Source organism: Vicugna pacos, chromosome 34 (genome assembly GCF_048564905.1).
Source record: "Vicugna pacos chromosome 34, VicPac4, whole genome shotgun sequence".
Classification (NCBI taxonomy): domain Eukaryota; kingdom Metazoa; phylum Chordata; class Mammalia; order Artiodactyla; family Camelidae; genus Vicugna; species Vicugna pacos.
The window spans coordinates 13,057,954-13,201,684 of record NC_133020.1 but is presented as its reverse complement, the minus strand read 5'-3'; the positions used below and the strand labels follow the sequence as shown (position 1 = coordinate 13,201,684).

General features: G+C 41.3%; 5 protein-coding genes across 7 annotated transcripts in view; 1 reads left to right on the top strand and 4 right to left on the bottom strand.

The window, feature by feature from the left end:
- Window positions 1–11,413, bottom strand: part of ART4 (ADP-ribosyltransferase 4 (inactive) (Dombrock blood group)) — a 12,259-nt gene extending 846 nt beyond the window's left edge. Inside the window, exons 1-3 of the mRNA XM_006200007.4 lie at window positions 11,072–11,413; window positions 8,224–8,932; window positions 1–629 (exon numbers count right to left, since the gene is read on the bottom strand). The exon at window positions 1–629 is cut by the window's left edge and continues 846 nt beyond it. Of these exons, the coding sequence (XP_006200069.2) occupies window positions 538–629; window positions 8,224–8,932; window positions 11,072–11,242 (972 nt within the window). The 5' untranslated portion in view covers window positions 11,243–11,413 and the 3' untranslated portion in view covers window positions 1–537. The remainder of the gene's footprint in view (window positions 630–8,223; window positions 8,933–11,071) is intronic.
- Window positions 11,414–36,605: 25,192 nt separating this feature from the next.
- MGP (matrix Gla protein) lies at window positions 36,606–39,995 on the bottom strand. The gene is made up of 4 exons (XM_006199891.4): window positions 39,840–39,995; window positions 38,394–38,426; window positions 37,396–37,471; window positions 36,606–36,982 (listed from the first exon to the last, which is right to left on the bottom strand). The coding sequence occupies exons 1-4, from the start codon at window positions 39,898–39,900 to the stop codon at window positions 36,841–36,843; spliced, it is 312 nt and encodes a 103-aa protein (XP_006199953.1). The 5' UTR covers window positions 39,901–39,995; the 3' UTR covers window positions 36,606–36,840.
- Window positions 39,996–64,297: 24,302 nt separating this feature from the next.
- ERP27 (endoplasmic reticulum protein 27) lies at window positions 64,298–84,315 on the bottom strand. 2 transcript variants are annotated; one of them, XM_072954769.1, is made up of 8 exons: window positions 84,183–84,315; window positions 83,700–83,800; window positions 81,870–82,007; window positions 73,339–73,455; window positions 69,721–69,846; window positions 68,422–68,619; window positions 67,970–68,005; window positions 64,298–64,553 (listed from the first exon to the last, which is right to left on the bottom strand). In XM_072954769.1, exons 1-8 carry the CDS (start codon window positions 84,274–84,276, stop codon window positions 64,545–64,547), a joined length of 819 nt encoding a protein of 272 aa, XP_072810870.1. In that variant the 5' UTR covers window positions 84,277–84,315; the 3' UTR covers window positions 64,298–64,544. The 2 variants fall into 2 exon arrangements, with proteins under 2 accessions (XP_072810870.1, XP_006199954.1); XM_006199892.4 differs by lacking the exon at window positions 64,298–64,553 and having other exon boundaries at window positions 67,310–68,005.
- Window positions 84,316–85,311: 996 nt separating this feature from the next.
- On the bottom strand, window positions 85,312–102,540 carry ARHGDIB (Rho GDP dissociation inhibitor beta). Of its 2 annotated transcripts, none has more exons than XM_006199893.4 (6): window positions 102,386–102,540; window positions 92,825–93,008; window positions 92,095–92,178; window positions 90,175–90,251; window positions 87,114–87,177; window positions 85,312–86,037 (listed from the first exon to the last, which is right to left on the bottom strand). In XM_006199893.4, exons 2-6 carry the CDS (start codon window positions 93,000–93,002, stop codon window positions 85,838–85,840), a joined length of 603 nt encoding a protein of 200 aa, XP_006199955.1. In that variant the 5' UTR covers window positions 93,003–93,008; window positions 102,386–102,540; the 3' UTR covers window positions 85,312–85,837. The 2 variants fall into 2 exon arrangements, with proteins under 2 accessions (XP_006199955.1, XP_072810872.1); XM_072954771.1 differs by lacking the exon at window positions 102,386–102,540 and adding an exon at window positions 98,305–98,322.
- PDE6H (phosphodiesterase 6H) lies at window positions 87,187–119,602 on the top strand. The gene is made up of 4 exons (XM_006199894.3): window positions 87,187–87,581; window positions 115,310–115,513; window positions 116,549–116,589; window positions 119,159–119,602. The coding sequence occupies exons 2-4, from the start codon at window positions 115,380–115,382 to the stop codon at window positions 119,233–119,235; spliced, it is 252 nt and encodes an 83-aa protein (XP_006199956.1). The 5' UTR covers window positions 87,187–87,581; window positions 115,310–115,379; the 3' UTR covers window positions 119,236–119,602.
- The last annotated feature ends 24,129 nt before the right edge of the window (window positions 119,603–143,731 follow it).

The window sequence follows — 143,731 nt, the reverse complement described above, 5'->3', positions numbered from 1 at the left end:
GTCCTTGTATTCATCATAACTCCTTCGACTGCATGAAATAGAAATTTTAATTCAAATTATATAAGCAAAAATACGATTTATTGATTTATGAAATGAAAAGCAGTTTCAGGCACAGCTGGATCTAGGGGCTCAGACACTTTCATCAGTTTTCACTTTCTTTTCATTTCTCAGCTCTTTTTTCATTGTGTTAGCTGCATTCTCAGGGAGGCAGGTTCTCTCTTCTCGGTAGCAAGGCAGCCACTGGCGATTCTAGGCTCATACTCTGCTTTCACTAATCTTCACTCAAAAAAATGGCTCCCATGTCCTCCCAGCCCAGTCCCATAAAGTACCCTGCTTGTATCTCACAGGCTCTGACTGGATCACTTTTCTATTCCAACATAAATCTCTGTGTCCATGGAGAAGTTACTCATAGGCAGTGGGCTGAGCCAGGTCTGCATCAATTGATAGGTGTGCAGAAGGATTCCCCACGGGTAGTCAGGGTGCTTGGACTGGAAGAAAGCAAAAGGGGACAGGGAAGGCAAAACCCACAAGCCTTCTTTATGCTCCACCTTTGGAAGAGATGATGACACTGGTCAAAAAGGAGACGGAAGCAATAACTGCGGGAGTAGCGATGCACTTTTTGCTGGAAGCTGTGAAAACAAACATGTAAGAAAGTTAGCAATGTTTTTGGTAGCAGAGTTATTTATTTTAAAACACCTTATTTCTCCTTTGATTCACTTTTTTTTTTGGATCTTTTCTTTTTTTTTAATGGAGGTACAGGGGATTGAACCCAGGACCTTGTGCATGCTAAGCATGCACACTACCACTGAGCTATACCCTCCCCCAGATTCACTTTTGTAACTTAGAAAATTCCTAATAAAAATATCTGAAGCTAGCTGCTTTCCAAAAAAAGTCTTCTCTTAGATTTTTTTTCTAACTCACAGAACTCAGCTTGCTTATTTTGCAGTCGATGAAGCCAGCACCGAGAGGTTAAGGGGTTTACCTCAGGTCGCCCAGCAGAGCTCCTGATTTTGTCTTTATTTTCGTCAGCAGCAGAATTGTTCCCATTACCGTTACCCTCACCTTAATTATAATCATCTTATCACCATTATGAGAACTAACATTGATCAAAAGTTTATTCTCTGCTAAGATCTGTTTTAAGCACTTGCTATAAATTAACTCATTTAATCCACGTAACAAAACTAAACTTTGAAGTATTCTCATTAGCCTCACTTTTTACTTAATAAAACTGTGACACAGAGATGTGGAGAAACTTGTCAAACATCACACACCTGGTATGTAGTGTAGGCAGTGATCAAACTTAGGCAGTCTGGTTCAACTCTATATTTTTAACCACTGTATTGTCTCTCCATATATTGCATGTCCTTTCATCAATTTTTTTTTATTACAAAGTGGGCAAAAAGTATTCACCCCTGCTTGGGATGTGTGTGTGTGTGTGTGTATGTGTGTGTGTGTATGTGTGTACTGCTTACATGTATGCACTTTTCATGGGGAAAAGTTAGCAGCTAATTAGGTGTGGCTGATGGAAGCAAAACTAGAATACAAAAAGTTATTGTTAGATGTAACTACTAATTGGGAATACAATGGGATGAGATTTTGGAATGAGATGCAAGATGGGAACCTTTTTAAAAATGCTCTAAAGACTGGAATCTCCTTTTCAACCAGCCTTTACTGATTATTTAGCATAGAAAAGACATTTGGGGTAGGAAGACATTCAACTCTGTGATTGCCTCAATATTGGAACATATTGTTTGATAGGATCATCAGATGATGGAGAAATATTTTTCCCATTACTTTCACATAATGTATAAAATCCCTTGAGTTTCCTGAAATTTCTATTTGAAATTCTATATGTACTAACAGTAATTTTCAAAACCTCAGTTTTCTTAGGTAAGAAAAATTAATATTGCATACATATTTCCAAGCTTTTGTCAAAGTTTGTTTTAAAATTGTATTATCTAAATTCTTACAGGGACCTGGGGACCATTAACACCACTTTAGGAAGTCACTCATTGGAATGATTATTAAGTGTTTTTTGTTTTATTTTCTCTTCACTGAGGCTAGAGATCACAAAAACCTCTAGCCCCTTACTTTTTCATAGGGTAAGATTCTACTGAGGAGTTATCAGAAAATATTGATTAACATGGAAACAGTATAATAGAGAAAGATGATGGTTTTGGGGGATGATTGGCTTTGGTGTTGAAGCTCTACCCTAGATGTTTGACTTAGATCATGTCAGTTACCTTCATTGGGCCTCAGTTTTCTCACCTGAAAAATGAGAGCATCTCCAGGTTTTTGGAAATGCCATAATCACCGCTACCACTTTGCTTCATTGTGATTGTGCTAATGTTCAAATAAGAGACAAACACAGAGACGTTGCTATGTTATAATCATACTCATCCTTCAAAACTACCTCTGAAGCCCTCTCCATAAAACTAGAATATTAAAAATAGCTTACTTTAATTTTATTTTCTTAGATTAAAGTAATTTTTTCTTTCCTCTCTTGTTTTTCTCCACCTCTCTTACGGTCATTATCATTTCTACTTCATATTAGTATTTTTTTACACAGGCAGTATATTTAGGAGAATAAGTGAAAAGTACCTGTGAATTAAATTAACTGCAGTCTCTCATTTGAAGACAACCCACATTAATTTTACTTTTGTTGTTTGTCTTTACTTTTCTTCTAGACTAGTCCATGCTTTTTACTCCCTCTGTCCCCTAGTACAGTACTTTTCAAATTGGAAGTTGTGATCCATTAATGGTTTGTGACATCAGTTTAGTAGGTCATAGCCATCACTCTTTAATAATGTAATAATGGGTTAAAATATAAAACACTAGCATTACAATGCATGTGAAAAGATCAACTATTGTCTTGTTGTATATGCATCTGTGTATGTGTATGTGTATTTATGTGAATGCAAAGTGTGTTTATAATGTAAATAGTCAGAGTCACAGAAGATTGAAACAGATTGTAGGTTCTCAGTAACATTTTTGAAGGGAAAAATAAATCTCCTGAAAGCAACCTATAGAGAAAATTGTCCTGGACTTGTACAGTGGGGTCAACAGCCCAATATACAGGTTGCTTGTACGAATTAAAAGCTAATGGGTGTGACAGTCTTGTGAGCTAAACTGCTAAACAAATACCATTTGATTGGTGTGTTAAAACCTAAATTTCATCACGTCTGCCTTAGGTACACAGTCTGGGAAGAAATGCATAATTATTATGTCTTTTATCTCATGAAATCTGAATCTGTGAATTATATCAGACTGTTCAGAAAGAAATATTCAATCTCTTGAAAAAAAGCAGAAAAAGGAAAAACTGACATGCTTTATATCTAGTTAATCTATTATTTGGTGGCAAATGCAATCTAGAGCCTTGCTCTGTCAAAATTCTGAGTGATGAGTGTTATCTTTTAGAATGTTATCTAGAAAAAAGTTGGCCCTAAAAGAATGATGTTATCTCTTCCGTCTTTTCCTTTTATAGTCAGTTTTACTGAAGCAGACATTTGTGCCATTTAACTATTATCCCACTTCCATGTGCAAAGTACTTTCCCAGAGTTTTTCAGTTGTGTTTGAGAGGGTGGATACCAAGTGCCAGCACAACATCTCTTCTAGGAAAGTGTTGCCCTTGTGTTAGACATGAGGAAAGAGAGTTGTCATTTGCACAAGGCCACAGAGCTATGGACGCGCCCAGCCCTCACTGGCCCCACCGTCCCTGCTCTTCCCATCATGCCATGTGGTCTCCCAGGTTTATCCGATTACCCATTCTTTTGTCCATTTGTCTGAGACAGACACTCTACCTCAAGGTGAGTGTGATGCCACCAATGGAGAAAACTGCTCTGAGATAACTGAAGCCCAGAGTAAAAGAAGACAGGAAACGATAAGTTAATAAAACAGGTAACTATAATGGTAGCAATGATAGCAGCTGAAGAGTTTTGGATACTTATTTAACATGTGTCACATCCAATTCTAAGAGCTTTTTACTCTTACTTCATGTTATCCTCACCAGAATCTTATAAAGGTAGGTTTTACTTTTTTAAAAAAAATTATTCCTATTCTACATATAAAGAAACTGAGGCACAGAGAGACGAAGCCGTTTGTCCGTATTCTCACTGCTAGTAACTGGCAAGATTAACGTGTAAAACCAGGCTCACTACAAACAATTGACTATATTTTTTCTGGAAACATGCTTAAGAATTTTGATTATGTGAAACATTTTGACAAATAAACCCCTCTTCTTTGTGAATCCAGTGACACAGAACAGAGCATGTATTTGTGTGTTTACAGATTTTTGGCACAGATTATTTTGCTGAAAAAAGCAACATTTAAGGACCGATAACTCACATAACATATTTTGAGTCTTCCAGTGGGCGTGAAAACATCTGTTTCTGTGGTAACAAGTACAGGTCATGGGAGGGGTGAGAGAAGAATTAGAAGAAAATTTCTTTTGCACATTCACTCCCTTAAATGTATTATGCTACCAGTTTGACCCCTTGACTCTCTGAAGGCGACACATTCCTGAGAATTCTTTGAACTTGAGAACTGCAGTTACAAGTTATTGGAAGCAATTTTGAAATACACTGAAGGACTGGGGAAGCTCTGCTCTCTAATTGCTGCCTTTTTATCGGGAGAATGCAGGGCCCTGGCTGACCAGTTTTAAAGTTCTTCCTGTTGTTTTTCACATACTGCGTCTGTCAGATTAAGAGGGAACCAGAGAGGAAACATAAATCACTGCCTCACGGGGATTCGGGGGGACGTAGAATCGCTTGTGGCTCCTGCTTGTGAAAACATCGAAAGGAGAGGATTCCAGTTTCATGAGAAATCAGATATCCGTTCTGCTTCATTTATTCATTCACTCATTCACACCCTCTGTGAAGCCCCGAGGCTGCGGTTAGTGGTGTAGTCCAGGTGGTGGGGTGGGAAGAGTGAAGTGGGCCATAGCAGCCGTCTAGAAAAGCAGGTCTGGGAGACAACTAATCTTACTCCCTCCCAGTGAAGGACTCCCAGTTAAGAAAAACCCACCACCTCCCCGCTCCCATTGTTCATGTATGGGTCGACCAATCTAATGCTGCTCCAGGATGTTGGAATAAGTACAATGTTACTTACTAGTTAATAGAAATGACTCAAGAAAGATTTTGGAAAGAGCTTACCTACTGAGAAAAATGAAACACTGCACTGAATAGCTGAAAGCATTCTGAAGTCAATCAAACTTTTTCTTTTTTTTTTGTAACCGGTAGAGATAGGTGAATATTGGTCCATTCCTAGACTGTATAGTCTTTTTGTCCTCAGCTGAAGTGTCTGTGCCAACAACTAGCCAATGGCAGACTTGAGGCTTCCCTCAGTTGGCTTCCCTATGAGGCTGGGGGAGGGATGGTGGAACCAGAGGATGGAGCAGCTTCCCTGCAACTTTCAGCAGTCATCACTGCAGGCTCAGTTTACTCTCCATCATTCACTCTCCTGATAGCTTTATAGCTGTGCTGGCTAGAAGGACACCCCAGTTCCAGCTCTTGGCCTATCATACAATGCCTCTGACCAAAATATTACCCTCCAAGACCAGTGGTACTTTTATTCTGCATTTATAATCTCTTTTCCCGAAACTGCCCAGTGATGAATTTCTAGGAAAAATTGAGATATGGTAACTCACATCTCAAGTGACCACACTCTAGATCATTTACACTGTGGTGACAGCTCCTTACTCTTGACTAGGGGCTGAATCTTCTAGAATATTTTCCCTTCATAGCAAATATTAGAACTCTTTTTAGTCAATTGAGTTATGTTGTCATCAGACCCAAGGCCCAGATCTTTTAGAGGCATTTATTCATTCACTCATTCAATCAGTGTAGATTGAATGCCCCCTGTGTGCCAGGGGACTAAAGTTAATAATAGTCAAAACTTATTTACCATTTATTATATGCTAGGGAGTGTAGAAATAATTTAGTATTTTATTTTACCTAACCTTCACAAGAGCCCTACGGGGCTCTTATCATTTTGCTCATTACGAGGGTGAAAGTTAAGAGTTTAAGCAGTCTGACTGAGAACACAGCTAAAAAGTGGTACACGTTGCATATGAATCTAGACAGGGTGGGTCTGGGGTCAGACTGCCTGGATTCCATGCCAGGCTCTTAAACAAGATGTAGCCAAGCCCCTGCCCACCAAGAGCTTACAGAGCGAAAGACTATTGAGTGCCTTAGGTTTGATTTCTGATTTCAAATATCCCAAGACCAACCAAATTTCCATAATCTAGTAATACTCATGGCTATCACAGATAAGCCCTAACTCAAAACCAAGTTAAAGCTGTGTTTGAGTAGTTTCACCACAGGAGAGCAAAGGTCACTAATTTGGGGAGGGAGAAGGGTCTTGAAGAAAGAGAGTCCCTGTGTTTCTTTGGGACTTGCAGAGTGCTAGAGCGTGGAAAATGGTTTCTGTTATATATTCCTCTCCCGTCTCCTCCTCCTTGACATAAATAGTCAATGATTTTTTCTCTAGTGTATTTTACTGTGCTCATTAACCTAGGATAAATATTACCCAACTCAGATCCATCATGAGAATGAAGCAACGGTGTCCTCGGCAGATGCGGTTCCAAAGAATCCTGGAATCTGAGTGTGGAGTGTGCATATTATCATTATTATCAAAAGCTCACTGTTTTGTTCACATTTTACTCTAGTTTTCATTCTTCTCTATAAACACTGATCTTTGGGGTCTGAAGAGATACACACATTTCATTCATAATTGCTGCCTGCCCCTCTGTCAAGGGGAGGAGAGAGGAGATAAAAGTACGGGTCACCTCTCCCTGAGTCTGTGTTTACTGATAGGCCAGGGTGAGCAGGACTTAAACTGCAGGGTGGATGCCAGTTTGAGGACCTTTGCAACGCTTTAGCCCTGACGTGTTGAGAAATGATGACAGCCTGAATGATTAACACTGGTAATGAAGATGGAGTAGAGAAAGATCCACGGATGTTTCAAAGTTAGACTCTTGAGCTGGATTGCAGTCAACTGTCAGTGTGAACTAATGCACATGTGGATAAGGAAGGTCTTCTTCCTTCTGCTTCTGAATCAAACAAGGCGCAGCAGTTACTACAGCATTTGGACAGCATTTGCTCTGTCAAGTGACTGGCTGGCAACATGTAAGGCTAAAATGGGATCAGTTATGTGTTTTTCTTAAAAGGAGTTTAGCATTTTTTTTTGTATTGTGATATCTCTAATTTCTCCTGCTTCAGTTCATTTTCCACAGTAGCAAGAGCCCTTGCTAAATGCTGATCTGACTGATGCTCTACCTTACAAACTAAGGATTTCTTACTACTTACAGCATGAAGCTCGAAAATCCTCAGTATGGAATACAAGAATTTTTACAGCCTGGCCCCATCAGAACTCTCCAGCCCCAGTCAGTCTCCTCTCCCTCTCTACTCCTAGTCTCTCCCTGTCCTATACATCCTACCCTCCAGTCATCCAGAATTTCGGAGTTTCCCTGAAAACACCAGGCTATTTGAAATCTCTGATTCAGCATGTGCTTTTTCTGCTTGAAATGACTTTTTCTCTCTTCTTTCACTGCGAACTCTCATTCCTACTTCCAGTCCCATGTGGTCCCCTATTGGGAAGCCTTCTCCCTTCCCCCAGAGAGGATGAGTGGCTAGCTTCCTGCCCTGGGCCACCACAACTGCTGCTTAAACATCTGGCGTATTACTTAGTACTTTTGGATGTAGACATTAGTTTGTATTTCCACTTCTCATGAGACTAAAAATCATCCTAGAATAGTGATTTTGCTTTATTCTGTGTCGCCTGGGCCCTTACATCCCATTTTCCAGAACATAGAAAAAAGGGTTAATAGGTAGGCGTGAATGAGTAAATCACATCTCCTGCTTTGCTTTTAGCACTCCTTGCTCATGAAATGACCATGACAGAAAAAGGATTTGAGGGAGAAGGTTAAATGCTATGTTTTATTCCCTATCTTCTCCAGTAGAGATACCGTATTTGTCTAGAATGCCCCATAGATGAGTGCCAGTGCAGAGACACGTTTTCCTGGAGGCAGGTGAGGAGAAAGAAGAGAGGGGAATTCAAGAAATAAGGCGGGTGTTCTCTATTCTGCCAGTTCCACCATTACTGAAGGCTAATATCCATGTTTTTGGCCTTCCCCCCAGCCAGTCCACTCAGAAAAATAACTTTTATAAAAGAATAGCGGTCTGTGACCCTGGTAACAGTGGATTCAATTTGGGTTAATAATAATACCTTTCAGCAGCTGGCAGTTATACGTGCTCAGGTTCCCAGTTGACTGCAGTTGCAACCAGTTTCCTCTTGGGTGGTAGCTTGTATTTATAACTTTAAACAACTCATAGGGAGGGATCAGGACCTCCTTCTTGAGAGAGACATCTTGTACAGGTGCACCCAGGCAGGTTAATATGGTAAATAACGTTTGGTTCCCAGACTTCCGTGCCTCTTCTCTTAGGAGGGAGGTGGAGAGGAACTGGCCAAATCGAATGGTGGCACCTCTGTGGGCTTCTAAGTAGACATCCTTCATCTCGTGATGCACCTCATAACACAGGGGGTCATTCCTCCTAACAGTCTCGTTCCTCAGCAGCTGGATTGCCAAGGTCAGGTAGTAGTGTAGATATTTGAAATGGAATGAGTGTTCATATTGCTGGGGAGACCCAGCAGCACTGGCCATGGCGCTAGCGAAGTCTGAGCGAACGGTGTTGTTGGATGAATAAACCAAGATGGCCAAGGCATGTGCAGTAGTCATGTTCTTGGGGAGAGCTTTTGCTTGGTTCAACCAGGTTACATGGGTGAACTGCCAGACCTTGCGGTAATCCCGACGGGCTTCTAGTTCTTTTGTGAAATAATCCCCTTGAATCAGCTCGTCCATGACCTGTTGCTTGCAGCCTTGGTACTGATCATCAAAGGAATTTGGTGCCAAGTCAAAGTCTATTTTAACTGCAACCTATAAGGAAGGAAGAATCTTGATTTTAGTTTTTCAAATCAGATGGTGAATCTTGTTGACCTGAAATAAATAGACTGCCAGGTATTTCTCTGGCCAAGATGGGTTTATTTGGGATCAGCAGAGAATTGCATTTCAGGGTCTGTAACCATGGTGTGCCATGTACAAGTCCCTGTAGGACAAGTGAAGAGGAACACTTTCATAGGAAAAGGAAGATTGTGGGGAGGCGGTTTAGTAAACAAAGAGTCCATGTCTTTCCTTGACGGAGCCCTTGCCAGGAAAGAAGTCTTTCTTCTTCCTGTTGGACTCCACTATATCTCAGGGTGTGAGAGCTCCCCATTCTGGTCTCCTGACTCTATTGAGGTTTCTGTTTTATAACTTTGTATAGTGTGATAGCAGATTTGCTATACTCTAAGACCAAGTTGTCTACTCAAAATCAGTATTTGCTGAAGCACGTTTCACTCTTGATCATTACACTGCTCCAGTCCATCCTGTGTCAGTGACCCACACTAGAGATTGAATTTTGTTTGACAAATATCACTGAAAGCACAAAAAAACCTTCATTTCAAAACCTCAAAAAATCCAGGGAGGAAGTGACCTTTTTTTATATCACTGAGAACAGTCTTTTTGCATATTGAGCATTTAAGGAAAAAACAAACAATGTTAAAGTTTAATTATACTTTCTGTTTCTTCTCCTGACCCCTTCACAATCTGTCATGAATATTTTAAGGCAGATCTCTTTTATGACTACCTAAAACCTGTATGAAATCTTTGGAATTTATTTAAGAAAAGATTTAAGTGATGAGTAATGTTCAGTTCTCCAAGGGGACCCCTAGTTAATGACAGCCTTCTCTCCACGTAGGACCTGAAAAAAATGAGAAAAAAAAGGCTAAAGTATAATTTTTACTACTAAGTGAGCCATGTTGGAGCACACACCTTTAGGTCTGATGACTGGTGGGCTTGTTAAGTGTAAACCTCAGAATGAGGCTGACTCGCCCACCCAGCCGTGGGCAGTATTGGACTGCAGTCTGTTCAGGTTAGATTCTTATCATGGAGGAATACAGAACTCACACTTTTGCCATCAGGCTGACTCCCAGGAGGAAGAAGAGCAGAGTCAAACTCAGCATATCCATTTATCCTTTCTGACTTTACTGATCAAGTGAATTCGCCCACCTCCAGGGGAGCGGCATGAGGGAAGGGTTGGACAGTGGTCAGGAGTCTTCCTGGGAAAGTCCTTCCTCTTAGGAACCCGGAGTGGAAATCGAAAGTGGGGAAAAGACATTTTCTCATGGGTAGCCAATTGAATGTTACTTATTGATTTGTGTCATGTTCAGTTGAAGTTAGAGATTTGAATACAGGTCCGTTAAGTATCATCAGTCTGTAATTTAGAGCCATATTTTCAGTTATCTAAATTCCAAGATGTTTCCGTTTTGGCAAAGAAAGGATGCTTTTCTAATAACCAGTACTTATTAAAGAACATGTTAAGAGATCAGAATCCAGCCAGTTAATGTCAAGAATGTAGCAGCTGGAATTCAGAAATGCACCTTTTGGTATTTTTACTGCGTCATTTATGATGAGACTTCATCTAGTCGCGAGTAAACTGGAACAAAATTTTAGGACTGCTTAAATGATTTTAACTGCTAACTTTGCAGCCTGTTTGCAAATAGTTCTACAGAATCTATTTAAACCAAAACAAAATAAAAAAAAATGCTCTGTCAAATTTCACAAACTCTCAAACTTTAATATATTACTAGATTTCAAATGTGTATTCTATCTGTTAACATGAGTTATTTTTCATTACATAAAACTTTATAAGGCTTCTTTTGAGTTAATCCATATGATACAGTCTAAAGCCAAATCGACTTGATTTATTTTGCATTATTTGTCTGACAGAATCAGGGTTTTACTTAAATTTTATGGAGACTCAAGCCTCTAGCTTCCATAATGCCAAATTTAGAAACTGTAAGGAACACCACAGTTTGTTTTTGACCCTCTTTGCTAGCATGACTTGTGAAAATGTCTAAATGAAATGCTATCCCAAGGAACTCAAGGTCATTCAAAAGTTGTCACCAGGAGAATGCTCTGTTGGGAACTGATGGTAGAGAGACCGCCTCCCCCGTGGCCTCCCACCTCAGAGCTCACCGTGGGCCTCTGCAGGGTGGAGAGCAGCAGCACGAGAGGAAGCTGCCCTCTCAAGGGCCAGATTCTCACCGCCAGGGCTGCAGTCGCTGGGAGAGGAGTCCGCGGGCGTCTGTGGGTCCGTGGACAGCATTTGTCTGTGTCAGAAGCCCTTCTTTGCCCTTGCAGCTTCATCCTGAAATGAGTTCTCAGAGCGTTCCTCTGGAGTTTTCTTTGGCTAAGTCCCAGCAAGAACCTTCCTTGTCTACGTCTGTGTTGAGACTTCTGTGGACCAGAGTGACCAGCAGTTTTTCCCAGAGAAGGAATCAACCCCAACTCACTTGCAAAGCTGAAATCTCTGTCAGATACCCAGACTTGTGCACCAAATAAGGGCTTCTAAAGTAAACTCAAGTTCGTTTCCAATGGAAAAAAAATCCTAATGTAGCCTGTATGCAGGGGAATTCCAAAGGCCTGTTAAGGGTCAGGCTCACCAGCTCAGCCTTAACTTTCTTAGGAAAGCAGAACAAGGCACACACTGTACAGTGCTTGGCGCCAAGTGGGGTTATCTCGTGCTGCAGCCGTCCATCCTGAGTGACGTGATTGGCTGGTGCAGGTCCCTGGGAAGATGCCACCTTAAGGTGGGCCTGTGTTGGGCTCATCTGGTGCTGCTGAAAGGCCCTGCCCAGGAGGGGCTGTCACGAAGCAGAACAGTAGGGTTACTGTCAGAAAGAAGGCTCTCTTTGCTGCTTTCCCACCATACCTTTGATATTGTCCACTCCAGAAATTATACCTGTTGGGGCCACAGCTCTTCTGTGTTTTTTCTTCTGAGTGAAAGCATCAGATCCTCAGTCTTCACTATTTCAGTCTGTAGGAAATCCAAATGACTACAGTCAGAAGACTGTAGTGTCTGAATAGCTGACGGCACCTAAAAGTAGGTGACATCAACCAGTATTTTTAACAGGTTCCATCACGCCGAGTTCATTCAGCGCAGGTGTCCTATGCAGCACTCTCTTGGACACTTTGTAGCCTGAACATCCTTCCCCTATTCCCAATCTGTGGGAGAGTTGTTTTTCTTGCAAATCTTTCCCATGTACACTTTCTGATTCATTCTTTAGCTGTGAAGGGAAACTAAATCTTGTTCCCGGAAATTCTGGTATTTTTTTCACCACCCTAATTTTTTTAATCTGAAATTTCTGATGATCACAGCAGTTATGTCTCATTACAAAAGTTCAGAATATCTAGGAAAACATAAAGACAGAATGAAATTGCAGAATGAAGGTACTATTTAGATTTAGATTTTGGTTTTACACACACACACACAGATGAGCACACATACACTGAAATTATGTTCGTGATTTTGCATGCTGTGTTTTCCCTTAGTGTTTTAACGTACGCACATCCCCATATAATTTAATATTCATTAAAAACATGATTTTTTTATGACTGTACAATATCCTACCATTGCTGCTACCATACAGTGACATATGGGATGGATCCATGGACTGCACTGTGTCAAAAGCAGATTGGTTAGTGAGTAGAATCTGAAGTCTTGAGAAAGACACCTGGGTTCAGTTCCTGGCCCAACTACTTAATGTCTGAGCTTGTGCAAGGTACTTCTCTGCTACTCAGTTTCCTCGTAGGCTAAGAGGAGTTGATAATAGTACCTACCTTACTGAATGCTTTGATACATTTAAAACCCTTAAAACAGCACCTGGTGCTGATAAATTGTTTAATAAAGAGAAGCAATGATTATTATTTGTACCAAATATTTATTGAATAAATATTTTATATTTAGCCTGTTTTCAACTTTGTACTATTATAAACAATGGTTTGTGATCATGTTTTGGACATAAATGTTTGTGCGGTTTTCTTCTTGCAATTTTTAAAGCCCCAGTTTTAGAGGTGTGATCACTAATCAATGAAATGTATATGTTTTTGGACTTAACTGAAAACATGAGTAGTGCATGAAAATATCTCTTTAAGACCTTAATAATTCTAAAATTCCTCATTATCAACTGTTAATTTGGGATATTGAGGTTTCACAAAGAGAAATAAAAAGAGTCTGAAAACTTGGATTATGGGTCTAGTTCTGCAGCTTGCTAGCTGAATTAACTAAAAACCCTACAAGCTGTCTAAGCCTGTTTCCGTCACCGTGTAGATGTCAAAAATAAATAAAGTGATAGTAATTACCTTTTTTGGAGAGTGTACTCTGCTTTAAGACCTTTTATCATGATCTCAACCCATAATACAACCAGGAGATGTTTTTAACCTCCACTTTATGGGTGCGTTTGCTTAAACACTGTGAGGGCAGATAACTTGCCAGTGATGACAGGCACTTTCCTCTTATCTCCACAGCCCACTGTCTCCATAACCTCTAAAGCACTAAAAGTGTCATTTTATTATTACTGTCTACAAAAGTTTCTGCTGGTTTTCCTAACGTGACTGTCACTTCCAAAATGAGACCACTAGGGGGCAGCAGGAACCATTGTAACCTTTTTATACAACGAATCTGTAGGAGGAGAGAAGAAAAAAGGAGAAAGAGGGAGGGAAAAACAGAGAGAGAGAGAAACAGAGGGAAGAGACTGAGACAGAGGAAGGGAGGAGGGAAGGAGGAGAGAGAACACCAGGAATAATAACTGGGGTGGGGAAAGGTCACAGGTCTGGTGTGTGAGTGTGTGTACATTTTTGAGTAAAATTTAAAAAAGTTTTCTGACTGTTTAGAAAAAAAATCACCTTTTGTCTTGAGAGCTGTTTTATTAAAATTCCCATGAGATGATGTAAAATTAGTTAGAGCTTGAGGTTCACTCAGTTACCATTTTCTTGATGATACTCAGTTCTCCACAATGCAGTCTGTTTGTGCTGCCTGGAGGGGTAAGAGGGATGTGGGTTTTGCAGTTGTGCAGAACTGTGTTAGTATTTTGCCTCTGTGACTTCCCAGCTTTTGTGAATTTGAGTCAGTATTGTTCGCTCTTAGTCTCAGCTTCAGACTAAGAGCGTATGTGTAAAAGCAGACATGACAGCACCACTCTTGCAGGGCCGTGTTGGCAATGAAATTGAGACACCTTGCAAAATACCGTGGAGTGGACTCAGGAACGCTAGTATCTCTGGAGCAGACTGATTAAGGGGTAAACATGGGCTCTTGAGAAAGACACCTCGGCTCTATCCTGTCTTGTGTCACGTCCTTCACGTTTGACCTGGGCCAGTATTTACCTCTCTGCTCCCCACTTACCTCTGCTTCCTGATTCCACTGGCACTTAGCAGGTGCTCAGAGCCTGTTGGCGCCTCCTGATATTTGAAGACCCACAACTCATAGGGTGTTTAACAAGGTGAAAGTTAATTTCTATGAAAAGTTTTAATAAATAGCTCTTTAAGAAAACGTTTTCCTAATTTTCTGGAATACATTCTGAACGTTCTAGACTCATTTTCTAAAGCTTCTTTCAGAGCGTGGATTGAAGTAGTCGCTAGAGGGCCTTCTTGGCTGGGGGTTGGCGGTGGTGAAGGCAGGGAAAGGGGGGGAGTATTTTTTGCCATCAGCCTCAGAGTTTGGAAGTGGCTCTTGGTATTTCCTGTTTGGATCTTGTTAAACTCCTTTGGACCTGTGTTCCTTCAATGGCGTACAGCCAGAAGTCTTTGTTATCCAAAGGAAAGTAGTTTGATAGGAACCCCAAAATTAGATAGTCAGGGTAGTTTTAACATTTTAACTTGTCTGTTCTCTTTTACCTTCCGACCCTTACGGGAGTGAATCCAACTCCTTCATTTTTAAATAACTTTTTATTCAGATACAATTTTAAACGTACAGAAACATAGCAAGTTTCTGAACAAGGAATGGATGTGTGTCCGAGGAACTCCTGGATGCCCTGTCCGTATTCATCGATTGCTTATGTTTTGTCCCACTTGCTCTCTCTCTTTTTTCTAAACCACTTGAGAGTAAGTTGCAGACATCATACCCCTCGTCAATAGATAAGCTGAGGCATATTAACAAAATTTCAAGGGTTCAAGCAAAAATCAGTTCAAATTGGGCAGTGCCAAACCAGAACGCTTCACTGACAGGAGCTGGGGAGAGACGTACTTAGAGAAAAGGTAAAAGCGAAGCAGGGAAATTGTTCGATTGGCTGTAGCTGAAGCTTTGCCTTATTTGGAAAAGACTCGTTGGCTGTTTGTGGTAGCTTGTCCTGGGTTTGATTTCTTAACCCTGAGGCCCGTCCAGACTCAGGTTTTAGTTTGCCTGTATAGGCTGCTATGCAAGGTGTTAGCACCACCTCAGTCTCATGCCTCCTTGTTTAATTAATTTAATCCCTGCAGGGGCAGAAAATGTTTCCCTCCTTCCCTTCTAGGTTCTTTGGCTGGTCTGAAAATTATGTTGATGTAAGACAAATTAACAGGACAAAAACAAATTTAGTTTCATAAGTATGTGATTCCCGTAAAAATGTGTGAAACCCAAAGGCAGTCAGATAACTGGGGCTTTTATGCCATCCTGGCTAAGGAGTGAGGTATGGCCCTGGGGCTTGAAAGGGGAGGAGAGCAGATGTCTGGTAATTAGATGTTTGCCCTGCCATGTAGATAAGTCCTTCAGATAAAAAGTTATCTCTGGAAATAGCTCTCTTTCTGGCAGGCCCCCATTTAAATTCTTTTAAACAGTTAACCGAGAGGTAAAAGATTTTCTCCAGTTGGCTGGATCTAGATTACCTTCAGCTCAAAATAATCCACACGCCAAAGTGGTACTTTTAGGGGCGACCTATTCTGCTCCCCTTCACATTCTTTACCATTAAATACGTCAGAATTTATTCCCTAGAAACAAAGACATTCTCTTACACAACCACAGTACAATGACCATATCAAGAAATTTAACGTGTGTTCAATACTATTATCTAATCCATAGTCCATATGCAAGTTTCATCAACTATTCCTGTAATCTCCTTTATAGCTATCTTCCAGGATCACAATTTGCATTTAATTGTCAAGTCTTTCTGGTGTCTTTAAACTGGAATGTTGCCTCTGTATTTATTTTGCTTTTTGACCTTGACATTTTTGAAAATTATAGGTCAGTTATTTTGTAGAATGTCTCTCCATCGAAGCTTCTCTGTTATTTCCAGATGATTAGATTCAGGTTATGCAGTTTTGGCAGGGAAATCACAGAAATGATGTCCTGCTCTCAGGAGACCCCTGCATCCATTGTTTCAATATATTTTATAACAATAGTTGTTAGATCAATTGATTCATTATAAAGCATGTTCTCTAAACTTTCTCACTTCTATTTTCTTTTTTTTTCTGTAAAACATAGGATCTGAGTGTTAGTAAAGAACTCTGACTTCATCCTCTTCCACCAGATGTGAATCTCCTTCTCAGCATTCTTGACAGAGTGACTTCTGCTCTGTGCCTTCCTGTGATACTGTGATTTATGATAAATATATATTTGGACTTGTCCATGGTTCGTGGCACGCAGTGCCTAAAACCTTTGCAATTTCCCAAGCAATAGAGCTATAGAGCATCTTTTGTTTCCAGTTCCTGAAATAGCTCCAGGGCCATAAAGGTGAAAAATGCTCACCTGTACCAGTGTATTCTAGAGGATGCAGACAAGCAGCCAGATGAAGAGGTGCACAGAGCAAAGTCCATAGGGATCCTGAGTGCAGAAGTGTCTGTCCCCATGGAACTGGGGTGCACCACCGTCCCAGCATGTGGATGTGTGCCCAACCTGGAGGCTCTCCAAACTCCATCCTGGTGGGTTTTTATGGAGGCTTCTTCAGAGAGGCATGGTTAATTGAATCATTTGCCACTGGTGATTGATTCAACCTTCAGCCCCTTTCCCTTCCCTGGAGGTGACAGAAAAAGTCTCCACCCTCTAATCATGGTTGGTTCCCTTGCCAACCCTCCTTAGGGGCTTCCAAATGTCACCTCATAAATATAGACTCAGGTGTGGTTAAAAGGGGCTTGTTACAAATAACAAAAGGCAGGCGACACTCTTTGTCCACAAGGGATTAAAAAGTGTGTGTGTGTGTACACGTATGTGTGCCATAACGTCACATTTAGGGGGCAAGTATTCTCCATGATACAGGGTTTTCTACTGAGTTGTGTTCCTTTCTTTTTCTGCACGGTCCCCACTTTGGCACGTGTTTTGATTGGAGCCCTGCTTGTTTCTCACGTTCATCAAACTTGCTAAGGAGACTGAAGCGTCTAACCTGCGACAGTAACTCTCTGTGTTCGCGGATTAGTAGTTGTAAATTCAGTGCCACGCTTCTGTCAGCTCCCAGACTCCTTAGAAATTAAGATACTTCTGTCTGGTACCATGGTTTTACATTCAATAATCTTTTCTTTACACATGTTCATTAAAGTATAATGAACTGGAAGGCTGTTTTTTTTTTTTTAAACCAAGTTCATATCTGTTTCCTGTGTGGACTGCCCCCCTCCCACTTTTTAAAAAATTTTTTGTACATGACATGTCTCTACTACTCAGGGCAGAAGGGTGTAACTCAGGGAGGATGACCCTTACTTTTCTCCTGATGGTCACAGTGAGTAAATGCTTCCTGTGGCTCAGAAGTCTGCCCTTGAAGCTTTCTTTCAACCTATTACCCCATCAAAGATAATGGCTTTTATCCCATCTCCTGTTTCTCTGGGACCACAAACCACCCCCTAGAAATATAATGAACTCCCAGTACCATCAGTCCTGACTGCGTCTTGAAAAATTTGAACCTTCTGTCCTCTGCTAAAAATTGATTGCCTTTCTCCTCCACCCAGGTATCGCCTCTCTGAGAAGGGAGGTGAATTCTGGGTTCCCTGTCTAATGCTGGTCCTCAAGAGGTGGGAAGAGTGAGCTGTCTTTTCATGGATGATGATGAGGATAAAGAATAACCCGTACTACAGCCATTTCCTTCTAGGCTTTATGAATATCTAAAGTCAAATCTACTTCACCAATTTAAAGATTAATTTTCTTTGAAAATCTCCAATCTTCTACTTGAAAAATTAATATTTGAGTCATAATCATATTGTTGGTCTTAGTCTATAAAATTCACCACTCTCTCGTTACGCTGAGAGAACTTCTTTGTTGTTCCTCTGCTCTGAGATATCACACAAATCTTCTTACATTAACTAACAGTGAAGGATACAAACGTGTATCCCATTTCACTAATCATTAGTTTTTTGTGTGACCAGAGGGGAAAATGTCTGTCTTCCTTACCCCGAATGTAACAACATATCAAATAACACATGCTATTACATCCGTCCCATCTAATCTCAGTACATTAATGACTGTTTTGAGTAACTTCTGATCTGAGTGGCCAAATCCTGTCTCACCCCCTGCCCCCACCTCTGTTCTTTTCTGTCACCTGAAGATACTGTTCTGTTCTTTCAGGTTTCCCTTTCTCGAGTTAACATTCTGACTCAGCTGTTCCTCCCACTATCATCCTGGCCATCTTCCTAAATTCCAGTAAGTCAGTGACTCTTGCGAAACATGGCAACAGGACACCCCACACATGTATCTAATCAGTGGGATAAAGGCTTCTTTTATCCAGAACTCTGTCCTTCACTGATGCAGCCTAAGGTGAAGGAGCTCTTTTGGGTAACTATGTCATTCTTTCGACTTGCTGAATTTGCACCTATTAGAAATCGTAAGGTCATTTGGACACGAACTTCTATTATTAAGTCAGATATCACCAGTCCTATGCACCTGTATATTTGAAGTCGATTTAGCAAGCTCACTTTTAGAGCTTTACGTTTATGCATCCTTAGCCCCTTTATTTTAACTTGCCAATGACCACAAATCCTGATTCTGAAGTGTTACAGCAATAACTCTTGGTTTAGTTTCATGGAAAAATTGAAATACCATGCTTCTTTTGTCTTCATCAAAACATTAATTAAAATATTGGAAATAGCACAGGGTTCAGTAGAGATTCCTGGGCATGGCAGTGGGAATTTCCTTTCAGGTTGAAAATGATACATTTTAAAGTTCTCTTTAATTATGCATCAAACAGGTGCTCAACCAGGTTTGGATGCATCTAACTCTGCAGATGTCTTAACCAGGGGTCACAGGGATCACGACTTGTCAGTTAAATTCAAAAGATATTTTTGATTTAAGTAATTTTTTAAAAAATATTAAAATACCCTAGGGTAGGTCATGCATTCTCCATTCAGCTATAATCCACATCTCTTACTCCTCGGCTAGTTTAACAATATAATATCTATCTACCTAGACTCTTCTGGGCATTTGCAACCCTATCTCCATCATTCCACGTAGGGTGAAGAAGCTTAAAGAGAATGCTACCTTCATGCTAAAAATGAGAAAAACACAGAAATCTACAGAACTTCCATATCTGAGCAAAGCCACCTGCCTCTGGGGACAGGCAGGGAAACCTGTCTGGCTCAAGAGCGTGCAATGATGCAAAGAGAGGTCTCCTCCCACTGGGAAGGGCTGGAAACTCTCTCCATGCAGGACTCCTCATAGATCCAAGGCAGGGTTTGGCTGCCATGGTGGGGGATGCGGGGCGGGTGGGAGATGTGGGAGGAGACGGAGGAGTGAGGAGATAGCCCCATCTGGGAGGCCAGCTGCAAGAATCTTTCCTAAGTTGGAGGCTTCTCCTCCCTCCAAGGAGCAGCAGCTGATTACTGCAGGGGGAGGAGCAAGACTGCGGAGAGCGATAACCCCAACCCCGGGAAGTGCAGGCACACAGGACCCGCTCGGAACTGAGAGCAGGGCGGACACACTAAGGAAGTCCCGCAGGCTCCTCAGACCCCACACGAGGCACAGGCTAACAGCAGCCCCCACTCTGTGGTCTGGGATGCACTGAAGGCTGCTGGAGCGAAACAAAACCTCAGTCCAGCTCAACTACTGAGTAGGGTGACTTATTCCCAACACTAACGCCCAAAGGAAAAAGACGAGTGTCTATTCAGGGCACGAACACAGCTGACCTCAGTCTTCACTGTTTTTCCTACACTTAACATCTAGCATTCAGACAAAAGTTATGACACACACACAAAACCAAGAGAGATAATCCATTGTCAAGAGACAAAGCAATCCACAGAGCCAAATTTAGAGATGATCCAGGTGGTGGAGCTGTTACACAGGAACTTGCATACAACTATGATTAGTAGGTTAAAGATGTCCTAAAGGTTTGTCAAATGCTTTCCTAAAATCTAAATATAATACATCCCGACCCTCTGAATTCAGCTGTCATTTTAGGAGTCTCTCGATGTGACTGTGTCCCTTTTCTCTTTGAACCTCTTGAACCTACTTCATTAGAACCTGGTCTATGAAGTTTATTAACCCAGATTTCTTCAGGCTGCTCATCTTGTTTGTTCTGTTAATTCTCTGATTTCCCTCACCATTGGGTACAAGTACCCCTCGAGCATTCTGTATATAACTTCAAAAAAATTACTGATTTGATTTGATTGTCATCACTTCTGCTTTTTCTTCTCTTTACCTTCTAAATCATTTGATGTATTATCTCCTGGTTTCCATATTTTTTATCTTATACCAACATGTTTGGTTAATTCTCTCTCTGGTTCCAGTTCCTGAAACTTTTCTGGGCTCTTAAGCTTTGCTGTAATTTCCCCCCAGTTCCTGTTACTTTTCCTTATGTATTCAGGAGCTACCACCATGGATCACATCAATGTAACAATTATAGTTCCATCTTTTTAATATACTTAATTTGTTCTAGAAGTCAGCATCATTTTATTGTTAAAACTTAGGTTCCATAAGGCTGAGTAGAGAGAGGAACTTTTGTTTTAGATGAGCCTTTTAAACTTCCCAAGTGAGCCCAAGAGATTCCGTAAGTTTCCCATGTATTTAGCAGCTACGTGCGTTAGGAGCTAAGTATACCTTTATTTAAATATATACACTCCGGAGAAAATGGGTGGTGTTTTTGGGGTTTGCTGTCTTTGTCTTCTTACCTCAATAATGCAGTTCTATTCAGTGTATTGTGATTGTTCTTAAAGGAGTTTTTTTTCACTTGCAAATATGCTTCTGCCGATTTACCACCTGTTGATATGTGTGCTTTGTGATTTTAATGGGTAGAATGGCTCTGTGCTGATTCTTCTTTGTTCTGAACAGTGATGAACAATCTTGTTTTCTTTTTGTGGGGAGGGAAAGGTCATTAGGTTTATTTACTTGATTAAAAAAAATTTTTTATGGAGGTACTAGGGATTGAACCCAGGACTTTGGGCACACTAAGCACACGTTCTACCACTGAGCTACCCCCCCCCCTTTTTAGCCTGGTTTACCCGGTCATTTCTACTAATAAGTCAAGGCTGTGGGTTTATCATCCTTAGAAAATCATATTACGAGCCTGATTTAACATACAGTTCAAATCACACAAATACTTAAGTAGCATGTTCAGAGTATAGGCTTCATGAAGGCAGGAATCATATCTTCTGTTCACTGCTGTATCCATCACCTATGCTTGTAATAGTGCCTATCACCTGGATAGGCCCTCAATTAATTATTTTTGTTGAATACATTTTTTTTGTATGTGTGAGTGAATCAACCTATGCTTGCCAAATACTACAGTAAGCATTTTATAATTTATTCTCATTTAATCCTCCTGATGGTTTTGTGAGCAGACAGTGTACTCCCTTCTTTACAGATGAGCACACTGGCACTCAGATAGGTAATGTACCTCGCCTAACATGGCTAGGTTGGAGCAAAGCAAATCAAAAGATTCAAACCAAGTCTTCTGGCTCCCAGTCAGTGAGTTTTTGTATTAAATTGCACTATATTAGAAAGCTGAAGGTGGCCCTCTGGAGCAACAAAGCCATCAACAACATTTATTGAGTACTTTTCTGTAAGCCAAATGTTGTGCCAAGAACTGTATATGTTTAAGTTCACTTAATTCCCGCAACTTCCCTTTTTTGGTAATAGTATTTTCATTAACCCAAGTTTACTAAGGAACTAAGATTTGAAGAAACTTAAAGGAACTTTCAGCCTTCTTCCTCGTTTCTGTTATGTCTTGTTCTCCAGATCCTTTGTTGGGGTGAGGGCCGTGGAGAGATGTTTTGTCCTCACCCTCCTGGCTCGAGTTTATGACCCCTTGCACGCTGAATCTTATTTTCCTGAAGTGGTGGTACAAGCTTGTCTTTGCCCTAGCTAGCAGATTTTTCTATGCTTAATTCTTGTCCATGTGAAATACGGTGCCCAGTGGCTCCCTTCTGACTCAGCTTACTTCTCTGACCCTCACAGGGTTTGTCAAGTTCACAAACCTTGATGTGCAGTGTTTGGGATTCTCTGATCTAGTCCTGGTGAATTCTGGACGCAGTTTTAACACCCCTTGGCCAGCTCTAGATTCTTGATGTTGAAATTCATTTCTCTTTCAAGTCCTGCATGATCAAAGGACACAGTGTTTAAGAAACAGGCAGATGTGGGCTTCAAGTCAGATTCTACTTTTTCTAGTCTGATGACACTGAGCAAATTACTTACCTAACTCTCTGAGTCTTAGCTTACACTTTTGGAAAATGGAGTTAATACTGTCCACCTGAAATGGTCACTATTAGGATTGAATGAACAAAGTTTGTAAAGTGTTTAGGGCAGTGTCTGTTACGTAGGGAGCGCTCATTGCACAGCAGCTGTTACCATAGCTTGCGTTGCTGTGATTATTACTGTTAGAGGGAGGTTGGCTGGACCCAAACTGTTGTCTTTACTGTTCTTAGCACTGTCGGCTAATTGTCAGATCAGACGAGTCCAAATCATCTACCTGCACAATAATTTCCTGACAAATGGACCTCCCTTTTCATATATCCATGTTTTCAGTTGTACTGAACCAGCTGACTGCTTAATCAAAGACCTTGGGGAGATGGCTGGAAGGAAAAGAGATTTAAGTATCAGAAGAGAGGCCTTTTGGTTTCTTTTAAAATTTAAATTATATAATTCCTGTAACGTTGCAACAGCTCAACATTTTATTATTGTTCACTTTTCCTTGTGTTTGAAGCCATCATGACTGTTTTAAAGATTATTTTTTCTTATAGAAGGAAATGTATGTATATTTTGCAAATAGATGCTTTGTAATTTCAATAAATGTTTAATGTATTTAATTGTAAAACCGTTGATTGAGAGACACCGTGCCGTTGTTCACATGTAGAGGGCCTGATAACTGAGATGTAGCAGGTTTTCTGTACCTGGCGTACGGCTTTATTGCCTAATTAAGTTTTTTTCCCCCTATAATTTTAAAAATATGCCTTTAAATGTTGGTTCAGGAGGGAAGATCTCTGGGTAAAACCCTAATTGCTGTCAAGGAAAACACAATTTTCCGGCCAACTTAACATAGCCACACAGTTCTGCACTCATGTGAGGTGTGTACAGAAGCAGCACTGTACTGTAACACTGAGAAGGAAAGTTCTGGTCAAGCTGGTGCCTCTGGATTTTGACTGTAGTTACATAAACATTGACCTTTTTGTGACTAATGTCCAGGAAGACAGCTACTCACAGCAAAAGTTCCGGGTTAGTGTTTTTCACTTACTGGCCCAACAGAACTCAGTTTACCGTCTAATTCTTTCAGTGATTTGAACTGGGAGGTTTCAGAGGCAACTGGGGAAAAAGATGTGGGCAACTAAGCTCATGGTCTTCTGTACCAATTCCCTTGTGCCTGATAATCGTGAAATTAAATAAGGCTAAGCTTATGATCTGTAGCTAGGGACACACCTGAAAAGGCAATTGTCTGTGGAAAGAATGAATGCATTGACTTTCATGTACTGAGTTTTGCAAGACTGACCACAGATTATTGCTTGATGGGAGATTTTTGATTGGCGTGTGGTTAAAGGGGTTGACAGAGGGTCACCCTTTGTGTAGAAGTGAGGGGTGGTGGTGTAAGGAAGTGCAAACAAAAGGGAAATGAGAGACATTAAAGAAAAACAAAACTGTGCTAGGATTTGACCTTGGGTTGGTCCTTTGTACGGTAAGTCTTTCATTCTCAGATTTAGGTTTGAAATATTGAAATTATTAGAGAATAGAGATTTGTGAATTAGTATATTTTCAAACTTCTGTACATAACATAGAGGAAACATATTTTAAAGATTAGTGTTAGAAACTTTTTAAAAAAGCAAGTGATTTATGAACTGCTAAAAAGTAGTTGACTAGTGTATATTTTTAAATTTTCTATATCTAGAAGTGTGAAATAGTGTATATAAAAATATCTAACGTGGGTCAAGAATTCTTTTTATGCGTGTTTTTCCCCCTCATATACACATTTGCACTCAGCAGTTTAGAAATTCTCATTATCCAATTTAATCCTTATAATAGGACATGAAGTAGGTAGATCAGACATTGTTAGCCTTTTTTCCCAGCTGTGTGTCAAATCGGCTAAGTGGCCTTGTCAAGTTACTCATAACTAGTCTATGTTCGGTCTAGCCATAAGGACATACACTCTGCACTGTTTTTAATCTCAGATTCATTTCTGCTACATCACATGGACCATAGCAAAATAAAATGTGTAATTCATGTTTTTATTAGTTTAATTACATTTAAGATTATGAGACATGAGATGCTTAGAGAGTAATAGAAATCCGTTCCTTCCTTGTCAGACTCTTAACTGTCACCTGCATTTTGCCACCTTTAATTCACAACCTAGGGCTATGGTTATAATGAGACCTAAAGAGTTAAACCAGTCTTCTGAAGAGTAAAACGCAAGCTCCAAAGTATGCCTACTTCACAGACATGTTATCTGTGCTTATAAACAGTCAGGATGTCAATGCCAAATCAAGATACGAATGCCAAATAGTGGTTAATTGTATTTCTCTGACCATGCAGCAGTCTGACAGCTCAACTGTAACCGTCTCCTTATTTGCCCATCTTCACGTGCTCATTCTGTCAGTCCTGGAGCACCTTCCGTCCTTCGGTCATTTTTCGGATCTTCTGTGTATAATCCTCTCTCTTTTCTGAACAAAACGAGGGCTAACAGTTGGTTTTATGAGGAAAGTATTCATATATCTCTCCCTTTTGAAAGTAGCTAAAAATCATAAATATTAAGGTTTGAAGGGTCACCTGGTCTGACAGTCCACTTTAGGAATCTCCCTTTTCTTTGTCCCTGTCAAGTCCTAGGTTTAGACATACCCCATGAAGAGAAGCTTACTTCACAGCCCTTTTCAAATTTGAACCTGTCCTTCAGATTTTGAATTCATTGGAAAAAAAATTTTCTCCCTGTCTTTTTTTCACACTTTGTCAGTCCTACCCTTAGGATAACATAGAAGTCTTTTCTGTTTCCTAGATCTTTGCATGTCTGTACTTAGATGACATACATACCTTCTCTGCTCTGAACAAAATAGCAGTCACTTCTTCAAACACTGGTCATATAGCACGAAGTCCCTTTTTTTTTTTTGTCGTGTTTATTCTCCTCCAGACATAGTGCTTCTGATTTCCAGAGCTCATCTCTGGGCTGTAAAACAGAGCCATAAAATGAGCCAGAATAAAGACAGGCATTCAGATTTAAGGGACATATATATCTGAGTTTTCTAAAGGGGAGTGGTGAGTTGCTTGAGACTTTGGCATGAACAGAGGTCAAACAAAGGACTTTTAATTCTGGCACTCTTTGGTTCTAAATGACTGGAATAGAAGAGGGCATTAAGACGGATACTGAAAATAAATCCCAATTAAACTTAGAGAGGTACAGAGTGGTATGAGAATTCTTGGAAACCTAGAGGCTTATAAATATAGGTACTGGAGCAACTGCAGTATACATAGGACTAATTCTAGAGCTTGAATATCTAAATACCTAGTTTATCCATTAAGATCTTATTTAGCCTCTACAAGTAATATGTGTTTGTTTTTAATATGAAGGTGATAAATCATGTCATTGTTTAAAATTCTAAGGCACACCAGGCAGGCACAAACCTGAATTATGACTTTGAAGCTTTTTAACTGCAACATTTAGAAACCCAGCTCAGCTTGTGGAAAACCATGGGTATATTTTGGTTTGGCTTGAAGCCTTCTTTTCATCTTCCAGGTCACTGAGTGCAAAGGAAAAAAAAAAAAAAACAACCCAACACTGTAAATATTTTTGAAATACAGATTTATTTTCCCCTCTTGCAAAACTAAATTGAATTATTTGATTTTGTCCAGGAGATCTAGTTTGTTCTAAGACAGGAGAGCAACAATCCTGAAAAAATGTTTTTCAGACTGATTTCAAACATGAGACTCTGTGATTCTCAAGGAAGTCTTATCAGAAACTGAAAGATGACAAAAGAGCTTTTCATTTGCAACGCTTTTTCCAGCATTAGGGCTGGGCCTCCTCTTTCCATACTGTTGAAAGTTTGGTCAGTTTGCAAACACTGCCCATCCCTAGTTTTGCCTTTGCAAAAAGACTCTCAAAACTTCCCACCTGTAGTGAATAAAGGAATATCTAGGTATTAAAAATCGAGTTCCAGTGTTGGTTTTGCTTTTATCTTACATGTTACTTTAACCTAGTGAATTTTTATTTTTTCACCCCTCTTGATCATGGATAATAATTCCTACAATTCACAGATGCTGTTAGTACCAATGGAAATAATGGGTGTATGTGGAAACACTTAAAATGAATCTGTTCATGAAAATGGAAAAGTAGTATCATCCATCCAGGGCTCCTAGGGTGGTGGTAAGGGCAGAGCTTTTGTGGAGAAGATCCTAACTTGTACCAGTCCTGTCAGTCTTGGAGGACTGGTGGGTTTGGCACAGTCTAGCTGTCTGAGGGAGAATGGAGATGGTGGCTTTGGCAGGTAGATGACATAGATCCCCTTCCTGGCTTAGAACAGAGTAAGCAAATGGAAAAACAAAAACAAAAACAAAAACAAAAACCCAGCTCTCAGCTTCCCCCAGGGGAGGACAAGACTTGATACATGTACCCAGCGTCCCATCTTCTCTGGGCCTACCGGGGAACTGGCATCTGTTTTGTCAGTTTTGGAGCTCTGATGGGTCTAGCCACTGAGGAAGATTGGAAATCGTGGTGTGGACTGTTACAGCGATAAGATGTTTTATGTAAGACAAATATCATATAATATCATTTATATGTGGGATCTAAAAAATGATACAGATGAACTTATTAACAAAACAGAAATAGGCTCACAGACATAGAAAACAAATTTATGGTTTACCAAAGGGGGAAGGTGGGAGAGGGATAAATTAGGAATATGAGATTAACAGATGCACACTGCTGTATATAAAATAGATAAACAACAGGGACCTATGTTCAATATCTTATAATAACCTATAATGGTAAAGAATCTGAAAAAGAATATATATATAAAATATATAAGAAAAAAATATAAAACTGAATCACTTTGCTGTATACCTGAAACTAACACAACATTGTAAATCAACTATATACATCAATAAAAAAACTTAATGTACAGACTTTCACAAGTGAACAAAGAAACAAAAAGACCAAATGATGTTTGGGAAACTAGGTATCCACATACATAAGAATGAAATTGGATCCTTATATTACATTTTATACAAATATTAGCTCAAAATGGGTTAAAGTCTTAAACACAAGACTTAAAATTATAAAGCTCCTAGAAGAAAACACAGAGGAAACGCTTCATGACATTGGTCTTGGCAATGATTTCATGGATATGACACCAGAACACAGGTACCCAAAACAAAAAATAGACAATTGTGACATCAAACTAAGAAGCTCTGTACAACAAAGGAAAAAATCAACATAGTGAAAAGGCTACCAAGGGAATGCCAGAAAATATTCACAATTCATATGTCTGATAAGATATTAGTATCCAAAATATGTAAGGAATACCTAGAACTCAAGAGCAAATAAGTAAATAAATAACCTGATTTTTTAAAAAATGGACAAAGGTTTTGAATAGATATTTCAAATGAAAAGAAACTGATACTAATCATTAGGGAAATGCAAATCTAAAGCACACAGAGATATCACCTTATAACTGTCAGGATGGTAATTATCAGAAAGACAAGAGAGAAGTGTTGGTGAGGTTGTGGAGAAACTGAAATCCTTGCACAGTGTTGGTGGGAATACAAAATACTGCAGCTGCTATAAAAACAGTATGGCAGTTCCTCAAAAAATTAAATATAAAACCATCATATGATCTAGCAATCCAACTTCTAGATCCAAAAGAATTGAAACCAAAATATTGAAGAGATCATTGTACTCCCACGTTCATTGCAGTGCTATTCAAAATAGCAAAGACGTGGAAACAAGCAATATGTCCATTGACAGATGAATGGATAAAGAAAATGTGGTATACAATGGAATATTATTCAACTTAAAAAAAGAAGGAAATTCTACAATAGGCAATGACATGGATGAATCTTGTGACATTATGCTAAGTGAAATAAACCAGTCACAGGAAGAAAAATACTGAATTATTATATGAGGTATCTAAGATAGTCAAATTTTTAGGATTGAAAAGTGGATGGTGATTGTCAGGGGTTGGGTGGCAGGATGAAGAATTACTAATCAAGGAGTAGGACATAAAGTTTCAGTTAAGTATGATAAATAAGCTCTAGAGGTCTGCTGTACATCATTGCTCCTATAGTGAACAATAATGTATGGTACTCTTAAAATAATCAAGAGGGTGGATCTGTTGTTAAGTTGCTTACTACAATAAAATAAAGTAATAAAAAAGAAATCATATAACTTTGCTGTCTTAGAATCATGGCAAATGGAACATGTGGCATTGGGTCATTTTTCGCATTGATGTGGAAAGAAAATTTCACTTGGTAAGTGAAATAAACTGTTCCTGAGTGTTGTGAGCTCCTGGTCACCGTGCCCTTCTCAGGTCATGGCTGAGATACAAAGTTAGCATGCTCATGAAAAAAATGAGTTTATTTTACATATAAATGGAGTTTGTGTTTCTATTTGCTTTAAAAAAAAAAAAGGAAAGAAAAAAATGCTTGGGAGTATGAAGGTGTCTGAGCAACACATCAAATGTGAAAGTTTGAAAAAAAAAAGTAAGTGAAGTGGTAGAATATATTCATTCTGCTTTATTTTAGAGAGAAGAATTAAGGCCAAAATGTTTAAATTGATTCAGTATTTTAAAAAAAGTTTCTTTCCTAACATTTAATTATTCAAAACTGAACTAGTACATCATGTGACCTAGAGAATTTTGTAACACTAAGAAGTGCAGACTGAATGGCCATGTGCTACTGTATGTCCATATCCTATGGCATAGAGCAGGTATGTGGTAACTATTTGTTAAGTGTTAATTACATAGTAGCCATGCTATAGAAGGGAAGAGTGAGAGGTTGGGCGTGACTAGTGATTCTCTTCTTTTTTGATTGAAGTATAGTTGATTTACAATGTTGTGTTAGTTTCTGGTGTACAACACATTGATTCAGTTATACACACACACACATATATATATATACACATGTATATATCCTTCCCATATTCTTTATCATTATAGGTTATTACAAGATATTCAGTATAGTTTCCTGTGCTAAACAGTAAGACCTTGTTGTTTATCTATTTTATATACAGTTGTAGTAATTCTAAAATTGGCCGTGCAATATGTTGATCAATGCCCTTTGTAAAGAATGCTCTATTGTCAAATTATCTTGTGAACTCCTGTGTTAAATAGACTCAGATTCCTTTATTGATGGGCCACACAGAGGGCTTAATACATTAAATCATATGTATATAGATGTCTCCAAAATGAGATATATAAAGACAATAGAACTTATTTGGGCATAAAACAACTTTTGTCAAGATGCTGACTGCAACATTGTTCCCTAAGTACACGTTCGGGAAACTGGTTCTAAATTTGCTCCATTTTTTTCTTCCAACTCTTAATTCTGTCTTATGTTTTCGAATAGATGGGTGCTGTTTGTCCATATGCCTCTACTAAGCTTTGTAGTTCAAGCTGCCTTTCCTTGATACAGAGCCTGTTACACAGAAATGTGTTTATCAGTTCAGTGCAACATTTATCTCCTCTTTCTCAGCTCTAAACTGTCTTCTTTGGTATACTTTCATGTTTGAGGACTAATTCACTCATATGAATATGTCACAGCATTTGTGATTTTCTTTAAATACTTCTATGATACAAAATTGCTATCCTTTAGAAACCTTTCCAAGATTCCTTGTAAGAAGAAAACTTCTCTCTCAGGATGTTTAAACACATGCATCCAAGTGCATGCAGATTATTTTCCTGCTTTATTACAGGTTTGTTGTCAAAAGGAGTGGTCATTACCCTTAGATGAAATGGGTAGAGATGAATTTTGTATATTGCTTTCTCCAAAGTAAAGGAGTCAGAGTGTTTCTAGGCAAACACCATAAAAAATCTCCTGTGTTAACTGAGAAAAGGACACATTTCTTGAACAGTATTTTCAAAGCTTAACCTCATGTTTTAACAACCCCGGATGATTTATGTTCCTGGCTTTCTTGTTTATTGGTTAGTTTTCAGTGCCTGAATTCAGAAAAATGAGAGATGGAAAAAAACCCCCAATAGGTCACCCAGTTCATTTTTCTAAAGAAATTCACAGATAAACCTCATAATGTAGTGTCTAGCGTAGCATCAGCTTACTTGAGGATAGTTGGTGGGGGAGGGGGATTACATTTTAAAGTGAGAAAAATTGGGGCCAATTTCAATCCTAGGATATTTAGAGTCCACCAAGAGGTTTCCATAACCTACTTCTGCTTTATGTGTGTGCATGTATGCACGTGTGTGGTGTATGTGTGTACACATGCATTCATAAACTGAGCAGTTGGGCCATGACATATTCTGACTTAACACTGATGTGGCAGGAGAAGGGAAGATAAGAAAGAAGTAATCACAAGACTGACAAATGCCAGCGTTAGGGGATAGGCGCTAGGTCTTTTTGCCCTCGTATTGACCAGTTTTTGGATGTGAGATGTTTCTGGAAGGGGCAAGCTCTCTCTTCAGCTAAGGGCAATTTTAGGAGACTCAGCTAGCTGAATGCCATCAGCTGCCAGCATGAGGGACCGAGTGCCTCAGTCCTGAAAAATGGATCTAGGCAAAGCACCATAGCGTCAATCACAGTCTGCCCTCGCACTGTTACATCCACTTGCTTCATAGACTTTGTTCCAGAAACAGCTTCTCCAGGATTCTGGTTGGTCCCTTTTCCAGGAAAAAAATTACAGCACATAGGTTCTAGTCACACTTTTCCTGGGTTCTGTGGTTGTTCTGTAAAATGTAGTTCCCAGTTTCAGTGTGACAGCTCTCTCTTCTGTCCCAGCTCCGTAATTTGTCCTTTGGTATGTTCATATGTTTGAAGTCTAGTTTGCTAGAGCAAGTTCATATGCTCGTGGAGGTTAGTGTAGGGAGGGCTACAGCTCTGGGCTGCTGCAGCTGGTTGCAAGGCCACTGGGAATGCCATCGTATTCCTCTTTAACTCCCCATTCTAGACTCCCTCCTGCAGTTAGCGCATCTGGTGGTCTAGGTGTCTAAGTTGGTAAGTGAAACAGATGCTCATTCCTAAGAGCTGTGAGCTGGTCACTATGACCTTCTCAGACTGTGGCTTGTGTGGTTCATTTACCATCACAATTGGGCTGAGAAATATCAAGATATAGTCCAACAAATTACTTAGGTAGCAAATGCATTCTTCCCCTCTTAGATTCAGAAGTCCTTTCTTATCCTGACAAACACACTCACTCACCCCCTTTAGGAAATTACTCCTTTACTTGCTAGCTGGTCTCTTATCATGAAGAGCCTCAAGTGACTCGGGAGCAGCTAGAGCTTATATGGGGCTTTCTCAACATCCCTGGAGAAATTGTTCTGTCTATATGAACCAGGATTTCCAAGCCCACAGGTATTAGAATCCTAAGGATAGAAAATATAAATTCCTCATGTGGGTTACAAAATATGATAAATAGAGCCACTCCTCCTTCTGTACCTTGGTTCTCAGACCCGTGTATTCTTCCTATTGGAGACATACCACTATATAGTACTTGGTAATTTGGGGTGTTTAACACCTCTTGGATAAAGGTGCCCATTCTTATAGGGAAAGCACAGTGGATTAATATGCTCTGTTCTGAGTTAGCATCACTTGCCAGGAATTCTTACTGGGCGAGGAGGCATGGCAGAAAGTATATCTGGTGATAGTCAGAGAGGTAATAATATCTCGGTTTCAGAGAATGAGTTTAGGATAGAATTTACTCTCATTAGAGTTCTGTATTATGACAGGGAACTAGGCCAGCAGCAGTAGGGTTGAGGAATTGAAGAAAAGTCTAGTGATGGGTAATCAAGGTGCTCAAGAACGTGGATGTAGAACAACAGATTGTTTGCAGATTTCTTTTATTGAAAAGGTAACTGTAGGGACGAAAATGGTGCTTTTATTACATGAAAGTATGGCTGTAAGAATTCCAGACCCAGTTGAACATGAAAGCTAAGATCATGAATTTTCCTTAAATCAAAATGAACTTCCTTGGCCTAATCTTCTGAAACTGCATGCCATGTCAGTTTAGGAAGATACAGCTTGGTGGAGAGGAAGGGAAGAATGGAGTGGATACAAGCTGTCCAGGGCTGTCATTAGTTTTTGAATGTAAGTCCTGCTGGCTTCTTTCAAGGTATAAATGAGAATCCCCAAAGAGGAATTCTTTTGTCATTTCCTACTATCCAGGGTATAGTATATTACAATAATAGTAATAACACAGTAGAAAATAACAGTATAAGTAGCTAACACTTATTATATACTTACTGTATGCTAGGCAGTGTTTTGTGCACTTTACATATATTCATGTATTTAATGTTTATAACTCTAAGGTGGGTACTAGAATCATCTTATTGTATAGATAAGAAAACTGAGGCCCAGCAAGATTAATTAACTTAACCAAGAATTTCATAGTTCTATGTGGTAGAGCTGGGAGACCTAGTTTCAAAGTCCTTATTCTCAAATACAATGCTAAAATGCTAAATTGCTTTTATGGGATAAAGTAGAGCAATTCTGCCTGTGTTTAAACACTCTTCTGTTCCCGGGAGGTACTTCTCCATGAGAGGCCTTACCATAGTCATGAAAGGGTTAGAAAATAAGACCTGTGACCTATCACTTCATATGTCTTACCTCTGAAAAACTGGTTTATCAAAAAAAAAAAAAGAAATAGAACTGAGAAGGTAGACAGATAAAATTTTGACTGAGGTGGAAACTACATTAAAAATAACTTCATTAGATTGAAAAGTATGACTATACACAATAGGAGATTGATACAAACGTATGGACCATTTGTATATAAAAGGTAGTTTAGGGAATTAGATTTTATGAAGTCAGTACAAGTGAACTTCTCAAGAGAATAGAATTACCTGCCTTTGGAATAGTCATTTAATCTTTAAGCTCTCAAATTACTCAATGTAAAATGAGGGGGTTAAATTAGGTTATTGCTGAGTTCCTTGCCAGCTCAGAAACTATGACTCTGGTGTTGTATAATGAATAAAACAAGAGGTCTGGAGCTGGAGGACCTTGGTCCCACAATTTACTATCTGAATGACTGTGATAGATCTGGCTCCTGGGAAACTGACTCTAAGACTTGGAGGTTTGTGTACAGATGGTTTATTGGGGAATTCTTTTTGGTGTAACATAAGAAGGGTGAGGAAAGTAGGAGTAGGCAAAGTGAGCTTTTGAACTGTTGTGCAATTGCGATAAATGCCTCAGCCAATTCTATGGGGGAACCTCTGAGGCTTGGGTGACCATTTAAAGTAGTTGTACCTGATAATGGACTTTCAGCCAATAGTGAGTCTCAGGGATGGGTTTACCTTCTCTTTGGAAACAACTAAAGGAACATACAGTACATATAAAACAATGGTTTTCAAGTCATTGGACTTGAAACAAAAGGTGGTGATCCCTAAGAGATGGAAAACATGCAAAGTGAGTCCTTTGATTGTTGCAGTTTATTATCTTAAGAAAGTTTCTAGGCTGCGGCTCAGGAAGTGGGGAACCAAGATGGAATCTAGTGGACATTTTGAATTGAGATGGAGTTGAAAGTCCTGGGAGAATATGGTGGTTGTAGTTCATATGACAAAATATTGGAGAGAAGAAAGGATCTCTGGATATCTGTGGAGGGCACCCATCATGTATGCAGCAGAAAACTGATTGGCATGTGTGTGCGGAAATGACCGTCCAAGTGGAATAGAGGGAACAGTGGTTGGCACTAACTCAGGGCTGGGATTCTTACCTATTCCTACCACCCAATCATGGGACATTGGGTGCAGTATTCAGAAGGTCTCACCTCAGTGTGGGGGAAATAATTGTCCCTAGACTAAATACTATGTTGGTCCTATTTTAAATGCAAAACTTAAAATGGTCATTTTTTTCCAAGTGATTTAACTGCATCCCAGAACAAAGTTCAAGAATACTTACAGAAATACAGGAATATCCAGCACACAAAAAGGTAAATTTTACAATGTCTGGCATCACATTTAAAAAGTAGGAAAATTATGATCCATAATGAGTAGAATAACCAACCAATCAAAATCAACTTGGAAGTGACATAGATATTGAAATTAGCAGGTAAAAACATTAAAATAGTTATCATAACTGTATTCAAGATATCATCCTTCTAGAGATGAAAACTAAAATGACTGAGATGAAAAATACACTGACTAGGATTGACCATAAATTATATATTGTTGAAGGCAGAGTTAGCAAACTTGTAGACACATGAAAAGAAACTCAACAATGATATGCACAGAGAAAGAACAACTTTTGAAAATGAAAATAATATCAGGGAGCTATGAAGCAACCTCAAGTGACCTCATGTGCCTACCATTTCAGTCTCCAAAAGAGAAATGCAGGGAGGGAGGAAAAATATTTGAAGAAATAATATTAAAATGTTTCTAAATTTAATGCATTTTAAGAAACTCAATGACCCCCAAAACAAGAAAAATAAGAAAAACCACACCAAGATGTGTCATAACCAGTTTAGTCACAATCAATGATAAAGAGCAAACCTTAGAAGCAGCCAGGGATAAAAGACACAGCACATACAGAAGTATAAAGAGAAGAGTGTCAACAGACTTTATATCAGAAACAGTGCAAGCTAGAAGACAATGGAACAATATCTAAAAGGCATTAGAAGAAAAACTGGCAACATAGGTATCGATACATAGTGAAAGTATCTTTCAAATATGAAGGCAAATTTTCAAAACTTAAAGACTCCAGAAGACCTGTATTATGAGAAATGTTTAAAGAAATCCTTCAAGCAGGAGGAAAATGACACCAGACGGAAATACAGATGTACATAAAAGAATGAAGGGCACTAGAAATGGGAATTACATGGGTAAATGTGAGATAATTTTGTTTTATCTAAATCTTTTAGAAAATAATTATTTAAAGTAAAAAATAATAAAAAAGAAAGTATTGTGGGATCTATAACATATGTAGATGTAAAATAGTACACTGTTTAGACTCTACACAAAATGAGATCATTGAGATAGATTTAAATCTGTCATCTTGCCATTTGTTTTCAACTTGTCCCTTTTGTTTTTTGGCTCCCCTTTCCCTCTATTTTTTCTTTCTTTTCGATTACTTGACATTGATGCGTAAGAGATGGGAAACAAATAAGGTGGGCTCTATAATTGCCCTGACCTCTTGGAGAGTTTTCAGGCCATGGGACAGGAAATGGAACCTAGGCAGAACCTTATGCCCTTCCTAATTGCTGCCAATATATCTGGTGGCCACATGAATAACATCTCAGTCTGAGGGGCAAACCACTGCATTTACTACAGTATCTTCAGAAAATTAACTCTCTGATTTTCAACTTTACCATCTAATAAATATTACCAATCTTCTGCATTGTTCCAAGATCTAATGAGTTATTGCATGCAAAAGAGCTTAGAAAATTATAAAACACTCAGCATTATATTAATATGATGATGGTTTAAATTATACACCATACATTATTATGATGAATCTAACAGTTTCAGAATTGGCTGATCACTCCCATGCATGACTAATCAGCCTGTTTTCTCAGCTTTCATTGAATACCCTTTGTGAACAGAACATAGTGCCAAAGTTACAGAGAAAAAAGAAATTGCCATTATGGTGGTGCCTGCCCTCAAAGAATTTATTGTAATGTTAGACAAGCAAATGTGAGTGTGTGTGTGTGTGTGTGTGTGTGTGTGTGTGTGTGTGTGTATGTAAACTTTAGTCAAAACGGCTTTAATAGTATCATTGCACATGACTCTTGACATACATTCTTGAAGGTCTGGATACTGGCCTGAGTAGTGTGAATGGGAACTGGATGGATTTAACCATCAGTGATTTCATAAAGTATCTGAATCTTGAGCCAGATTTTGAAGGAGTAGAAAAATACTGCACCAAAGAGATAAAGGCAGTGGGCCTACCAGAAGGAATGACTGTAGAGGTGGGCATGCACCCATTCTCCCAGCGGAGAAGAACAAGGTCTGAATTGGGATTGGGAAGCCCTGGGCTCTGTTCCTAACCACCACCTATAACATTTGAAAATTCTGGAGAACACATACGAGGAAGGAATCTTTTACTGATTCCAAGGTAGAGAGAGAAAAGACAAATTATGGCTAGGTGGGTGTCTTCTAAATTTTGTTCTTCTTATGCACTTAGGCTTCTAATCAACATTAGAACATGATTAGCAGAATTTCCTATTCTGGGCTAGGTGGGCCATGATTGAAATACCTCAGCATTTTCGCAGAATAAATTAGATTCAAAAAATGAAAGTATCCAACTAGAAGTTTATTATGTAATAATCACACAACTTTACTCCCCTTCGACATTCACTTCACTGCACTTTTCATTACTTATCCATCTGGGGGCAGTAAAGAGGGGTGCAGCCAGACAAGAACACTGAATAAACAAGCAATTTGTATATGTCTATATAGTTCAGTGATGCTATTGCGAAGGAATACAAAACCAGGCACCACGCTCTGGAAAGGGACTTTCCCCCATCTCATTTGCCCCCTGGGCGCTGCTGGAAATAGCGGTTGTAGGCAGCGTTGTACCCATAGACCATGGCGTAGCGTTCGCAAAGTCTGTAGTCATCACAGGCTTCCCGGTTGAGCTCATAAGTAGGCTTGCTGCGTTCTCGGATTCTGGAAAGTGGGGGAAAAGAAAAAAAGGCTCAAATTGAGAAGCATAAAGAAAGTGGAGAAATAAGAAAAAGGAAAATACAAAAAAAAGAATAGAATACAAAAATATCATCTAGAGATCCCATTCATCCCCCAATCTGATTTGAAAAACAGGAAGGAAAGATGGATGTCGGGGAATTTTTTTTTTTTTTAATGAAAATGGAATTTTTTTCTGTCCCCTTCCCCTTCTCCCTCCCTCTCTTTCTGGGCCTTTTACAAAATAGTCTTCTAGAAATTCAGTGGTCTTCTGTACTTTGTTTTAAAATTCTTTGATTTTGGTATACAGTTAGAAATAACACATAAGATGGGAAAAAAAAAAAGCCTGATTCTCACTTCACTGGGAAAAACGACCTCCTCTGTCCAGTTTTGTCACTCACCTCTCTTGGACTTTCGCTCTCCATCTCTGCTGCGGGGATATGAAGGTATTAGCGTTCCTCCTGTTAATGAAGGGTCCTTGAAACAGAAAGTAAATAAAAGTGCAGTTTTAGAGAAAGAGTCATCGAAAGTACTTCCATGAATATTCCCGAACACAAAAATAGTTGAAGGTTCATCCATTCATGCATTTCATGTAACTAGAGATCTGCAAAAATTGAAGAGGGAGCTAAAGCAGATTTCATAGACTGCCCGATCGAAAGAAATGGACAACCCACACGTGGATCTCAGAGATTTGTTACAGGGGCCATGGTAGTTTGGACTTGTTGATTTTGCTTTTGGGCGATCACTTTGCCTTTCTTTTCTTTTCTTCTTTTTTTTTTAACTTTTTTTTATTGAGTTGTAGTCATTTTACAATGTTGTGTCAAATTCCAGTGTTGCCTTTCTTGATTTTGGTATTCTTACCCAAGTGTGTTTATCATTCCTGTGGGGAGGAATTCTCTCTGTCCTAAGGACTTGTGAAGTACAGTTTAGATCTCCAGTAAATGAACAGCTTAAGCATCATAAAAATCATGAACATTAAAGATGAGAGTGGTATGTTATTTCTCCCCATGCTCAGTCTTTGTAAGTTCAGATATGCAGCCTGTGGTCTCCCACTCGGCCTCCAATTCCGTACTTTGTCATTTGTCATTACTCCTCATTTTCCATTTGTGTGGTTGATGTGGTGCTAACTTAAAATTTCCAAATGAGATTTTATGGCTCCCAAGTATGTTGAAAGCAGTTTAAATACCATCTTACACTACTTTAAGCTTAAAAATAGCTCCTTTGACCATTGTTATTGTCATTAGATTTTTTTCAATTTACTTTAGTTTTTCAAAAGAGACCCTCTTTTCTCTCCCTACATATAATGGTAGTTATAAGTACTACCATTCTGTCTATTTAAGAATTGGGAGAGCCTCTTTAATGCATGAGATTTAAATAAAGAAGTCAAGTATTCACTTACCGATCTCATAGGATTCCAAGCTTTCATAAGATTCTGGAATTTAAAAAAAGGATTCATTTATTGTTACTTTTCGCATACCGCAATAGTCTAAATACAGGGGAAGTAGGGGAGGGAGGGAAGAGTAAATTTAGCTGTGTGGTTGTTACAAACTTCAGGCATTTAGGATTTGTGAGTTGTTTTTCTAGCTCTGTCCTTGCTGGGGTATCTCTACACTTTAGTTTTTCCGGTGTTGGAGGAGCTGGTGGACAGGGTCTTAGTTTAAATTTCCCAAGGGCTATGAAGTTCTTTAGGCTTGTGAAATAAGACAGTTTAAGCGCTGCACACAAGTCTCCAGAGAGCCTTCCTTGATTAATTTGGGGCCTGTCTGAGAGCAGGCTCAAGGAGGGGATGAAGGATCTAGACAACAGGCAAGTTTCTCCAAGACAGGCTGGGCAGACGGCTCGGCTGTGCTTTACCAAGACAGGTTTCTAAGAGGTTCTGGAAGCCTCTTAAGAACCTGTGTTAAATTGACAGCCACAGAAACCGCTGGCTCCAGCTGACATCTCACCCTGGGCACCATGCCAGTTCAGAGAAGGAATTGTGATGATGCCAAAGCAGAAGTTTTCTTTTTTCTACTGTTCTCCTGAGCGTGGCAGGTAAATCTGGTCATGACCAGCTCATGTTTGTAAGCAAGTGAACATGCTTGAAAAGTTAATAAAGGAGGTGAAGAAAACAAAGTCTCTGATACAGAAAATTTGAGTAATTTCAAGAGTAAGAATTTCAACAGACAGATGGCTCAAGAACACCTAGAATGTCCACATAGTTGAAGCATAAGACTGAATGCATCAGATTTCCTTTCATAACCTTTGAACAGACATAGGTATTTTTAATATAGAGAAACCAGGCAAAGTTTATCTTTTAACAAGAGAAAGTATGAAATTGATTTTTCTCTGAGGTTCTTTAAATGTAAAATTTTATTTTTAAATTCATTCGTTAAATTCATTCATTAAAGAAATGTCGTAAGTTTGTGAGATTGTCCTGTTTCTAAAGAGGACTACACTTAACACTTCATGTGAAAACTGATTTTCTTAAAGCTGAGTGATTCAACCAATACCCTTAACCAGCTGTTACTAAAGTCTAAATAAACATCCTTAAAAAACAAGAGCTCAAGGGCCGGGAAGTTAATATCTTCTTTCTATAACAGCAGTTTCCAGGGGTAGAGTGACATCCCATAGAAAGAACTTACCTGTTAGGTTACCTATGGGAGTCCGCATATTGAAGGTATTAAAGAGACTTGATGGAACAGGTCAGTGTCCAAAGGGCTTGGGAAATGTTAAAAGAATGATACTCTTAAGATTATAATAGAGAAAGAGGGAAGCAGAGGAGGAGGGAGAGGACAAATCCAAGTAAACTGAAGTCAGAGGCAGAAAAGGAAAAAACATAGAAATGGCAGGAGAAAGTTCTCACCATAACACAGAGCTGCCACGGCCAAGGCGGCCAGGATGGAGAGAAGGAGCAGGCTCTTCATGGTCTCTCCGGGTCCCGTGGGTCGCTCTCACCGTCTCGTGCAGCAGCAGTGGAGAGAGAGAGGCTCCTACAGGCTGTTGGAGAAAGGCTGTGGAGTTTTTATAAGAATCAGAGCAGCTGAAAGGGGAGGAACCAGTGGGAGGGGGGCCCGAGAAGGTGGGGACTAGTTGGCACTCGACTAGCACTGGGACTTTTCCCAAATATTCATTCCTTCCAGATATTATCTGCTCCGGGTGAGCAGTTTTCCCTCACTCCTGGACCTGACTGTGCTCCGACAGGATGCTACCCTGGTACAGAGGTTGTGGCCACCTTGTGTTTTGGCCAGACCTGGGCAAAAGTCCACGGAGAAGGGAGTTGCCACAAACACGTGTTTGCCTTTCTAATTCCTCCTCTGGTCTGCCTTCCTGGCCCTGACTTTGGGTCTTTCAGGTTTGGTCCATAGACAGAGCCACAGTGTTCTGTTCACTCCCCTGATGGATGGACCAGGGGTTCTGAGGCAGAAAGGACTTCACTTTCTATGCTGTTTCTAATTTAGAATTATTTTCCCAGTAGGGCTGAATTAATCAGTCGTAGACCAGTTAGGTGTCCTGCTGGTGACATACCCCTTTTGCATTTTTCCAAGTACCCGGCAGGACAGAGATGGCCAGTGACTCCTTGAGTTCTGTTTCATCAATTGGCTCCCTAGCAACTTGCCCATCCGGTTTTGTGACTTGAGTCCAAACCTGCGCCCTAATGCTTTCTCAGGCTTGGGTATCACTGATCTAAAGTGCAGCAAGAGTAAGAGCGCTCCATCTTACTTTTTCTGAAGGCATTGTCTTGATAATGAACTAATTCAATATGCTTTTAGTGAGTGGCAGATGAGAAGCAAGGGATCATGCTGGGTGCTGTGGGGAAGGTAGACAAAAAGACGTGTCCCTAAGGAGGTAAGTAAGAACTGCTTACTGTTCACTTTGCTTTTTAGCTGTTGTGTATCCTCCAATACAGATTTTCACAAGCACCCACCTCCACATCATCAGTACCAGAAGTGCTGTTTCTTTTCTTATAGGAGGAAGATCGCAATTTGGTGCCTCTGGTAAACTTGCAGGCTGAGCTCTTTTTAAAAACCTCTTGGACAATCAGAAAACCTTTTCCATCAGATGGGTCTGTTGCCTGGGTACCCAAGAGCTTCCTTCACAGACAAAGATTTGTGTCACGGAGCAGCAGATTGTAGGAGAGCTCAAGTTGCAGGACCTCTAACTTGGGCTGGAACAGCCAAAGGGCTGGGTTGGAGGTGGGTGGGAATACTGTCAATAACGCTTCATTTCAAGGAGCTGTGATGAACAACTAGATGGAACAACTCCTGCCTCATTCCTTTTTGTCTTATTGGGATGGACTTTCCCTCCCAAGCCCGACCCTGTGAAGGGTTTTTATAAACACTAAAGGGTTTCCTGTTAAAGGAAATAGCTCAGTCATAATCCCAAGGATTACTGAGTTGTGAGGGACCAATAAAATTTAGGTTTATCTCTCCAGATTTTTTCGTATTAAAAGATATATACTTTGGGATGCAATCTTAAAGAAGACCTTAGAAACAGGATAACGTATGCTCAGCCCTGATAAATTCAACCATCCCAATTTCTACTCACAAGATTGGTGGTTATCTCCCTCTTTAAGTCACAAACTGGATCTCAGTGTTGGCTTCTGTGGCCTTTTTCAGGATAAATCATCCAAATCATTATATTTGAAAAAGCCAGTTTACTACGTGGCATGGTTTGAGGGGAACAAGTTAGTTACGGGTGGTTCCTACAGCATCTAAGTGTACTCAACCTAGTCACTAACCCCCAGTCATTATGATTTGAAACAAGTTTAGTTCCAGTGTTTCACCCTAAAATGAGTAGGCTAGTCACCTCCCACCCGAACCCCATCTCCTGAATTAAAGAGGCTTCTCTCTTCTCCAGTACTTTAGCTCGGTCTTTTCCGGCCGGTTCCAGAAGTCCCCTCTTCTCCCAAGGTCAGATGGCAACTGTGCTGTCAGCCTTCTGATATCACAAGTGTTTATGTTTACATTCTCTAAATGCAAACTTGAAAATCTTAACACTTCTCTTTCCGACTTAAGCTTCACCTTTCTCTCGTTTTAAACAGTGCTCCTGCTGGGTTTCCTAAACTTTTAAGCATCACTCTTTGTTGTCTTGCTTTTTGTAAGGCTAACACTTTCTGTTGGAAACTGTCTCTCACAAGTCACTCACTTTTCCACTGTTTCCATCTATTCCTGGATTCTCCTAGGCTCAATCCCATTTATAGATGATTCCTAAAGATTATTAACATGCGTGAGAATTCAGAGCTCTTCTTTTTCTCTCCTCCCATATCACTCCTGGTTTTTGACAATTTTGTATGTGCCAACTCCAGCCATGTGTATTTTTGGAAAGGATTTGGACTAATTCAAAAGACCAAGATTGACTCATCAGAGAGAAGGGAGAGAGAAAAAAGTAGAGGTAGAAAAAAAGTGGAGGGAGAGAAATGAGAAGAGGTTTGTGGACTTGGTTTGTTGGATGGGGGAGTTTTAGGCTGAGACTGAGTTTGTAGAGAGAAAAGCTTGGAGGCAGCTGTGAGACATGAGATGTTGAAAATGAGACATGGGAAAAGACAAAGTAAGAATTGCTTTGGTTACAATTAGTATTGCTTGAGATTGCAAAACTGAGAATTTCTCAAAAATGTTGAAATTTTTTCAACTCATGTTGTCTGCTAGTTTGTATTTTCTTAATTTGGACATCTTATAAAGATTAGATCACATGAAACTTGAACTTATATTTGAATTTTAGGTCATTATGAGAAAATTCATGTAGATATTTCCCCCTAACTAAAGAGAAGTATTCATTAGCGAAGAGAATATTTGAAGACACTCCCAGAAGTGACAACAAAGATATGAGAGAGACAGTGGTATGATTGGCAGTTTTTTCAGATTGCACAGGAATTTCCTCATGCTAGATTGACAGTGTGGTATAACCCAGGCAATAGAAGCCATAGAGCAGCACAAGGTCTCTTGTGGCACCTGCCCTCAGGAGGAAAAGAGAAGCAAAGCCATGCCTTCCAGAGCCAAAAGCCGCCTCATGGTTTTAGTCATTCTTCCATCCATCCATCCATCCATCCATCAATCCGTCCATCCATCCATCTTACAAATGTATTGATCATCTACTATGTGCCAACTCTTAAGCTGGAAATTTAGTCAGGAAAAATGCAGATATGGACCCTACTCTCATGCATAGAGTGTGTTCTTAAATCACAAATTTAATCAGTGGCTCTTCTTCTTTAAAACATTTTTTTAGGCAACCAATTGACTCCAGAGAAGACTGAGTGATATGCTTCTTCATTGGACTGACCTTTTGGAGGGCACCCGGGAATATCTGTTTGCAGAATATTGCATAAAACACTGATGACAAGATCAGAATTCAGGGAGAGAATGGAGGAGGGAGAAGGTTGGTAGAGCTGCCAGGAATTACTGTGGGAAGAAGCTTCTCAGAAAATTATGTGCTAGAGCATCCACCAAAAGAGTTATCCCTTTTCTGCAGTATTTCTGTGACTAAATTAATGGTTCAGTAGTAATAAAGTTACTATAGTTCCCCACCAATCCTACATCTTCCTTTCTCTGTCCTTTCTTATCTTTTCTCTTTTTCAGACTGCTAGACATTTTGTCTTTTTGAGAAATTTTCTTGGCTCCAGTCAGATTTTTTTTTCTGCTCCATGAGATTCAGCATTAAACACAGAATGTTGGTTTTATGAGTTCATATTATTATTTTACTGGCAGCACTAAAACCCTTATTCTTGCCAGTAAAGGAAAAAGGCAAAGAAGAGAAGGGTTAGGAAGCAGCACTCCTAAAAATAAAAACAGAAATCGTTTTCTAGGACATCAAAGGGCAATGAATTGAGAGAAATCTAGCCAATATCACGGGACAGTGCCAACCTCTTAGTTCTGTGCTTTTAAGGGAAGTCCCTTGAATGGGTTCTACATCTCAGATTTATTAATGGGCATAGTTTCCCATGCATCCAATCCCTCATTCCTTTTCTTAATTTGTCTTAGCTGAACTAAGTGAAAATCAGTGTTTGTCAAACTCAAGTATGGCAGGAACAAGTAGGGAAGCCTGGACACAAACTTCTGGGGAAAGGTGAAGTCTGGATGTTAAATAAATAGAACTTCTGGTTGGGAACAACTTTAATTTTTCTATTTTTCCTTTATGGATGATTTCCTCTATACTTTTCTATTAAAAAGCTTCAATTTTTTAATATAAGAGAAGATATCAAATAAAATTATACTATTAAGCAATACTATCACACATCAAGTCTTTACTACACAGTAGGTACTATGATAATTACTTTTTATTCCTTGTGTTCTTTACTTCTCACAATAACCCTACAAGCTGAGTATGATTATTCACATGTTATGTATGAGTAAATTAAGGCTCAAAGAGGTTACATATTTAATCCAAGGTCACACAGCAACTAAGTGACAAAGATGGGATTCAAACACAGGGCTGTCTGATTTTGGAGAATATGATTTGAACCACTGATACAATCACATAATATTCCCTAATGTTCTGACACCTGCTTAAATAATTTTGTGATTGTGCCTGCAGGGATCCTTGAGTCCTCCGTTTCAGAGCTAAAGATAAAATTATACAAAAAGATACACATATTTAACAGTAATTTCTTCAATTTTCTTTGAAATAGGACAGTAAGAATTAAGAATATGCATGTTGCTATTTAATCCCAGAGAGTTCAATGACTTATAAAATCAAAGAAAGGGATGAATCTGGTACTGGAATCCAAGTCCCTCATTTCTCTATTTGATACTCTACTCACCAACTTTTCTATCCAAACTAGCTCCAACTCAAATATGCTGCTTTCTCAAACCTTTTAGCTCACTTCAGGAATCACCAAGCCTTACCCTAGTCTGTGAACACTTGTGTTTGCTGACTGTGACCAGGTTTGGTATAGGAATACAGGCTCTGCAGTGTCTACTAAGCCAATTGATACAGTTATTTAGACCCCAAGCAAAGCTGGAAATGCAGGCTAAATTTATAAGATGCTCCTTCAACTCAAAGCAAAACAAAGACCAGGTTCTGTGTCTCCTATCTTGGCTGTAGATGAAGTTGGGAAAGGCTGGCCATTTACTCATCAGACTCTGGCTGCTTCATCTGGGAGAAGCGTGAAGTTAAAGTCTGGGGAATTTCTCCGGTGGTACCACCGCCTTAGCTGGAAGGGAGGGGGCTCTTTCCGATCTGTTCTACTGTCATCCCTCACTCTGCCACATCCTTGTATTCTCCTTTCATTATCCCAACTCACCAACATAAAAATATTTCTTCTTGTAGTCAGGAAATTTACAACAGCAAGAAATGGAGCCAAGTAACTTGTAGGAACTGAAGGGAGATATTGGTGGAGGCTTGAAGATGGGTAAAATGGGATATGAAAAGGTTGAAGAGCAAGATGGAAGCAGAGCAGGAGTATGTTAAATGTTTGTAAAGATGCGAAGGGAAGGGAGAGGATGATAGCTTTGTTCACCAGGTCACAGTGCACAAGAACTTGAAGTAGTTCTAGGGAAGATAGGACAACAGCTTTAAACAACAGTAAACGATTCAAGAGAAGTAAGCATAGCAATGATATCATTAATTATTGAGACTTTAAAAATAGTTAGCAGCTCTTAAAGTTGACATGCGAAATGCCAACATGGTCTTCCCCGAACTCCTTCAGTCAGAGGTGGATATCTGGATGGACCTTATATCTAATCCAAAGGTACCTCATTGAAATGGGAATTTAAATCATTCTTAAAGTGATTTTACCTTTAGATAATTGACTGAGTAGAAGAAAGTCTGGTAGCTGAACAAATCAAATCTACCAAACTCCTTCTGTATTCCAGCCTGTGTCTTTTCCACCTGCTCTTTTATTGTTTCCTCAAACAAAACAAAAAAGAAAAAAATTGGAGTGATGGTCCCCTGTCTCTACTCCATCATGGTATTCCCTCCATATTTTTGGTAATTCCTCAGAAAAACAATCACCATTTAAGACTGGATTCTGAAGAAAGATCCTGTAGAAAGTCAATAACCCTTCTGGCTGAGGGATATGATTTTTGGAAACGACCTAAGTGTCCAGCAACAGATAGATGGATAAGGAAAGTGTGATATATATACCATGGAATATTATTATGTGACATTCAACAGGTCACTTGAGTTCCAGAGCCTCACATTTCTCAGTGACACAATTAGGGATTATAAAACTTGAGTGACAGAACTATTGGATGAATTAAATAAAACAACACACATGGAGTGCCTCCATTAAAAGCTGGCCTGTGATGCCACGGAGTAAACACACACCATGTTATTTCAAACAAGATTGGTTTAACTCTGTTGGTTTAGTGTTATTTTGGTTTTCCCCCAATAGTCAAAGAAGAGATTGTTGAGAATGACCAAAGTAGAGGTGAGAATGCAAAAAGTGGGAGTGATTGAATCAGCAAAGCCTGGTTCACTGGGAATCAAATTGGGAGCCAGAAGAACTCAATTTAGTTGTGATGCTGCCACACAAGGCCTGTGTGACTTTTGAACAAATCACTTCATTCTCTTTCTAAGCATGAGTTGGAATAGACTTCCATAATTTTGTGCTTCTAAATTACTTCATCCTTGAAATAGATAAACAAGATAGAGAAATAATTATGTAATCCAGTGCTTGAAGGAACACTGTGTCCTTAATGCTATTTTGCAGATGGTTCTTCCAGGGCTAACTGGTGTTTGGATGTCCACCCCTGGGCTTGCAAGATGCCTTGCAAAAACTCCACTCATATCACTGCCTCCCAGTAAGCGCTGTCTGCTATCATTTCCCAGTGTCGTCAGATAACTTCATCCATTCAAGCTAGATGTTGACATGCTTTGATATTCTTGGAACATAAAGGGCAATCTTTTTAGCCAGGGTTTTATCAGTGAGAGAAAAATCTCATGGCAGATATCTGAAACTCTGCAATTCCTCTCCTTTGTTTCCTCATCTAATCACTGCAAACCTTGGAAGTAGGATGAATTTTGGAAAAAGAAAACTGAAAACAGGACAGAAAGGAAAAAATTTCAAGGTTCATATTAAGGAGAGTATAGTGCAGAACACTTCCTTACTGATGAAGCTAAAAAGTGAACAGGCTGTGAAGTAAGAGATAGTTTCCACATCTGATTTCTCCCTGATAGAACTGTGATGGAAAATACTGCAGCAAAATGGAGGTTATGATGACCTGTGGAAATTTAATTCCGCCTGCCCGCTGCCATTCACTTAAACAGTCCTATAACCAGTGCTTGGTGGCATCATCCTTGACCCCGATTTCTTCCAGTGTATCAGTTTCCCTGTTTCCTGTCTTTCTCGTAATTCTAGATTATTTCTTTCCTGCCACGGTGAAATTTTGGAAGGGACTTCTATTTTATTGAAAGAATGAAAGGATTTTTTCATGGGCGTTCTTTCTCTGGCTTTTGGTTGGAGATAAATGAGTGGGAGTAAGACTGGGATCAAAAGGAAGGGAAGAGAAGCTGAAGGGAATAAGATGTAATGTCGTTTTTTGTTTTGTTTTGTTTGGGAGAGCATTAGAAGGGCAGGTGAAATGGATATGAGCTGGGGCGTGGGATTAGAAAGGATGAGAGTCCGGCGTGAACACTTGTTTGTCTTGCTCTTCCACCAGGCTGCGAGGGTTTTGAGGTTAGCCGCTGGGTCCTGTTCATCTTTCAAACCTACAACGGCTGCCCAGTGCTTGAGTTGAGCCAATATCCCCCTTCCAGCCCCGGTTCTCTGGTGACCTAGGAGACAGTGGAAAAGAGCATGGGCTTTGGAGTCGGCAGGACTGAATATGAATTGTGCTCTGCCACTTCGTGATCCCTGCCATTTCTCTAATTCTCATTTCTTTATTGAAAAAATGGGGGTGCCAATGGAAAGCAGCTTATAGAGTTGCAATGAAGATGAAATGAGATGATGCCCAGGAGCATCTAGCAAGCACAGTGCTGGCACATAGTAAATGTTCAATGAAAGTAGCTCTTTTTATTACTCCTACTAACTAAGCTATGTGACCCCGAATGAGTCATCTGCTCACTGTAGCGTGTGAGGGATGACAGTTGTTACATACATTGTTGTAAAGAGTTAATCCTTGTAAAATACCCAGTGTCGGCGATACAGTAGTTGCTCATTAAGTGTCAGTTCCCTTCCTTATGTTCCCAGCTGTCTTTCCCATTGTGTTCTGTCACATTTTCCCTGCATGTAACCAATCCTCTAGCTGAGCAACTTGTTGTAAGACGTCCCTCAGTGCTTGCCATCACAACTTGCTCACTTTGTTGTGCAATCTCTTTTTCTGCTCTGTCTATAGCAACCTTGGGCATCTTGTAAGGCTTATCTCAAATACCCCTCCTTCATGATGTACTACATAAGCTTCCCAACTGGGTTATTTCTCTGTCCTTTAAACACTCCCTAGGCATTCTGTTTTGTTTCTTTTCTAGCACATACCTTCTTCCTTTTTGAATTACAGGCATTTCTGTTCTCCGTATTTGCCACATGCCCTCTCCCCAACTACTGATGGTACAGTCACCAATCTCCTCCTCTTCCTTCACCCTAGACACATTTATCCACCAGACTTCAACTTATTATCTAGGGCACAGTCATCTTGCTGAAAGAAGAAAGAAGTCTCTTGCTGAATTCACATACTAAGTTAAATGCCTCTGGTATGTCCTCCTGGTAACCCTAGGACACCTGTTCATAAATCATACCCGATTTTATTGCAAAATACTGAAATTGTCTGTTTACATGACTGTGTCCTACACTGAATTTTAAGCTCCTCGAAGGGAAGTCAGGGCTTGTATTCTATTCATCTTTGTAGCCCTATTTCCATACACATTGTCTTACCCGTGAACTTTGTGCAGTGCTTGAAAACCATGAGAGCTCAGTGAAGTTACTCTTCACGGTCCCCCCTAGGAGTCTCCTAACACGCACTCAATATATCCCTGCCTTTTAGTTGAAGTGTAAATTTAATTCCTTGCTATACTTTGAAAAACGAAATAATTATAAGTATGCTCAAAGAAGGGAAAAATGCTATTTCACTCCTATTTTTTTCTTCCTTTGGCTTATATAGCAATCCAGCTATTAAATTAGCTGATTATCTTCTTTACGAAATAGCAAGGTTCTTGAAAAATTTCCAGATAATAATATTGTAAAATTAAATTATAGTGTAAATACATGAAAAAGTATGTGCTCTCTTCAAGGAAAATCACTACAATAGCAAGAATTCCTCTAGAAGAGTAAAACAAGACATGTCCCCTGACTGTGTGGAGGATGTAAATTTTCCCCTTATGCGTTTTTCTTTACATCTGGATTTTTTACACAGAGCGAAACTGTATATAAAAGTTGAAGGTCGTATAAGGAATCTGACTCCACGTACAGCAGCAAACGTTTACAGATTATGGATAGAAGACGTTCAATGGACAGAAAACAAGAATATATGGAAGATTGCCGAAAGGAAGAATTAGCTAAATAATTAAATTAATTACTTTTTTAAGTTAAAAATGAATGATTAATATTCATTAGTGTTTCATGTCCTTCTTTTCTTCACTTTTTCACCAAAACAAGCCTTTCATCTATGCCAAATAACTTAGAGCAGAGCACAATTTTTGTTCGAAAAGGAAAAATATGTGCCTTATCAATAAGAAAGAAAAAGTTGATTAATGAAAAAGAGACAGTAGGGCCATCCGAAAACTTCTCTTTCTCTACATGCAATTTTTTTTTTTACGCTCGCAGAACATTTGCTGAATAGCTGAAAGGAAGAAACTTTTGTGCCATTTTCCCTTTTCCCAGAAGCTGTGTTATATTTCTTGGAATGCATTGCAGTACTTTCTTCCCATCTTCAGATGACAATGACATACGAACTTTCTCACCAGGTCAGCAGCCAGAGCTGGAGGATTTGTGGGCAATGGGCATTCTGAAGCCCAAGATTCTTGGGAAGGAGAACTCAAATACAGATATTGGCTGTCCTCTATACCGTGGACTCTGAGAAAAGCAGTGCTTAAATGCTTAATATTTTGGTGCCAGAAATAAATCAAATGGATAATGATGCAAAAGTAAAATTGCTTCTGGAACAACTGGAAGTCAGTTTTAACCATAGCTAGTCTGGCAGCTTTACCCTGGATTTCTGAGCCCCACATTTTGTGTTCATATTGTGTTTTGTATCTAGACTGACCCCTGCAAAGGCCAGGCGCCGTTCATCTGGCTGGAACGCCTCCTGCATGTGCTCAAAGATAAGCGAAAAAACTGACTCACCATTCCTCTTGCCAGAGTGTTTTTCTGTTGCACAACAAGAAAGCAACAACATGGGCTGCCATGAACAGATTTGACAAGGCTGGCTTGTAGGGATGATTTCCATATGGTGTAAGATTAGAATTAATTATTCCAAACAAAGGCAGTTAAAGAACCCTCAGGCATTTTGAGTGTTCTGGAAAAAAAAAAAAAAAGATCAACAAAGGAAAAGATAATGAAACATTTCAGTGATTATCTAAGTAAATTTATACAGGCCCTGGCATATAGCCTATTATTTAAACTATCTAGGACTTACATGATACTTGAAGGAAAAAAAATTCCCACTAGATGCATGCACCAAAATTGAAAAAAAAAAGCATAAAAAAAGATAATTCTTAGTACTCTTCAAAGAGGACCAGGAATAACAGATATGCAAACAACTGAGAAAGTCTATAATAAAAATTTACATGTGTGGTATGAATACAAAATGTAGCCTAAAATATTACCTTGATAATGAGAATATGGTTTATTTTTATAGAGCTCATATGGGGAAAAGGAGGCTCACAGCTGCGACCGACTTGTCCACAGGGATACCATGGGCTTGGACACCTTGGGCATCACCTGACTTCAGACAATTCTCTGTGTGCATATTATATGTGAGTGTATAATCATTTGTATTATTGGATTATATGTCATTTATATTAGACTATAAATATCTAAAGAGTAAAGATTAGATGTTCTAATGTAACACATGGCACAGTGCCTGGCAAATAGTAAGCACTTAATAATTATTTGCTAAATAGAATTTATAAAAACAAGTTAACATATTAGTGACAAGGCAATTTCTAAGCACAATAATGATCATTCATTCATTTGCTAATCTTTCGACAAACACTTTTAAACTATCTACTTTGCCCCAGATACTGTATTAATTAGAATTTATATCTGTCCTCAATAAAATTATAGTCTATAGAGAGATAAGAAATAATTATAAATGCTGTGAGAAACTCTTTAATCAGTTATGTAAAAAGCATTGTACTGTAAAAAGTAATTTTAATCAGGTGGTAATTCTAGGTATATAAATGGGCCAAACTCACCAATTAACATACAGACTCTTAGAATAGATTTTTAAAAAGAAGTCTAATAATGTATGTTTTCTAAGAGACACATTTAAGACAAAAGATATAGAGAAGCTTTAAACAAAAGAATGAGAAAATTATTTCAAGCACCTCTTAATAAGACAATATTATCTGAATAACATAAGAAATAGTCATCCAGTCAACAAACTACTAGAATCAGTGAGAGGTTAGTAAATTTGCCGATACAAGATCAGTTGACAACAACAGTACCATTTCTCTCTATTAGTAATAGCTAATTGGAAAATGTAATGAAAATAGTGTAAGTTTCACAATACCAAGTATTTTTGAATTAATTTAACCATAGAATCTCTATGAAGAAAACTCAAAGACTCCAACAACAATGATGGAAGATAATCTGAATGGATTAATTTTTTTTTTTTTTGACGCCCCAGATACAACAAGCATCCGTGCCATCTCTCTGTGTTGCTGGATGAATTTTTTTCCTGGCCATGTATTGACTTGTCTATTCAACCGGATTCATTGCATATTGATTGTGTGCTGTTATATTGCACATTAACACACTGTTTTAGATGCTGGCTGTTTTCAGTTCAAAGATGGACCCGACACAGACATCAAGAAACCCAGAATGTACAGTGGGTCAGTTAGTCACTCAAATATCACAGTAGCAAAAATGTAGACTCTTCTGCAATCAAGGCAGTAGGGCCTTCTCAGTAGTTAGCCAGGTTCAGTCTGTGCCAGAATGTACGGGCTACACTTCTTCAGATTCCAGAATTAGGAAGTTTTGTTTGTTTTAAACTTTCCCAAAGAAAGGAATGCATATCATCATGAATAACCCTGATCCACCTGTGCTGCTCATGTCTGTAGCCTCTGAAAAGCCCCACAGCTCAATGAAACCTAGAAGAAGGACCTCACCACATCCTCCCAGTTCATAGGTCTGCCTCAGTGGAGTTTTAAAGTTTAGGCTGCTTAGGATGTGTAAAAAGGTTGGAAAAGATGTTAGAACCTCACCCTTCACTGAAGTGGTTAATTGAGGTGGGCACAAAAAAAGATGAATTAAACAGCTTCTTTCTTTCTCTGTCCACTAGTTGTTAGTTTTACCCTTCTAATAATGATGGTGATGAAGAAGAAGATGATGATGGCTTACCAAGATGCACTAAACAACCGTCAGAATGGAACCACACATTTCACCGATGCTTCCTGTTCTCCTCCCATAGCTGTCTTTCTCGGTTCTCATTCTCACTTTCCATATGTACTGTTCTTAGACACTGACCATCCTCACACACTGAGAGTGATTTCTAATCACAGACAACATTTCCTTCTTCCCTAGGGCCCAAATTCACTTTTGACCTAAGAGTCACTTCTGTAGACTCATTAAAATTATAATTTTTTCATTCTAATGTGACATTCACTTTCATTTATTTTTCAAGCCATCTATTTATCAGGTCACTGCTGTGTGTAGGTACTGATCTGGGCACTGAGAATACAGTAAGGAGCAAAGCAGGCAAGAACCCTGCTCCCATGGAGATTAATTCCAGCAGAGGAGACAAACGATAACCTAAAACAAATAAGTAAATAGTTTTATATGGGGTAGTGGCAAATGCTGAAAGTAAATGGAAAGATCATAGGAATTGCTTTGACAGTCTCCACCTCTTCTACATAATTTGCAGGTCACTTCTTCATATTTGGATGTTCTTTTGGATTACCCCACCCCCGCATCTGCCCCCAAAATGTGTTCATCAGTGTGTTGTGCTTTGGTAATAAGAAAGATGGGAGATCTCTACTCTTCTAGAACGTGGTTTCATGAAATGAGATAATCATGAAAATGCATGATTATAAACTTTGATAAATATTATGAAGGAGAAGTACTGTGAGTTAAGAAAGTACATGACAGAGGACCAAGACTTAGTTTAGGGGGCTAGGAAAAAAATTTGTTGAAGAAGAACGTTTGATCTGCAGTTCGAGGTATAAATAGGAGTTAAATATATAAAGGGGGTAGTAAGAACAGGAAGAGAAGGAATCTTACAGGTTCAAGGAATAGTAACTATGTAAGTTGAAAGGTGGAATGAGGCTTTGTGTTTTTAAAGGCACAAGATCTTAAGTGTTCTCACCACACATACACACACACATGCATGCACACACACGCACAAGATAGCTATATGAGGTGATCAATGTGTTAATTGACTTGACTATGGTAACCATTTCACACTCTGTACACTTGAAAAATCACGTCGTGTGACCTAAGTATATACAGTTTTTATTTGCCAGTCATACCTCAAAAAAACTGGAAAGAATAGACACAAGACAAACCTGAGGAATTAGGCAGGACTGTGTGTGGAAATGCCAAAGATCTAACTTCTTATTATCTTAAAGGTAATTGAAAACCATTGAAAAACTTTAAGAAGGAGAAGAGTGACATTAATCAGATTGTGTTAAAAAAAAATGAGTCTGGCTGCAGTGAAGAGAATAGAATGGAAAGAGGTGAGAGTTAATGCAGGGAGATACCTGGGGGGACCCTTGCAATAGTCCCTGTGCCAGAGTGATAGTGGCTTAAACTAACATGATGTTGAAGAGGAAGAAAGAAAGAGATGAAAGTTATTTAGAAGGTAATGTTGAACCAATGAATGTAGAGGTACAGGTGTGGTGTCAAAGATGGCTCCTTTGTTTCTGGTTTGCAAAACTGGTGCTAATTCTGAGCAGTTCATAGTTTATGGGAGAAGTGACAATGGGTATAATGAGTTGAGATGTTTTTTTGACATCCAACTAGAAATACAGAGTAAATGGTTGGGGTTCAGTGTCTGATCTGAACTGGAAGTATAAATCTGGGAGTCATCAGCCTGTGCAAATAAAATGCTTACATGTGTTTTTCAAAATAAATGAAAATACACTTTTTCCTAAATGGGTTCCTCCCTGTCTTCCTCCATAGAACAAATGGCTTTGTACACAGGGATGAATGAAGGGGATGAGTCCTTAGGAGTAAGTGACTGTCATTTCCTTTTGCTTACTATTTTTCAACTCCTTCATGACTAATAATAATAAACCAAATAATAATAATAATAAAACCAAACAATATATTGCACAATCTCAACAAAGCTGAGTTATATATAGGGAATTTAAACCACATAAATTCATTGGGATCATTTGCTCAGAGTAGGCGATCAATACATATTTGCTGTTTGACCAAGTCACACTAAAAGTATTGCTGAATCACTTTTGTAATGAGGGCTTATAGTTGAGTTTGTGTAAGAAATAAGACTATGACCATAAATACTTTTACATTCCCTTTTAAGAAGACAAGAGAAAGCCCTTCCCACTCTGGAGAGGCTGACTTTGGCTCTTATTTTAGTGACCTAGCATAACCTCAGACCCAAGGATTCTTTCTGTCACTCAGCCTTTCGTGGGCTGTGGGCCTTCTCAGCTAATGTAGTTTGGCAAACACAACGTGTTTTATAAAACAGGCAACGTGGAAAGAACCGTGTAATTTTGCAAAAGATTTTGCCAATGTTCTTAACCACTCATCTTCCCAAATACTCTGCCTCAGTCAAATTAATTTACAAAGATCTTGTATTTTCCATGTCTTTTTCCGTTCCCTCTCAAGGGACCGAGGACTTGGCATGCACCTAGCTCTGGTAGCCTCATGGGATCAGGCTGAATATCATGTAGAAGGACCAGAAAAAGACACTGCTTAAAACTATTATCAAGGAAAGGAAGTTAAGGGATAAAACCAGAGGAACAATATTGGGTCCGAGGGAAGAGTTTGGGGCTGTAGATGGGAAATGTGACAAGAAATCAAGAGATCAGTAATAGGTCTCCCAGCCCAGCGCAAGGACGCAAACTAAGGACGAAGGTCCAGAATGTACTTGTGAGTAAAGCAAGGGGGTCAGGGGTTTCTTTGACTGGGGCCAGGAGGATGGGGGCATTTAAAAGCTCAGGATCATCTCAGACACTGGGTCCTTCTGCATCACACCCCTCCTTCCTTTTGGAATGCACCCCTCTTCCTATGCTCACCTAAATCCTTTCAGTTTTCTGTGGACCCGCTCCGGTCCCATGTTCTGTGTGACCACTGATACAGTATTTAGTTGGCCTGAGAACTAGTGTGCAAAAAATCTATTTCCTAATAAAAATGCCAAGTCATTGTAATATGTTTGTTTTAGGAGGTAAACTTGCCATCTTTTATGTCTTGAAGCATTTTGCCCTTTTCCTCAGAACTTTCAGAGACTTTTTCTCTCTCTCTTTTTTTTTTTTTTGCTTTTGAAAAATTTCTATTTTCAGGAAATAATGACTGACGATGTTTTTGTACACTAAATTGAATGTCTCCTATACTTATTGCTTATAAACCCACCTGAGGTTAGGAGTCATGTTTTACTTACATTGCTTTGTATACTTTTAAACAATATAATAATAATATCCATTATTTATGAAGGACCAATTATATTCCAGATAGTTCACTTATATTATTTCTAATTTTCATAGAAACCCTTCCAAGTATGCATGTTACCCCCATTTTGGAATTTAGAAAAGTTTAGAAAGGTTACCTTGCTCAAAGACTGAACCAGTAAATGCTGGGGTTGAGATGAGAACTCAGATTTGAGCTCACGCCACTCCTCGAGGCTGCCTTGGAATGTTTGTTGATTTGATTAATCTGAGTTGTTGGTTACCTAGTTTATGTTCCCATGTCTTGGAGCTTCTGTGACCATCTCCAGAGCAGCCTACACAGGAGCCAATGAGAGAGAAGGAGAGAGAGAGAGAGAGAGACCCACATTTAGTGCATCCTAATTTCAAATGAGAAAAGCTTCCGTTTCTTCCCTCGCTCTTGGTTTCTCCTTTCTTCTTTTATGCCCTCACTATTCTTTGTCCTTTTACTTGCTCATAAACACTCATTTATTTGAAAAAATGAGTTTTCTTATACTTTACACTTTCTCCCCCTCCCGGATGTAATTTTCCATCAGTAAATTCCTGGTCTAATCCATACTTACAATTTTCCAAAGGCTCTGTAAGTAACCAGCTAAATTCCAAAAGGTTAACTTGATAGCAAGGGATGCTAATTTTTATGGCCTTCCTGTCGGGGAAATGTATATATAGTTTCTTAGAGGAGAAAACCAATAGATTCCAGCAAGTTTATTCTCCGAGGCAACCAAGCTAATATCCTACACCAAAAAGATAAACTCTGGGGAGTCTCTTGATTTGTTCAGATCTGATCCTGAGGCTTAAAGCCCTATTTGCTCTGCTCCACTTCTGTGCGCAAAAACCTTCTCTGTGCCTCAGGCAGCTGCATGGCTTCTGATGGTCACTGTCACACGCTCACACATTTTCAGGTCAGCGTAGACGTGGTGGTAGAAAGAACCTACTGAAAACAGGCTTGGGGATGTATCCCAGAGATATCTAAACTATGTATTGAGTTCTCAGTGTCTGCTATATGCTTTTTAAAGATACATAAATATATTATAAATCGACAGTAGCAGTAAGATGTGATCAATGCCGTATTCCTTGAAGCCTGTACCACATGCCAGGGGAGCCCAGAGACCCAAGGAAAGCTCCAGAGAGACCCATTTGGGTGGGACCCTTGATGACTGATGAGGAGCTGCTAACTAGGGAAGGGAGGTGGCATTCTAGGTAAAATGAACAGCTAGTGCCTTAGCTCAAACCAGAGAAAGAAAGGAAAAACAAAGAAAGCTTGTGAAGTGTGTGACGTCTGCCCACTTTGGGATATTTCTCAGGTAAGGTAATCGAGGCTTGCTCTGTGCCAAGTCCTTAACTTGTGCGATTTCATTTAATCTTCAGAGCCAACCTAGGAGGTTATTTCTGTTACTATTCCCATTTTACATTGAGAAAACCAAGGCACAGAGAAACCAGTAAACTTGTGAAAGTTTACACTTTCATTACGCAGTTAACAAGTCATAGAATCAGGCTGTCTGACCCCAGAGTCTGTGTGCTTAATGCCGTGTTAGACTCCCTTCTACCAGCCCCTTCCAAGTGCGTGTTGAAGAAATAATTATTTTTGTGGGTCACTTGTGTACCTCGCTAATCATAAACCCCTCTATTTTAATAGCACTTCACAAAATCTCCTAAAGAGAGAGAGAGAGAAAAGGCAGATCCAAAAGGAAAAGAAAGCCCTTGAAGGTGGGAGAGAGTGCCAAAAAAAAAAAAAACTCAATCCTGGATTTAGTTTTAGGTCCGAACACTGTGTTTGGACAGGAAGTGATTAAGGGCCACCATCCTTAGTTAAAGGTAGAAGGGCAGTGAGGGCCAGAAAGCATGGACTGCAAGATTCAGACCAAATTGTGTCTCATTCACTGGGATTAACGTGCCAGCTTTTACCAAGGGGAGATGAAGGATCCTACCAGGGTTCAGGCAGCTGGTTTTTGGTCATGTCCACCTTGTATTACTCTCAGCTGCCTTTAGGAACTTCTTGTCTTCTTGGCTTTATTATCCACCAAGCTGTGCCATGTGTTGGAGCCCTGGGTTCCAAGGGTTTTGGGGAGCAGATTTGTGAGAAAAGAGTGAAAAGGAAGCAAAAAGAGGATGTTTATTTTTAATAAAGAGACCCTGACCTCACTTCCTGAACTAAGACCAGTCTAGACTTGTTTTTTCCATTTTGCACAACGTTCACAACAACAGAATAAATTTATTAAAACCAAACAAACTGGGGGTTGAGTTTTGGCATCGAAAGTCAGACCGAAATAGAATCAGCTGCTTCTGAGTTGAGTCTAATGATTGATTTACAAACCAGTGGTAGATTAAGGCTGCTCTGGCCTGAGCTGAACCAAAGCTATTTTCATTATGAGGAGACAATGGGGAGGCGAAGTGTTTGGCCTGGGGCCCAGGACATGAACTAGTCAGTCGTCAGTTCTGCCCTCCTTATTCTTCGATTTTCAAAACTTAAAATGTTAGTTAAAGGGACCCTTATAGTCGTTTTTCCCATCACCTTATTTCATGTGGTGGAAACGAGGACCATAGAAGTTAGATGTCCCTTCTCAGCACTGGATTAGAACAACGTTGTCAATCACTAAATTACCTGATAATACCCGCAAAGGGGGAGTTTTCAGTTTGGGTTCTTCTGGGCTGGAAAAATAAACGTGGGAACAAGTCAATTTGCACACAGTTGAGCATAAATTCTCAGAGTCAACTCTTTAGTCATTGATAGATTCTGACTGAGGATTATCCAGTTTTCTCCCATATCCTCCGTAGCCATTTGAAGCTGCCTTTTATGGTGCAGCCATCTAGACAAGGGCGTGTGTGTTTGTGGAGGGCTGGTTCACAGGAGTTTCTGAGTCCAGGCCAAAGTCACTGCATATTTTTATTTCTCAGAGGGCTTTCCAACCCTCGTCTCATTTTATCCAGACACTGTACTTGTGACGAGATAGAAAGATACAATTAACTCTGTTTTACATGGAGGGAAAATGAGGCCCAGGGATGTTCCCAAGATGACAAGCTAAATTTAACGGGCAAGTCCAGATTTGAACCCAAAGACCCCCCTCTCTCATTTCAGTTTTGCTAACAGCAGGCCCCTCTCCCGCCATTCCTTTCCATTAGTATGCATTAGAGAAGTTGTCTAATTTGCTCCTATGTTCATTTTTACAAATCATGCTTCTGGTTAATTTGTTCAACATGTTGGATGCATTTTGAAGCGCGTTCAGAATCCTAAGTGTCACTTCTTTTCTGGACCTTGTTATTTTAAGGTCTAACTCTCCATGTCTACACTAAAAAGACAGATCCTTTCACAGGTCTCTTTGTGGTGAACCATACACCATGTCCACCTCTTCATTTTACTATGACAGATTACAAAAGCCTAGATGTCTTAAATAAACATAATCTGTGACAGTCTTCTAAGTGCTGAGCAGAGGGATAACTGATGGAAGGGAAAGCTGCTTGGAGAAATGACTTTTTCCTCAACGAGATTGTCTATTCCCTTGGAGTTTCTTCCCTTTCATGCAACAGTGACCACTTTTTTCAGATCTTAAGGTCTGATCTCTTCATAAAAAAAAAAAAGAAACCTTTTATCTTGATAGATTTTAAAATATCTGTTTATTTAAGGGTGTGTCCCTCACAGAAATATGGTCAAGAGTTTGCAGAGGTGCATGAGAAATTAACATTGGCTTCCCAAACGAAACAGCTTTTGCTGTGGTTTGGATCCTATTCTGTTTTTGGTGACTAAGAGCTGTAACTATTAAACAGTCAGTTCCAAATGCATCCCTTCTAAGATCCTGCCCGATTATCATGGCTATCATGGGTCTCCTCATTTATTCCTTATCTAACAACAAAGTCCTTTCAAGTTTATTCTTAAAATTTCCATCTCTTCTTGGAACTTGAGAACATTGTGTTTAAAACCAGACATTTTGAAAACTAGGTGAAAATTGTGTTTTATGACTTGAGTTTTTCAGAAATGGCTTATGCTAAGATGCTAAGATGTAATTAGAATCACACAGATCAGAAAATGGTGACTTTCTCTCTGAGGAAACCCTGATGAACTTGAATATACTGTTATTTCGCGAATTGGAAAATGAGACAGTGGAAGGAGAAATAGAGGGTCATAAGCTGATGACAATTCTAAAACTGTAGCCCTTAGTAAGTTGCCATTTTAACCCCTGGTCTGGCATCCATAATTATATCCAGCCTTCACCTCACTGACTACCATTCTTTCTCAAACATTAGCTGGCCCCAAAAATGCAATAGTTCTCTGACCTTTTAGCCCTTGCCTTATAAATCAACATCCCATCATTGGCCACTACCATTCTGCATTTCACAATCATGTAAATATCTTCCCACAAACCACCTGCCTGTCCACAAACACCTTCCATTTCCACTTGTTGACTGACTTAGCCTCTTCCCTTCTCCAGCCCTGGCATGTTATTAGTGGCATGAAGGGAAGAGAGCAGGTGGAGTGAGCAGAATGAGTCAATCCAAGAGAGCAGTTAGCGCACAAATAATATTTCCCATTTTCATTCCATGGCATGTTTGCCTAAGTGCAGTGGAGCGCCCTTTGGGACCAGTAGGATTCTCATGATCATGGTGGTAAATGTGGCGACTGCAGGACAGGACCAGAACTTTTAATATCCTGTTCAGTTCATATCCACTTCCTTCCAGACACTTCCTTTCCTGATTATGCCCCTTTTGTGCTCCTCATACCATAACTCAATCTGCCTCAACCTCTTTCCCAAGTGGCCACCTGGAGCAACATCTTGGGAATAGGTAAAGATGGAGGAAGAAGTGGAGACAGAGGCCATGAATTTGTAGGAAAGTAATAAAGGGTGGACCTTATTATTAGCAAGAAAGTGGACATACCAGAGGGAGTGAGGAGCAGGAAATGGAGACAGGAAGGTAAGGCATTGTTGACTCTGAACACAAAGGGGAAAGATATTTAACAGGAAATACGATCGTTCACAAAATTTTGCTGGTATATATAAGCATTAAGGTCAGAATTTAGAATTAAATCTAACGTCAGTTTTTGCTCACTCACAAATTACTGTTCAAGTCTTCGCTTTCCCTTTCTTGAATATATATTATCATCATCAATAAATTATTTGAATGTTTACTGAGTACATTAGAAATTCAGACCATGAATTTAGAAGTTCCTCACCCCTTCCCCTGTCCTTGGAATGTATGTTCTGCCCACTGCTCCCAGAGCCAGAGCCATTTCAAGGACACAGCCTTGAGAGAGCAATGTGTAATTTATTTATTTTTAATTTTTTTAAGCTTTATTTATGTATTTATTTTACAATATTGTATGTTTTAAATTGAGGTACAGTTGATGTACAATATTATATGTTATAGGTTTACAATATGATACACAATTTTTAAAGGTTATACTCCATTTATAGTTATTATAAAATATTGGCTACATTCCCCATGTTGTACAATACACCCTTGCAGCTTATTTTATACCTGATAGTTTGCACCTCTTAATCCTCCACTGCAGTCTTGCCCCTTGCCCTTCCTCTCCCCACTGGTGACCACTAGTTCCTTCTCTACATCTGTGAGTCTATTTCTTTTCTGTTCTATTCACTAGTTTGTTGTATTTTTTTAGATTCCACATGTAAGTGATATCTTATAGTATTTGTCTTTCCCTGTCTGACTTATTTCACTTAGCACAATGCCCTCGAAGTCCATCCATGCTGTACACCAGAAACTAATGCAACAATTTAAATCAACTATCCTTCAATTAAAAAGCCAACAAACAAACAAACAAACAACCCGTTTAAACTATGGGCAGAACTGAACAGATATTTTTCCAAAAGAGGAAATGCAGGTGGCCAACAGGAGCATGAAAAGCTGCTCAACATCACCACTATCAGGGAAATGCAAATCAAGATCACAATGAGATACTATCTCACACCTGTCAGAATGGCCAGCATCAAAAAGAACACAAATAACAGATGTTGGCCAATTTCAGATTTCACCTGGGAACTCTCAAGGTCAAGAACCAACAGACCAAATTCTCAGTTAACTTCATATTTGTTCTCCAGTGGGAAACCAGATGACTGGGGATGGGAAGGGGTGAAGTCAACAATGATGGGGTCTACTCCTGATACATCTTCATCTCATGGTTCAGTGAAGGGATAAATGAGTGAAAGACCATGAGAATGACCAGTCTTGAACTGCCCGGAAAGTCTGCTCTAATCCCTTTTGTGACGAAAACATGAGCATACGTTCTCCTCCAACCTCAATTCAGTGAAGGTGCTACCTATTTTATTTGATAAGATAAATTCATTCTTTCCTCATTCTTTTGCGTAGCGTTAGTGCGATGGTTATGGCAGCCTGAAGGAAGATCCTGTTCTATCATGTGTAGTGGATGCTGTGGTGTGCAGGTTACCCCCAACGTCTTCAGAGCAGACACACTCTCCCCACATGCCTTGGTCCATTCAGGCTGCTATAACAAAACACCACAGACTGAGTGGCTAATAAAGAACAGAAATTTATTTCTCATGATTCTGGGGGCTGGAAGTCTGAGATCAGGGTGCCTAGCAGCATGAAGGGAGGGCTCTCTTCTGGGCTGCAAACTTCTCATTGTATCCTCACATGGTGGAAGGAGGAGGAAACCCTCTGGGGTGTCTTACAAGGGCACTAATCCTGTTCATGAGGGCTCTGCTCTCCTGACCTAATCACCTCCCAAAGGCCCCACCTCCTAATACCATCATATTGGATGTTGGAATTTAAGTTATGAATATTGGGCACACACAGTCATTCAGATCACAGCACCCCAGCTGCTGGGTGTTTTGACAGATGACAACTCTTAGCTGAAGGTCCACTCACCAACCTCAAAGCCAGAGATTGCCCTCTGCTAAGTGTCACCTTGCCCATGGTCACACCCTTTCCTGTGTGTGGCCTGCATCAGATGATCAGTGTGAGAGTGTGAAGACCTGAGCCCTATTCTCCAGTTTTGGACAGTTCTGCAAGGACGTTTCAGTACCAAACATCCCCATGGGATGATATGAAACTTTGTGTGACTATGTCACATCTCAGCTTTTCCTTCTGTGCAGTCTTACTTTCTTCATTTTCTCCCAGGTCCTAAGAGGAACTGCCCCCACCCCACCTCCACCCCCAATAAGCTTCCTGCTAGGAAATTCAGTCTCAGAGTCTTTTTCCTGGGAGACATGACCTGTAACACACCATATTTGTTCATTTCTAAATTCTTACTGCACTACAGCTGGAATTACGTCAAATCTCATCTATTTTTACTTCCTCAAGCCTAGGCGAAAACCATGTTACCATATTAAGAATAGTGGGTCTAATGTAGAAATTGAATCCTGCTATTAAGACTTAGTGCAACTGTTTGGATAACAGCACATTCAAGTCTGGATTCCACACAACTTTTCACAACCTATACCTGTAACTTCACCCCCAGCCCATCGCTCTCCCTTACCTTCTGCTCCTGGTGTCACTCAGATACTTCATTGTGAAACTCACAGAAACAGTGACCTCTGGTTGCAGAACAGAAAGAGAAGAATGGCACCCTGAGCTACTTTGGAAATGATTTGAAGGAGGGGGGCTCTCATGCCTCTTTACTGAGGTACGATTTTGAAATTCACTTGTTTCTGTGATTTCTTGAGTCCCTTTTCTCCAAAGGTTCAGAGCTCAAGAGAAGTTTTAGGCATCCTTCTTTTTCTATTCTTAGGCCTCCCTCTGTCAAAGTACTGTAATTAGGAGTATGCGTCATATACATCCCACTTCCTGTTTTATTTTATTTTATTTATGTATTTGTTTACTTAGGAAACCAGATACTTTCAGGAAGGTGAAATAAATAGGGCCGGTCACAAACTCAGTTGTGGAATAAAGTTTGTCCATGATGCACCTCTTCCCTTTTGTGGTACACTGTCCCTTTGTCCTTTCTCTTCTCCCAACTCTAGGGCCTCCCCAGCCCACCGCCAGCCTCCTATCCGTCCCTCTCCACAGCACCGTCTCCTCCTTTAGCCAGCTTTCCTGGTTCTGCTGTTCTCTGTCCACAACCCAAAATCAGCAGGACGGCTTCCACGCTGCTCGTTGTCATTGTAACTGAAACTCCCCTGTTCCGTGGTCTGTCACCCAAGGCCAGCTTTCTCTCTTAGCAGGCAGTTTTGCCTCTCACCCTTGTAGTTGATTAGTACATATTTAAATGAATGAATGAATATATGAAAAAATGAACTTCTCCCTCAGAATATACCACCTAGCACCCGTCCTATCCCTGCACAGCCAAGGTATGTGTGTATTAAAGGGGGCCTCATGAAGACAGTGTGCCTTCCTTTCTAGCATGACCAAACTCGGGGAGTTGGGAGAGAAGTCGCATGACAGGTGGGTGTTAGAGTGTTGTGTTCACCATGTGTTTCTGAAGCTTTGACACCTGGGGCCTTGCTGACCCCGGAGGGATGGCTCCTCCCAGAGCTAGCCGATTTCCAGAGATAGTGAACAACTCACTTACTAGAGTTTCTTTCATATGCAAACCAACAAGTCCATAATTCATACCCCAACCGCCTCCTTTACTGAGCTCGCACAGGTCTCTCACACTCTGAGACACAATCAGTTTGCCCTAATGACCCCAGGGCCAGGTTCCAGGCAACTAGCGACAGCTGCTATGGCCCAGAGCCTACTGAAGTTATTCCAACCAGCCTACCCTGCTTACCTTTTCTTGAATGTTCCTTCCGGTTAAAACCTCAATGAAGGCTCTTGCCCACATTTTCCCCGTCTCCTTTGTCTCTTGACCAGTCCTGGTGCTTCGCCATGTGGCCCTTTGTGGCATAGTGTGTTCCCTCCTCTTGGGAACTATGAGTAATGAACTATCTTTTCAATGGCCGTCATCCCTGAGCTGTTGGCCTCACCATACCTGGATAATAACAAAGCTTACATTTTAAAAGTTATTGCAACTGCGATTCCAATCTCAAGTGCGATGCCTCTCATGCTAATCCTTTTAAGACCCTGAAGGAAGCCTCTCCTTTGCCATAAGTTCTGACAATTGGAGAAGTGACCACTACCCGGAGAAGGTAGGGTCACATTAAGTGCAAAAAATAAAAGTAATGACAAACTTTACTTAATAGGTCTGATCACCCTGGGATCTCAAAAAACCCTACTATTATTTAATAATAATGAATTCTTATTATTACTTAAAAAAACTGTTCAGAGTCAGTCTCCCTCTGCTGAGCCTTTATGCTTCTCCAAGTTAATAGAGTTTATTCAGAGTATTACTATGGTGCATATTAGTTACAAGACATGCTTAAATTTTGACCGTGTTAGGAAACCCAACTCTCTCACGGCTCTCTTCTATTCCAGAAAAACATAGAGCATGTTTGTATCAAAGTTGCTCAGTTTTCTTTAGACATCTCCGCAGATGAGAACTTAATTGGTCATGGAGCGATCTTTTCTCAATATAGTAATCAACAGTGTACCTTTAAAATACATCATCTGTTCAAAGTGTTTAAGCAGGAGATAGATTTGCTCAGACTACCGTCCTCCATCACCATTGCCTTTCCTCAGTAAAAAAAACCTATGAATTATTATTGTATGATTCTCAGTGAACTAGTGTCCTCAGATAGGAAGTGGTTTTTCCAAGGTCACAGAGCCACAGACACCAGAGAGGTGAGATGCAAACACAGACCTTCCCGGCATTCCTCTGACTCACGCCCTGTTCCCACTCCTTCCTGCTATCATAGTCTTCCAAACCTTCCAACAGCTCTTACAAAGTTCTATTGCATAATATCACCACTTCCTTCATACTCTAAGGAAAAAATATGGCAGCCTTTGCAGCTAGGGGCAATGAATGACTCCACAATGCGGAATAACTGTGATATATCTAGATATTTCAACAATAATGTAGCCTTGGAGAAATAAATGTAGATAGACTCTTAGGAAGATATTATCCAAAGACAGAGAAGCTCTAAAAATTAGAGAAGTTTATAATACGAAGTCTGATCTTAAGTGAATGAATGGGAACTTTTAGAGATCTCTTCTTTCTAAAGAAGTTCCATTCTTTAGTCATAAGTTCCCTACAAAGAACAGGAAGATAGGCAAAAAAATATCTTTCAGTTTTGGAGAAGCATAAACTGAGAAGGAATAATTAACTACCATAAAGATTTTTTAAAAGCATACAAAATACAATGTATAATAAAACTGGTATTGAATATCATCAAATAGCAAAATACACTGTAAAAATATAGAGAACAAACCAGTGGTTACCATTGGGGAGGTGGGAGGGGCAACATGGGGGTGGGGGGGTAAGACACAGACTGTTGGTTGTAAGACAGGCTCAAGGATGTATTGTACATCACAGAGAATATAGCCTCTATCTGGTAATAACTGCAAATGGAAAGTAACCTTTAAAAATTGTATAAAAATGAAAAAGTTAATTTAAAAAAACCCTTAAAAATATATTAAGACCTATGTGGTCGGTATTGACCATAGTTACTGGGAGGAAGACTTCAAGTAAAAGAATTGAAAAATTTACCCAATATTGAACAAAATGTAGCTCATTGCAATCTATGTTTTAGCATTTACCAAATTCCCACGATAGTTTGGAATCCTGTTATTTTAAGCAAGAAAGAGGGAAAGCTGAGAAAGAGGGAAGAGAGAAAAATAGTAAAGTAAATCAAATGACTTGGAAATTAAAAACAAAAAAAGGTGAAAGGGTTGGATTGTGGGTTTGGAGAAGGGATAAGCAGGCTTAAGAACAACCAGCAAGGAGTTAAAGGTACCATTTAGAGATGGTGACTGGCAGCTGCTATGAATTTCCATGGCCTATAGGTAAGAAGAAAGCTTGTGTGGCTAGCGGACCTCAGCTGGATATCAGGAAGAATTTCCTGACTGTAAATGTCAAGAGGTCTGGTTTGTAGCATCAAAGGGAGGCTTCTGGGATGTGCCTATCCCAGGAATATTTTTCAGCCTCAAGCAGGAGACTGTCTGGGTGGTTTTCAGAAGCCCTGGGGATGGACGGGATGCTCTCCCAGAATCCACGGTCTCCTGTTGCCGAGGGGTGTGCCGGACACAGCTGCTTTCACAGAGTCCATGCCAGCAGCTGACTCCCCGCTCAGAGGCTGTGGAGTTTTCCCCACAGAAAGGAACAACCATGCCTTTCAGTCTCTGTTCCCCACTTGGCCCAGTCCTTAGGTATACACTGTGGTTTTTCAGCTCTTCAGCACTTACGCTCTTTCCTTTGGGGCCAAGGGCCTCCTGGGAACAATGCAGCATCTGTGTGTTGACAGTAACAGCCTGTGGGCCAGAGACACTCAGCCAAACTCTCCCTCCGTCCCGTGTGAGCTGGACTGCACACCTCACCTGCCATAATCCACACTTAGCTGCAGCCCGCCCCGGGGCCAGGAGACCCCCTCCTCCTACCCATCCCCCAACCTTTTACCTAGTTTAGTTTCTAGCTCCTCTGCCTTGTTGATACCAATCCTCCTGCGGGATGGTCTCTGCCACCTCCCATCCCACCCACAGAGGGAACAATAACACATTAGTGGCTCATGGCGTGACCCTAAACAGTGGGCACCGAAGGGTGAGGTCCATACTGCTGAGTTGGGCAGTGGGGTATTTACAAGAGGGTTGGTCTGCAAAGAGATGCCAGTCTTTTTTCCTATAACATTATTGCCTTTTATTTATTATGTGGCTGTTGATTTATATGGGGAGTTAGGAACGCTAAACAAGCAGAGACATGGTCTGTTTCTGCTGAGTTCAGAGACTGGAAAATATCATTTGATTTCTGGCAAAAAGACAATTCCAGAAAGGTGTTTAAAACCATCTTTTTGTCCTTGGCCCTGAGTCAGAGAGGGACATGCTATGCAGGAAGCAGAGTCTCCACCTTTGGGCAACCCTACAAGAGGCTGTGTGTAAGTCCTGTGCAGTATATGAATTTAGTGTTTAATGACAGATCAGAACATTCTCCTTCCAGGAATGTTGCCCCTTCATAGTATCCCAGTATTTCTCTTAAAGCTTCCACCCAGTGGCATGTGTTACAGTGTATGGGCCTACTTAGTGTGAATGCATAAGAGAAAATTGGATGGGTACTGAGAGGGTATAGAAAATTAAAAAACAAACAAACAAACAAAACCCCAAGGAGAGTAAATGAGATTTTTAAGGAACAAATTGGAGCTATGTATGTGTGTGTGTGTGTGTGTGTGTGTGTGTGTGTGTGTGTGTAAAACCTGGTAATCCTGTTGTTTAGTGTCTCTGAGGTCTGAGTTAATCCTTTTTTTGACAGAAAGTAGATGCATGGTAGTACGCAGAAGAACCAGGGAGAAATTAAAGTTCCACCTTTGAAGTCTTTTCTTCTGATTCATGATTTTCTCTCTGAAAAACATCATGACACAGATATTTAGATTTGGAGTCCACTCTTGTTTTTGAGCTCTGAGATTAGCAAATTGGGCTGTTTAATTCCTCCTGAAAGTCCTACATCCATCTGTAATTTGTAGCTCATGAACTCCTTATGTGGAATTTGACTTGTTTCCCATTGATACAATACACAGAAGCATAAAATCTAAAATTCAGCTCCTTTGAAGCTTCAAGACCTGTCCAAAAATGCTTCTTTAGTTCTGGTCCCATGACTATATCCTAAAAAGCATCCCAACTCTGACCACCATATTTTCCTATCCTTTTACTCCTAACCAAATCCAGTGGAGGCCAAAGAATTTTTATTCAACAGGGTATTAAAGGGACAGAGAAAGGAGGACAAACTCAACTTGCTTTACCTGTCGTCTCTCACTTACCAGCCTCTTCCCCTTCAGGAATCCATCGCAGAAGTTTTGCACGTGCTCAACTGACACTTCTGTTATTGGCAGTGTGTCCCATACATCATCCAGGGTCTGGTAAATCGCCAAAGCAGGCAGCTGGGAATTCTTTAGTTTGAAAAATGATATCACCTTCCTATTTTCCTTCACACCACTGTCCACCAGAACGAAAAGAATCTGCAGTTGGAGAAGTTTAAAAGAGAAAGAGCTCACTGAGGTCCTGGGGAGAAAGAGACACCTTGTAATTGTTTCAGTTTATACTGATTGACTTCATGGTCTGTGCCACACAATTTCAGTCTCAACTGAATTTCTTCTTATTTTTCATCGCTTTGGTTTAGTAACCCTTTGATCAAGTTTATTTAACATAGAATTAGAGGAGACTTTAGTGAGTAGCTAAGGGAGAAAGTATGACCTAATGGCTAAAAGGAGAGAATTCATTCTCAGTGTTGCCTCTAGTATTTTCCAGCTGTGTGACTTCAGGCACATTACTCAGCCTCTCTGAGACTTAGTGTTCTTATTAGATAAATGGGCTTTTGTTGGGGGAGACTAAACGAGAGAATGGATTTAATATTTCTGGTACAATTTTTAGCATATAGTAAGTGATTGATAACTGTTAACTATTTTATATTATTAAATCAAACTTTCTACCCAGGTTGGAAACCTTCTTGATAATATTCTAATTAGAGGATCATCTACATTTGGTAACCCTGACAGCCTCCAGTGTTAGGGAAGCAACCACTTAAAGGCTGGCTTATTTTATTACCAGACAGCTGTCATCACTGAACAGGCTTCTAGTTCAATTCAGAAGCCTTAGAGTGGTTGAAGTTTTACTATTTCAGTGATATCAAGCAGACGTACATAAAGTAGAGACGGGAAAGAAAGAAATATTTCTTATCCAGTAGGCACCATGTACGTGAGAAATAAGCCCTGAGTTCTAAAACTTTGAGAGACAATGGCAAGGAGCAGGGAAACTGCAATTAATAGATGATTTTTATTTTCAGTATCTTTGGGTCTCTATTTTCTCTCCACCAATCAATACTTAAAAAAAGAAACAGACTTACTGCTAATGGAAGATATGATTAGATACATCTTTACTAGTGTAAAACATGTCTTGGGTTTTAAAGCAGAGTAATGTGATGTACGCTGCCCCACTTCTCACTTTATTACCTCCTAACTGTACTTATCTTCCCTATTTATCTCACCTCCCTGGCCCCATCCTCCTCTTTCTAGTGTCCTGGTGCTGAGTTTGCCAAAGGGTGTCTCCCAGTCCAGACTTACCTTCCCCTGGAAGAGCTTAGCTGCCTCCTGGTATTTGTACAAGCTTTCTTCATACTCTGGGGATCCCTTGTCCATCACCAGTAGAAGATGAATCTGAATCTTACTATTAAACAGGCCAATTACCGTCTGGCAAGTTGAAATGTATTGTAGTGGGATGAAAGAGGGAAAGAGGTAAAAAAAACATCAATGGCAGCCCAGTGAATAGGTTCCGTGGAACGTACATGAGAGCTGTCCATCCACAACACAGATGGCAACTGGCCTCCGCGATGGCTCTTAACACATCTCACCCTCTGGTTTGCATGCAACTGGGTGGATCCCTTCTCCCCACACTGAACAGGGCTGAGCTGAGTAACCAAAGGGATACTGCAGTAATGATGGAGAGTGGCTTCCAAGGTTAGGTCACAGGAGACAAAGTAGCTCTGCCTTGCTCTTTCTTGTACCACTGAACTCTCTCGTATTAGGTACTCAAGCAGCCCTATGTGCACATTCACACAGCAAGAAGCTAAGGCCCCCTGCTAACAGCCAGCACTGACTGAGCCATCTTGGAAGCAGATCTTCCAGCCCCCTCAAAACTTTAGCTGACTGCCTCCCTGACCAATGCTTGCAACCTTACAAGGGCCCCCAGATCAGAAGCGCCAAGCCCCAGCCACCCCCAAATAGTTGACCCACAGAAACTGTGTGAGATCATCCACTATCACTGTTTTCAGCTGTTAAATTCTGGAGTGAGCTGTTACGCATCAGCAGGCAACAAAGACACCAGGTAACATTTTAGTCACTTTTTTCAACTCCTATTCATGTTGGAAGAACATCCAGATGCAGTTAAAATGTGGCCTTTAACTGCATGTTAATAGTGCATAATTTTGAGTGCTTAACTGTGTGCTGGGCGTTTTCGGGGCCTCCCATATACTAGCTAATTTAATCCCCAAAGCCCCAGTTTTATGAAAACATGAAGAAACCGAGGCACAAAATCTCCTAAATTTCCATAAGTGGTGAGCTGGGATCCACAGCAGGCAGTGTGGCGCCGGAGTCCATGCTCTTAACCATCAGGACATACTGCCTCATTCATAGCTGATTGCAAAACCCCTTCTAAAGCAAATCAACCCAGAGCCTGGTTGAATCAGTCTACCGCAGGTCAGCAAAAAGGGAAGCTCTTCAGGAGACCAGAAGCGTTGGCCCCTTTTGGCTGATTAGAGGTGATGGAGGGGAGGGGACAGCTGTGACCCGAGGGAGGAGGGAAGAGGGAGCCTGAATTAGGGCACTGCTCCCTTCATTAGTGCTGCAAGTGTCTCTTACTTTAAACAAATCCCATTCCTTTTCACCTCTCCCTTCTAAGTACAGAAAGCATTGCTATAAAACTAACATGTGCGTAGGAAGAGAGATTATGGTGGGTTAACGATACTTTGGGCAGAGTCCCCGGATGGTGGAAGGGGAGTGACTAGGCAGGATCCTTCCAGAAGCCACGCACTACTCCTAGCAATTTTCCAGCTCTACTGGCCAACATGTAGGCAAGGAGGGTCCCCTAACTTTCCCCCTGGAGTTTCAAACCAGTTTTTAGATTTTAAATTTGGGAGATTGGATGACCCTGCTACTTAAATTTAGAGCATGCATCTACCTTTCTATTGCAGAGTGGGAGGATAAATCTTGGGAAGAGTCAAGATATCAAAGCTAAAGACTCAAAAGATATAGTTGTCTTAGCAGAAGGGACTGGACACAGCAGAAGTGATCAGTTTAATCCTGAAACGCAAAGTAGGATTTTCACCTTGAAGCCAAGTACTGAGTGTCTGTGTCAAAAGCGCACAGGAGGCCGACTACATGGCTGTGAATTTCTGCCCAGTTGCTTCTGGCACAAACCTCTGCACCAGCAACAGCCGAGGAATAACTGTAGGAGTGTGGGCAGGTCTCCGAAAGAGAAAAGCTCTGCTTTGGGGAACTGAAAAATTCACAATAAAAGTTCAATTGGCTTCTCTAAAGAAATTCTGACCTAATTTCTTCTTGATATGATTTGCCTTCACTACTAATGTGAAACTTAACAAAATGTGTCATTGTTCTGTAAGATAAGAGATGGACCAGGCATCAGAATTCAGGAAGGCTAGTCCCTGCCTCTGCCCTAGTTACCTGCAGAATTCTAGGACTCGAGCCATCAACTCAGGGACCAGGACCGTAAGGTCATCTTTTCTGATCCCACGTGCACTCCTGGCAGCTCTATATACACAATGACCAGAATGATGACGATGACCTAGGGAAAAAACGCCTTTTTAATTATTGCTGCCAACACTCCTGGGGGGTGTGTGTTTGGAATCTTAGCACAAGTGGAAATGGAGTCACCACTCCACGGAGACAAACATGATGTGAGAGGTGGACAGGAATTTAGTCAACAGGAAAAGGGGTGTTTTCTGTTGAAGGATGTGTGGGCCAATGGAAAAACCTCAGGACTCAGAAAGACCAGTCCAGAAAAAAGCAGAGACAAGTGGCTAGGGCTGTCTCTGGAGCTCAAATTACTAGTCAGGCTGTGAGGAAGTGACATCACTTTTCTGAATTCCCGTTTCCTCTCCAGTAAAACGGAAATGGACAACATGAGCTAATGTATCACCAGCTAAATTTTCTGCCTTAAATGATGCCTTTTCTACTTCTGCAAAATCTTGAATGTCATTTGGAATTTGAAAGTTCTCTATAAAATGGGCATAATACTTTCCTCTCTTCTGCTTCGAAAGAATCACCGTGAGTATTAAATGAGGAAATGGTGTGAAACGGCTTTGTAAGTTCTAATCACCGTGACATGCATGTAAAGTACTGTTATTGGAGAATGCATAGCATTACTGAGCTGATGTTAACACTATCATTCTATGATTCATGCTGGGAAAAGGAAAGGGCAGGACATATAAAGTAATCCTGTAAGTTGCAGAGTGTTAGAAGGTCAGAAGATGAGCGGGTGGACCAGCACCTTTAACCCAGGTTCCAGGCAGCATACAACCCCTGAGGAAGACAAACCCAGAGAGAAACCTGAGACCCTGTGAGGGTCTGGGCATGCGCAGGTGGTACCAGACAGGAGGCAGGCAGAGAAAAGCATAAAAACTTTCTTAGAAATTTTACATTGCGGCGACACCCAAGTGTGTGATCAGTTGGCTTTGTGTTTAAACATTCCTTTTGTCTATCAATTTGCTTTTATTGTGTTTTACAAAAGTATTGGTCACCGATGCTTTAGAGAAAAGAATGGACCTCCAGCATCTTTGCAACTGCAGAGAGCTTGCAATCTTGTTTGAGAAGCATGGTCTAGAATGTTGCTGGGACTGGAATTGGCTTCACCGAACCCCCTCAGGCAGGAAAACTCAGCAGTTTTTAATTAGTCACCTGAACTTTGCCCTCCGGCTCTCTTTCTTCCTAGTCATGTGATATGTCACTTACCTTTTCTGTTTCTTTTTTTGTTGGGGAGAGACAAGTCTATCACTCTTAAGAGTTGCAGTAAGGATGTCAACATAAACAAACAGTTGTTTAATTAATGGTGGTTACTCTTATTAGTGGCCAAAGGACTGGAACTCCTGCAGGAAAGCATGTCTGCTATGAAGGCCATGACCCTCCCTGACATGGGGACTTCAGGATCTGGAGACAGGGGCTATTTACCATAGGGTTGTACTCTGTCACCAAGTGGAGGTTGTTGCTCTCAATGAAACGGCTTAATTTGGGGAGATCCATGCTTTCAATGTCCTTACTCTTTAAGTCCAGTTGTTCGTTATCCACCTGGTAACACAAAAAGGGTGAAGTTGTCACTGTTCTGTCCTTATTCCTTGATAAATGTTCCTGGACTATTTAGCACACGTCAGGCACTAACTGAAGTTCCAAAGACAGAAAGGTAAATAGGAAATGTTTCCTGCCCTCGAGGAACACACTGTCCTGCGGGACAGAGAAGTAAACAGAGACGTCCCACAGAAAGTGGTAGGTGTCATCCCGGGGGAATCACAGGCCCACAGGTACCCCGGGAAGAGAGGAAACGCTTCCAGGAAGAGGCAGCTCCCGAAAAGCGGCTGAGGCTTGGTCAGGTGAATGAGGATGGCGGTGGGAGTTCTAAATAAAGAACAAAAAGGCGAAATGACGAGGCTGCCCTGGGTTAGAAGCTGCAGCTGGTTTAGCTTGACCATTGAGTAGATGTTAAGTGTGGGCAGGAGAGAGGGGCAGCAGGCTAGCAGAGCAAAGAGCCTGGAAGCCACGGTCAAGAGGTTAAACTCTACCCTGAGGTCAAGGATCACCAGTATGCATTACAACATGCATACTTCACTGGATCAGATTAAAGTTCTATTTATGTAAAACACACCTACAGAGAAAAGCATAAAACAAAATACAGACCTCAGTATATTACCACAGAGCAAACAACTGTGGCACCACCACTCAGGAAATGCCAGAATTTCTGAAGCCCTCTGGGGTCCCTTCTAATCCATCATCGTTTTTTTTTTTTTTTTTTGGCCAAAGGTGATCATGAGCCTACATTTATGTTGACCGCTTTCATCCTTTCCTTCATTGCTTTACCACTTAAAAACGCATCTCTTAATATTACAGTTTAGTCTCGTCTTTTATTAAACATGACATAAATGGAGACAAACTACATTTTCTGTGTGTGTGGCTGATCTCTTTTGCTCAAAGGTTTGTGTGTGAGAGTCATCCGCGTTGTTGCATTTAGCTACAGTTTGTTCATTTCCCCTGCTGTGTGATACCCTGTTGTGTAACAGTGCAAAACAGCTAGTCATTTTACTGTGGATGGATATTTAGGTTTTCCCAGTTTCTGGTTATTAAGATAATGCTGCAGTGAACACTCTTGTTCACGTGTCTCGGTACTCAGGCCTCTGCCCCTGTTGAGCATGTATCCAGGACTGGGAGTTTTGATTTTTGATAATATATATATGTATCATATATGTGTGTAGGTGTATGTAATATGTACATGCATGTGTATATTCATATATGATCGTCCGGGTGCAATTTCAGGGACTGAGATGACCTGGACCTGTGCGGCAGCCCTGGGGATGGCTGATCGGCTTACGGTGCATCCTTAATTTTCGGGTATTGCTCTTCAGGGTTCGAAGTGAAAAAGGGGGTTTAACTAGATTTACCTCTTACTTCCTCTTGTGGGCCCTGGACTCCGACATTTATGTTTGTGGTTCCTTGATCTCAAACATGCTAATAAACCTCTCAACCTCTCTGCTACTTCTTCTAGGACCGGCTAAGCAGTCCCAATAAAGGGTTCATCTTTTCAGGTTTCCATTTTATTATAGATCTTAGTCTAGATGTTTTTCCTTCTCTTGCTAGTTCTCCAATACCTTTTTTTTAAATAATTTTTTTTGCTTATCTTAAAAATAAATATGTATAACTTTAGTGGAAGGGGTTGTCTAGTTACCTGGTCTGTCATTCCAGGTTTGCATTTTAGAACTACCTTTCCACGATACTCAGATATGATAGAGATAGGACGTCATGCTGCCAAACACTGTTCCCAGAGTTTCCCATTCCCCACTTCTATCTCTTCAAGCCCATAAGGACATAATACAATATTTCCGCCACCATAGCAACTAGGCCAACAGATAAAATGATCAGGGCTGGCTCCTGAACAATTCTGCTTCCTAAAATAATTTGGATCACTTTAGAGACCCATGGACCACCAATCCTTGAACACCTTCTCATCCCCTTTCCCTTACATCTGCTATCTCATATGCGTCCTACCCAGTCAGATCTTGCCCCGGATCACAGCCATCATTTTACCCCCAAGATACTTTCTCCCAGTCTACCTAGCAAAGTCAGAGGTAAATCTCATTTAAGTTTTTGCAGGAGGGAATTCAGGCAGAGGTAAATTATAGCCACTAAACAGTAAGAATCCAAGATTGCTCAACATTGTCATCCCCATGGAAACTTTCTCTTCCTTTGTTCAGGATGGTCTCTCATTGGGTTAGTTAAAGGCAATATGAATCTCCAAGAAGCCCAGTGCCCTCTTTATGGTTAATTTTATTAATTCTGAATAGATCTCGTTATATCTGGGTCTACCTCATAATCCATTTGCGTTGAATTATGTGTTGAGTGCTTGCTGTATGCTAGGCACTGAGGCACAGAAGTGCTGACACTCAGATGGCAATTTAATCACTTTATTTTATGACGGTTTTTCACAACTCAAACTTATAAAATATGCCAAAGCTGAGATACAGAAAATATTTGTAATTCAGAAAAAGCATTTTGGAGAAAAAAATTCCTCAAAACCACAGGATGTTTTAAAATGTGAACTCCCTTTGCGTATTTCATTGTTTTAAAATTCACACAGTTGGAGTAGAAAGCTTGGGGCAGAAATATGAAAGGAGGAGAAAAAGTCTTCCTCCATGGGGTCCTTGCCCTCCCTGCTCCCATCCCCGTCCTGCGGTCAGTAGGGTGAGGACAGATGAGAAGCCAGCACAGGGGAGCTTTAAAGCTGCTTAGGGCCTGCTTTGCCACCTGGCATGTGTCCTTTAGAAGGCTTTGCGAATTGTGCAATCATCAAAACCATCATTACAGTCACAATCAGGGTCCTTTCGATATTTAAGATGTCTGAATACTTGCTGATTATTTTTCTAGAAGTTTGAAGGCCTGGTGCCTGTGCCGCAGCTGACCGAGCTGTGCTCCGGGCCAGAAACTCCTCCCTTTCTCTTCCCTTTTCCAGGCAGTCCCTCCTGTTTCCCAGAACAGGGATAACAGGAAACGCCAGCTACTCCAGGTGTTTCTGGACTTAAGGAATGCAGTATATTGGAGGCAGAGGATGGTGAGCAGTGATAACATTCTCTAAGAGGCAAAGAGCTTTGATAAAAACCACCCTCCTGAAGCCTCTCCACTTTGCTGTGCTTTTTTGAACCAGAGATGCCTGATTATTTCACTATTTCTTAAACCAATAAAAATCTGGAACGTTCATGTGTAGGGTTCCTGGAAACAACATTTGAACAGGAAATCTCCCTTCTGTAAAGGGATCTATTTGCATAAGGCACTGGAAAGAAAGTCCAGCCCCGGAACCAAGAGTGGGGGAAAAAATTATGTATTTTTCCAGTTTGGGGAAAGAATTTTTCTTGAAAAATCATATTCCTTTTCTCCCCAAGAAAAGAGGCACCAGAAGAAAAACAGAAACCATAAGCCAGAAGGGCTGCTACCTTACAGTGTAATTTTGAGGTTCCCCAAGAGTGTCTGATGTGGAGTGTTTTATGTTTCAGACACTGTATCATACCAATGGATTTACTCACTCATTCCTTTTCTGTTTATTAGAATTTCAGCAGTGTTCCTTTGAATTCCAATAGGTTTCTCTAATGAACAACCCAGCTCTTCCTAAAGCGTATTAAAGTTGTCCTAGTTTACGCCACAGTTGCAATATTAAATTTCTTGGATGACGCTGAGAAATTATTTGTTAAACAAATGCCCTGATGTCTGTGGGTTTGTTTTTATAAGCTGCTCAGCATATCATATATTTGGTAAATATCTACTTTAGAAAAATATTTTAAAATTTGTACTTCTTGAGTTTCTTACCAGCTTATTTGCATGCACTGGGTCCTTCTGATTCTCTTGGCTTGGCAAGGTGCATTTCTCATAGCAAGTATCCAATGAAAAATTGTGAAAGGAATGAACGAGCGTCTCTCCTGTGTTTCCATTACAATCCCACCGGGTCAAAATTAGGCTACTTATATTTCTTAAACTGGAAGTGATTGAGAATACTCAAAACTGGGTAGATATTCAAATAATATCTGAAGTGCCATTTTAGGACAGGCTCATGGTTTGCTGAGCCCAGAATCACATCTCTGTTAGGGCAACAGTGAGAATCCTACTGAGAGCATGGAGGGCCTTCCTACTGTCACTGTCACAGCAGACAGGCTGTGTCCTCAAACAGATTGTCATACCCAACCTCCTAGTGCTCCACTTTGGTTAAATGTTTCCCGATCACATTTATCTAGTTGGTTTGCACTGTTTTGGAGAGGATTTGCTGTCTTCTTGCTCCAACATAACTGTCAACTCAGTGTATCCTATCATATTTCTACTTATTATTTCAACTTATCTTGAAATATGTCCAAATTGTGAAATTTCCTTGCCAAAATTTGTAATGCCTAGATTAAATCTTGAGACATAATCCTAGGGTTTGATTAACTAGTGCCAGGGAGATAGAGAAATGATTTAGGAGAAAGTGTGTATGTTTTTTTTAAAGGCTTTAGAATGAGAGACATTTGAGTAGACAGAATCTAGGAGTGAAAACAGGTTTTCTTCAGGGTCAAGTACTATAGAAAGTCACTTAAGTGTAGTAGAAATGGTGTGCTCTGGAGCTGGCAATGCTGGGTATGAATCAAATGTCTGTTACTCTGTAGTTGTGAGACTCTGGGCAACTGAATGTATCTTATGGAACTTTGGTTTCCTTATTGATAACACAGGGATCATTATTTCATCAGATTCTTATGAGAATTAACTGGTAGAATATTGGAAAACTTGACACAGTTCCTATCATCAATTTGGCACAAAAACAAACAGAAGAAATTATAGCTCTCAGATGAAAGGAGGTACCAGAAAATTTGCAACTGAGTCACGTCTCTCAGTGGGAAAAAAAAAAAAACCCAAATAAACAGTCTTAGTTGATACTCTTCTTTCAAAAAAACAAAGTTTATTCCAAACTCCTGACAAATAAACCTATGAAAATTTGGACTGAATTTTTTTTGAAGTGTAAACTGAGAAAAAAATGTTTATCTGAAAGCTGTCACTGCATAAGCTGGACCTCTCCCAGACCTGCCAGTGGAGTGGGGCAGGAACCCGTGTGTGCTTGGTTTTGGTGTCCACAGAGGCCCCAAGAGTTCCTCCAGAGTAGGTCTGTGACTAGTGGGAAACAGAAAACAGATTCTAAAGGAGAGCGAGCAGCCCTGGGAAGTCATCAACAGGGCTTTGTGAAGAACGACTTGTAAACAAAGTTAACTCGCCCATCAGAGGTTGTAAAGCCTGTAGAAGACATTGGAAGCAGCAGCATTTGTTTTTCTTGCCCCCACGTGCATGTAGGTAGTACTAAGACTTTTAAATCAGGCTTTCATAAGATCTATAAACAAACTGGGGAGGAGGTTCTTGTGGACCTGTAGCTAACTAGAATTTTTGTATTGAAAGGTTGCTACAAATAGTTCAACAGCGCCATGAAAGGCATCAGTGTATCCTTCTTTATCTTTCTTACCAAAGCTTTTCAAAGAAGAATTTGACTTAATCCTATCTCACAATGCATTTCACCTGCCACTGCTGTCCAGCTGGGGGAAGACTTACTGAAGGGACCCATGCACCTTCAGACATATTTTGGAGGTGAGTCAGTTCCTCACTTTCTGAGTGTCTTCTGGGCACCAGAGACATATTGGACACCTTTGGAATACAGAGATGAATACGTTATGGTTCCCGCCCATGGTCTAGTAGAGTTAAAGGTGAGACAGACACAGAAATACACAACATGTACTACAAAGAGGTGAATGAAAACAGGCATGGATGTGTAGAGGAATAGTCAGGCCAATTTGGAGACTCCAGGGAGGGTGCTTGAAGGTAGGGTGCTTGAACTGATTCACTGGAATAAGAGGAGTCAGCTAGCTGAGGCTAAGTGAGAGGGGTCCTGAGCGTGTTGGCATTTTAGGCAGAGACAGCCTGGGTGGAATGGTGGAACTACATTATCACACGGTGTATAGTTGGGTATTGAGAGGGTAGAGCTAGAAAAGGGAATGGAAAAACAGGTAGTAAGTGGCCAGGTCATAAAACCTACTTGTCTAAATATCTAGATTTTTTTCTTGTAAGAAATGGTGACTATTGAAGACTTTCTAAGAAGGCGGTGTCATGGTCAAATTCCCATTTTAAACCCATCATTGTGACACCAGTCTAGGGACTGGATAAGAGCTAGTAAAGGGAGATGTATTAAGAAGGTATTAAAAACGTTTATGCCAAAGATGCTAAGAGTCTAAGTGAGGAGTGAGACAGGAGGAGGGGAGGAGAATGTGGGCTCAGTAAGGTAGGAGGTGCAACTGGTAAAGTTAGAGACTGAACGAACACAGCCATTCAAGAAAATTGTGCTTTAGAGGGAGGAACAGCATCCAGCAGGTCCAGACGACAAACAGCTTTGGCTAAGTTAAGACTGTAGTCTTAGCTTCCGAAGGTATTCAAATAGTTCCATCCAGCAAACATTTGAATCATGAGAGTGTTCCAGGCTAGACTAAAACACTCCAAACCCTAACAAACATAGTCTGGGTGAGTTTGATGTTTCGATGTAGTTTCATCGATTGTGGCAGATGGACCACTCGGGTGAGGGGTGTGGATGAGTGGGGAAGTTATGGACGTGGGGGCAGGAGAGCCATGGGGAGTCTCTGTTATCTCTCTCTCAATTTTGCTCTGAACCTAAAACCTCTCTATGTGAATAAAGTCTTTTTTAAAAGTAAAAAATGGTTCATTTACATATTTATTTATTCAACAGACAAGGAGTACCTGCTGCGTGGCAGGCACTTTTAAATGCTCGGTGGTTGAAGGAGTGAGCAAATCAGTCTTTGCTTCCAGGGAGCATGGGTTCTATAACCTCGACTGAGAAGAGCCTTGAGTCAGACAGCAGTGTGGATGGAGGAAGAGAGGGTCCCAAGGAGATTAAAGGAGGAGATGGATCAGGAAAAGCAGGCTCCCGGGTCAAGGGAAGACACAATATTAAAGAGAAAAGAGTAGCCAATGATGTCAAATATGGCGGAGACCTAAAATAAGACCTAAACAGTGTACATTGGATTTGGAAATCTGGAAGCCACACCGACCTGGATGAAAGCAGACTTGATGGAGTGATACATAAACTAGATAGGACTATATTTAAGGGCTTAAGGAAGGTTGGAGGCACTGAATATAAAATCCATTTAAAAGAGGTTTGGATGAGAAGTATAAGAGATAGACAGGATGGAGGTTAGAGAGGGAAGGACATTGAGTCCAGAAATCTTAAAACTTTAACTTTCGCTCAGTTTCCCCTTTTAAGTGGATCCTGGTCATCTTCACCTTGATATTCTACCAATAATACAAACTCAAAGCCAACTTAAGCATCAGAAATCCCTATTTCTGTTATGCCCTCACTCTTCCTAGGTCCCCTGGCTTTAAACTTTGCCTCCTTTTTGTAATTTTGATATCTAATCCTTGCAGGACCTGCCTTTTCCTCACTTTCTACCAAAGACCCTTGGTTGATGATCTGTATATTTTGTCAGCCTAACAAAAGTTTTCTCTATGCTTGTCTTTTTGCCTAAGAATCCATCCTAATCATTGTTGCCAAAATAATCTTGCAAAAACACGTTTCTGTCATGTTATTCCCCGGATCTGAAGTCCTGAGGGGCTGTCCAGTGCCAACAAACTGAAGTGCAAACCCATTGAGCTGGTATTCAAATTTCTCTACAATGTGGATCCAATAAACTTCTCTGTCATGTTCATTTGCGCAAAACATGTTCTCTGAGATCCAGTCAAGTTGGCCTGAACACTGTTTCCTAAGTTTAATTTTCTCTCCCAACTTTGGCCATAAATTCTTCTCTATTTTGTTCAAGTTTTTTCTTTTTTTTTTTAAATCCCAGTTCGGTTCGTGTCCTCCATAATTATTATTATGTTTTTGGTCATAATTCTTACCCTGCTTTTATCATTTGAACCCTTGTAATATTTTATCTGTAGTGATGCTCTTTGTGTTATAGATACTTGTATATTATGTTTACAATCTCTACTACATTTTAAGATCTATGAGCAGGGAGACTTTACTCAGTGTGTTTTTATTATCAATATCTTGCAGAGGGCACACCGTGGTTGTTTAACACAGGTTCGATACATGTCAGTGAACTCTCAAAGACATAAAAATATAAAATTTTAGAGCTCAGGATGACCTTACAGATGATATGGTCAAATCCTTTTATTTTAGAGATGAGAGAACTGAAGCCAAGAAATGGTCAGTGACCTGCTCATGTCGCATGGCTGGTCAGAGACAAAATAGGGCTATAAAGCTCATCTCCTAGCCTCTTTCCATGTCATGACAACATTGTCATCACCACGGTCCTCAACTCTGGTGTCACCATTCATGCTGAACACCGAGACTCCTTTCTGGTCTCACAAGTTTGTGTGTGCACGACTTAAGGTAAAACTGGGAGAAGATCGGAGCTGCCCACCAGACTTACCAGACGAAAGAGGGAAATGACGCTGCCAGTGACGTTGTAGTGGGCTAGAACCTCCGGGGCAGTGCTGATTCCAAATGACACGTCTTGGAAATTTTGCACTGTACTGTGGAATATGGATACTGCTGGTACTTCTAAATCCTAAAAGAAGAGGGGGAAAAAAACCCCCACAGAGGTTATTTTTGGAGGAGAGAGATGTAGAAACAGACTAGGGCAAAGAAATATACTCACTCATATCAGAAATCATAGTGTCCAGTCAGACAAATCGACCTCTAAAAATGTGGGCTAAATCTGTGGCAACGTTGTTGAATTTTCCAGGCTGGGCGGGTTAATAGGTAACTACAAAATTGTGGCTAATCCTGGGACTCCTGTCTGGCTTTACCATAGAACGTTCAGCTTATTAGTAGCTGAGAGGGGACTCAAAATCATAGAGACCTGCAGAGTTGGGCTGCCCTGTCACTGATATACCAAAAGAAGGCAAATATTTGGGGAGTAATTTGTAGAGGAAAGAAGAAATGCAAAAATAAGAAATATGTGCTGTCAAAAAGACCAAAAAAAGAAAAAATATATATAAGAAGTTTAAGTAGAAGGTTTAGCAACAAAGGCTTGTGGAGGATGTGGGCAAATAGTTCTCGTTGCACTGGTCTTGAGCCATGAAGACACGACTCATGCATTGTTCCAGCTCTAGAACCCAGGCCTGCAGGAGGGAGCAGGGAAGCCTCTTCTGAGTGTTGACAGCAGCCCTTCTATAGTGAGGTGGTCTTATCTCCCTGCTGTCACAGACCTTGCCCACAGCAGCTCCAGGCAGTATACACAAGTGTTTCTGTATTCTTCCCGGACATCTCTCTGGCTGGGGGAGGAGATTTGCAGAGAGAAAAGATCTCGGTTAGCCTTGCATCTGGGGTCAAGCAGAGGGAGTTGGCGCCTTGATCATTACAAGGATGTGTGGAAATCATTCGAGGGTATGAACAGCTGTTAATCAGGGCTTCCTCTTTTTTGTTCGGCTCCCTAAAATGCAATTGCTCACGGATCAAATAACGACACCTGGTGGCCACTTAAGTTATTGCACCCTCCTCCAGCTCCACTTTCTCACCACTCCGTCCCTGCGGCTGCTTTTGTCTACAGCTCAGATCTCTCATCACTGAAAAATTTGCTCCTCCTCATCTTCCTTCTCCACTTACATCTCGCCCAGGCTATTTTCATCTGTGTACACAGAATAGACAGGGTGATGGTGAGTTGGAATTAATGAATGGAAGCAGACAAGAAGGTCTGCAAGGAGAGAGTAGGGGCTTGATCGGCTGTGAGGATCACCAGATGTTACCTCCAAGAAAAAGGGAAATGCTGGAATGATGCCCTCTCATTACGGCCGCTTTTATTAGCCAGACGGTCAGTCTGGAAGACGGAGGCGAACACCTTCTGTATACAACATTTCAGAGCAAACAAAGAGAAAGAAGAACGAGGGACTACCTACTTAGTGAGGAGCTTCAGACTGGAGGAAGCTGTTGACTAATGTGTTGCCTGGATATTGGGAGTTGAGTTTACTCTGACCCACGCCTCAGGAATTCAGATGCTGACTGAAGCTTCAAAGCATCTGTGGATGGGGAGACCCAGCCAGCAGCGTGAGAACTCTTGAAGCAAATGTAAGAGAAACATAGTTCAGAGACTGGCAATGTCTAGAAGCTGAGAGCCCTTGATTGACAAGTTAAAGGCCGACTCTGTGCCCTTTGGCTTCTGAAGCAGTGTCCTCTGGCCAGCAGGGGACAAACGTGGCTCCCTGCAGGTAGGATGTTTCTGGTTCTTTGGAGGAGTGGCAGGTGGGGTGTCTGGACAAACCTGGAAGAAGCCTATGACAGCCACCTCAGCGGCAGCGATGAATTCCATGGCAGCTGGGACATCTGTGAGCTGCACGGGTTTCTGGGAAGCACTGGAACCATCTAGACAGAGACAGAGGAGGGTGGGGGAGAGTCACAGGGAAGTAGGAGGTTTGGGGGTGCTGAGTAGAGAAGCAGCTCTAAATAATGAGAGCACCTCTACTTTTTCTCTCTAAACTAAGGACAAAGAGATTGAGGGGTGCAGCTACCATTCCAAGGCTTTACCTTTTGGCTAACGTGTGGAGGGGGACCCCACATGATAGCCTATTTCTGAAGGCTAACGCCGGACCTCCCTCTTCTCCACCAGGCCAGGCAGGTCTTTATCCAGATTTCCTGGAAAGTTTCCTAGGTTTGGAGGAGGAGTACCCAGAATGCGACCAAGTTCCCTTCCCTTCTCCTGACAGCTCCTTCTCCCTACGGTCACCGAAGCACTCTTTTCTTTTACCTGCGGGTTCCTGGCCTTCTGCGGCAGCTTCTGGGGACAGCTGGCACGTGAAGAGAAAAACCAGAAACAGGCATCTGGCCTGGGCAGCCTCCATTGTCCTGCTCCTGCTCCTTCTCCTGCTCCTGCTCCTGCCCTGGACCTTGCAGTTTGGGATGCAGACACAGGGTAGCCCACTCTGTAGTTAAATGACTGTGGTGTTTCTAGTGCTCTGGGAACTTCACAGCTGGCTCCACGGGGACCTTCAACTTCTGAGATAAGAGACCGAGCTCAGTGACGGGGCCTCAGAACAAAACCAACCAGGAGAAAGTCGGGTCAGTTCATTTAAATAAAACAAAATCTTCTATGCCAGGTATTGACCTGCGGACCTGTGATCTGATCCGCCTCTCCCAGCTTAGATTGTTAGTGTGAGACGTGGACAAATAAACAGGCCATTTAAATATAGAATGGAAAGGGGTAAAACATTGGGAAACTGCTATGAGAGGCTGCTCTGGGAGGACAGGCTGAGGACATTTGAGACAATGATGGAGTCCAGAGAAGCCTTTCTTCCTGCAGCGGCTGCCCAAGCAGAGTCCTGGGTAAACAGAATTTTGCCAGGCACCAAAGGCGGAAAGGGAGTTTCATGCAAAGAGCTGAAGCCCAGAGATGCAAATGTAGCGTGTAAGAGAATGATTAGTAATTGAATATTACCAAAAACGGGACTGATAAGTCCAGGCAGAAAGGCATGCGGGGGCCAGACTGCCGGGGGCCTTGTATACTAAGTGTAGGAGCTTCAATTTTATTTTGTTTGATGGGAATCCATTGAGAGATCTTAAGCACCAGAGAAACAATGCTTGATCTGACTCAAGTGTCTGTGGAAATCTGAGAGATCCTCATAGGCAGAGGGACAGAGAAGTCTCAAGCTGAGGAGAAACTTCCAGATGATAATACTCTAAAATAAAACAAATTGAGACTTTCTCCCATTCCTGTTCTGAAAGCTCACTGCCCATCGCACTGGAACAGGGCGGTCAAACTGCCCCCAATGAGGTTAATGCGTCCCTCTGCCCCACCTTCTCTGAGCAAACTCATGAATGGGAACCTTCCAGTTACCATACTTGTTTGAAGGAAGAGAGCAAAGAAATGAGGGTCTCAGTCGGATCATACAACTGTTTTATTCTTAGTCTCTTATGCTGCTTACAGTGTCTCCTGGAAAAGAACCACCCTCCGTCGGCAAGGAGTTTGACCTGGGACCTTCACTGAGCCAGCAGCAATGAGGGAGGAGCCCAGGGATGGCAGTGAGCTACCGGAACCCAAGGCAGAAGGACTGTTAGTGCTAGTTTGCCCATTTCCTGGTCTCTAGTTGCTCGAATGGGAATAAAGTAGGGAAATATTAAATGATGGTTTATTGGGAGGGAGAACTTGGTCTGGTCGTGGGAGGGGATCAGAAGGGTGGGGCAGGATTAAAGCCTGGATTTTAAGCATCTTGTGCCGAGGACCACTGTGGGAGACACTGTGGGAGACACTGAGGGAGAGGATGGAGCAATAAGAGAAGGAGAGGGGCGTGCTGGAGAAGGGACCCAGCTGTGATCAGGGAGGAGGGACGGCGGTGAGAGGGTGAGAGGGGACCCCGAGAGGGTTCTGGCAGGTGGCAAGGGCAGGGAAGGGACGGGCAGAGGCACTCATTCTGTCCACTCCTTCTTAATGGACAGGTTCCACTCCCAGGTGAGGTGGTCATGCTTGTCATCGTCCGTGAAGAAGGACTTGTTGTGGTAAGTGCCTCGGGCCAGCATGCCCTTGGGCGCCTCCTCAGTAGGAGTCAGAAACTCATACTCTTCGGGCCGAGGTCCATAGCTGCCAACCATGAACGTTGCTTTATCCACTGGGAAGAAAGAAAAGGTCATTAGGGTGAGAGTCTGATAGAGGGAAAACAAACACTGCGAACTGGAGAATTTGAGCAAAGCTCACAGTGACCAAAGCCGAAAGCAGTGGTTTCCAAGGCTGGCTAAACATTAGACTTACCTGGGGCAACTTTTTTTTTCCTTAAAAACAGTAAAAAAAAAAAATCGGAGTGCCTTTAATAATACAGGTTCCTTTGACCCACTCCCAGAGACTGCAGTTAGTAATCTGCTGTGGATCCCAAGAATCAGTGTCTTTAAAACACATCACAGATGATTCTGAGTGTCAGGGAAGTTAGGGAGTCAGTGCCCTAAATCACTGGGGATCAAGACTTGTTTTATGGTGAAGTAGCAGATTACACAATAAAAAAAAATATAAATCCCAGCTAGTCAAAAGATACAAACTTCCAGTTATAAATGGTAAATCCTGGGGACGTGATGGACAGCATGGTAACGTTAGTTAATAATACTCTATTGCGTATTTGAATGTTGCTAAGAATCATTCTTAAAAGTTCTCACTGCAAGAAAAAATAATTGTAACTATGTGTGGTGATGGGTGTTGACGAAACTTATTATGGTCATCACTTTGCAATATATACATATACCAAATCATTATGTTGCATGCCTAAAACTAAAACAATGTTATATGTCAATGATATCTCAATTAAAAAAGTCTCAAACTAGTTGAGACCTGAGTTCTGGCCTTAAGTCTGCAACTACCTAACATTTTGCAGGGGCAGCGGTGGGCAGCTCTATTTCTTTTCTATATAATGAACTTCAAGGATCTTCTGTTTACAAACTGTCATTCTACAAACGTATCAGTTGGAGAAGACAGAGTAACAGCTGGTGATCAGAATGAACAGAATTCATGGATGGAATAATTAGATGAAAAGGGAAAATCAATAATTTGATTAGAAAAAATAGTGAAGAACGGGACACTAAGCATGTGCTCTACCACTGAGCTATACCCTATACCCTCCCCCTAAAAGTTGCTAAGAACTTGAAGGTTAAGGTCAGTGAGAGGCAGAGTTTGGGACAGTGGGAAGTGTGGCTTCCTTACCTTTCACCCCAGTCCGGTAGGTGTGCTGAACATATTTCAGGCCTGACACAATATCCTTGTTCACCTGTAGGTGGGACAGATCCAAGAAATTCAGATGAAAGAGGGCCTTTCATTTTCCATCATCTTTCATGCTGAGCCTACCTAGCTGAGTTTTCTCTGAGGGCAGAAGGACTGAAGATTTAGTTCAGAAGAAGTTAATATTATCATTCAGCAGGGTGATGAGGCAGAGACTGGAGAGAGGAGGTCACAAGATTCAGTGTTGCCAATCTGGTTTTAATCATCAAAATACTGTGATTTTGGGTTTGGGGGAAAGGGAGGTTAATTAAAACATCTTCTCAATGCTCTTCACTCTTGTCTCCTTCCTCAGTGGTCCAAAGAATGGTCTGGGGCTCCCCTTCCCTGTTACTACTGCCAGAAGACCGTCCTTGTCTCAGGAAATGTTACACAGGTACCAATGGAAACTGCTATGTAAGTACCTAAAACTCCTAACCTCAGACACGATCCACCTAGCACACGAAAAACAAACCGGGAGCAAAGCCATAATGGAAACTCAGGTCTGGAAGACGGTTTTGCCTGTAGCATGACCGTGATTGGAGCCTAGAGATGAGGAGATGGGTCTCACGAAAACCTTCCCTCCTCGTGTAAATAATGGGTGAAATTCACCGTGTCTGGCAAGTATTTTGGATGGCTGTCATTTTCAGACGTTGTCTGGGACCTTGTCACTTTGCCAAATCTTTCAAAGAAAATTCACTAAAGCAGAATGAAAATACAGACAGCCCAAAGACTTTGTTTTTCCATGAATCATTTAACCTAGAATTGAACTGGGTTGTCTGTTAATTTTATTCAGTGGCCATGTTTATACAAGCAAATTAAAGTGGACATGGCACCAGTAGCTGGGCGGCTTGGTTAATTGTTCACGGATACAAGAATTAAAGCATCTTCAAAGAGTTTCCCCCAACAGTATCTAGGGCTCCCCCTGTTTTTTGGACAGAATAATGAAAGCAACCTGTCAGTGCTGCTTTTGTTGTGTTGGCAGTGAGGTAGCAGTGAATACCGCCAGCTTAAGTTCCAGACTGCCACTCAGAAAAATCTGTATTATAAACCTATCAAAAGCAGACAAAAGCTGAAAACAGCTTCACTGAAGACACTGTGATAAAATAAAACCCTAACTTTCCGATTCCTTCAACTCCCGCGTGTGGCTCATAGGAATTGGGAAAGTGAATGCATCTTTCTAGAAGTTTCTAAGATGGTCCCTTGGGCCTAATAGGAGTGTGATCTGGTGGGGAAAAGACCAAAAAACAGGAATGGTGGTGGAGTAGTAATAAGGACTTCAAAACAGAGAGACTCCTGTTTTTCTACTGTTCCATAGAGGGTGTATTTAATATAAATATGTTTGAGGTAGACAAAAAAATATATGAATATTCCTAGTTATTCCCTTTGCCTGCCTGCACACGCCTCCTGAGAGCTGTGGATGTCAGATACACTACAGAAGGAAGAGGAGGACAAGCTAAAAGAACCATCCCGGGATTTGGAGAGTGTTGCTAAGTTTGAGGGGAGGCAGAGAAGAACATCAATTAAGAGAGAGAATGAAGGAGGGCTCTAGGATGAGCACAAACTTTCTTGGACATTTTTCAGGTTATATCATTTTCATTTACATCAGTAAAGATTTAACTGCTTTTCAACTACATCTTCTCAGTTGTGAACTGGTGTTTCTTCTTCTGTCCATGCTGGGACAGGCCATAGGGTGGTCCAACTTTATGATCTTTCCTCATCAGAGTCAAGGCCAAACCTCTAAAGTGGGTGGGGCTTGCAAGCTCCTGCCTGGGCCCTCCTCCATCACCTCAGTGTGGAGCCCTGGCGACCAAGGGACCCACACCTCGGCCTTCCCACCCAGGGCAGAAGCCCAGGCTCCAGACCTTTCCTTCTCAGCTTAGTCACATCAAATTTTCCCTGTCATGTTTCATTTAACAAACACTGCCTGATAAACTTGACCAATGAAGGGAGTAGCATTCATGATGAAAACCTGGACTGATGTGGAACCCGTCTGAGGCACGTTGGGACACCATGCCTTAGAAACTCTCAGGGGCTTTAGTAATAAATCCAGGGAACAAGCTAGTGAACCATAGCTCAGTGCCGATTATAGGGTAGGCATCGACAAATATTTTCAGAAGGAAATTATTTTGAGGCATATTTGTATGTGGTGGTGAAACATTGTCCGTGGACCCTGAATCATATCCTGTGCCTCGGGGGCAGGAGGACTGGTGGGCAGATAGAGAGGGCAGATGGGGTCTTCTCTGGTGGGGCCCAGGCCCTGCGGGAAATGACTGCGTGGGAGGGAGGAGCAACCATGCAGTTAAGAGCAAACAGTGAATTTCTAGCTCATTTTTTCAAAGTCAGTGTTATTTTTCTCCTGGATTTTGGCTGCTCACTGGGTTGTGGGTTTATTCACTATATGTCCACTCATCTCCCATTTCGTTTTGCTCTTACTTGTTTATCTGCTCCACAACTAAATTGGAATTTCCAGTTATTTACCAAGGACCACCCTCCCTGGATTCATATAATCATTGAGCAATTAGAGCTGAGGCTCTGTCTGTGCTATTTTCTTTTTTGTATTCATTGATTCATTCGTTTATCGATTTCTTAATGAATATTCACGAAATGTCTATCATTTACAAAGTTTTGTGTGAAATAGTGCAAAGAAGGGATGGATAATCTCGCCCGATCACAAGGTGCATAGGCTGTGGAGGAGAAACATGATGGAAACGGTGCTATGCAAAGTGAAGTATGCCTTGTGCATGGGGGTATTAGAAGCTCACGGAACGAGGAACCCCATTGACTTAAGTGTTCCGTGGAGAGGGTCCTGGTTGGGAAAAGGCAGACAGCAAAGTTGGTTCCTAACAGGTGGAGCTCAGAGTTGGGGACAGGACAGTCCAGGTCCAGGGACAAAAAGAAACAAACAAAAAAGAGGGCACAATGATAATGCAAGGAATTTGATTTTTGTCTTCCTCTGATTATCAGAAAGATTCAAACTTTATAAAAACCTCCAGGACCAGATACTTACTTTGAAGTGAATTTTGACTCTATATTCAACACCTTCCTTTAGCACAAAAGTTTCTTTTTTCAGGGCTTCCAGATCCCCTGTCGAAGTGGATTTAGAAAGAGTTAATTCTCCTCAGAAGGAGAGTCACAAGGAGACGAATGAAGTTTAAGCTCCAGAGCCATTTGCTGGGCTCCTCAGAGCAACATGGTTTTCGTGACCCACATTTCAAAGAGTATTTGAGATTAATGGCCGCACAAACATGCATTTGAAATGCGAGATACGAAAGAAATGTGCTAGAGCTTCTCCCCCAAGTTTGACTTCGACCCTAAGAATATGCAAGATGCTATGATGAAAGATTCTGTCCTACCTCTCAAATAAAGAAATATTAGACAAATACTACACAAGAGGACCAGCGGTTTGTTTTTGTAGATTTGTTAACATCTGTGGCATTTTCTAGTCTTTTAAAAACATACTCGTTCGGTTCCTTTTTATCATTCTAGATAAATATTCACTCTTGTACTTAATTTTGCCTTTGCGTTTGCAATTTAGTTTTATTTTCCTTAAGGAAAGTCACTTAAGGTGTAGAAGCTTCAGTCTCCATGAAGCTGGGATCTGTCCTTAATTCCTACACCCTGGTTAGAGAGGTAATTATTCTCTGTTCTTCTCCCAAAGTGATCCTGTATAATTTGACATTCGGGGTGATGTGTGTGTGTGTGTGTGTGTGTGTGTGTGTTGCACAGCCCTGTGCAGGTGCCTCATGCACAAGCTGGCATCCGTATCTCATGTATAGATCTTGGATTCACCTCAGTAGCTTTTTAGGTGACAGAAAACCAAATCTGGGTTTCTTGCTGCTGGGAAAGGGGCCAGAGACCAAGTTTTCCCTGCAGTATCATCAAATGCTTCTGAACAGAACAGACTTCCTTCATGCTAATCCAGACCTCATCTGACAGTGGTACCTGGTAACGTCACACAGCTTCACACGGGAAGCGGTCTGAGTTTCTCTCCTGGAGAGATGCTAGGACGTGGGGGTGGTTGAGTTTGTGTGTCTGCTCTAGTGATTTCAGTTGAACAGGAAGTGCATCTTCTCAGCCTCCAGTTTCTTCCCGCTGACAGAGAGCCCATATAAGGTAAAGAGTGAATCTGTCCTGTGAGTGGGGAACCACCTTGCTGCCAAGCCTCCTGTTCGAGAGTCAGGCTTTGTTCTGTCTTGTGAGTCCATTTTTTGAATCTGGTAATAATTTTTTTTTCTTCACTGAAGACCTGCCTTTGATGCTTCCAAACTCTAGCTCTGTGGCCCTTCCCTCTTTCCTCTCAGTTGTCCATTTCCCTCAGAATAACCACCTTCCCAGCCTCTCGTTATCCCCTCAAGTCCCAAGTCTCAGGAAAGAACTTCACCCTTGTCAGAATAAAGTGAGAGCAAATAACATGTTGATTCATACATCTCTAGTGGGGAAAGTTGCTTATTTAAAAGAATCAGAGCTTTAAGCTAAAATAATGAATATCTAACAGTGGAATTCCCAGCATTATTCGGGAGGTCTTAGACCGTTTCTTGCCTTCAGGTAAGTTCTGTAGCTGATATGAGATCAATACTTTCTCTGAGGCTTAGCCTGTATAAATATTACAACTTCAGAGGCATACAGCTTGCTGGTTTCCATCAGCAGTCTTTTTATACAAGTGTTCACGTGGAGATAAAATCCTGAAGCACATATGATACAAGCTGATATACCCAGTACTAATGCCTGCCCCCTTTTCAATTAAACAGAGACAGAGGTTGGGTTTTCCATTAAGCCCGGTAAATACCGTGTGCTCTGTGACTGGTGAACTGGTCCCAGCATACCTCCCCGGAATTCACCTTCCCAGGGTTTTCCTTTGCTGGGATGAGGGAGGTTTTCCCAGTGATGCCATTAGGCCCCCGTGAATAGGAGAGACATGCCCACTCACCTGTGAGGTCCATGGTGATGGGTCCTGGGGCACTTTCACAAACCAGGGTAAGGCGGGTGACAGTGACATTGGGCGCTGTTGGGTCTGCAAGATGCAAAAGGGAAAGTAAGCACAGAGAAGAGACATGTACGTGCAGCGTGTGTGTACATTTCAAGTAGGAGAGGGACAATGTAAAGAGAAAAGGGACATCGCTGTCTGGAGGAGAAATAGAAATGGAAGAGCCAGGTTCACTGTGCTTGGTCTCAGTGGCCTTATAAACCACAGTGGGGCTACCTCTGCTTCAGGTACTGGTAAGTCCGTCTTAATCATCAACAGCAAACATGTCCCCAGTGGTCACAGGTAAGGTACTCCGCTGGTTGGGCACAGCCCATCCCTATATTGGGGCTATGTCTTAGTCTGCCAGTGTGTGTGTGTGTGTGTGTGTGTATGTGTGTAAGAGACAGAAGGTTAGGTAGCAAGTGAGAGGAGAAAGAGAAGAAAGAGGATGAGAGAGATCACGGAGAAAATGCACTTCTGAGTGGTCATCTGGAATTCTTTCCAAATCCTCAGTGTGTGTTATTTTTGTCTATTTCGTTGTCAGCTTGCACTTTATCTCCAAGGGGACCATCCGTTACTTGATTCCGCATGAGTAGACTGCACTTCACTCACGTAACTCTGGAAGCACTTGGTAAACTGAGAGGTATGCCTCCTGTGTGCCCCTCCACCTGCCCCCACCTCCGCACACACGCACCTGCTACCACAGGACCGTCCCCCAGGAGCGTCTTCTTGTACTTAATCAGACTTTCGTCATCTTTGTCCATCTCCTGCAGCTCCTTCAGGGACTTCTGAGGTGGAGGCTTGTAATTGAGTTTGCCGTCCACGTCATCGTCATCCTCCTCCAGGTGTGGTTCTGGGGCCTTTTCAGTCATTTTGGTCTAGAGAGAGAGAGCGAGACAGAGAATGATGGTCTAGTCACCAAAAGTCAATGATATGAACAATATTTGTGGGAATGCTGTCAGCATTATCTTTGCCCTAATGAGCTTCTCTAATTTCCAGTGATTTTCCAGGAGATTTCTTCCTAATTCAGCCTCACTCTTTCTCATAAAATAAGAATATAATGCATTCCAGTCCTTTCTCTGACATGCCCGAATTTTTCCATACTGTGATGAGTACCTCTGTTCACTGAATAACATGGACGGAAGAAGAACTCCTTTGTGAATTCTATGCTACAAGTGAGACAACATAGCACGAGCTGTCATAAATAATGAGCAAATACCCCCGGTTCATACAGTTATAGAAATGGTCCCGGTCCTCCAAATCCACCCAGCCTTGCCAGTGTCAAAGCATTCAGCGTGTACACTCCCAGTTGCGATGGTTTCAAGCACTTGCTGAAGGAACTTAGCTTTTCTCCCATTCATTGACTCGTTCTCTGAGCTCCTGCAAGAGCTCAAAGGTAACTCAGGAGAAGTTGTAGCCCCTGTGATATCTGCACGAGTGAGTCGGGTTTCCGCCCAACACTAACAATGCCTTGAGGACAGGTACTAGCTTCTGCATTTCTTTTGAATCTCCTGTAACACTTGAATAGCTCAGCCATTTTATAAGCATTCATTGATTGAGTTATTAGGTTCTATACTCCGTATCTAAAGATCTTCTGTTCTTTTGAAATGACACAAAATAGCCAAGGACTCTAAATTCCTCCAGACAAATTGTAACTATGTCCTTAATACCCCTCCGTCCACCTCCATTTCCCTTTTAGTACCTCCCTCCCCTCTCCAGATTCCTGTGACCTTACGCTCTAAGACCTCACCTGGGCATATCCTAGGGGCTGTCTTTTTCCATCATAAACTACATTTACTTGTTTTGTGTTAAAACGTTGAGGGAAGAGCTCAGAAAATCATTCACACTCAAGTGTTGATGACTGAATAATAAATTTCAAAATTACTCCTCTTAGGGCATGTATAGTCAGAGCTTTTCAGAGCTGAAATGAACCTTAGAAGTGATATGTTTCCAACCTCTCATTTAATCGTTGAGAAAATTGAAATCCAAAGGTTAAGAGAATTGCCCAAATTCACATAGCTGGATGAGATACAAAGTCCTAGGAAAGAGGAAGAAATTTCTACAGGAAGAATTTCAGGCCCCACAGCAGGCAGCCATGAAGCTATTTGGGGAAACAAGAGAGATCTTTGGGCAAGGAGATAATTTCCTGACTTCCTTTCATTCTATTCTGAGGATAATTCTCTTTCCTGCCTAGGGTAAAGACTTTATTTCTTTTAAGTGGCAGAACTATAAGACATCTGTCACATCGCATCCTAAGTGATTGCAAACCTCTATAATAAAGTCCCCTGAGAGTAAAGCTATCTCTGGCCAAAATCAGTGGTGGTTTTGAGTTTCAATGTCACTATTATTGGCAACAGGAAGAAAAATAATTTGGAAGTGAAGCCAAGCAAAAGCAATTTTAACAGAGAAAAAAAAAAAAGAAGAAGAAAAGAAAAGTGCTATCTCTTGACTCATCAGTCCTCTTCCAGCAAAATAAGAAGCCAAACACTATGAGGCTTGGTCAACTCTGAAAACAGCGTTGCCCTGGCCAGGTCCACTCCCGGTTCAGGAAGGAAGCATGTAGGCCATTCCTATGGCAACTCTTGCTTCAGCTGAAGAGCCAGCACCACTCAGAGCTGAGCCCCTAGAGAACAGCACAGTAAACAAAGTGACTAACTCAACTCCTATTCCAGACAGCACTCAGGGAAAGTGAATGAACTGGTGGGAAAACAATGAAGGATGCAGTGGGTGGAGGGTGGAGGCTGTGGGTGCTTTAAGGACAACCATTAAGCAGCAGATAAAGAGCATCCCAGATGGGACAAATCAGATGAGACAGGTTCTCCTCTGGTGACATGGAGGAGCCTGACCGGGCACCCAGGGTAGAGGTCACGTAAGAAAACTGCCGACAGGCGTCAGGACAGCTATGTACAGATGCAGACGTCTCAGCCCCGATGGACAGGCCTCTGTGGAATTTACCACTTGGTTCTAACAAGTCGTATGCTTGAAGTCTGACCATCGGATGACATCACGCCCCGCCACCAATTAGCTCAAGGTGATTGTAATAACCTGAAGAGAACTGTCATTCTGTACCCTCAAATCTCAATTTTGAAAGGAGGGAGACAGAGACAGAGACAGAGAGAAGGAGAAAGATCTGGTCTAGCAGAGCATTTGCTAACCTCTAACAGTGTGATCACAGAGAAGTTAATTTATCTGTCATTTACACCTTGATTTTCTCATTAGTAAATCTGAGGCTTAAGTCAACTGCAAACTTCCTTGATTCACTGTAAACAATAATTGCTCTATAAAAATGAGCCACAAATTTATTTGATGACATTGAATGGTAGAGAGGATAATGTGGGATTGCTGTATGAAATTGTGGCAGTCTTAGAGGAGGAAATTCAGAACCACATTAATTTAATTTTGTCTAATTCTATAGCTTAAGAAAAAGAAATATGAGGTCAGATGACCCCACACCAGCTCACTCTGGAGCGCTGTTTAGAAAAAGATGAAAATGTCCTAATGTGGTAAATACAGGACTTCTCAGGGAAAGCCATTCTAAAGCAAAATTAAGGTCATGGATATTTGGTGAGCATCTACTGTTTTCAAGACATTGTACTTTAGCACATACTAATGTTGAAGTTACTCTCTAAAAGTGGGGAAAATCTTGGAGAACAGGCGATCTAGCCATGTTAAAGAGGCCTAACTGATTTGATTGATGGTTCTTACTCTTTTCGGAAATGATAGGTCTCTTTAAAAATCTGATTAGCATCATCGTTTTTACAAATGGAAAAAAGGAAAAGCCCATGAAACTGTACATGCAATACAGGGGTTCATGGACCCCTGAGGTCCCTCATAGACTTTACTGGAGTCCAAGATTAGCAACATGACCTTGAAACTGTAATTCTGGAAACATGAAGCAAGGCACTGAGTGCTCAAGAGGAAGTTTACTTCTCTCCCGGGGGCCCGGCCCCACCAGTGACACAAGTTAGCCTCCAGCCAAGGGTCACATCTGTGAACCCCAAACGCTGGATGTGCAGAAGCAGGAGGAGATGCCGGGTGGCACCAGTGCCTGAGGGAGCACGGCCACGAGGCCTGGCAGAAGAGCCGCCGTGCACAGGGGACGGCTCCTAGGAGCAGAGTCCTGCGGTCGTTCTACTCCCTTCTGGATGATTACCTCCTCACCGAAACGCGCCTCGTCACACACGGATGCTCATCGTGGCTTTGCTGCTAACCAGCTGTGACCCTGGGAACCAGAGTTCCAGCCGCTGTGATCTTCCTTTCCTCCTCCTGGGAGGTGAGGGGTTAATGCAGACCATCTCTAGGTGCGGTCCTTTCTCAGGCCTGTCTCTCCTGGCCTGCAGTCAGGGGTGTCAGCTTAATTGCCACTCAGTTCCCTTATCTCACTTGCATATATGGGAAACTACCTACCTCTGTTTTATTATTTCAAATGTATGCGAATTCCCCAAAGAGGCTGTGTTTTTCATTTCACCATTCATCTCTGGGGAGCTTCCAGTTCACTCAAAGTCCCAGCCATCAATGGGTGGTACACTTTGACAAAGATTTCCCCAACTGCATGTGTGTACGTTTAACTGTAAATGTTTCTACTTTTTATCCCCCTGTTTTATGGGCGCTTGCTGGAGTGAGAACAGGAATTTCATGGAAATCCCACAGAATATTTTCTAATCTCATCATCTAAAGAACAGCTGGTCCTGTTGAGACAGGAAGGGGGCAGAGCACAGCCATTCGAAAAATGATACTGCAATTAACATCGAACTGTGGAAGATTCAACCCCCAGGGGGCCTTGATGCTCAAGATGGTGGGAGATTTGACTTCTGGTAGACCTTGAGCTTCATTGTAATAAGTTAGCATGGTGAATAACATGCCTGTAGTGCCATGGCAGTCCCAAGGCTGGCCACAAAAGGTCAAAGAGTGGGAAACGTCCAACTTCCTGGGAATCCCAGCCCCTTCCCCAGGCTACTTAGACTGGTCCTTCCACTTATTAGCATATGAAGCCACCAAGCCCATAAAAACTGGCAACACAGTGCCTCTCGGCTGCTGCCTCTCTCTCTCTGTCTCTCTCCATCCGGAAATGGCCCGCACTCTGTCTATGGGGTGTGTACCTACTTTTACGCTAATCTGAACACCCAACCCCCTCACCTCGTGGCCTTTCTCTTGCCTTTCAAATGTATCTTTCTCAATAAATCTACCTTTACTCAACTGTGGCTGGCTCTTGAACTCTTTCCTTCCTGAAGCCAAGGACCCACACTTGGTAGGGCACGTCCCAGGGGCTCAACCGAAGCCTGGGACGCGGCCCTCCTCATGCCCCACATCCGTTTTTCCTGAATCACTATTACAGATAAGAATACCAGCAGTGGTCACACCCAGTGCTAGATTCTGTCATGAGGATTATCTCATTTAGCCCTGACTACAGCCCGAAGGACAGGCCTTATCATCAGTCTCTTCTACTGATCAGGAAATTAAAACTGAGGCAAGCAACTTGCCTAAGAAGACGTGTTGTGTAGGGGGCAGAATTCAGATCTCAGCCCAGGTGGTCTGAACTTCAGGCTTTACGCTCTGTGGCTCTGGCTGGGCTCTCTGGGCTGTCTTTATTAAGAAGTAATAATGAAATTAGAGAGCTCGCTGGTCACCTTAGGGAATCTACCCCCCCCCCCCCCCCCCCCGGCATGCTCAGGCAGAGCTAAATGCTTCTTTGCAAAACTCTGCAGGGCAGCTTTAGCAAGTCAGGGAAGTGTCACATGAAAAGGGTTTCAGTGCAATTCAGCCCCGTGTCACATTGCGCAAGTCACAGAACCTCCCTCTGCTCGTTTTGTTCTCTGCAAAATGAAATTGGTGCATTGAAAGATCCCCGAGGCCCCTTCTGAATTCAGCGACCCTAATGCACCTTCATTTACAGAAAGCTGTGAGGTGAGAAAGGGAAAGAGGAAGTGGAGGTGAGGTCGGGGGAGAACCCAGCCCATCAGCATAGAACATTCTGGTTGGGCTCTTCTCGTCTTTCTCTGCAGCTCCCCACCTGTTTCACAAAGAGAAGGGTTGTTTGTTCGTTCCTTTGTATGTTGTTTTTAACTCTGGTTCCTTGCATAGTGAGAGTGAAAATCATCAATTATACATGTAATAAGGTTAGGGTGGACTCATTCAGCCCCGAAGCATGTACGCATTCTTCCCCCTTGTGCTTACCACACTAGTTTCCTCTATTTCCTGCTTCACAGATGCCTGCACAGATCAATCTTCCTACCCCCATGTCTGCTGCTCAGTGAACCACTGTCAAGCATTAGGTGAGCTGAGGCAGGAGCTTCATCTTCTCAGGCTCCATTAAAATGCCAGATTACATCAGGATGGGGACTCAGGGCATGGGAAGGGCAGCACAAAGCAGTGTTTTTCGCTTGCAACTTCGGTGAAATTTCCAAGACACTGGAAGTGAAATACATTCAAGAATTTACCGGTCTCAGAATAGAGCACCCTTGTCCAGTTCATTAATGGAGTTTCAAGAAAAGGTAGAACTCCCGAGTTTACATGAAACAAAAAACCTGGTTAACTCATAGAAAGGTGACCCTTTATGGCTCCTGGAATGTGAGCTCTGAATCTGATGGACCGGAGATACAAAATGTGCATCCCCAATTGAATTATGACAGGACTTAAGCAAGCTGTAAACGTCACTGAGCCCAAGTTCCTCCACCAGGAAAGTGAAAACAGTGATCTTCGGTCTTACAGGATTGAGGAGTTGGAGAAGACATGGCAAGGACGATACTGGCCAGCAGCAGATGTTTGGCAACTATGTATTCCTTTCCTCCCAGTCTTCCCTGGGCTGCTGTTTTGCTACAGCTTCAGCAAAGTGAGGTAGCACTGCCTGGGCTCCAGTGCTTTCCCTTGGATCCGCCGTGTTGACAACGTCCACGCCTGCCTTCTTAAAAATAGATTCTGTTTCCTTGAGGCATACGGAAGAGACACGAAGTTCTGGGAATCTCAAGGATTGTTTATTAACTGAATCAGCCTTCAACTGGGCCTGTCACTCTTCTATTTCTTTAAAAAGTTTCCACATGAGCAATATAATTTTAGATTCTATTTATTGCTCCCTATCAGAAGTGAAGCCAGGGGTCACTCTGTGAGTGCTGGGAAATGATGGGAGACACAGGCACAGCTACGGGGGAGAATTCCCTCTGGCTCTGGAGCAGAACACGGCGCAGACTTAACCCACGCCCACAGTTGCCAGATCACACATCTAGACGCCTGGGGCTGGGGCGGTTAGGTTGTCAGATAGAAGAAGTAGAGCTGAGTGAGGGAGCGAGAGAAATGTGGAAGTGCCAGAAGGAGGGGGTTTCCATCAGAGAAGTACCTATGAAGCATCAGCATTCTCTGTCACTGTCACCTCTGACCCCGCTGACCAGGATGCGCCCCACCTTCCCCACATCTGGGGTCATGGCCCTACAGCAGGTCATAGAGAGTTGGGCCATCTCTGAAGGGCTGCCGGCATTTCAGAGCTAGTCCAGGACGAGCTTGGCTGCCTGCCTGCTGACCTGGCTCATGTGGGGACTCCAGGTTTACCCCCCTGGGACACCAGAGGCGGCCTTGGATGTGGCTCTCTCTCTGGTGTGTCAGTGTTCCTTAGTGACCCGGAGGAGTCGGGGCCTCCGGGGCCCCTCGGAGCAGCTCTCTACACCCCAGCCCCTTGAAGGACGTCTGAAACTGCAAAGCTGAATGAGAGGGACCATCTCAGTGCCCCGGAGGACAGTGTCTTGTTACATACACTGAACATTAAGATCAGTCCGGAAGAGGGTACAGATCTCTAGAAGCAGAATTCTTTAGCATTTCCCTTGGTGAGAGAAATAATACATCCTTCCTCACCTGGGCCTTCGTAGTACAATGGGCCTCCCGCTGATACCGAGGGCCCGCTGTACGGGACTTGGAGCATCCATGGATTTGGGTATCAAGGAGGAAGGGGGGTGCTCCTGGAACCAGTCCCCCATGGATACCCAGATTCATAGGCAATGAGAGAAAACTCAACGGACACAGGAAAATTCTCTGACCGTCCCCCGGGTGAAGTCACTGGGCTAGGTACTGTCATAAATATTTATTTTAAATAATCTTCAAAGAAAACTGCATTAAGGCAGCCACTTTTGGGCTAAAGACTACACTGCAATTACTCTGTCCATTCATAGGGTTTTAAATGAAGCATGAAAATTTAGACGAAAGTGAAGACAATCTTTTTGTGAGTTTAAGTGGTGACTATCAGCCCCTTTAAGAAAATCCAAGTGAATTTTTAACCAGCTCAGGTGATGGAAACCAGAGTGGGTAGGAATCAGCTGGCAGTGACTCCATCATTGCTTACAGACTGCATAAACGCTGTTGAAGTTTTGGGAGCAAGATGAAACGCATCGCTGGGTGTGCAGGGTGGCCTGCAATCCAGGATCCTGGGCGGAAGTAACACTTAGGAACAAGGATGCTCAGAATGTGGGGTGGAGGACGCTTTCTTCCGTGGGACATTTCCTAAAATGTCCTTGTGAAACACCGCTTCTATTCATTCCTTTTTGCAGCAGTGGGTGACTTTAGTCAAGTCATTTAACACCTCTGAGCCTTACTGTCCTCCGTGTGTCCTCTCAGGACTCTAACATGAGGCCTGACACACAGAAGGCCCTCCACGTAAGCTGGTTCTCTTTCTCTATCTGCTTAATTTTCACTCCCCAGGGCATCTCTCTTCCTGCCGGCTGAAGTTCATGATATATTGTGCTCCCACGGATTGGCCAAGGCCCCCATCTTTCCGTCAGTTTGACTTTGCTGAGCTTCCACAAAAACAAAACCTTGGTATGGCTCAGAGCACCCATCCCCGGGGACAAACTCATGCTCTCCCAAATAAAGCAAGACCAAATTCCTATGCCCGGAAGATGCCAGCCAGTCTTTGTTCGGCTGTGACCTGGTCATTCCACACACGCTGGGTCTGTGCAGTGCGGACGCAGAATGAATACTTGCCACATGTCTCAAGAAAGAATAAGATGATCTTGTTACTCTGTGTGTGTCCTATCTGGATTTAGGAGGGATCTTGGCTTATACATTTAATGAGACAAAGCAACGGCATAGATGAATGTTGGTTGCCTGGGACTGACCTCCCCGGGGCCAGCACAGACCAATCGATTTCCCTTGCTTGATCATTTCTGCACTGAGGATCCAACATGCTGACCCTGGACTCAGTGGTTCTTGGTCTCTATGTGAAGGGTGACTGGGATCTCTAGGTAAGAGCAGTCTGCTTTCCCCCACATTGAATAGAAGAACAGCTCACAGTTTATCCAGCCCATGGCACAAGTCACCCTAAGTCTCAAGTTAAATTTATAAAACATGCTGCCTGGGACATCCTCTAGAAAGGAAGAAAGTATTTCAGGTCATACCTAAAGCACTTCCCATGGCAGCAAATTCAAGACCTTGGCATTTTGAAAACCCACTGCCCAGGTGTCCTAGCTGGGCCCACTTGGATTTTTCTAGAACGTATCTCTTAATAAATCGTTCGGTGTCTCCTGGCTTGCTTTGAGTTCTATCAGATATAAAGAGCTATTCTGTGGCAACAACAGCACTTATTTTTCTGCCCATCTCACCGCGGGGATTTAATACATGGCTTTTGTAAGTGGAAGAAATGCTGTCCCTGTACGACGGATGAGTAAGTAGCAGTGTCGTCCTTCCCCCTTGACGGTTAAATCTCACTGTAGCCTAAGGGAGGCGTTCATTGTGCATTTCTCTTCTATCACCAGAAAATTCTTCATTGGAAAACAGTTTAATATTTGACAATTTTGAACCCATTTTTTTTTTCTTTTTGAACCAGTCTCTTTACGTCTGCTTAAAAACAGGAAACCACATATCTCCACCCCAGTACCAACTCACCATCAACCAACGCATTTCTTATCAGTTTGGATCTACAGTCTGTTTGCTTCTAAGCCTGGTCATATGCCTGCTCCGACCTTGTAGGAAACCGCCCAGGCACTCCCCGGAGTTACAGCCCTTGTCAGGACATCCAGGACTTCATCTCCTGGGCTGGAGCGCACACCCTCCCTCACCAAGCTGTGTCCCCTGAGTCATCACCACCGTTCCCTGCCCTGACTTCCCCTTCTATGCAGCCTCCTCAGTGCTGTCTTATCATAAAGTTTGCTTTAAAGAAGCAAAGCCCCTCAAAGAAAAAAAGCAAACCCTATAGAAGGCTGTAGTCTCGTTTAGAGATTTCCTACACTTCTCTGGGCTCACCTGCAGCCTCCCCCGTCCCAAAGGGATTTCAACTTACATTCAGTGGTTCACGGCTCTGTCCGGGGTGCCTCTGTCTCTCAAGTCTGACTTCTGAGTACTGGCAGTTAGAACAGGAAGGAAGTTGTGAGGGAAAAAAAAAAGTTTTAAACCTACTTGCAGAGGAAACCCTGGGCTGTCTCAAATCCTGTTTCTCTGCACTGCGTATCTCTTGATCAGTCAACTCCGAGCAGCATTCTAGACAATTAGTGGCACATGTCAGAGCATGACCGCCTATGTGAATACGGATATACATTAGTGTTCAGACAAAGGTCTGGGCTTATAGCCATGAAGGCTATCAGTTGTGTGGATATGTCTAAAAATCAAGTCATCTCAGTGCATACACTTCTGAGGCAAGTAATCTAAAACCAGTAGCAAAAAAAATGCAATAGGCCTTACTTTATATCACTAAATTCTGTTCCTACGAGGCCACTGCCAACTTCCTTATCAGCCAGATATGCTGAAATATGCTGGCACTAAATGTAGGGTGCTAAGAAATTATGAATGTTAATTACATGTACTTGGCCCCCAACTTGAAAATTATTCATCAAATAGATTTTTAGAGTTTTATTGGTCGTAATTTCAAGAGGTAGCTTGTATGCAGCACAAACAGTCAAATGTTATTTATTGTAGTTTTCACTAATTTTTTTTTTAATTAGAAAAAGCCAAGGCACTGTTCTGATTAAACCTAGGAATGCAGATTACAAAATAAGATAAAACTTCATTAATTCATGGTCTTCTAACTCAGAACTGGTTAGAATTTAACAAGTGCTGACATTGACTTTGTACCACATTTGAGGAAATGGTTTGTGAAGTAATTTAAATGGGAACAAATGCAGAGGCCGCTTTTAAATCATTTGAGGGAACAAACAGTTTCTAAAGCACCCAAGCCACATTTACACCGTACATTTCCATAGCTGCTGCCAATAACAAATGCTTATTTATACTAATATTTCAATATTCACCATTTACATTAGTATTTACATTGTCTCAACATGTTTAGAACTGATTATGCAACTATATGTGGAGAGACTGACATTTATTTTATTGTCATTTAAGTGTGGTGCATTTATTGTATTGTAAATTTAAATGTAGTGAATTTTGTTCACTTCATTTTGTAAGTTGATGTAAGTTGATGGCTGGAGTTCACACTGCACATCACAGCTAGATCTTATCCTTAGTCCATGGAACTGACATAATCAAGAGGATGGTGGGCATTTGGTGGGACTAAAGAGTCTGACCTAGAAAAATACAAAAAAAAAAAAGTATAGATTTAAAATTAGTAAAAGTGCTGAAAACCAAATACAGATTTAGTCTATACATTTCAAAATGATGTTAGAAGATAGCTTTTGAAAAACAGGAATCTGACCATATTATAAATAAAACCAAATGTTAATTCTCACAAAAGACAGTAAATTTTGTAGTTCAGTACTCTCAAAAAGGGACACATTTCTCCTTTCACTAATATTTGTGGAGCACATCATTTCTTCAAGGTACTGTTCTAGACACAGGCATCTAGATACACTGTATGCAAATACGGTTTCTAGATAGAGCAGTAGACAACAGGCAAAATCTCTGCCGTCTTGTGGAACTAATAACATAGGGAAGACAGATAATTAAAAATCAGATCAGTAGAATGAATTATTTGGAACAAGAAGGATTCAAAAATTGGGAATGGTTAAGTCATGTTTTATGTACTCATTTCTCATACCATTAGGGAAGACATCACTAGTCAACTGGCAATTTTTTTCTGCTGAACCCAATGTAACCTCACAATTTTTCTTCATGCGCTGCTTTAGGCGTGGACATTGGAAGGCATGGAAGCCCCTAAAATGTCTGTGAAGTCAGCATGTTTGTGTGCTGTATGTGTCTATTGCAGGAGGGGAGAGTATTCCTAACTTTCATCAGATTCTCAAAGGGGTCCCTGATCTCAAAAGAAGTTAGGGTTGCTAATTTAGAGCCTCTTCTGGATGATGTAATGATGGACTTTCAGTAAGTTGGAGAACAATTGGCAGAATCTCTGAAAATACCTTTCAGCATCACAGGCAGGACAGGGATCTTCTGGAAAGTACCATTCCTCATTTCCTTCTGTTGCAGTTCATTGTTCACATGCATTTTTATCTGATGGGAAAACTGAGATTAAGAGCTCCTTAAAGAAGATTACAATGGCAGACACCCCACTTCCAGCCCACGCTGACAAAGTAGTGCTGTGTACCAAGGCCCCTTCTCCATCCCTGAGCTTCTGCAAGTCTAAGAATATGCCTGTCATGGTGGGGAGAAGGACCTTAGTCCGGTAATGCCAAATGAAATCAGCAGAACTTGGAAATCTCCATAGGCTTTTCCAGAAAAATGACCAAATGTTTGCAGTTATTTTTCAGCTTTTCTTTGGTGTTACGAGGATGCAACAGAAAGGTAAATTCTAGGCAAGCTTCCCATGGTACTTGTGCCATGAGCTTGAGAAAGTAACCAATGACTGCAGACTGTTGAGACTTCCCATTTCTGCAAAGAGATCTTTCTTGGAGGCGACAAGTAGGGACAGTAAAATCTCAGGGAAGGCTTTCTGCCCTAAGGATTATCCGTTCTGTAATGTGTCCATGCGGCACTAACAGCAGCCAGGGGAGGAGGGGAGAGCTACCCTTCAGGTGGATATCCTGGCTCTGTCCCTTCCTGTCCCTCTGCCCTTAGGACAACGGTTTTATTTCTCGGAGCCTTAGTTTTCTCTTCTGTAAAAGAAGAATGATATCAACCTTCAGCGTTGCTGGAAGGGTTGGAAAGAATGTGTGAGGAGTCGTCTTGCAGAATCCCTTCCTCAGAGTAAGTGCCCAATGAATGGTCCAGGTTAAGAAAATCATCACCGTCATCGTTTCTCCATCCCATTTCGATCCTTAATACTGCAGAGTAAATATTAGAATAACTAGAAAAGAGTCGCTTTCATCTCAGTGCTTATAATCAGCTTGCAGGTGTATCCAGTATTACCTCTTTCTTCTCTGAACTTTTCCACCGCTGATCCACAACAAGCGTGTTATTTTTTTCTGAATTCCTAGAGCGTGCATTGTTCATAAAATATAACTTAGTACTTTGGTAGACACTGTCGTGTATTATTTAGTGATTATTTTATGAATATTAGTCTTATTTCTCCACCCAAATATAAGATGCATGAGAGACGGGCTATGTCTTACATGTCTTGTCTTCTTTGGAGTGCCCAGAATAAGACTTGACTAAATCGGACCAGAATTTGAGCAGAGTTCTTTAGTAGAAATGTCTCTAGCTAAATTAGACAGAAATGCCTACATTTTGCCCCCTACTCCATCTTTTTCTTGTGGTGAGGGTGTTGCCTTGGGGAAGACGAATGTGAGAATGGTCACGTGTTCACAAGGGTCACTGAGACCAACTTTTCTTTTTCTTCCTTTCATATATATATGTGTACATATATATGTGTGTGTGTGCGTGTGTGTATATATATATATTTATATATAACATTTTAACTACGTTATGCAGGATTTCATAGCCTTAGCATAAAGGCTCATTTCTTAACTCAACAAACCCTTAATCATTCCCAGTTACACCAGCACCAGTGCATGGGTACAGAGATAACCAAGACACAGTCCTAGGCCTCAAGGTGCCAACGATGTAATGGGGGAAGGCAGAGATAAACAGATGTAAAACTTCAGGTGATCTTAGGAAAGCAGTAGACATGGGGTATTATGGGAGCACTAAGTGAAGACATCAAAGAAGACTTCTTGAAGGAACTGACTACAGCGCTCAGTCTCAAAGGACAGTAGATACTGGGTGCTTGACATGGGGAGGGTTGGAAGTGGAAGAGAAGGCATTTGAGAAAATGAGAAACATGAGCAGAGGCATGGCATCCTAAAACAATGTGGCGCATGCAGAGGACTGCAAGGAAGCAGCGCAGGGTGGCTGGAGTTCACACTGCACATCACAGAAGGATGAGGAGTGTGCCCGGAGCGGGGCAGGTACAGAGCCCAGATCACAGTGAACCCTTTAGGCTGTGCAGACAAAGAACTTGGCCTTGATCCTGTCAGTGATTCAGAGCCATTGACAGTGAAAGAGAAGGACACGGATGGTTCTGTGTTTTACTTCTCGGTTAACTCTGGTGGCTGCGTGGAGGGATCTGATGGGAACAAGACCAGTTTGGAGACCATTCAGCCCTGAACTAGAGCACTCATAACAGAGATAGACAGATGTGGTCAGACTGGAGAAATACTTAGGGGAAACTGGCATGACGTGGGGATTGATGAGATGTGAAGGATGATGGTGAGGAGGAAGGAGGGATCACAGATGACTTATGCGTTTCTTGCTAGAATGAGTGGGTCCTTGGTGGGACCACCAACGTAGATAGAGAATACCACAGAAGAAACAGGTATTGTGGGACATAATGACTTGAGTTTGGACGTGTTGGGTGTTAAGTTTGAAAACCCCTGTGTCATTTCTAGGAAGTGATTTCTGACAGACAGTAAGTTATAATAAGCCTGGATTTCAACCTTACACCAATGACACGTACTTCATCAGGCTGTGGGCAGTAGTTTAAACCAGGTTACCCAAAGTGCGGCCTGTGGATCAGCAGATCAGCCTCACCCAGGGATGTGTCAGAAATGCAGATTCGTAGGCCCACCTTCAGACCTGCTATTTCAGAATCTCTGAGGTTGGTGCCAGGAAACCATTTTAAAAAACTCTGCAGGTGAATTATAAAGTTTGAGAAACACTGGGTTAAACTCCATAAATGCATGAGGTCACCCGTTGCTGAACTCATTATTAGTTACGGGAGGGCTTTAAAACACAGATTCCTTAGGATTTTCTGTGGAGATAATCATGCCATCTGTGAAGGTTTTTTTCCCTTCATTTCCTGTCTTTATGGTATCTGTTTTTTTTTAATGCTTGATTGGCCAGAAATTTCAGTGCCATGTTGGTAAGTGATGAGAGCAGACAGCTTCGACTCATTCCTGATCTGAGAGAGAAAACATTCAGTTCTTCACAATTAAATATGATATTAACGGTAGGGATTTTTTGCAGAAACTCTTGATTAATTTCCCTCTATTTCTAGTTTGTTGAGAGTTTTTATCACGAATGGATGCTGGATTTTGTGAGATGCTTTTTCTGCCTGTTAATATAACCATATAATTTTTCTTCTTTAGTCTGTCGATGGAGTGCATTATGTTGATTGAGTTTGAGTATCAAATGAATCTTGCATGTATGGAATAAATCCCAATTGGTCTTGATGTATTATTATGTTTATATATTGCAGTACTGGATATGTTAATATTTTAACGATTTTTACATCTAAATTTATGGGAGATATTAGTCAGTAATTTTCGTTTTTACTGTTTTCGCTTGATTTGGGTGTCAAAAAATTCCATGAGGGTGTGGACAAGGGGTCAACTTTATAGTGACTTGTGGTGGTGATCACTTTGTAGTGTATACGCATGCTAAACTATCATGCTGTACACCCCGAATCTGATGAAACAATAATTTAAAAATTCATGAGGGTAAAACTGGCTTCATAAAATGAGTTGGAAAGTGCTCCCTCCTCTCTATTTTCTGAAAAAGAATATTGTGTTGATTGTGTTGTTTTTTCAAGATTAATAATGTTCTGGAGAGTTCCTAAGCATGGTGGGATATTAAGGGAAGGAGGGGCCAGCCTTGTACATTCCTCCTTCACATTGAGGGTGTTCCTCTCCGGAGCCCACTGTGCATTAGTCACAGCAGGAAGCTCAGTCTAGGAGGCTCAAAATGTGGAGGAGATGTGAGTCTTCATACTCACTGGTATTTTAAGAGACACTAAAGAGAGATTAGAGATTAGCACTTGTGTAAGCAGCTTATAGGACAGCTAGCATTTGAATTACTTTCTAATTACTTAGAACTTGCCCTTTAAGTCTTTTCCTGTACTTAATAATACTTTCCCATAAGTCAGAAAGGCTCAGGAACCAAGGATTTAGAGCTTGGAACAAAGTTTTTTTTTTTAAAGTCTTTTATGATATTTTTTTAAATTAAAAATTTTTTTTCTTTTATGATATTTAGATTTTGTGGTGTACAATTCTCTAAGTTTTGACAAATGCACAGAGTTGTATAGTCACCACTAAAATCAAGATACCAAATTGTTCCATCACCCTTCAAAAATCCCTTTCATTTCCCTTTATCATCAACTCCTCCTCCCAGCCTCCAGCAACCACTGATCTGTTCTCCAACCCTCTAGTTCTGCCTTTTCCAGAATATCGTAAATAACATCAGACAGTATAGAGCCTTTCGATGTTGGATTCTTTCACTTAGCAAAACGTGTTCAATATTCATCTATTAAATAATGTCATGACACCTATGTCACGTCATCCATCCATAAGTCCTCTTTCTTTTTCTCTTTTTCCCCAGTGAGGTCCCTGCTGGCTTAATTTCTTTTGTCTGTGAAATCCAGGCACACCCAAGGTTCTTCCAGAGAAATTACCTGGTCATTGATCACCTTATTTAAAGCTGTGTGACCCCATTACCTGGTTGACAAGATCAGAGATAGATAACTGACCACACTAGGCTGGGCAATGGACAGTGGCATGACCTGGTAGCAGAACTTTCTCCAGCAGAGGCAGAGTGCATCACTGATGGCCAGGCTACTCCAATCCTCTTAGAAGACTCAGCAGCAGCAGGAGTCATAGAGGCAGAGGCAGAAAGAGCAGCCACTTGGAACAGGGACCCAGGATTCATGTCCTGAAGACACAAGGTGACCAGATCTTTGGAACTTCACAGCGTCTTGAACAATGTTTCATTCTCTACCAAGCCTTTCTGAGGGTGGTGGAATTCCCCATCTTCCATACCCCTCCTTGTATCCCATACTTGTACCCTTTTCATTGTTTCTTTCTAGATGTTCGAAACTTCCTTCTTTTGTCATTTCCTTTCTGTTTCAAGAACTTCCTTTATCCTTCTCTTAGGGTATCCTGGTGGCAGATTCTTTTAATCTTCTTTTGAGGATGTATTTATTTCCCCTTCATTCTTGAAGGATTAATTCATTTGATAATAGAGTTTAGAGTTGACAGTTCTTTTCTCTCAGGTCTTTAAAAATGGGCCACTTCCTCCTGGCCCCCACTGTTTCTGATTTTATGAGAGCGAGTGGAAAGACCCATCCAGACACAAAACACTCTCTGGCTCTGCAAGATGTTTACTGCCTTCAAAACTCCTCTAATTTTGGTAAATACCAAGGGAACGCTTATTGGAAAAACAAACCAACCAACCAACCCTTAAGCTGGTTAGCTGCCCATGTAATCTGCTTAGGGCTACAGGTAAAGGATCTTTCCTTGCCTAGAAAGGATAAGTTGACCTTCTTTCTCTATAATCTTATGGAGTTAATTCTCTTACAAGTAACAGTTTAGAGAAGCACTCTGCAATGCATGAGGGTGACCAGCGACACAGTCATCTCGGTCCAGGTCTGCTTTGCTGTGGTAACAGTAGAACGACAACTGAATGTGGGAAGTGTTCACAGGCGTGGGCCTTGCTCCTGGTTCCACTACTAACTTGATGTGCGGTCTTGAACATATCATTTAATTCCTCTATGACAAGTTTGTTCGAAGAGCTGAAAGATGCTGACATATGAGCTAAGGTCTATTTAAAATTGTATAAAGTGATGTACAAATGAATACTAGGGGCTGAATGCAATTGGAAGACTGAAGCCAAGTGTCCCACCGAATGGAGCTGGAGCCGGGGCCCTGCACCCTGAAGGCTTTGCGTGTGGAAGATGCGGCAATCAGTTCTCCATTAAATGTCGTTAGCTGACAGTTCCCAGCCATCAACTGGGCTCTTTCCCGGTCACGTAGCACCGAATTGTGGGTCATTCCTGACTTGTGGCTTCATCTCTCTGAGGAAATGCATATAATACCAGTTAGGGAAAGAGGCTGGTACTTCTCAGTGTCACTGGTCACATTATCATTGTCTCCACTGAAGCAGGGGACACTGTGGTTCACTCTCTTCTTTCCAGTTTTCTAGAGTTCCGTGAGAATCATGTCATGGTGTGTGTGTGTGTGTGTGTGTGTGTATGTGTGAGAGAGAGAGAGACAGGTCAGGGGGAGAGAAGCAGTATCCAGGGGAGTGTGTGTGTCAGGGAAAGGGAAGGATGCGGGGAGAGCAAGGACTAAAGGCAGCAATGGAGAAGGGGAAAACAGTATTGAATCACAATCTGCAAAGCTGCCCTTGGAAATCAACATTTTGTGTGTGTGTGTGTTTGTGTGTGGATTCAGGGCCTGCCTGTTGACAGGAGAGAGCCCACGTCAGTTCGTAAGAGTTACCAGTTATCAGAAGAGTCCGTCCCGGGCTCACCCCACACTCTTCCAACTTCTTTGCTCCTGGCTTGGTCCTCTTAAGCTTATGACGACAAGATTAGGCAGCAGGAGGGTATTACAGGGAGATAAATCAGGAGGCAAAGGTCCTTTATTCCTCTCCTGCGAAGAAGGCCACCGGACAGCCTATAGGAGAAACGCTCAGCTCTGTGAGTATGTCTCCACTTCTGGAGTTTAAGCAGGATGTCATCAAAGGGCTTTGTGGGGGGTTGGCCAGGCTCTAAAACAAAGAAACGGAAGATGAGAACACGCTGAACCTGAGGGCCTGGACCAGGGCTGGGGATGGAAACGGGAGAGAGCAGGAAGGCAGTACCCCCAAGCTGCCTCACAACACCCTGGGGCAAGCCGATAAGTGAAGCTTGATTATTCCTAGGTCACTGCAAACCTTGACTACCAAATCCATTCAGAAGGGACCCCAAACTGACCCTCCTTTTTGGCAACTCCATAGTAAACAGTGTTCTGGGGAAAGGAGGGAGCTGGGGCACTTAATGACCACAGAGCAAACAGTTCTTCACTCCCAGGATGTGCTTGAAAACTGGGTCCAGGCACCGAGAGGCTGCCATGGGAGCGTGAGGACGAGGCGAAGGGGCAGAGGGCCAGCGGGAGTGACCGCCGTGTGGGGCGGTGTGCAAAGCCTCCTCCCTCTGAGGTTAGAGCGCTTGTTTGCTCCTAGCTGAGGCAAGGTGCTTGCTGGATTTTTGTTTTTGTTTTTCCGTGGCTTTGGTTTGGGTCTTCCTTGACTCCCCAGAGTATTTGGTTCTCCCTGCCTCAGCAGGACCCTGGGTGGCTTTCATGGGCTCAAGCCCATCAGTGGGGCACACAGCCCCTGCCCCTGCATTCTCCCCATCCGTCAACAATGGAATCGTCTGTCTTCCCCTATCTTTGCTGGGATGGTGGGTGCTGGGAACCTAGGGGGACCACAGTAGCATCAGAGAGCTGGACTCAAGAACCTTCAGGGACTGCCCTCCCTTAGCTGGAAATGACAGAGGCTCACCCTCTGCAGCTCCAGGCAGCTGAGCCCTGCTGCCCTGCGTCTAAGGCAGCCCTAACCCCAGCTCCCTGCAAGACGATCCCTTGAGATATTAATTACATTGCTGCCCCCACTTCTTTCTGCGGAATAACGATTTGTCATCTGCAAAAGGGGATGGGCTAACGTTGCTTTAAAAACAGGAAAACAGTCTGCCTCGCAAAGGAAAGAATTACTTGATGCTTTTGAAGGTCAAAATGTGAACTGTCTGCTTATAGCTAAAATCAGGTCTGATACTCAGTTCAGAATTATTCAGCTCCAGGGATGCCCTTGGAATTCCTAGGAAAGCAAGGTCAGGATAAGATCAGCCGTAGGTGACATCTGTGGCTGACAGGATTGGCTTCCAAGGCAGGACAAGGTCGTATGTGTTCTGCTCTTCTCAGGGGTTTTACAGGGAGAACAGGAGGGTGAATCCATGACAGAAACACTCTAGGGATTGGCTGACTGTTCTACGTTCCCAAAAATGAAATACTGGACAGGAAAAGCGTGATAAATGCAATAACAATTATTATGCAGAGTGCAAATCCCGAGGACCACGAGGATCAGGGGATTAGCCTGGCAACGGTTATGTAACTCTTTCTGAGGAGAATCCTTTTACGTAATGCCTCACACTCAGAATTAGACACGAACTCTGTCCAAGCCCAGAGGTGCAATGACATAAACATGCCAAAGAAACTTGCCAGAGGAAAGAGGAAGTGTCATCGGGGGTGCGTAGAAGTCAAGGGTGACTTTTGAGTTCTCTGGAGTTGCTGTTAGGGGTGTCCAAGAAATCCAAAAAGGGTTCTTAAGACAGAATCTTGAGACTAGACATTAGTGAATAGCTGGGGCACTTGAGGGATGCAGAGGGTTCCCCGGCAAGCGTAGGCGACCGTCACCTCTCCAGTGCATGACAAGGACCCTTCAGTGGATGGCCCAGGAGGAGGGGTGCACAAGTCCAGGGGAACCTGGGTCACAACCATAAGTTTGTTTGCATGGCTTCCTTGACCGTCGGAAGGTCTCCTATATAATTACTCCTTTTTGAGCACTTTTCACTGAACACGTTATTCCCTCTTATTTTCCCCATTACCCTAAAAAGAAGATATTCTTTGATTCATTTTATGATAGAATGAGGCCCAGAGAGATGATGTCACTTACCCAAGGTAACACAGACAGTTTTGTGGAGCAGGAATTTGAACCCAGTTTTTTTCTACTCTTTTCAATGTATTTCCCCCTCAAGGGTGATCTGACTTAGGGTAATTACTTTAGGCTCTCCCATGATAGACCTTGGATTTAACATCCACAGTGGGACCCCAGTTAGAGTGGCCGGCTTATGTAGAGGGTGCCTGGTTAAATTTGAATTTCAAATACAAAACAACAACAACAAAAGTTTCTAAGTATAAGTATATACCCTGGACTATTTGGGATATACTTATACTAAAAAAAAAATCATTTGTTATATGTCTGAAATTCACATGTAACTGGATGCCCTGTATTTTCATTGGTTAAATCTGGCAATCCTCATCCTAGTAGGCTCTCCAGAGTAGAGAAAGGAAAGTTTGTAGTTTCTTACTGCTTTGAGAGAATGGGGGAACCCACACAACTTGATCCGTGAGAGATTCTCTCATTCTCCTCTGTGGCTTTGGCAGAGCTGGGATGTGTCAGCTACTGGTGGCACACTCCGACACCAGTGCTGCTCTTGGCAGCCCACCAGTGATTCCCATGGTCCTAACCACGCTTGGGAGAGGCACCAATTTTGCCTGTTTACCAGGGCAGGAGAGGGCCCCCAGCACAAGAATTGGATTCACTGAGCAGAGGAGCTGGCAGTACATTTCCTAAAGCCACTGAGGGCTTTGTGAGGCAAAGATCAGCTGATGCTTTCCCTGTGGTTTGAGGGAGAAGGTCACAGGGACAGGATCTCATGATCCAAGGTTCAGGGTGTGAGTTCAATCTCTTCATTTATTTGTTCACTCATTTGACAAATATATATGGCACGCCTACGATGTGCCGGGTACCATTGTAGGTTCTGGGGCTACAGAAACGAACAAAGAGTGAAAAGGCAGCCTCTTGGAGTGTATTCCAGTGGGGGATGAGGACCAGATCCATGGCACATGAGCAGGTGATCCAGGGCCCTGGCGAGGTTCACCATCCCTGCTTCCAGCTCAAGATGAGTCAATGTGCTTCTGTTGAACGAGTTGAGGACTGGCAGGAGAGAATGAAAAAAGTAACTGGGGAAAAGAAAATAAGGGAAAAGTATCTTGGAGGCAAGGATTAGAATGTAATATAATTTTTAAAAGTAATAAAAAAATTGATAAATGTATGCAATAAAAGATTTGAGGGATGTGGCAGAGAGAGAGGAAAGACGGTTAGCATGAGCCAAACATTGTGAGGGAGGATTGACGTTAACAATATTTGCCTAAGTCTATAATGGATGAAATAAGGAATTCTGTGAAAACAAAGTACCCAAGCCGTAGACTATGGAGGGGGTTGGCCCAAGCTGGGAGAGGAAGGCTGTTGGGAAGTTCTTCGGAGCTTTTCAGAATCTTCCTTCTCAGGGTAAGTAGTACTGACATTTGTGATAGAAAAGGAGAAAGAAAAAAATCCTTCGGCTTAGCATAAATCATGTTAATTTGCTATCACATGTTACCATAACTTGTAATAACAATAATCTTTTATGTTGTTTTATTTGTACTTGGAGAGTTACAATGTGCATTTCTTTAGCTAAAAGGAAAGCCTGGGAAAACCATATTGGATAGGTCCTTGATTTGATCAGGAGAAAATGCTGAAGATTTCTGAGGAATACATGGCTAAAGAACTTCATGTCTGGATGTGGAGAGTTAAAGCACAAACTTGCAACTTCACATTCTGCACTGATGTGTGTATGTGTGTGTGTGTTCTGGGATGTATGAAATACTTTCATGGTGTTGGTATTCCTGGTTCAGGTTTTCCTTCCCCAGATGACTACATCGTCATTCCCTAGATCTAGGAAAGAAGTCTCTGGGTCACATGACGATGAAATAAAATAAGGACCATAAAGAACAAAGACTATGAAAACTGAGGGAATAAATGTTAAGAGCCAGGTTATTTTGCAGCTGAATGGAAGAGTGGGCAAAGTATAAAGAACGTGTCAGTGCTGTAAAGGCTGTAGATACTCTTTAGTTCACGTCTCTCCCTTTGCAGATGGTGACACCGGTGATCAAATCGGAGAAATGCCACCATTATAATAAATTCACACAGAAAGCGAGTGGCAGATCTATTGGAACAATAAATCTACCTAGATTTTTGAAATCCATCAGTTTTCAGTTTATATCCCACTGTACTGACTGCCCCCATTGACTTATACCATATTTTCTTAAAAATTCCTCTCCTTTTTAAAAAAATCACTCTGGGTGATTTTTTTTTTTTAATGGAGATACTGGAGATTGAACCCAGGACTTCATGCATGCTAGGTGTGCACTAAAAAATCCCTTTAAAAGATAATAACTTCTTCCTTTTGGTGTCAACACAAAATACTGAGCTTCTTTATCAGGTAATTTTTCCCCTTCCAGTTTACTGTAAAGGTCTAATAAGCAATGGTCCTCATATCTTGAAGGGTCTTCTTTTCCCCTCCTACTGTCTAAGAAGCCTGAAAGAAAACCATCAGCCACCCGAGGACCATCAGGATGAGTGACAGCACTACATTGGCTCCTCCAGCTTCCAACCAGGGTCCCACCACCCCACGCAAAGGGCCCCCCAAGTTCAAGCAGAGGCAGACTCGCCAGTTCAAGAGCAAACCTCCTAAGAAAGGTGTGAAAGGGTAAGACCAAGATGAAGAAGAAGACTTTCTATTGTTTTTTTTTTCCCTCCACGAGACTGTTTTGGCTATGAGAAATTAATGCTCACAATACTAAACAGACATAAAAATTTCCACCTCTGCTTTCCTTTCTAACACAATATTTGCAGGGTCATGTTCTTAGTCCTGGAATCCTTTCTCATTCAGCTCCCAGATCGACAGCCAAACTTAACATGGAAAATGGAGCCTTTCAGAGTGACCTTCAACTTGACCTTCCAGAGTTTTCTTGACCACTCTCCTTCACTGATATAATTTATGCTTTAATCTGGAATACAGAACCACTGGCCACTTTCAGAAGGCAGTTTATTTTTATGGCTCCTAATCTTCTCTCTTCAGTTTTTCGTTTTTCTCTTTTTCTCCTTGGCAAAACTTAATTTATTTTTCAACACACACCCATGTTAATTTCTTTTTGAAGCCATTCCTGACTCCCTTAGATAAACTTTACCATTACTTCCATGTTTGCATTTTGTGCATTCTGCTATTGTAACTTCTATTACTTTATATGACATTTATTGCTCTCTATCTGTTCCCTGAGACTGAGATTCCCCCAGAGAATATTTGTGTGTTTGTTTTTCTCTTAACAGCCCAGTGCCTAACACAATGCCAGGCACAGAGCAGGTGCTTAATACATGCTTTTGGCTCACTAAACCAACAGATAAATTAGTCATTGTCATGCCTTTTCTATTGCTCTCTCATTCCAATTTCTATTTTAAAAAGTGGAGTTTGACTAAGTTGCCCCACTGATCTTTTTTTTTCTGGCTCTCAATTGTCCCAGGTTAAATTTGTTTAGGGAGCGTATACCTCTCCCCTGGGACTTAATGTCTAAAACCTGCCTGAGTGACCTTTCCTCTGAACCAGTTCCAGGCAAACAAAAGGAGTTTCTCAGATACAAAACTTAAACCTCTTGTTTCCCTTTGAATCAGGAAACTTTTGACATGACTCATTCCAGGATCCTTCTGCTCTGATGACAGCTAATTGCTCTTGTGTTTTTCCCCATAGGTTTGGAGATGATATTCCAGGCATGGAGGGGCTAGGAACAGGTGAGCTCCCCGAAGATTTAAGTGAGAACTTTGCCCTTGGAGTTTTGCCTTGTTTTCTCCTTTTAGCCTCAAGAGGCAGTTGAAAGTTACCAGCAACATCTAAGGCAGCAGATTCTTTGAAACCCTAGAAGTGTAGAGTTTTAATTTACCCTCCTACGTAAGTATGGATGTGCCCAGAGGGAAAAACTCTAACAGAAACCAGACTAGGCACAAAGCTGAAGAATCCTCTTGCTTTGGTAAAATACTCTTGAGGGCATATAATGGTGCACTGTAGACTTTCAAGGTAGGAAGGTTCTCAGAGTTAGTCTGGCCCAGCATTTTTATTTTTCAGAAGAGAAATCTGAGACATAGAGGAATTAAGTGACAATCTGAGGCTGCAGAGTGAGGTACTGGAAACAAGGGTGGGGCCAGGGAAGCCTTTCCACTCTACTGAGTGAACTACTTCTTAACCAACTTCCTCTTTTTACACATCCTCTGGCACCAGAACAGGGCTCTACACACTGAGAGTATGTGGTACAATAGTTTTCAATTGGCTAGAATTTTCATTTGTTGGATAATGCATGCAAATGACTGCAGATCCTTTAAAAATTAATTGACTTCGATTTTTACAGCAGTTTTAGGTTTACAGAAGAATTAAGCAGAAAGTACAGAGTCCTGATATAACCTCTCTGCCACGTTCCTCCTCCTGTATCTAGTTGCCCTAATTATTAACATCCTTGAATTAGTGCAGTACATTTTTATACTTCATAAACCAGTATTAATGCATTATTATTAACTGAAATGGCTTGTTCATTCTTCGTGTTGTCCAGTTCTTTGGGTTTTGATAAATGCACAGTGTCCTTTATCCACCCTTACAGGTTCATTCAGAACAGTTTTGCCACCCCCCAAAATCTCCCACTCTCCACCTGTTCATCCCTCCCTCCCCACGAACCCCTGGTGACCCCTCACCTTTTTACGGTCTCCATAGTTTTGCCTTTTCCAGGTGTTAGAATATATAGTTCTAACTATGTACAATCTATAATATAGAAATTCTACTATGAGAAAGACATAGCATGTAGTAATTTGCGATTTGAATTATAGTAATTATTATTTTCAAAGAATCTCAAGCAATGGCAATGCCAATAAAGATATTGAGAATAATTACACCTGTCCGGACTTCCGTCCCTCTGATCCTGTGACCTATACTGACAAATATATTTTATAAGTTTTTTAAGTTTAGGTTGTTTTCTATAATATTCTGATTTAGAGTAAAGCCAGAAAACACTTACTGACTAACTGCTTTCTACTGTGTATTCTGATATTTATTTAGAGTAGGTTTTTGATTAACAAATTAACAAATACATAGTTTCCTATAGTTAGAATCATATAGAATATAGCTTTTCCAGACTGAGTTCTTGCACTTAGCCATATTTATTTATTTAAGATTCCTCCATGTCTTTACATGGCTTGATGGTTCATTTCTCTTTATCACTGAATAATATTTCATTGTGTGGTTGTATCATCCCATTGAAGGACATCTTGATTGCTTCCAAGTTTGGGCAATTATGAATAAAGATGCTATAAATATCCTTGTGCAGGTTTCTGTGTGGACATAGGTTTTCAACTCATCCAATACACTTGTGGCAAATGGTGGCACCCATAGATATTAGTGTCCTTACTGGGCAATTCTCAGTGTATTTGCTCTTTGCTCTCCAGTGCCGCCCCTAGGGTCTCAAATAGAATGTCTAGCCACTTTATAAAGCTCATGTGCTAGTCTTCTAAATCAAATGCTTCTGTGTTTTAGCCAAGTATATACAAGACCAGCAAATTCACTATGGATTCTAAATACATCCTTAACTCTGCCAACATATTTGGAGTAGTGGAAAGAGGTTTTTACTGAGGGAAATTCTAAAGTCTTTGACCTGGTTCTAGTAATCTCTACAACTGTGAGATTTTTTGGCTAGGTGTCTAATCTCTCTGGGTATCAGCCAGCTTCTCTGTAATTCGGAAACAGTAATATCTTATTCCTGATGCGAGGGACTGGATGAGATGCTGCCTTGAGATCACTTCTCGGTGTGCGATTGGATGTAGCAGAACTCAAGGGCAGTCAGAGAAGCCCTAGAAAAGCATCTGGACTGGTAGCGAGAAGGAGGCTGGATTTCCACACCACAGGCATTTAAAGAGCCCCATTTCTCATTTTAATCCTTGACCCAACTAGAATTCCAGCTCTGTTCCCTCCTTTGTGGCTGTGCTTTTGTGAGACCCTGTGCAATCAGAGGGCTGCGCTCCCACAGGGTAGCCCCAGTCCAAAGCCTTGAGTCATTTCCCTAAAGCAGAAGCAGAATAAAACCAACACAGATTCCTGGGGAGGGAGGGTGCTGTTCCGGGGCCATCAGGGCCCTGCAGAGGATCAATTAAGCAATTGGTCTGCTCCTTCCTGGGCTGCAGGGCCCTTCTGGGCAGCTTCCCAGTCCCTGGATAATGAATAGGAGAGAGGAGTGAGGCATCTCTGCCTGAAGGATGTCGTTTTGAACAGAAGGCTCTCCTGGGAGTGAGGCTGACTTATAAGTTCTTCTTCCCTCTCTTGCAGACATCACAGTGATTTGTCCCTGGGAGGCATTCAGCCACCTGGAGCTGCATGAGCTTGCTCAGTTTGGGATCATATGAGGCGCCGGAGCATCTGCCACTCTCCACGCCACCTGCTTTAGCTTTGCTTACTTCTGCCCTCTTGATCTGCCTGAGCCTTGAAATTCAGCTGTCGGAAGTGGTTTCTTTGACTTACACAGTCACTTCCCATAAGTTACTACTACGAGTTCTCTTGGTGTCAGACTCTCCCATGCAGAACAGTTGAGCTCAGAGTAGTGGGCGAAATCAACTTCTGACCGGGCGTTTCAGACGTTACCATTTTTCCCTATCAGCTGAATAGATGTCATCAGTATTTCTCTAAATTTTGTTTAAGTCCTTCAAATCTGTTTTTGCTAGGCATTCATTATGACTGGTAGTAGTCTTTTAAGATACCATTTATGTCACTTCTCTCCCCTTTCCATTTAATAAAGGAGATATTTACCTCGAATCTCATGATGAAGTTGTATTAAATGCTATATGCAAGTATCTGATGCCCTGTTCTGAGAACCACTTAAACAAAGAAGGCATAGTCACACAGGAAGTGAGCATGGCGCATGCAAAAGAACATAGGATTAGTAGGCAAGTCCTGCTTCTGCTTTGTTACTTTCTGAATCATGACATTTCTGGGTCTACATTTTATTGAACTAGGTCGTCCTTGAGGTCTGATGCAGCTTTAAATTGAACAGTTCTAAGTTAGTGGAAGACTGGAGATTCAACTCAAGACTCTGACCATGTGAGCCTTCTCTTCAGTGCCTTGATTCAGATTGAAAAGATTTATATACTTTAAAGTGTACGCTCAGATGCAAAAGATAGGGAGTGGCATCCAAAAATTAAAATGATGGCTTGCTTCATCGCTGAAGTTGTGTCAAATGTAATGTGCACATAACTAACTATCTTTCCCCAACACTTTCAAGGCAATTGTGTAATTCAAGGGCTGCCGTGCTCTGACTTGGATGCTTTGGGTACTAGCAGTATTAATTTCTTCATTTCTGTTTTGTAATTTGTGGTAAGAATGGAGTAAATTAACTGAAAAGAGAGGCACGATGGTAGACAGGTGAGAGATTTGGGTTCTAATCCTGGCCCTCTAATTTTGGGCAGAGATCTCACACTTGGGATCCTCCAGTTGGCCTGAGTTAGATAATCTAAGATTATTCATGGTAGCAATACATTCTGTGACTTTGAACATGACAATTAAAGGAACTCAGGACTTGAGAACATTTCTTCTGCTACAAGCTCTGCCCTTACTATTTTGCACAAATGACACAGTTATCTTCTGGCCAGAAGTCTCAAAACCCAAGGAACACATATGGACTGGAAGTGGGTAAGGAGACTGGATTTCCAGATTGCGGGAATTGAAAGTACTCCTATTTTTTCATTTTAATCCTTGGCCCCACTAGAATTCCACTTTGTTTCCTTCTTAGTGGAAAATAAAAAAGTATAAAAGAAAAAGTCTGGTGTAAATTAAAAAAAAAAAGTGAAACCCTGAGATACAAGGAGGGCTGATGGCTCCCATACACCCAACTGGAAGTCAGAAGTCAAGTGAGCCCATTGATGTGGTCAGCAGGGTTCACCTTCAACATCAGAGATCAGGTGGAGAAGGGTGGAGAGTGGATGTGAAGGGGCAAATTGGAAATAATCTGCAGAGCACTAGTATCGAAGACCAGACCCTATTTATCAGCCAGTGGTGTTTCCTTAAGGGTTGCGAAATAACGGATATGTTTAAAACCTCCAAAGGTGATTCTAATGTAAACCACGGAAGTGGAGGAAGCCTACTGTTAAATAGGAGGAACAAACAGGAAGACAACAACAGACAAAAGAGAACAACTGCAGTGGGGAATTCTCATAGAAGTTTAGGGTTTGGAGGAGTTTTTTTTGAAATATTCTGACACTTTCTCGATAATAAAAGCCATTGAGAATCTCTTCTTAAAAACACACAAAATTTGGGCCCCACTCCAGGTTTTCTGAATAAGAATCTCCAAGGAAACATCTTGAAATCTGTATTTTTAATAAGGGTCCCCCATGATTCTTATATCCATGCTAGTCTGAAAACACTGATGTGGTGCAAGCCTGTATTTTTATACGTTGAGGATGAGCTAATTCTTTACTTGTTGCTACTCAGTGACCGGTTTAACTGGTTCTACTTACCTCCAATAACAGCTCCCTACTCCATGCCTGACCCAGGTCAGTGCTTCTTCAGTTGCAGAGAATGTCAGAAATTCAGAATCTAAGTGTTGGACCAATCCCAAGAAGCTAGGGCCGATCGGGCGCTATTATCCCCAGGGCTGACGTCTTGCCATTGCCTAGCATGGCCACCCTCCCTCCGTAGCCTCTGTCACTCTCTGTCCTCATCTGCCTCCTCTGACAGGAGTAGAGGGACCAGGGAGGGAGAGAGCTTTTTCTTGGCAGGTTGGAGGCAGTGACCTTCGCTTATCCTCCACCCCTTTCCTGTTTGTTCGCATCCGCAGTAGAAGTTGGGGATGATGGTGCTGGTGATGTAGGCACCAACCCCCATTCCAGAGCTCAGAGCATTACAGTCAGAGCAGAACACGGTACACAAGGAGAAAATGCTCCTCTGGCGTGCACAGCTGGGGCGAAGAGACAGAGGTGCTAGAAGACAGTTGCCACCGTGCAGTTGACCTTGATAGTGAGAAAAGCAAGAACCACATAAACTGAGGAAAGGAGAACATTTTGTCAACAACTAGAGAAGTGAAGGGAAAAGACACAGAGACACGAATAATCAGTAAGTCCAACATTTAGTGCAAGAGGGAAAATAATCACGCAAGACTGAACAGTATAAAAACTAATGAGAACTAAGTATATATGACTCTAAATTACTTCCAAAAGAGAAACTCAAGAGAACTTATGTTTTATCAAAGGCGAGAAGGGAAGGCTTACCCGGGCCACAAAGTTGTGTGTTTGTATAAACTAGCACGTGCTTTGTGCAACTTGAAATGAGCTGTTTGACTTTCTTCTTACTTCACGAGGGCAGAGTCAGGCTGCTGAAAACTGACGTTCAGAAGCGGTCAGTTGTCCGTATCAATCACACCATCTCTTTGGGGCAAAACAGTCAGAAGGTCTGGCTCTGTGGCACGGCTCCTTATAGATAATCAGCTAATTCCGTTGTGTTCTTTGGGCTCAGTGTTTAAGAATTAAAGCAAGGACACCGGAGTAAATACTTGCCAAGGACCCTCCCAATATAAAACTCTAAAAACCAAGTACTGAAGCTAAACATATTCCAAACATGAACAAACCATTCTTTTCATGACCAGAGGTCGTAAGTCACTGAGCCTATTTCTAGCTCTTTTCAGAACGAGTGGTTAACTACTTCCTTTCCCATTTCTCCAGGGCCCGTTCATCCAAACCGTGTCTAGTACTGCCCCCTGCTGTCGTGAATGAACACTTCATGAACCCTTGGAAGACCATTTCTGTTAGATTTGAATCCCCTGAGCTAATTCTGAGTTTGTTCCCACTTATTGACCAATTTAAATTGTTATACCACATGTTTACGGTGCACATGTTTTTCCATGCACAAGATAAACATTGAAAGAACATAGTACAACAGAAGTCTCATTTCGTCCCAGTGCCCTATGTCCCACTCCCATTCCCAGTCAACCCCTGCTATCAGGCTGCTGTGAATACTTGCAGAGACAATCTGTACGTAGACACATGTCTATGCACATTGATAACATATTATATTCACTGTTCTATATCTTGCTTTTTCACTAATTTTATCTTGGAAATTGCTCCATATCTGTACATTTGAATCCACCTTATAGGTTCCATGTGTATGACCAAAGTCTAATTTATTTACCCAGCCTTGTATTGAGGGACAATTTGGGTATTTGCAGACTTTCACATCATTCTTCAAATAACACTTCGCATGGATTTATCTCTAGGATCAATTCTTAGCAGTAGAATGGATGAATTTTGAGGGAAGGATATGGCCAAATTAGCTTCCAAATAATTTGTCATGATTACAGAAAATATACAATATATGTTTTTCCTAACATTTAACCTACGCAGAAGATTACTAAATTTTTATTCAGAGATTGAGCAAATTTTTCACAAAATTTCACAACACTAGAAGGCACTTTTGTGTGTTTGTGAATTGTCTGCTTATGTGCTTTGCTAGTTTTCCTAAGAGATGATTGCCCTTTGTAATGAATTGTAAGGTATTATCTATCTATCTATCTATCTATCTATCTATCTATCTCTCTATCTGTCTGTCTGTCTATCTATCTATCTACCTATCTATCTAAACTATCATCCACCAGAAGAAAATAGATCCATTTGTCTTTTTTTCTGTAGTACAAATGTTTTCCCATTTGGTTTCCTATTATTTTTACTTTTATTTATATATATATATTTTTTACCATGTAGACATTTCAAATTTGATATAGTCATATTTGTCCATTTTTAAGGACTTCTGTATATTTTATTCAGAACTTAGAATGTAAACTCCATGAAAACAGTGCTTTTAGTGTTACTCTTGGCGGTGCACTCAGTGTCTGGCATGGAGCTAGGCAGATAGAAAGCCCTCAAAAGATGTTTGTTGAATGAATGAATAAATAATGAATTAAATGACTCGGATTTAGCATTCCCATCTTAGCCTAAAGGCACTCTCCTTCAAATTGGCCTTGTGTTCATGAGCGCTCACTTGGCAAAACTGGCAAAATACTATGCTGACCTAGATGTTTGTAGGTTCAGCATTGGTAAGCTCAGCCGAAACTTTCACATATACTCTCTCTTGTCCTCAAAGGCAAGAGATTTCATGAGAAATTTCAATTAAAGACATGTCTACTAGCTTCTTGTTTATAGATTATTCACTGGTTTAGCAGAAATCTATTGCTCCCTGTTTTTCAGAATCTCCATTTAGTGAATAAATGTTTTTGTTTTCTATTAGCGATCATGAGGATTTAGAGTATATTAGCTCCTGTTTTTTGCTCTCTTTTTTAATATGTATACAGTTTAAATACATTTATATACATATGCATATGTCTATATAGTGTATATAAAGTCTGCATATCTCTGTGTGTGTGTGTATCTGTTCTCAGATGGGGCTATAGAAAAATTTGCTGTACAAGGGGAAGAAATTAATATTTATTTAACATCCCCCTATGACTAATGATTCACGTTAATCTCGTTTAGTCTTTAGAACAACAATGCAGTATGTGTGTTATTAATATCGTTTTACACTACAGGAGAATAAGACACAGGTTAAAATATCAGAACTATGATTAAAACGCTGGTCTCTGAACACAAATTGAAAAGTTCTTTTCATTACACATATTATTTACACAAGTTAAAAAGATAAACATTAAAGTGTAAATGATCGGTTTCACGGAAATGCAAGAAGTCGTACTGTTTGGAGAGACATTCTGAGAATAAGACATATATGGTCTCAGTCAAAACAATTCTTTGCTTGAAGTTTAGAGAAGTTTCTATACATTTTATAAACATCTTTAGCATGAACTGCTTTTTAAAACTCTGTGTTATGAATTGAATTGTATGCCCCTCAGAAAGATCTGAAGTCCTAGCTCCTGGTACCCATAAATGTAATTTTATTTGGAAATAGGGTCTTTGTAGATGTGATCAAGTCAAGATGAGGTGATACTGGAGTAGGGTGAGTCCATAATCCAATATGATGGTTGTCCTTAGGAAAAGGGGAATTTGGCCCAGGGAACTATATTCAATTTCTTGTAAGAAGCTATAATGGAAAAGGATCTAAAAATGAATGTGTATACATATGCATGTATATGTATAACTGAATTGTTTTGCTGTATACCTGAAACTAATATTGTATATCAACTACACTTCAAAAAAAATTTTTTAATTAAAAAAATTAAAAAAAGAAAAGGAGAATTTGACACAGGCATAAACTTACACAGGGAAGATGGCCGTGTGATGACACAGGCAGAGACTGAAGGTGAGCTGCCCTGGCCAAGAAACACCTGGTACCACCAGAAGCTGGCTGAAGTAAAGAAAGGTCCCTCCTACAGGTTTTAGAAGGAGCATGGCCTGATCAACACATTCATAGCAGACTCCAGCCTTCACAATTGTGAGAGAATAAATTTGTGTTGTCTTAAGGCACCCAGTTTGTGGTCCTTTGTTGTGGTGGCCCTATCTGCCTTTGTCATGGCAGTGTGTTAGGTCTTGAAAGGGATACAAAGGCTAATTATTCATTCCCCCAATTTTTTGAGCCTTGATTTGTGCCAGGTGCTCTTGCTAAGGGTTGCAGACACAACAAGGAACAAATCCAGACACAGTCCCTGGCTTTGTGGCACTTAAACTCTGGTTGGGAAGAAATATGTTAAACAAAACTGACATATAGAAAGTACTTCAACAGTGGTAAGTTCTGTAATTATTTGCAGCACATAGATCTAGATGCATATTTAATGGGGAAATAACCAGGTAAGGTTGCCAGGACAGACATTCTCGAAGAAATGACAACCTGAGGTGAGATCTGGAGGAAAAAATGTACTTACCTAGATGATGGGGTGGCGAAGGTGTGGTGTGGGTGGGAACACACCAAGCAGAGGGAAGAGCACATAGAAAGGCCCCAGGCAGGAGTGGCGTTGGCAAATTCAAGGACTTGAACAAGGGGATCCAACAGCGTAGGGCAGCAGTGGGAACGCAGGGCAAGACGAGACAGAAAAGGTAAGATGCTTTATGCCTCGTGGGCCACGCCAAGAATTAGACTTTTATTCATCCATTCTAAGAGAATGGAAGGGAAAGTCAAGGTTTTCAAGTTTAGTCCCAAGAAAACAGCTGGTGGCTGAGGGTGGGTTTTTACATGAGTTCATCCTAGGTTCTCCCCACTTGAATTATCCTGTGTCCTGAGACCTAGGGATGAGAGAGGCTGTAATCAAAGACCCTGTTGCTGAAATCTGGGTGAAGAAATTAAGAGGCCAAAGGAGCATGAGGATATTCAAATCCGGGGGGCGGGGAGCTGCAGCTTCAGTAATATAGAGGGAGGGTTCCAGAAACACCACATGTAAGCAGCACCAGCAATGTCTGCATCACTGGGAGCCAACATTGCCCCAAAGAGCCCCGAAGCAAAAAGAAAGAAAAATGGCAAGAAAATGATGATGGTTAGTTTTACAAACGTTTACGATGGTTAGTTATCAACTTGGCAAGGCTGCAGTGCTGAGTTATTCAATCAATGGTATGGCTGTGAAGGTATTTTGTAGGGGTGATTAACAGCTACAATCAGTTGATTTAAAAGAGGTGGTCCCCCCCAACCTGGGTGGGCCTGATCCAATCAGTTGTAATGCCTCAAGAGTAGAACTGAGGTTTCCCTGAAGAAAGTTGTCCCATGGACATCAGCAGAGTTCCCACCCTGCCCTTCTGACGGCCTGCGCGGAAGATTGCAGACATGCCCAGCCATCCCCTACAATTACGTACGTCAGCTTCTTGCAATAAAAATTTTAATATGTATATATCCTACTCACTCTATTTCTCTGGCAGAACACTGGCTAATACAGAAATGAAGATGCTAAAGGGTTTGGTTGCTGAAGCACCTGCCAGGGGTCTCAGAAATAACTGGAGGGCTTAGGGTAGTGCGCAGCAGACAGGGGAGGTGCAAACCAGAGAAATCCTGTTTTGTGACTTCTATTGTGAAAACACGTTCACACTCAGGCTGTTAGGATTTGTGGCAATGTAATTCACATACTATTGGAGAGGTTTAGTAAATGCTTGAAGCTTGAGGGAGGCTGGGTGTTGTTTATGGCCTTTCTGAACTTTTCCTCAAAATATTTCTCTTAGTTCTTTATGCTGTGTAATTTCTATCAGCAAGATTAAGAGAATTATAAAAAAAAAAAAAAGCAGAATGTTTATAGAACTGGACTTAGGATGCCATCTTGTGGACGTTTAGCTTTGCAGTCTTGTGCTGACAAAAACAAACGCAGGAAGGAATAAATGTGCACGTACACCCTTAGGATGTGTTAATACTGGAAGAAACTTTAAATTATTCACTACATGCCCTCATTTTACAGAAGCAGCAGCTTGAGGTCCAGAGGATGAAATGACCAGTCACTCATGATATTGTCACTTGGTCAATCTTTTGGGCCATTTTGTTACATCAGCTCCATGTTCCTTCCAAGCTCAGTCACAGGTTGGACAGATATCTGGGGGGAGAATACATATGAGGTGTAGGAACGGGGAGGAGTCTGAGGGATGGTTCTTAAAATAACATTTTATTAAAAAATTAGTGTTATAAAACTAGTATAACAATACATGCTTAATAAAATTGAAGAGCTTATTCCAAACAGCATGACACATGGCAGGCCAATAAATCAAGGGGCGAGGTGTTGGGGCAAGGAATAGCCACTGTATTTGGAAAGCCTGCAGACCAAAAAGGTGGCAAACCTGTGTTGCAAAGAAGCATCTTGCCCAGGTTTGGTTGCTAGTTTCCTTCATAGAACGAAGAGGGGGTGGGGTTAGGAGGTAAAGTGAAAAAGGCAATAAGGGGTTGCAAATATTTCCTGGTTCGGGCCAGACTCTGGAGGGGATGAGTTAATTTCTTCTTTCCGGTCTGGTCAGGAGGTTTCCTGAGAGCTAAACAAAGGTATTTTAGCTTAGTGCTCAGGCATGGGAGGAAGGGTTCCCGGAGATGGGCCATTATGTATGTGTGTATGTAACTTGAATGTAACATGTGCATTACGTATGTAACTTGTATGTGATGTGTACATTATGTGGGTAGCTTTAAGTTGCTGGCAACACTGTTTTAGTGATTAACTTGTAGCAAAAGCAATAGAATACAAAGTTGAAAGTAAAAGAAGCAGATCCAATATGGAGACAGATTTGTTCTCTCTACAGAAGGACTATAGATTTGGCTAAACTTTTTATTCTTAGTAAAACAGGTACAAAGGCCACTGTGGAAATGGGAAAGGGAGGGAAATTATACACAGAAGTTTAGCAACATTCTTGTCAGTGAAAAGGAACGTAATTAGAGGCTTCAGTAGCTCATCTCAGAGAAATGGAGGAATAAATTTCTAAGCCTATTTTTTCATTTTCCAGCAGAGTAGGTTCATTCTTAATGTGTGTCTAGGAGGGGAATCATCCAGAGATGGTAGAGAAGATTCAGAAAACACACGCAGGTTTCTAACATCCCATTCTTTTGGATCCTCCCATCTGAATACGTTCACATTCCCTAGTCCCATAAAGTGCTTATCAGAGAGATTATATTCCAGAATTATATAGCAAATGAGAGATGTAAACCTGGAATTCATCTGGGGAACAGGTCACTCATTTGGGAAGAGCCTAATTCATTCACTTTAATTATGTCCTTGTTCCCAGTTTGAAGAGTCTTGAAAAAGAAAAGGATTTGGTAATGGATGGTACTTTGGTAAGTTCCACTTTAAGACTGACACAAGGACTGGAGGGCAGTGGGGTCTGGCCTCCATGCAAGGAGGGCATTCTGGGTCAAAACCCCAGAGTTTCACAAGAACTTTGGGAACTTTGCAGCTTCCTAATTTCACTTTTTGTTTAAAAAATATTTAAAACAAATTCAGGCATCATCATTCGTTTACTCTATAGTGATTAGTAATAAAAATCCTTGGATGGAAAAGGGTTGCTCATTAATTTGGGGAGGGAGCACAGACATGGAAAGTTCGGGGACAGGTTGGGATCCACTCTTCAACCAGTCTTGAGGAAACAGGAATTCCAGCATGAAAGCAGCAGCCACGGCTCAGAGCAGGGGATGAGCTGCCTAAATGCCTTGCTCTTCCAGAAGCAGAGCCTCCCTGCCCCCGACCCTGGGACTGCAGAGGCTCCCCGGGGACCTCAGTTCCCTTAAAAGTAGTTAACGAGTCACTGTGGAATCCTGTGTTCTGCGTTATCTTTCTTTCCAGATTGCAATGGTTTTTTATTTTTGTTTGGTCTTTTAATTTAAAAAAGAGAGATGCTTCCTCCTTTGAGGACTAGTGGAATTGAGGCCATGGAGAGACGGTGGTCAAAATGTCTCTTCAGGACAGGAAAGTTGGTGGCAGCAGCTTGGCAGGAGCTGAGTGAAATCAAGGCAGCAAGAGCTAAGGGAGACCTCATGATAATTCTGCGTAATGTGACAATTCAGAATGAAATAACTCCTGATCATTATTCTAAATAAAAATAAGTTTAAATAATAAGAACAAACATTCATTGATCTCTTAGGATGGGCTAGGTCCTTCGGTTGTATTGACGCATTTAGTCTTTGCAACTACGGTCCATTTTACAGAGGGAGGAAAGCGACACAGCTAGTCTGACTCCAACAGTTTTTTATATAAAAAGCAGACAAGTTCTGTCCTCAGAGCGCATGTGGTTTACAGTTGCAGAACGCTAACCTATCGAGAGAAAGCAAATCTCTTCAAAGGATGCGGATGTCTGCTGACATTGAGTACTCTCTGGTGTTGGGAAGACCACCGCACGTAGCTTTCCTCGGGGACCCCTCCGTGTGCAAATAGGGTCCAACCACCAAAATAGGATGTCAGCCCCGCGGTGACACCATCATTACAGCTACGATGTCAGAGTGGGCGGTAACTTCCTACAGAGAAGCGTTTCTAGCTGCTGAGCCTTTAAGGAGGTCAGTAGAGCTACCTGGGGTTTATATTCTTCTTTCAAGTCCTTGAACTCTTTGCTGGGAAGGTTAAAGCCTCTTTCTATCTGAACCTTTTTTTTTTTTTTTTTTTAATGGGAAAAGCTAACTTGAAGCTAACTTGGGAAAAACCACATGAACCTCTTTGGAGGCTGAGTAACCTGTAACCTGACTTCTGCATGAAACAACTGCCATTCACGTTGATTTTGTTCAGGTTCTTGAAGACTGCTCAGAATGTTCAATCGTATTTTTAATTTCCCTGCTGGCTGAGCTGATGGACTCGGTTGTTCTTACATGAGCATTATGAAGAGTCTAGCAAGACCTTACATCATTCTGCAGGAATCAATGTATAAACTTTGTTTGCTTCAAGATTCTAGTTGACACATAAATTTAGCAGCTACAGAATTAATTATAGATAGCATTACCAAAGAGCTATGAGTTATTCTCTTAGAGATAATATTTATAAATGAAATATAATTACTGCCGAAAAGCGCACTGTTTCCAGAGCTAAAGGCAATAAAGCTAAAGTAATACAGGATTTGTAATGAGTTCTCTTGGGAGAAGGAGGCGTCCAGCAGAGTGGGAAAGAGGCTGGGGTGAGGCGTGGGGCTGGGAAGGAGGAAGTGGAAAGAAGAGAAGGGTGTATTCCAGGCTTCTCTAAGAGAGCAGAGACTGATGCCCAGAGAGATTAAGCGTCTCCTGCCCTCGTTGGGAGAAGACTCTTAACAGCATTTTCCCAACCTGATAGAAACTTTCTCGTGGGAATGCTCTGCTCACAGATGTTTTCCCCAAAGACGTTTGCTCTTATTTTCCCAGATAACTGGATTTCAAAATAAAAAATCAAATGAATACAATTCCAACAACCTAGATAGTATATAACCCTTGTCTTTGATGCTTTCTTGATGTTTAAATTCAAGTCAGTAAATAATTACTGAGCAACTACTCTATGCGAGATACTTTTCTAGGTATTTTGAGAGATCCCAAGATGAGGAAGATAGGAACCCTGACCTCAAGAAGCTTAAAATTTCAAAAGGGAGAGAAGACATGGAATACTGCAACCACTGCTGTCAGCTCTTCTGTGCCAGGTGTAACTCTAAATGCTTTAGAGATATTAGCGCATTTACTCTTCAGAGCAACTCTGCAAGTAGGTGGCGTTATTTAATTTAATAGATGGGGAAACTGAGGTAGAGCATTATTATATAACTTGTCCCGTGTTACACAGAAAAAAGTGAGCTGAAACTTGAGATGGCGGGAGATGAATGTTCACCTTTAAGTCATACAGTAAATCACTGCCAGAGCCTGGGCAATTGGAGCCCCCTGACTTTCTGCACAAGGCTCCTCTTATTAAACTATGAAGTCCTTATGTTTCTTCCTTAATAATGAATGAGACTAGAAAGTATTTCCACCCTCCATCCAAGACTCCTGCTTGCTTATTCTGAGAAAGCAATTAACTTTAACTCCAACTTTGTTTTTCTAAAGAGCTCCAAAAAGTATTCACTAAGGATTTTATGAAACCTTGAGCAAAGAACTGTTTGTACAAATACCGTTTTGAAAGCGTTTCCTGGCTAGAACTAATATAAACGTACATTTACTGTTGACTTTAGGAAGGCCTTCCTAAAAGTTTTGCTTTAGCATATCAGAATCAAAGTTTGTTAAATGCTGTTTTTATTGGAAAAACTGGTTTTATTTACATAAAATATCTAAAGCATAACTTTAAAGAAATACAGTAATTTTAAAAACACCCTCTAGGCGATTATTATGCTTAGTGAAGTAAGTCAGACCAAGAATGACGCATACTTTATGTTATCACTTATATGTGGAATCTAAAATAAAACAAACGAATTAATATAACAGAACAAAAACACACTCACAGATACAGAGTGCAAGCTAGTGGTTACCTGTGGGGTGGGGGAAGGGAGGAATGGTGGGCTGGGGGTGGGATTAAGGGACACAAACTGCTATGTATAGAATAAGTAAGCAACAAGTTCATATTGTACAGCATGGGGACATATAGCCATTATTTTTTCATAACTTTAATTGGAATATAGTCTATAAAAATATTAAACCACTATGTTGTACCCCTGAGACTAATATATTGTAAACGGACTATACCTCAATACAAAAAAAAAAAAAAAAAGAAATCCTCTAAGCATGTTAACTTTCCTAAACGATTCTTAGGCAATCAGCAGGACTGACTACCATCAACAGGACCCTTTGACAAAAATGAACAGCAGATGGTCTCACTTGAAAATCATATTTTTTTATTGAAGTATAGTCAATTTACAATGTTTCTGGTGTCGGCATAGTGATTCACTCATACATATATATATATATTCCTCTTCGTACTTTTTCATTATAGGTTATCACAAGCTATTGAATACAGTTCCCTGTGCTGTACAGTAGGAGCTTGCTGTTTAGCTATTCTGTATACAGTAGTTTGAATCTGCTAATCCCGAACTCCTGATTTATCCCTCCCCACCCCCGTCTGGTAACTGTAACTTTGTTTTCTATGTTTGTGAGTCTCTTCCTGTTTTGTAAATAAGCTCATCAGTGTCGTTTTTATAGATTCCACGTGTAGGTGAATGTGTATTTTTGACCTGTCCTTTTCATCCGTCCGCCTTCCCCTTGGCCCCTGGGTCTCTGGATTTGCCCTTCCAGCACTTGGGACGCCTTTTGCTCCTATGCTTTCAGCAGCCACTGACAGTTGACCATTTTCCACTTCATTCTCTCAGATTCTCTGCTTTTTCAGTGTTCAAGGGGATAACGACATGGAGAAGTCAATTAATGGTGAGGGTTATGTTAGTTACCTAGGGCTGCCGTGACAAAGTACCACAAAAATGGGTGGCTTAAAACAGCAGAAATTCATTCTCTCTTCGCTCAGGAGGCTAAGTCCAAAGACAAGGTGTTGGCAGGGTTGCAGTCCTTCCAAAGTCTCTGGGAGAAGAAATTTCCTTGTTCTTCCTGGTTTCTGGTGGCTCCCAGCAGTCCCTGGTGTCCCCTGGCTCGTGACTGCATCACTCCAATAGTCCTCTGTGTTTCCGTGTCTGAGTCTTTAGTTTCAGACAAGGCTGTTCAAGTCTCAGTACTGCCGTGTACCATGTACTAGTTTCCTAATCAGGGGCAACTCTCTGAGCAGCACTCTCTGGGCAATTAAATTTATATCCAGGGTTATTCATTTTTAGGATTAGAGAAAGATACAGTAAGTATTCAGAAATAGTGGTTAGTATGTTTCCTACGTTAGTAATAATAATGATGATGATGAAAATGCTGCCAAAGGGATATGTTGCTATTATAAAGAGATGGCATCTAAAATGCATTTTGCCTTTTTGTATGCTTGAGGATGTTAATCTTACATTCCATACCCAAGAAGGAGACAGCAGGCTGCCTTAGGATGCTGGAACAAAAGGTTCAGTATTTACTGGTGTGGTCAAATCTCATCCTTTGTAAGCGGGGTTCCACTTACCCACATCTCTTCTCCAGCAGATGGCCGATGTTGGACCCACGAACTCTCAGGGCCTGACCCGACCCTCCCAACATGCCATAAGTGCCACTCTGAGTTCCCCCTTTACACACAATAATTTTGTTGTGGAGTGAGGATAACTCTAGAAATTAAAAGGAGGCGAAAAGATGCCACTTATGAAGAGAAGGTAACATGTGGAAGTTGGAATATTTCTAGACAGCCAGCCAGCCCTTTCAGATAGCATTCAGGCTGTATGTGAACTTCAAGTTTATTTCTTTGTTTTTTTTTTACCACTAGCTGGTAAGCCAGCTTCTTGCTCACTGCCTGGGTTATCACTGGAACTTGCCATGGCTTAAGCCTGGCCTGGCTTAGTCCACAAAAATCTATTAATGCATCAGAGGAACTTCTGATAAGCAGTCATTCCACACCAGTTTTGGTCTCTGATTTTCAGGTCTCTGCCCTTCTGCCTCAGGCTCCGCGGTGGGTTTCCTGCCGCTTCGGGTCACCTCCACACACCACCACCAACCTGGCCCGCGGGCTGTGGCGGGGCCCTTGGCTTGTAGCACAAAGTGCTCAGGCAGAGCTGTCTTTTATACAAATGCTCACTAGGGGGCAGCACATTGAAAGGCTTAAAGCCTTTGTATTTCCTTTCACTGGGTGGATTCATTTACCCTTCTAAACAGTATTATATTATAAAAATAAAATGTATACTTTCACATGAAGTTCTTATTTGACTATTTTTTAAATTAGGCTTTCCAGACAAAAAAACAGACTGCTAGTAAATACTGACTTGACACTCACTGGTTACATTTCAGTAGGGTCTGTGGGATGGTAAAATAGACAGTGTTTGCTTCGTGGAGGTCAAAATATACTTTATTTTTCTTATCCTAAATGACCCCATCCTTCCATTTTTGGGGAAAAAAAACTTAAGGAAAATGTTCTGTCACATAGTTCTGTCCACTGCCTTCATTCTGTCCTCCCTTGAAATATCTGCTGCTGCCAACAGCAAAGAGTTTTCTAAACAAAACAAAAATTTATCCTTGCTAAAGGGTTAAAAAACTGTTAGCCATTGGAAGAGACTCCAGTAGTGAACTGAAAGTAACACAGCCCTAAATCCTTCTTGTCTTAACGTGGTCCTTAAGTTTGAACCTGGAAATGTACTTAAGAAAAAAACTTCTTTTCTTAAATACCTAAGAATCATCTTCTTTCTCGCTTTTTCTGAGAGACACACACACCTCACCAGTAGTTGTGCTCAAAATTGATTACGGAAAGAACTGTTGGAGACTCCAGCCCATTTATCCCAGTAGCTGAGTCAGACTGTGACTGATGGGTTATAGTTAATTGGGACAAAAACTCAAGATAAATGCAGTTTTCCATGAGTAGTGGTGAGTAGAACTCATATACCCATATAATTTCAATCCTATAGTACAAAAGGAAGAAAAAGAGGTGATGTGTGTGTAGGTAATGTTCTGGTAACATGAAGAAGCAACAAGAGAGGAAAGAGAAAAACTGAATGGCTCTGTAGCTGACACTGGAAAGTGGTTAAGCAGAGAGCATGGAAAAGCATCAAATGTGAAACAGGAGTCCAGAAGCTGGATAACAAAGAGTGGTCCCTGGATTTGGCTAAGTGGGACGGGGGAAATTTCTTCCGAATGAGGGAATTGGAGTCGGAAAGTAAGAAGTTTAAGGAAAACGTTCTTTCAAAAAAGCATTAGAATTAAGTAATGATAGCTCATTCAAAATATTGTAAATTCATGTTGTGAACATGAAATTGGAGGGACAACAGGGTGAAAGAATATCTTTGTCCTTTGAGATGGTCCCAGGTGAGGGTAGACAGGAGGAACCAAGAACAGAATTGATCATGTCAGAGAAAGAAAGGAAACTTGTAGCTGAGAGCAAGTTTTTCTTTGTCCCTGAGATGAAATGGAATTTCACACGGTTTGTTAGAAATTTAGCTACTGCAGGTCTCCAAATGAATTTTTATAAATACTTTATTCTATAGATGGAATGGAATTAGATAATCTCCAGCTCTGATAGATCCAGCAAAAGCAGACTATGGATTTCATGTTCAAGTTCTCATGTCTGCAGTGTGTTCCTCACCACAGGGTACCACATCGAAAATATTTTTTGTCTTTTAATTCTCAAGGGTGTTGCCCATCCTATAATCATTTCAGGTAGCTTCTCGGGACTCATTTGCCCAGAACTCACCTGTGGAAGCAGGAGATTCATTGTGGGGCACACACATGACAAACCTTGAGTGTTTCTGAGATGGAGAACTCCATGGTCACATTTATTTTCTCGGCTTTCATCTCACGGCAAATCTCTGCTATGTTGCCAAAAAGCAACCCTGCAAAGTCAACGTGGCATTGTGGGGTTACGAATGATCAGTTCACACAACTCAACCATGCTATTGCGTCCATGATCTGACTAAAAACATCACCCTCTTTTGCTGCCCTCATCACTCCCTGAAATCTATTATCTTTTTTGACTACCATTGCTACAAAAATACCACCTTGGCCATTCTTTCGGGTAAATGCTTGTAATAAATATTATGGGATGATGGGTTATTGCTCTGAGCCAAGGTTTTTCCATCTTGACATTTGGGGGCACTGTTGGCATTTGGGGTTAGGTAATTCTTTGTCTTGCGGGGGAAGGCTGTCCTGTGCATTGAATGATGTTTAACAGCATCCCTGGCCTCTACCCATTAGATGCCAGTAGCACAAAATGCCTCTAGACACTGTCAAAAGTCCCCAAAGGGGAAAAAAATCACCCTGATTGAGAAGCACTGCACTAAATTATTATCTCCCATTAGTCAGTCTATGAACTGGCCACACCAATCTAGCAGGGCGTTGAGAAAAATGAGAGGTTTCTGGAGCTCCGGAAAATCATCAGCTCAGGAAGCCTCAGGGAGTGGCTACAGAGGGTAAACACGCACAGGCTATTATGGGGCAGAGGTAACTTGCGGAGAACCACAGAAGACGGACTGAGGGGAAGACAGAGATGGGGGTTGGGGGAGAGAAAGACAACTGAAAGGAAGAAGAAATATGGAAACAGTGTCACGTTCCCTCTAGGGCTTACACAGACAACCAGAAGGAAAACCACAATTTACAGTCAGGAAACCAAGAATCTGATCTCCATTCTGCCTACCTCTTGGTCTTTAGACCACAAAATTATCTTCAAGCTCCTGATCTATAAAATGTGGCTTTATCTCCAGCCCTAGTTATCTCAGATTGTTGTGTTAAGGTAACACATAAGAATATACTTTGTAATTGTGTTCTTGAAAGTGTCAGAATTACTATTGTTGGACAGCTGTGCCTCACTTGTGAGTCAGAAGGCTGACAGGATATAACTGAAAACTGCAGAAAGTCTGGGAATAGGGTCAGCTTCATCCTAGAGCAGAAACACATAGTTTAGTGAAAACTCAAGTCATACTTCATAACCTAAGCCTGGGTTCTTGGGCATTGGGAACAGTTATGAAGGCTACTCAAGAGAGCGTATATCTGAATAGACCGATGAGTAAAATGAACATGTGTTAGCATCTTCCATATAAAGGAATTTCTATGAATCTCAGTGTACCCTTATGGGTCTTCTTAAAAAGGAAATCTTAGTAAATACTAGTAACAAGGTCACAGTACTGTCTGAACTGCTTGTGTTCTACGGTGGAAAAACTTGCCCGGCAGAAACTTCAAAAGATATTTCAGGTAATTGTATACAGAGTAAATCTTGGAATATTTTCTCATATTTTATATGGAGTGCCGATAAAATCTTCCTCAAAACAAATTTTTTTTTTTTTTTAAAGACGAGGATTGGCTTGTAGACAACAGGAAAACAAAGAGAAAACCCCCGGTTGAAAACTTGAGGCAACAAAACCTTTTGGAACTTCCTAAAAGGTTCTGTTGAGGATCAGCTCAAGTTTTAAAGAAAGATTTACTGCTTATTTGTTCAACCCTAGTGAAAATAACTAAGCATGTTTGCCCTCAGGAGTCTAGACTTTTGTACCTGGCCCAAAGGAAGACCCACATCCGCTAAGATTAACCCAGTTCTTGCGGGATACACGTGTGGCAGGATGGAGAAAGTGCAGGGAGAAGCACAAAGATCGTTCCCATCTTCTGTTTACGCGGGACGGCAGACATCATTGTTTCTCATTATCAAATTTTCTGTTGCCCAAGTTACAAATGAGAATGTGTGGAAATACGCTTTAGGCGTTCTGTATCTGAAATGCTGTTGGCAACTGCAGTTGTGCTGAGTTGGATACTGAGAGCTTAATTACTGTAAAATCTTGTAGTGTACGAGGGAACCATCAGCGGCTGAGCCACCAGACTGCTTTTTCTTTTGTGTCTGGTCTTTAGGGATGAAGTCGAGCCCTCTCCTTTTACACTGCTCCTTTTTTTCACTCCCTCAAACGGGAGAGCTCAACCTATTTGTAAAACATTGTTACTGAAGTCATCTCAGGGGGGTAAATTAATAAGTAACCACAGTTTAATGGCACAAGGAATAGAATGGCTGGTTGCCAGGAAGACAAAGGGGACTTGCAGAAAGTTAATGAGGTTTTGAGGAAAATCCGTGCTCTAAACTGATAGCTGCCTTATTTCTGTCAAATTCTAGGATTTCAATGAATGCATCCCCAGAACAGAATAGAGTACAGTAGTGTTAACTCTCAAAATGGTGAGGCTTATTGTAGAAATGGGATAAGTACCCTCAAAGTTAGTGGATTCCCTGTCACTGAATTATTTCCAAGAAGAAGAATGATTTCTTCCCTGTTTAGGAAACTCACAAACTAGATAGACAAGCCCTTGTGATTCTGCCCTCGTGATTCCTACTTGAAATTGGATGATTTAATGAGATGTTGGATTCTTAGAATTTTGGAGAGAAAAAGGCTGAAATCATGTTTAAAAAACAGGTTTGTTTTATACTGTACAACAAGGCTGAAGCTTGAGAACAATAAGCCCATCACAAAAAGACAAATACTGTATATAGGATTCCACTTATATGAAGTATGTAGAGCAGCCAGACTCATAGAAACAGAGTGAAATGGTGGTTGCCAGGGGCCGGGTAGAGAGAAATAAGGGGTTGTTCAATTGATACAGAATTTCAGTCTTGCGCAATAAAAAAGTTCTATAGATCTGTCGCACAACAATGTGAATACACTTAACGTCAGGGAACTGAATACTTAAAAATGGTTAAGATGGTAAATTTACTTTTTTTTTTTTACCACAGTTAGAATTTTTTTAAAGTATTAAAATTTTATTTTAAACTATTTGACAAAGAAAAGAACTTTGTTTTAAAATCCTAATAAGAATAACCGAGTAGGAGCACAGAATGTAAACGGTATAGATTATGTCTATCAGATAAGCTTTCAGGTCAGAGAAAGAGAATTGCTACATTCTGAGCACAACCAAAGAGCAACGATTCTGCTGCTCACTGTTAGGAGACCTTGAAAAAGACACATCATGTACTCATCAATAAATATTTACTAAACAAAGAAAGAGGGCCAATATTGTGCTAGGTGATGGGAATTCAGTGACGAATAAGACCGATTTCCGTTTCACACCTCAGTCTATTGCAAATTCCCCCTCGCTGAGGTTGTCAATGACCTTCTAGAGACTGAATGCATTAGAAGCGTGTTTTGCAGAACCTTGTTGATTATTTCCTTTTTCTTAAAACTTTTCCTCTCTATTGGCTTCCTTGACTTCACCTTCACGCAGTTCTTTTTCTACTGGAGCTGTTTCCTCCAGCTACTCCATAAATATTGGTGATCTCCAGAGTTTGATCCTAGACCCCCCCTTTCTTCTCAGCGCATACACCCTAGGAAAGCTCAACAATTAGTTAATGACTCCAAATCTTATCTCCAGGTGTAACTTCTTTTTCTGGGCTCCAGAATAGTACATCTTCTATGTTATTAGATATCTCTATCTACCTGACTGTCCCAAACTCAATATATTTAAAACTCAATTTATCCTCTTTTCTGATATCCTGTCTTCCTACATGTTGTATATGAGAAAATGACATCATTGTTAATGTAACTGCCCAAGTCAGAACCTGAGAGTCATCCTGTATTTCTTCTTCTATGCTGTCCTCACCTAGAATGACCCAACATGGTCTGTTAATTTCATCTCTTTAACAGTTTTAAAATATTCTCTCCTTCATCCTGCTGTCAATGCTTGAGTTCTCATTTGAATGATTGCATTTGAATGATTTCAGTGGACACATTCATTTCCACCCACCTAGCCTTGATTTTCCTTAATCCATCTGACACATTGCTAGCAGAATGACCTTAACACACAAATCCAATCATGTTGTTTTCTCTGTGCAAAATTCTTTAATAGTTCCCTCATTACCTACAGGATAAAATCTTTACACTTTTTCAATGTCTTTTGGGTTCTCCCTAGGCCCTCTTCTTAAGCATCATCTTTTACTTTTATTACCTTTGCATCCTGTTGGCAAACAAAATTGAACTCTTTAGTTTGAGACCACATTAGACTTGGTTTCACTTCTGTGCCATTGCATGTTATTTCCTTTAACTAGAATCCTCTCCTGAAATCCTGTCTGGTGAGCTGTTTTATAAAAGACATGCACTTTTCTTAGCCAGATGGAGTCTTCTTTGTAAGTGGCTCATGATCACTGTTTTATTATTTTATTGATTTTAAAAGTGTACAATTATATACCTCTCTTCTTTCTGCTCAGTTTTCCCATACACCTAAAACTACTCAAAAAAATAAAGTCTATTAATTATCTATTTAAAAAGTACCCTCCAATTTCTGAAAACGGGGAAGTCCTTAGTTTGCTTACCATTTATGCCTACCTTATTAAGCACCTTCCCTGACAATACTGAACACAAGAGGATTAAGAAACTGAAGTAAAGATTGTATTAGGGAGACATAGGCAGACACATTTTTCTTGGCATTGCTAGTGCCAAGCATTACAGGGGAAGAACTGGAGGTTCTCAGGATGCTCATGAAAATTTTGTCTTTCTGTGGAGTGGGATAGATTCTCAAATGAGCCAGCACCACTGTACCGTTGGAAACAAAAGAATAACCTGCCATTTAAAGGAGGGAAAAATATTCTTCTAAGGAGAAAATCTTAATGATCATAATATTACTTTGGAAAAAGTAGTATTAATACCACTGATGGTGATGACAACAGCAGCAGGGAACATTCATTGAAAAACCTACCGTGTGCCAGGAACTAAGCATTTTTGCCCAGAGGGTAGGTGTGGTCACTATTATACCCATTTCCCAGATGAAGACTCACCAAGGTTAAGGCTCTTGCTGAAGGTCACACAGCTATTAAATGGAAGTATAATGAAAAAGCCTCTCTGGCATTGTAGCGCTTACTGCCTCTAAGAGGATGGAGGAACAGAGTTTGGGAGTGGGAGAAGGCTTTGGAAGCCTCACTTCTTAGAACCTGATATACCAAATATTTCTCATTTCTTTACTCTGAAAGCTGTCCCTCATTTCAAGAGCTCTGCACCATTCTGGCAAAGACATGTGAGGGAGACTTTTGTCATAGTTATTTAAAACCCAGATGATGTGAGAGCCACAGCTTCATCCTCTCTACATTAAGCCACAACAGGGGGAGAGCTCCATGAAAAATGAGTATCTGATCTCTGCCTTGGGCAACATATTCTCTTTGAATTTAAAAGACAGAGGAAAATAACGCATCTCTGTTAGGAATATAGGGAGGAGAAAATTCATAAAACTCAGATCCCTTTGTCAGAGAGTCACACAGAACAGCACAGGGAACATGTGATCGCCTTTTACAGAATGGAAGTGCCTTTGCTGGTTTAGGCTGAACATGAAAAGATGTTGGAGCAGGGTTTGTGAAAAGGGAATTAGATTTCTTGGTGTTTCCAACAAGATTGAACACAGCCACACTTAGGACTGCTTACAAAATCCACTTGGCACTGGTGGGGTGCAGAGAAAGCCTTGAAGGGGAAGGTTAAATGGATGGTTCAGAGCCTCTCCCCTGTCTGTAGCTGGTCACACCAGGGCAGTGGGATTTCAGAGAGAAATTTCCCTGTGAAAACAAAGGTACAGATGTCCTAACTTCACATTTTATCATGCTTTATTCTTTTTCAATCATGTTCACATGTTATCCTCATGACAAATTCATGATGGTGGTCAGGCGGGTCCCATTAGCCTTACTTATCAAAGGAAAAAAAAAAAAAGAAAGAAAAGAAAAGAAATGTCGACCAGTGAGGTGGGTCATCCTGGCTGAGTTCAGGGAGTTAATAAGGGGCGGGAACTGTGCTAGAACCAGGAATGCTTAGACCGGTTCTGTACTCACAGCTCATGAGGTCAAAGCAAACAGAAGAGAAGAATGGACCTCAGATCTCCTACTTCAGAGGAGTAGGTAAGGGTATGTGAAGAGCAGAAACACGCAGTGGAAGAAGAGATCACCCCAAGTCCACCAAGATTAACTCCTGGATTTGTGGAGTGAGTTATTTTGGGTTCTTATTTTGGATTCTTCAGGAACAGATCCTAACACAAGGATTGTAATGCAAGAAGGTTGATCAGGACATGGTGATTCCAGGAAAACCCAGCAGGAGAGTGGGAAATTGAGAAAGGCTACGGAAGTCTGTCAATAAAGGGTGCACAATCAAGCCAGTCACCCCTGTTTGTGGCAGGAGCTTAGTTCTCCCAGGATGTAGAAAATGCACCTCGTAGTTTGCTCATCCAAAGGGCAAGGGTTAAGAAATGCTTCAGAGATGGATGTAAAGGGGGACGCTGATTCACCTGCACTCCCAGCCCTCAGAGAAAGTCCTCAGAAAGACGAAATCTGGCTGGTTTTCACTCCATTGATAAAATCAAAAGGAGACTGGGTACTGACAGTGTCTACATCATAGCATCTCCAAGAAAGGCCAGGAGTGGAGGAGAGAGATTGGAGGGGTAGACTCAGGAAATTCTCATTCTTGGATAAAGAAGCACATTATCATGATTGAGTTTTCTCAGCATCAGAGGTAGTATCGGAAGACCTTTTTTGAATAATTTTAATTCACCTTTGTTGAAATGTTTGTTGTTTACAAACCGAAAAGAGACTCACGGACATAGAAAACTTCTTCCTTTGCCTTACCCTATTCCTCATTTTTATCTCCTCAGGAAACTGCTGTTATAGCCTAGTGTCCTAAATAAAGTTCCTTAGGCTGAATGTATTGCAAGCTACCTAAATATTTTTACTTTACGGTAGAACACAAACTCAACCTCTTTTGACTGCAGGTGTTAAAACTCGTGGGTCTTGGCAGAATTAACAAATTCTTGATGCTTGCGGAATAAGTCAAATGTTTGGGACTCTACCCTTTGGGTAGGATGGTGGCTTAGGAAACTCAAATCCTGTAAAGATGGCCACATGCCAGTCCTTTGAAGTAGAGGTCTCCAAAGTTTCTATAGAACCTCTGTTGGCCAGCTTCATGACTCCGACGGCTGCTTGCAAAATTAACAAGTAAGTGGCTGATATGCTGCACAAGTTACAAGTACTGTAACTTGCTTGTTGTGCTGGTTTCAAAAGTAAATGTGTGAAAATGTGTGAGTTTGAAACTTGTCCCATTGAAAGAACTGTGAATTCTTTTTGAATCCTGTATCATTGTAAGAGAGAATATTTCAAATTTATCTTGGCAGGAGTACCAATGTCTACCTATGATTTATAAAATTATTCTTCTTAACTGCTTTGCAATGATGTCATTACCGGGGTTCCTAGCTATTAATTTGCAATCAATTTTCATATCTTCTGTCACCCTTTTCAAGATTACATGGTAATTACAGAAATACAAAATCATTCAAGCATGCTGAGTACCTCTTATTTATAAATTTATAATATCAGTGAGTAGATAAAAATATCTGGCCAATGTGAGTTTATGGTTTAGATAACAGGATAACACATGAAATATGGGCAACATAGAGGGCAGCATATAAATATTCAATGCCACAAATTTCAAAGAAAAGACATACGATTAGATCAGGCTTCATGGAAAAGGAATGGATTGAGGGAAATGCCTTGAAGAAGGTTTTATGTGTTTGGTGAAATTATTGTCATATGGGAATGACATGAACTAAGGTGGTGCCATAGTAATAAGTTGGGTATCACTAAAAACAAGTAGATACATCAGATGGAGGAAAATTTTGTGTTTAATTTCAGATCCCTTTTAAGAAAAACACTTATCCAAAAACCCCAAAAACATTAATTTGAAAAGATACATGTACCCTAATATTCATAGCAGCATCACTTATAATTGTTAAGATATGGAAGCAACCTAAGCGTCCATCAACAGATGAATGGATTAAGAAGATGTGTTACGTATAGATGAAGGAATACTACTCAGTCATGAAAAAGAATGAAACATTGCCATTTGCAGCAACATGGGTGGACTTGGAGGGTATTATGCTAAGTGAAATAAGTCAGAGAGAGAAAGACAAATATTGTATGATATCATTCATATGTAGAATCTAAAAAATACAGCAAACCAGTGAGTGTAACAAAAAAGAAGAAGACTCACAGATACAGGAAACAAACTA

Excerpts from the sequence above, each read along its gene's own strand:
- ARHGDIB (XM_006199893.4), bottom strand. The coding sequence starts at position 93,002 with ATGACTGAAAAGGCCCCAGAACCACACCTGGAGGAGGATGACGATGAC. Across the intron at positions 92,179-92,824 it reads GGACGGTCCTGTGGTAGCAG|ACCCAACAGCGCCCAATGTC; the intron begins GTGCGTGTGTGC and ends TGCATCTTGCAG. Across the intron at positions 87,178-90,174 it reads GAGTCAAAATTCACTTCAAA|GTGAACAAGGATATTGTGTC; the intron begins GTAAGTATCTGG and ends TCCCACCTACAG.
- ERP27 (XM_006199892.4), bottom strand. The coding sequence starts at position 84,276 with ATGGAGGCTGCCCAGGCCAGATGCCTGTTTCTGGTTTTTCTCTTCACG. Across the intron at positions 83,801-84,182 it reads AGAAGGCCAGGAACCCGCAG|ATGGTTCCAGTGCTTCCCAG; the intron begins GTAAAAGAAAAG and ends GTCTCTGTCTAG. Across the intron at positions 82,008-83,699 it reads CTGTCATAGGCTTCTTCCAG|GATTTAGAAGTACCAGCAGT; the intron begins GTTTGTCCAGAC and ends CTCTTCTTTTAG.
- MGP (XM_006199891.4), bottom strand. The coding sequence starts at position 39,900 with ATGAAGAGCCTGCTCCTTCTCTCCATCCTGGCCGCCTTGGCCGTGGCA. Across the intron at positions 38,427-39,839 it reads CGTGGCAGCTCTGTGTTATG|AATCTTATGAAAGCTTGGAA; the intron begins GTGAGAACTTTC and ends TTTAAATTCCAG. Across the intron at positions 37,472-38,393 it reads CTTGGAATCCTATGAGATCG|GACCCTTCATTAACAGGAGG; the intron begins GTAAGTGAATAC and ends TTCTGTTTCAAG.
- PDE6H (XM_006199894.3), top strand. The coding sequence starts at position 115,380 with ATGAGTGACAGCACTACATTGGCTCCTCCAGCTTCCAACCAGGGTCCC. Across the intron at positions 115,514-116,548 it reads CCTAAGAAAGGTGTGAAAGG|GTTTGGAGATGATATTCCAG; the intron begins GTAAGACCAAGA and ends TTTTCCCCATAG. Across the intron at positions 116,590-119,158 it reads CATGGAGGGGCTAGGAACAG|ACATCACAGTGATTTGTCCC; the intron begins GTGAGCTCCCCG and ends CCTCTCTTGCAG.